Source organism: Nematostella vectensis, chromosome 13 (genome assembly GCF_932526225.1).
Source record: "Nematostella vectensis chromosome 13, jaNemVect1.1, whole genome shotgun sequence".
In the NCBI taxonomy this organism is placed as follows: Eukaryota; Metazoa; Cnidaria; class Anthozoa; order Actiniaria; family Edwardsiidae; genus Nematostella; species Nematostella vectensis.
Genome location: NC_064046.1, coordinates 4,442,594 through 4,564,489, shown reverse-complemented (window position 1 = coordinate 4,564,489; position 121,896 = coordinate 4,442,594). Strand labels below are relative to the sequence as shown.

Below are 121,896 nucleotides of genomic sequence, written 5' to 3'. Positions count from 1 at the left end.
CCTCCACACACACACACCACACAAATAACCACCACTAAACAGATCACCCACCCCTATACCAACTTGTACCCCTCCACATACACACACCACACAATTAACCGCCACTAAACAGATCACCCACCCCTATACCAACTTGTACCCCTCCACACACACACACCACACAAATAACCACCACTAAACAGACCACCCACCCCTATACCAACTTGTACCCCTCCACATACACACACCGCACAAATAACCGCCACTAAACAGACCACCCACCCCTATACCAACTTGTACCCCTCCACATACACACACCACACAAATAACCGCCACTAAACAGATCACCTACCCTTATACCAACTTGTACCCCTCCAAACACACACACCGCACAAATAACCACCACTAAACAGACCACCCACCCCTATACCAACTTGTACCCCTTCACACACACACACCACACAAATAACCACCACTAAACAGATCACCCACCCCTTTACCAACTTGTACCCCTCCACACACACACACACCACACAAATAACCACCACTAAACAGATCACCCACCCCTATACCAACTTGTACCCCTCCACACACACACACACCGCCACTAAACAGATCACCCACCCCTATACCAACTTGTACCCCTTCACACACACACACCACACAAATAACCGCCACTAAACAGATCACCTACCCCTATACCAACTTGTACCTCTCCACACACACACACCGCACAAATAACCGCCACTAAACAGATCACCCACCCCTATACCAACTTGTACCCCTCCACACACACACACACACACACCACACAAATAACCACCACTAAACAGATCACCCACCCCTATACCAACTTGTACCCCTCCACATACACACACCACACAAATAACCGCCACTAAACAGATCACCCACCCCTATACCAACTTGTACCCCTCCATATACACACACCACACAAATAACCCCCACTAAACAGATCACCCACCCCTATACCAACTTGTACCCCTTCACATACACACACCACACAAATAACCACCACTAAACAGATCACCCACCCCTATACCAACTTGTACCCCTCCACATACACACACCACACAAATAACCGCCACTAAACAGATCACCCACCCCTATACCAACTTGTACCCCTCCACATACACACACCACACAAATAACCACCACTAAACAGATCACCCACCCCTATACCAACTTGTACCCCTCCACACACATACACCGCACAAATAACTGCCACTAAACAGATCACCCACCCCTATACCAACTTGTACCCCTCCACATACACCACACAAATAACCGCCACTAAACAGATCACCTACCCCTATACCAACTTGTACCTCTCCACACACACACACCGCACAAATAACCGCCACTAAACAGATCACCCACCCCTATACCAACTTGTACCCCTCCACACACACACACACACACACCACACAAATAACCACCACTAAACAGACCACCCACCCCTATACCAACTTGTACCCCTCCACATACACACACCACACAAATAACCGCCACTAAACAGATCACCCACCCCTATACCAACTTGTACCCCTCCACACACACACACCGCACAAATAACCGCCACTAAACAGATCACCCACCCCTATACCAACTTGTACCCCTCCACACACACACACCACACAAATAACCGCCACTAAACAGATCACCCACCCCTATACAAACTTGTACCCCTCCACACACACACACCACACAAATAACCGCCACTAAACAGACCACCCACCCCTATACCAACTTGTACCCCTCCACATACATACACCGCACAAATAACCCCCACTAAACAGACCACCCACCCCTATACCAACTTGTACCCCTTCACACACACACACCACACAAATAACCGCCACTAAACAGACCACCCACCCCTATACCAACTTGTACCCCTCCACATACATACACCGCACAAATAACCGCCACTAAACAGACCACCCACCCCTATACCAACTTGTACCCCTTCACACACACACACCACACAAATAACCGCCACTAAACAGACCACCCACCCCTATACCAACTTGTACCCCTCCACATACATACACCGCACAAATAACCGCCACTAAACAGACCACCCACCCCTATACCAACTTGTACCCCTCCACATACATACACCGCACAAATAACCGCCACTAAACAGACCACCCACCCCTATACCAACTTGTACCCCTTCACACACACACACCACACAAATAACCGCCACTAAACAGACCACCCACCCCTATACCAACTTGTACCCCTCCACACACACACACCGCACAAATAACCGCCACTAAACAGATCACCCACCCCTATACCAACTTGTACCCCTCCACATAAACCACACAAATAACCGCCACTAAACAGATCACCCACCCCTATACCAACTTGTACCCCTCCACACACACACACCACACAAATAACCGCCACTAAACAGATCACCCACCCCTATACAAACTTGTACCCCTCCACACACACACACCACACAAATAACCGCCACTAAACAGACCACCCACCCCTATACCAACTTGTACCCCTCCACATACATACACCGCACAAATAACCCCCACTAAACAGACCACCCACCCCTATACCAACTTGTACCCCTTCACACACACACACCACACAAATAACCGCCACTAAACAGACCACCCATCCCTATACCAACTTGTACCCCTCCACATACATACACCGCACAAATAACCGCCACTAAACAGACCACCCACCCCTATACCAACTTGTACCCCTCCACATACATACACCGCACAAATAACCCCCACTAAACAGACCACCCACCCCTATACCAACTTGTACCCCTTCACACACACACACCACACAAATAACCGCCACTAAACAGACCACCCACCCCTATACCAACTTGTACCCCTCCACATACACACACCACACAAATAACCGCCACTAAACAGATCACCCACCCCTATACCAACTTGTACCCCTACACATACACACACCGCACAAATAACCGCCACTAAACAGATCACCCTCCCCCTATACCAACTTGTACCCCTCCACATACACACACCGCACAAATAACCGCCACTAAACAGACCACCCACCCCTATACCAACTTGTACCCCTCCACATACACCACACAAATAACCCCCACTAAACAGATCACCCACCCCTATACCAACTTGTACCCCTCCACACACACAACAAAAATAACCACCACTAAACAGATCACCCACCCCTATACCAACTTGTACCCCTCCACACACACCACACAAATAACCCCCACTAAACAGACCACCCACCCCTATACCAACTTGTACCCCTCCACATACACCACACAAATAACCCCCACTAAACAGACCACCCACCCCTATGCCAAACTGTTTTCTTCTCCAGACCCGTTTCCAGGATTGCCTGAGGGGGGAGGGGGTGCGCATTTGTATGTATCATACGGAAAAAGCATAATATTTGATAATTCCTTAATATGGAACAACCCACTTTTTGGTCGCCAAGGGGTGTGCGCGCCCCCTGTGTACGCGCTTGTTCTGCTACCCCCTTATAAACACAAATAATAATTCCACACTGCACAATAAGAAACACATGCACATATTTTTGGAAAAATATATTTATCGAAAATTATAGCCACTTTCACTGTGGCATAAGTTGTTGTTGTCAAAGACACACCTTCAGCTTAGCATAATGTTCATTTTAACAGATAATTGCATTTTCAATCAAGCCGGGATAAGCCGGGTCTTTCGACTTGTCTTCTCTCCTTATCTTCGGTTCAGCGCTTTACTCGTCGTTTTGTGTTCGACTCTGGTAAAACATCATTCTGTCGGCTCCCCTGACTTGTTCTTGCTGCCATTTTCTTGTGCAGTATTTTCTTGCATTGTTGCAGAAGTCTTCACTAGATTGTGCCTGTAGAGAAGGAAATATTGTTATTGCAAAATGAAATGGACCTTTACAAACATTCTAATATATAGATTTAGACACTGCCTAAAAGCGGAGCCAGCATTGAAAGAATGTTTTTAATGAGATTAAAAAAAGCAATTTTTACTGCCATGTAATTATGAATTGTATTGGCGCGTCCAAATGGATCAAGCAAGCACTCATTCAATAATATTAAATATGCAAAGTATGAAAATATGAAAAGTACTAAACCTTGGTGTAAAAAAGGCTGTCAAAGTTCGAATCGATATTTTGTATTTAAAGCTCCTTGAAAACATGAATCTAAACAGGTGAATAATTCCATTGTAAAATAAAGGTATTAACAAATTTCGAGTTTTTCTACGTTACATTGTTACTGGTTTTTAGTTGGCATTGAAATGGAAGGGTCTTTTTTTTATCAAACAGTGTGACAAAAAATCTGTATAGAACATTTTTTGGTAGAAAATGTAATGAAATGCTACCGTATTTTTTGTTCAAAAAGATAATGAAATAAACTTTTGTTTAGATTTACTCTTGCATCTCACAAAATATGAATCGGTATACATATGCATTAATGAGTTGATCAGAAGTATTTAAAGTCACTCGAAAAATAACCTGTAACAGCTATAAAGCAAACTTCATCACTAATCATCATCTTATCTTAAACCCTGAGTCGCCGTAAGACAAATGCATAGAAAAACAAATTTGTTTGACCACAATTTCTCCATAACCAAGTAATTACCAATCAAAACTAGAACTAAAACAATCATTAGATTCCTTAAAAATGCACCATTAATACTTTAATATCGGTGGACCATAAAAGAGATCATCTCGAAAAACGACGAACATTATCGATGAGCATTGAAGATCAAATGGTTACAACAAAAAAACTTACCACTCTTTTGCCACTCCTCGGTGTTGGTTTCACCATAATGTGGAAGGAATGTGTTTCCCTAAAGCAGAAGCATTGTAGGAGAAGAACTAAAAGAAAAACGAGAACAAGCTGTCTTAGTCTAAAACCTGCCATTTCCCAGATTTCAAATGAAGTCGCTTGATCGAGTGGTAAGCCTCGTGAACGCTTTAGTTTTTATAGTATTAAGTCTACTGACAGGAAGGAGGTTGGATAATGAGGTCATTACATCTCTAAGAGAGCTATTTAACCGTGTGTTTTTATCAGGGAGTAGTTGTTTGTATTTACATACGGATGTCCAAGTGGAGTAGGCGGATGGTTGTTCGGCCTCCGCGCTTCGCTTTTTTAATTCAATTCTTGAAGACCTAATCTAAGGCGCCCCTGTTCGCCCGGAATCGGAACACCTGCGAAAAATCACAAGACCAAAATTGAAAGCACTCACAAGATCAGATATATAGAATATACTCTAATGGTTCTATCAAGATTATTTGCGCTAATGTAAAGAGATTGGAGTACTTCATACCAAGGCTACGAGCACAACATTAGCGTTAAGCCAGTAATAAATAGCGTGAGATATGATTCGAATTATTGCCATGAAAAATATCAAAATGTCTATTTGTATTGGTTTGACTCAGGCAAATAAGGTGACCAGATTTTAACAGAATATATAGACGCCTAAACAGTGTAATTCAAAATTCGATAATGCAAATATTATAACTTCGTTTTGTGTATCGAATCGAGTAGACGGCAAAATGTACTTATCCAACTTTCAGAAAAGGAAACCTTTTCATAACCAGTACTAAATACTAGATCAAATGTAAATACTAGATCAGATGTGTGCGTGGTATGGTATGGTGCTATGGTACAAAATAAATGTATGTATGTTTTTCTTTTTAGTGAAATATCAGGTCTTAAGATTCCTCCATTAATGAACTCAATGTCTTCCCGCTCCTCCACCCCCCACCCGAGCTTTCTCATGTCTCCAAAATCATTTTTTTGTGTTCGACAAAAAGAGGACTTTGTTTCTAACCGGAGGTTTCGACCCCCTTTCCTTCAACCTGCAGCTGAACTCACATTCGGCTGATTTCAAAGATAATAAGACTCCTGATAACACTCTAAGGATTCTTAGACGCTACTCAGAACGCAGAACGCGCCTCCAAAATAATCAAACACAAATGTAAAAAAAATTTCAACCAACGATGCGAGACATAAGCGACGCGACGCACTGCTAGGGGCGGAACACTAGTGCCTATATGAAGCGGCGCAAACGGTTTAAACGTTACTAGTGATCAAAATAGGCATCGATTAAACGGTAGCTTGATTGACGTCAATCTGTATTGGTATTGTTGCTAAAGTTAGAAACATGCTGTGCTAAAATTGTACTCCGGAATTTGTACGTGAAAGATTCCGATTGGAATTCTACAAAATACGGTATTGGTTCGTGAACGTAAGTTAATAGAAGGGGGTTTTATATTCCGAGCAGATATCTTAAACTTACTTATTTTTTAACTTAAAAAGATTAATTGAATTGCAACTTAGGAAAATGTTGCTGTGTGTTTAAAATACACACAATTCTGATTGGTTATAATGATAGACCATATTTGGAAAGTGCCATCTGATTGGAGGATCGTAGTAAAATGTGTAAGTCATAGTTGGAGGGAGGGAATATCCGCTTTCAGGTGATACCTACATAGAATAAGGCATGGCGTTTTTCTTGCAGGTTTTTCACTAAAACACGTGTTCGAATTAACTAGACAGACAAGGCATAATCATCACCACAAGTAGTTTATTCAAACTTTAATAATTACACTTCATCTCGAAGGATGTCACTTCCTATTTTTTAAATGAATCAAACTTACTTCTATTATACAGGAAAATCAATAAAGTACAATCTTGTTCGATATAATTAGCTTATTAAAGCATTAATATGTTCTTTACTTCATTTTCTAATTTCAAAAGTCAAATCTAATTATTTTTATAGTTTAATTTCTTATATGAATTTCAGGAGAATAAAAAGGTCATTCACAAGGCTGAGGTTATGAGGTTATGGCGTAGACTAAATGAACTACGGTTACGGTTAGCATCAAGCCTTCATGTGACGATTCACAGCACGACTATTTATTGTTAGGTGGTAAAGTGACATCCAGGAAATGCTTAAAACCAAGGAAAGGATTAAAAAACTAACAGGTAAAAATAGCATTAAAAAAAGAAAAAAAAAAGAAACTAATATGTCAGTGACATTCAAATCGGAGCTCGGAAAATGAGGATTTCAACAAGAAAACATCAGATACTAAATTGGTTCTGCAATTGTATAACACATCCTTGTCTATGTCAAAAATAGCGAAATGTTAAAAATAAAAGGCTGTACTGCAATTGTAACTATATTCCTACGCTACTAAATTGTATCATTTGCTCTTGCCACAACAAGATAAAACTTGTACATTCGCACTTGAAGTTATCTTCTTTTTTCTAATTTCGTCATATTATCGTGTTGGATTTATCGTCATTTTTTTTTTGTAATTGCCATTTATCATCTCGACTTCACACTGCGCGCGCTATATCTTAAGCTCACTCGAGGCATTTTCGCGCATGCGCAAGGATATTGCTTAAATGCGTGAGATGAAAGCCAACGACTTATCGCGGCTTAACGTACATAGTATAATACACGTTAAAACCAATTGCTGTGAATATTGGAGAAAGGTAAAAAAAAGGATTATCGTAGACATCTCTGGCGGTCTGACGAGACTGAAATCCCACTCTACACCCGTTAAAATTACCACGAAGATATTGGAGTTTAAACCCAAATAAAAGCCACAAATAGATGTTTATAGCCCCTTAGCGATAATATCCCTAGTGGAGGGGGTATGGCACATTGCCATCCCCACCCCACCCCACCCCACCCCACCCCACCCCCTTACTTGCGCGCAGGACAAACTCTACTAATACTCAATTCCCAGACATTGAAGAGAGGGGCAAATACAAAAGTAAGATAAACGGATCACTAAGATATCGATGCCTTCTATATGGTAAGCTCTCATATTTCCCGCTAAAATCAACAGGGCGGCTTCGACCGCAAACACAGCTAAGCTTTTTAAAATATCTTTAAAAGAGCTGAGTAATTAACAAACATGAGACCCGATAGATTGATCATTTGTGCACAAGCCCTTAGAATGAGATATGAGAAGGAGGCTGTTGTTATACACCATCTAATAGCAACCATACGTTGTGAATTTTTGATAAGTTGTTTTAGTTTTCCGTCCTTCTATTTCAAACCCGTATTCTTTCAACACGATGGATACAGGTTGAAAAGAAAAAAAGAAAACCATTATATCAAGTTGAGCAGACGTAAAAAGTACGTTCTAGAAGTCTTTAAAGTAAGTGATTTTGTTATTGTATGCATGTGCAGTCATAAAATAAATGAATCAAAATAAACCAAGAGACATCATGGTCTTTTGAGTGGACTTAGTAAACACTTGTTACATATCCTGTTGAGCGCGCGCGCACAATCGCTTTTGTCATTTCGCTGACAAGGTTATTCGATGCGCATAATTCTAACTAAAGTCATGATAATCTGCGCTCGCTTCCTCTAGAAGATAGCGGGGTATCCGCTTCCTGAGATGCCGAATTCTAAAGACAGCGATAACAAGTGGAAGGCAACTATTAAGATTCGTTAGAGCTGTTAGAGAGTTCCCTCCAAAGGGTGTATTAGGGAGCGTTCGATTTACTTCATTCCGGAAAAGAAATTTTTACTGATTTTTCTGAAATCTCAAAATGAATATGAGCAATTTCAAGGTTTAGAAAAGTGCCCACGAGTTATACGTGGTAAGAGACCAGCATAACAGGCCAATGTACTGTACGATGTTGCAATTTTCGGTGTGGTCGTCGTTGTTATTAAGAATTGCAACATAATGCAAATGTAATTCTTGGTTGCTTTATGTTTGAAATATTGTAATCTTAAATTCGTCCGCTATTTTTCGTTTTCTTTTATGCTGCCAATGGTACTCATGTTTCTGGGTTTTCTTGGCTTCCTAGCGGCGAGCAGACAAACTTTCCGAATTCGAAAATAAGCTAATCGAACAGTTTTCCCGATTTTTCCCCATTTGTTTTTTTTTTTCTAGAAGAGAGTCAATCGATTTAAGGTCGACTACATGTTTTTTTTTAAAGGCCCATGGAGAAAAAGTATTGACTAGAAGTTAGTTTGGAGAAAATGAAATACCCATTTTTTATAAGAACTTCAAATGTAAATCTTAGGGTATACTTACTAACCTTTAAGGCAAAATAGGTTCTTATCTTTAAGGAAGAGCAAAATGTTAAGCAAATTTATGTTTCAAAGCCCCACAATGTTTCATTTTTCATTGAGTAACCCATCATATAAAAACCTTTTGATTTTTTTGGCCTAGTAGGTTCTTATATTTTGGGGGATAAAATCCAAAACTTTTGCCTATAGGTTCTTAAATCTATAGGTTCTTAAATCAATAGGTTCTTGAACGCGGGTTTTTACTGTATCATACAGAAAAGCAAAATATTTGAAGATTCCTAAAAATAAACGACCCATTTTTTGGTCGCCAAGATGGGATGCGCGTTCATCTTGCGCCCTCTTTGCAAGCGCCTGTGTTGGGCGCAGAATAATCGCCAAGTGTGTCGGCGCAAGCGACGATGAAAATGTACCAGCGAATTTATCTGGTGATCGCCGGCGATGGCCTAGTAGGGCTTTAAGATTTGCGACGTATACGACGGCGCACAGACAAGATTTCAGTGCAGGCTCCCACATTTCCCTTTTAGCGCGCGGAGAAATGCAACGTGTGCGCTGTCGTAAACTCTCAGAGCCAGACGTGAAATGCACTTTGAAATGGATTCTGTCTGGTACATTTCAGCCGTTTTCCTTCAATCGTGAAAACTCCAAGTGCCTGATCACATAAAGCGAGTCGCGGGGGGATATAGGGATGTCCCTCGCCTGCGTAGCAAGCGCAAGGGCTAGATTGGGGATGCAATTTTTACACTTCAGAAAAAATATGAAATTTTCACTTAGCCCGAGATAACTCTACTCCTCCAGGCTCCATGTTTAACGGTCTAGCGAGAACGTTAATATGTGCACGGAAAACCAGACTATCATTGTTCATTATGTTAAGAATAAAGTTGTAGGCGTTTTCATACTTTTCTTGGGATATGAAAGCGGGTTAATTTGATCGAGTCTAGTTTAGAATTGAGCGCTTATCATGAAGGCATTTTTTGTCACTTTTTTTCCTGCCGTCGCCGTAGTAATTGCTTAAATTCACTAATATCTAAAAAAAACCTTTCCTGTTTTGTTAGATAAAATTCAAAACTGGCCTAATGCACACTAGTGACATAACGACAAATGCGCGCACTCGGATATTGGCCCAAAAGTATAAAAGACTAAAAGTGCTCCAACAAGAAATTTAAGTTATTTCTCGCTGCTTATTATTTTCGAAATAAAATGATCGACGCAAGATGCGCGCCAAGAACGATATTCAACAAAAAAAATTAGCAATACATCCCTCTCAGAAACAACACAACACTTTTGGGTTGCTTGGTTTGGCTTGGGCTTTGCTCTTGAGCCATGAAACTATGGGAAAATTTTCGCGTTCATAAGAGCTGTTTACTTTTTTTTACTATTTATAAGGGGTAGGGCAATTATTAACCTCTATCGTCTTTATCTTAATTTTACATAATTACTATCATTAAGTAGTCGATAGTACATTGTCGAAAATATGCGAGATAAACAATGACAGAACGATGTTCATCCAGCCTTCTATTTCTATGATTCTGACGTCATCAACAAGACCTAACGTCGTCAGAACCGGGGACGTCATAATGGTAGCACCTGACGTCATGATTGCTAGCGCGTTATTGCGATTGGCTGTTCATCATGTCTTCAATGACCTGCGCGAAGCTCCGTTCGCTCGTCTTCTCTGCTCTCCCTACCCCAGACGTTTTGTTAATTTGCTTGTTGCTTTTGTCCCAGTCTAGCCCTGCACGAACTCCACTGACAGCTTTGCCCGAATCACCTGCAAGTAAATAAGTGACAAATTAACATTTTCAGAAGAAAGTACGGATGAAGTAAAAGTAAAAAAAGAACAGAGGAAAAGGTGAAGGATGAGAGAATAGGGAACAAGAAAAGAGGGGAAAAGGGGAAGAAGGAAAATAGGAAGAACGGGAGAAGAAAAAAAAAGAAGCAGTAAAAGAAAATCAGGGCGGATCCAAAAAAAGGAGGCGGACGAATTGTTCTTTCGTGGATTGACTTTTATTTCTTGCTATTTTAAGCCAAATATCTAAAATAGGGTCGGGGGAATGGTAGATGCCGCTGACCCCTAGATCCGCACCTGGAAATCATAAATTTATTAAAAACGATATCAAATAAACACCGTCTAGATGGGTAAATACGATACCCAAACATACAGATGTTTTTCCATTTGCGTTACCTTTATCAGAAGAGCGGATATGGAGACTTTTTGCTGCAGTCTCGTCTTTGAATGGAAGGAAGAACTCTCGATTCAACTTGACTTTGTCCGCGAGTCCCTCTCGTTTGAGGCGTTGAAAGGGTGGAGAGCTTATATCGTTGGCTGGGATGCATTCATGCCAGACCTACAAGTAGAGAGTTTCTGTCATTTTCGTGGCCATTGATACATAACCTCAATCTTTTTGTTGCAATTGCGTACGGGTTAGCATAGCCGTAGCAGGCCTCGAATTATCGGGGGCATGATACACAAATATTTAGAAAATAATGGGGGGAGGCAAATCCACGCCCCTATTGGTCATTACCTTAAAATTTTTTTAAATGTATGTGTGTGGGGGGGGGACGTGCCCCCCAGTGCCCCCATCTCCTGCTACGACCCTGGTTAGGAAAGAGACTAAAAAAGAAAATAATCCTATTCGCACTTATTATCTGTATAACATAACGTGGCATTGGTATTTTCTACGGTTATAGTCAGAAATTACAACGTTGAGAAACGTGTTTAATTTCTGGGTCCACTTTTGTTTTTCAACATGAATTGATTTGCCATGCTTTATATCGCCTTTTTTCGTTTAAAGAAATTTAAAATCGTGCAAGGGGTCGTGCAAGGGGTCGTCTACACTAACACGGATTCAAAAGTATCCGGATTCGTCTCGCCGAAAACGCGCTTCACTAGATTCGCGTCCACATTATCGTTTTCGCAGCGTGTTCGCCTGGATCCATTCGTCCACACTAACACGAATTCGTTTGAATCCGTATACTTTTTGATACGTTAAGGCCGTCCACACTAACAAGCGGGTCGGATCCAGCGAATCCGGATACGCGAGAGCCTGGTCCCTAATCACGCCATCGTCATGACGTCGTTTTCATATAGATACGGATTCGACCGTCCACACTACGGACTAAAATATACGGATTCTTTTTGATTCACTTTCGACGGCGTTTTCAAAAATATCCGGATTCGCTAAGTGTTAGTGTGGACGGAAGGTCTAAACGTATCAAAAAGTATACGGATCCAAACGAATCCGTGTTAAATTGCACGGCCGCTATGTCAAACACTGATTTTTCTGACCTTCAAATATTTTGACACCCTTGGCTGCAACTCGTCACCAAATGTCTTCCTGGTCGCAGGGGCCTGGCACGAATGCTGACCTGCGCAGTACGTCTTCAGCGTGCGTACCACGTGATCCGTCTCTATGTCAGTCGCCAGCTCTCGTGATGTCATATTGGGATTATTTGCGCATGTGTAGTAGTTGTCTCGTCCCCAGAACGCCTGGGTAATTTTGACCATCTGGTTTGGGCCACAAGCGAGGTAGATGTTTCCACCCTCGCATGCTATGATAGCATTCTGGAAAGAAAATTTAGCAATAAATAAGTACATGCTGTTTCAGGGCGTCAGAAAGCGAAAAAATGATCGACGCTTCATTTCCAAATATGGCATGTAACGTCCAAATGAATAATTCAACAAACAAGCTAGAAAAAGACAATTTTTAAAACAAGATTGCCTCAAAAGAGTGTGAACTTGACAAAAAATGGTGGCGGATCCCAGGCGTCACTGTACCCTCTGTAGGAAACGTCTCTGTGCCAGTTTCGAAAAGAGAAACACAGCATAGTACAGAGACCTGGAACGCTAGTAATACGTGAATCGACTTACCTACATAACTTACAGCTAGTAATACGTGAATCGACTTACCTACATAACGTACAGCTAGTAATACGTGAATCGACTTACCTACATAACGTACAGCTACTAATACGTGAATCGACTTACCTACATAACGTACAGCTAGTAATACGTGAATCGACTTACCTACATAACGTACAGCTAGTAATACGTGAATCGACTTACCTACATAACTTACAGCTAGTCATACGTGAATCGACTTACCTACATAACGTACAGCTAATAATACGTGAATCGACTTACCTACATAACTTACAGCTAGTAATACGTGAATCGACTTACCTACATAACGTACAGCTAGTAATACGTGAATCGACTTACCTACATAACGTACAGCTAGTAATACGTGAATCGACTTACCTACATAACGTACAGCTAGTAATACGTGAATCGACTTACCTACATAACGTACAGCTAGTAATACGTGAATCGACTTACCTACATAACTTACAGCTAGTAATACGTGAATCGACTTACCTACATAACGTACAGCTAGTAATACGTGAATCGACTTACCTACATAACTTACAGCTAGTAATACGTGAATCGACTTACCTACATAACTTACAGCTAGTAATACGTGAATCGACTTACCTACATAACTTACAGCTAGTAATATGTGAATCGACTTACCTACATAACTTACAGCTAGTAATACGTGAATCGACTTACCTACATAACTTACAGCTAGTAATACGTGAATCGACTTACCTACATAACTTACAGCTAGTAATACGTGAATCGACTTACCTACATAACTTACAGCTAGTAATACGTGAATCGACTTACCTACATAACGTACAGCTAGTAATACGTGAATCGACTTACCTACATAACTTACAGCTAGTAATACGTGAATCGACTTACCTACATAACTTACAGCTAGTAATATGTGAATCGACTTACCTACATAACTTACAGCTAGTAATACGTGAATCGACTTACCTACATAACTTACAGCTAGTAATACGTGAATCGACTTACCTACATAACTTACAGCTAGTAATACGTGAATCGACTTACCTACATAACTTACAGCTAGTAATACGTGAATCGACTTACCTACATAACGTACAGCTAGTAATACGTGAATCGACTTACCTACATAACTTACAGCTAGCGAGACGTGGAGTCTTAGTTCGCGACATACTGAATATGTGATACGTGAGTCTTAACTCGACTTACCTAAGTATTCATACACCTATTTCACAAAAGGTTGTCAGTGCAATGACGAAAGGCAAATGGTAAATGGCTTATGGGTAAAAATTTTTCGTAAAATTAAAGGTGTTAAATAAAGTTCAGCAATGTCAGAGCCAAGCATTGGTAACCTTTAATGGATAGTTTTGATTTATCCATATTTCCCGAGACGCATGGTTACTTTCGGTAGTATAACTGCCATTTGCCAATCGCAATTTGCCATTTGCACTGAGAACCTTTATTGAAATAGGTGTATACTCACACGCAAAGGAAGGTATACAGCTTGTGATACGTGAGTCTTAACTCGACTTACCAAAGTATCTATATACTCACACACACACGAAGGTATGCAGCTATTGATACGTGAGTCTTAACTCGACTTACCAAAGTATGTATATACTCACACGCAAAGGAAAGTATACAGTTAGCGATAAAAGAGTCTTAACTCGACTTACCGAAGTATGTAAATACTCACACACAAAGGACTGTGTATAGTTAGTGATACGTGAGTCTTAGTTTGACTTACCGAAGGTATAGTGTTGGAGGATCTTGTGTAATCAACACAGGACGCACAGCCGTGGGGACCAGGAGGGCCCATAGGACCAGGTGGTCCACGAGGTCCCGGCGCGCCTGCAATCCCGGGCATCCCCTGATATCCTGGAGGTCCCTTGGGGCCTCTATATCCTGGAAGTCCGCGAGGTCCGGGTATTCCGGGAGGCCCGGGTGGGCTACGCCCTCGGGGGCCAGGAGCGCCTGGGTAGCCCTGTACGCCTGAGAGCCCCTGAGAGCCTGGAGGGCCCTTGGTCCCTTGTGGTCCAGGAGGTCCCTCGGTGCCCCTTAGAAAGAAGCCGACTGATAGAGGCTTGTTGAGGATCTCATCGTATCCCTGAATCTCGTCCAAGAGATCCTGAGTGACTTCGTTCCCTATCTGAGGCCACTCGTCCCTAGGTACCATACTGAACGTTACCTGTTAAGTATATGATGGATTTTAGAGTGTCTGTCAGCCGCTAGCTTGTCGTCCCAACGAAATTTCAAGGTTAATAAACATCCATTCCCATCAGAATTGGGGGAGCTATTGCAATTTAGTATAAATCCGCTCACATACTACACGAATCTCGGAATTGGATAGGCTCCCGTACTCACTATCTTTTGAGCCATAGATAGTGAGTAGTGAAAAAGCCGGCGTTTTCGAGCCAAAAACGGTTATTTATAACTGAGAATTATTAAAATCGTAGTATCTATGAGTTAAATAGAATACGCTACGCGCCTCGTTGAATATCTTTTGACTCATAGAAAACTCGAACTCGTAGTCTAAATATTCGATCGAATTTAGTATATGTATCATAACAAATTTTAGATTTCAAAATTTCTTCACAGTCAGGACTTTGCCTGGTTCGTGCATGGATGATATCTCAAAATAATTTAAAGGGACATAGAGCTGTTTAAATTAATTGTCTTACCAAGGGAAATAAAATAACGCCAAGCGTCACCAAATACCACCTCATCGTGCGTTTACAACAGCCTTGGGTTTTGTCTGGAAGCCAAAGGGAACGAGTCATTTATCGAGTCACTTATGGGGCGAGTAGAGCTGGCATAAAGCTAGTGCAGAAAACGCCATGTCACTTACCTTGGTTATTTTTTACATTCCACATAAAATAGGAACAGGATGCGGGACACGCACCTCGACTTACGGGATGTCACATAAAATAGGAACAGGCTGCGGGACACGCACCTCGACTTACGGGATGTCACATAAAATAGGACCGGGATATTTTCTTTTGGACCAGCGACGCTACATAAAATAGGAGCGGGATGCGGGACATGCTCTACGGGACGTGGGATGTCACATGAAATTGGAGCGGGATATGTTCTTTGGGACCAGCGATGCCAAATAAAATAGGAGCGGGATATGCTCTCGGGACGTCACATAAAATAGGAGCGGGATGCGGGACATGCTCCTCGGGACGCCACATAAAATAGATTTCAGGATGCGGAACGTGATATACAATATAGATTCTAATTATTTCCTTTTTCATTACAGCAAACCTTTCGTGTTCTAATGGTCGGATAAAATAAAGAATAATAGGAAAGTTAAATTGTAGCTTTACGTGGATAAATTTCTAAGTGAGACTGACATCACGAGGCCGATTAAATGCCGCTATATCATTGTCTCTCTGACATCGAAACAAATTCTCAAATGAGCTCTTACCTTAGGATTTCATTTTCTTGTGTCCACATTCACACGCTTATCTCTGTGTTCTTTGGGAAAATTATCAAAGATCAAGAAACAGTGAAAACATTCCTTTCCGACACAAAAGAATATTCTTGTTTGGGTTGATCCTTTCCCAGAGTTCCCCGCGCTCCCAGCATGAGATGGGCAGGTGACGTACAGGTAAGCCATTCAAGTGCGTCTGGTCGTCATTTAGAAAACCGGTAGCCAAGCTGGTGAAACGTATTAGACGTTGCATTTAGTGTGAGTTTTCGTTTGGATGAGGTTTTAATCATCATCTTTTGCTGGTGGCCATGACCATGATGTCTCGCACACAGATATGATGTTTAGGACAAATTCTTCTTTTGTGCGCATGTCTCTTTTCATTTGTCCTCAACAATGTTTACTTAAATGGCAAAATAAAAGTACGAAACATCTACTATTGGGGTAGACACGCCAAAGATGTCTATTTTTTTTCTTCTTGCATCGTTGTTTTCGATGGAAAATTCGACAAAACACTGAAAAGGCAGACTATTTTCGCTTTTTAGTTGGCCAACTTTGAAGACATAGATAGACCCAAGGTTTTCCCTTTCCGAAATCTCTTCCTCTCCTCTTTTTTATGCCAAACTACTCTTTTTTTAAATACCCACTAAATTAGCCAAATCAGCAAAAAAAAAAATTGTTCGGCCACCGTCGGAAACAGAGCAAAGAAACCTCTTGTTCGCAAGAGGTTGTTCAAGGTTAACAACTAAGACCCTGTCCCCACGTATCCGCTTTCGTTTAAAAACTCAACCTTTTTGTTCCGTTTTCAAAAAGATCCGCGTCCACACGAAGCGTTTTTATTTTGATACGACCCGTCCCCACGAAAACGCAAAAACGATACGAAAATGATAAAATGCTCTACAGCGCATGCGTAGACCCACTATTTTGCTAGTTTACATCGCGCGCGCAAATCGAATCATACCATCGTTTTCGAAAGGTTCTGTTTTCGTCCGTCCCCACGGCACCGATAGGGTATAGTTTTCAAATTGTTCCACTCTGGAAATCGTTTTCAAATCGTTCCGTTTTCGTCGCGTTTACGTGTGGACGGTACCCGTATCCGTAACAAAAAGGTTGCGTTTTCAAACGAAAACGGATACGTGGGGACAAGGTCTAAAACCTGAATGAAACGGAGATGAGTGTCCCACCCTTTCCAACACTCACATGGTTGTGATCAACGAAGAGTTGTTGAGAGTGGCCAAAGAATCGGCACAGTAAGTTATTTGGCTTCAAGAATCATCCGAAACTGAAATTACGCGTAAAATTACACTTTTTGTGGGAAAAGGTGGAGAGTGCACTGTCAAACGGTCACAAGAGCTGGAACTCCTATCATCTCCGATACACGGGACAGCTTGCAAGAACTTTCCGAACAACACTTGCGTCAATTTTTAATGGTATGTCAAACGAGTAACACATCGCAACATGAATGGACACAGAGGCATGTTACGCGATACAAATTTCAGCGCAGCTGCGCTAAAATGGCACTTTTGTAAATATTGTATTTGACATGGCCTCGTTCCGAGCAAAAAAACTAGGCGAACAGATGTTCGCCTGCACCATGCTAAACACGGCATCAACTTTTCGCGATGCGGCGCACAGGCGGCCCAAGCTCATTATATGCAATTTGACGGTCAAAATATTAAAATCTTCAAAACAGTGTATTTATGAATAAAATGACTCGCAATGACTCACTTGTTGTGTCGTTTATTACTCGACCGAGCTTAAAACCATTCGGCAGGGATTTCACAGGGTTACTGAGTTTTCTCCCCCACTATAAATAAAATTATATAACAAGTGAGACATTGAGAGTCATATTATTCATAAATACACAATTTTGACCTTCAAATTACATATAATGAGCTTGGGCTGCCTGTGTGCGGCGTTGCGCGAAATGTTGTCGTTCCGAGCTGTCCCGTGTAACACCGCGTTCATGAAAACATTCCTTCTGAACATGAAGCACAACATTCCAAGTCATCCTGTTGTCATAGTTTTCAAGGGAGGGCAGTTATTCACAATTCTATACACGTCTCAAGGAAATCTCTTTTGTTTTAGATGCGAATAAAGAATAAAACGCGTTTCAACATTTATGTATTTTATATCCTGAAAACCTTTTATATACTTATTTCCATAAAAGTACGGATTATCTGTGCACATGTTATCTATATATTTTTACCTTAGCCATCCTGTTAAAACGCCACGTTAAAAACAACTATACAGTATCTACAATATCTAAAGGCAGGGTCCCTTGGGCAGGGGACTACACACTCTACGAATCGGGCCCAGAACTACACTGATGATTTATTTTTGGGGGGAAGAGGTAGGTAAGGGGTGGGTAAACCTTGCAGGCGTTTGCCGTATAGAAAGCTCTCGCGAAAAAATCCACAGATCTCACGAGGGTGTAAGGTAAATTGCGATGCACAAGGGAATTATTGTTTTCAATATAGGCAAAATGACTATTTTCTATAGAATAATTTTTCGGAAGCGATAAAAGTCGCTAAAAAGCGGGAGATTTGGTGCTCGACGCGGGAGAAGGAGTCCAAAATCTTGAGACTCCCGCCTAATGCGGGAGAGTTGACAGGTATAACTGTGTGTACTGAACTTTGAGGGCCCACTTGAGCCGACGCTCCTACTATTTCCCTTTACGTGCGGCACGCTTAATCAGATCAAGGTGGTCAGCAGCGTTGAATAAGGTCTTGAAGAAGATGTTCAGTTGTGTTTCCCAATAGTGCATGTTGTCCTGTTCGGGAGGAGGCGAAGGGAGTTGAACTTCTGGCGAGGGAGGGACCTTGTCTGCACTGCCCGGGGGAGGGGCACCTAGTTCAACACCTACACGAATCATAGCACTTTATTGACATTTTAAAGACCTTCAGTGGGGGACTTGATCAGAAGGTCAAGATGTTTGATATAGTATATTATAAAACACCCCATCGAAACACATCATCCCAAGGAACTAAGGCAATTAGAGTCTCTGACAACGGTGCATATATTTTCGTCACCTTCGCAATATATTATATAATAGTTGACTTGTACTTAGAAATCCCCTGACTTTTTTGGCGCGCTCAGGCTTTTTGTGGCAAAACAACCACAACAAAAAGCAATTTATTCAGCGCGTACAAATTAACCAAAAAGTTTATTTGTCAGAAAGAGCTGATTTTTATTGAAAATTTTAGATTTTCTTCGCACTCTGGCGTTTATTTTTTTCTGGGGTTTATTTTTGCCTCGGTCGTGTGTTTTCTTATTGCAAGTCGCCTATTATTTGCCTGTGACATGGAAGTGGTGGTCGTCAGGGGCGGTTCCACGAGTTCTTATAAGGGGGGCCGAAGCAAGTGTTTCAAGAAAGAGGTGCCCGGATCCATTGTTTTCTTTTCGTGGATTTTCTTATATTAATTTTTTAAGCAAAATATCTGAAAATAGGGGGTGGGGGTGGGGACGGGTCCCGCTCGGCCCACCCCTGGATCCGCCCCTGGTGGTAAGGAGGACTTACCTAGATTGTCCGACTCGGCGGTAGCCACCTTCTCCTGGGACTCCTTGCCTGCTGATACCAAGGACACGGTCCGCCTCGCGCCCTCCTGGGGTGAGACCTCGGGCACCTTTCCAGCAAGACTTGCTGAAACAAGAAAGACATAACTATTATCAAAGCTGTCACAATGTTGGTTCCTTATTAAACTTAACTTTCGCGTCACTTTAACTTCGCGAATTTCGCGATTTTAAAGAATTCGCGAAATTCGAACATAAAGTGTCGTAAAAATGGAGATGCGCGAAAATAAAGTGAGTACACAAAAAGCCTTTGGGTAAAATATTGACAATTTAATAAGCTTTTTGGAAACATCTGTGTTTGCAGCGCGCGTAGATTAGAATTTAGTTTATAAAACACTTGCGCGTAATCTCGCTTTCTGATTGGTTGTTAGCTATAGTAAATCAGAGGAAATACCACGGGATTCGCCACTCGTACAGAGAATGGGACGAAATTATTTTGCTAGTATACGCGCGAAAAAAAGATGTTTTAATTGATTTTATTGTCCCAAAATCTCAAAATAGAGAGCGAAAATAAAGTGACCTGTTTTTTACGAAAATAGCGAAATCGCGAAAATAAAGTGTCGCGAAATATCTCAAAATGTCGAAATTTTGACGTCGGGAAAATTAAGTGTAATAAGGTATACACTCAGCTTCACTATCACCTTTTTAGGTCCCTCTCATGAGGTAACATTGTTGTTATTCACTTGTCATAACTCTCACCTTCCTCATTAGGTCCCTCTCATGTCGTAACATTGTTGGTAGATACTTGTCATAACTCTCACCTTACTTATTAGGTCCCTCTCATGTCGTAACATTGTTGGTATACACTTGTCATAACTCTCACCTTCCTTATTAGGTCCCTCTCTACTCTTGATGGGAGAATCTAATGGTTTATCAGGGGATTCTCTTGCTCCGTGTTGTGATCGGACAGAACGTATCGGGGAGTCTGTTCCCTCTTGACTTTCCTCCATAGACCTTGAAGGTGCATTAGCATCTGAAAATTAACCAATAAGTATAGTTGAACCACAAAGAAACCAGAAAAAATGATAAAATTGGTGATATGTATAGTATAGATAAGTATAGTTTATTTGTTAATTTTTTTTTCTCTTTCCACCAATGAAAATGAAGTGAGAAATAAAACCAGTCTAAAACAAAGGAATCCACCAAAAACTGGTAGTCGACTCTGCTATTAATGTTATAAGACTTGAAGTCCGTGAATCCGACTTGCTTGACATTGTTGTTTTGTTTTTGTTTTGAATGTTTAGAACTCCCATCATTTTAAAATTAACTTAACGGATTTAATTCACATGCATGGGGTTTTCATAGCCTACAAAACCATGCGTCACGCAAATCAGATCGACTGGCTTTAAGTTTTATGTAGCCCTGAGGATCTAAAATTTTGTTTTAAATGTAAAGCTTTTTTTCAGTAAGACAATACCTACCGCCTGGAGAGTCACTACAGCGTGACACACTACATTAACTGCATCGCCCAGGCCCTCTGTATCATCTAGACTCCTCAAACACATTAACATTGTAGATGATACTCACCCTCTACCGGTGACTCTGCAGGTTTTGAGGTGGCAGAAGTGAAGCTTTCAGCACTTCGAGACCTCAAAGAAGGCTCTGGACTCAGTTTAGCACTAACAGGGCCACTCATGACTACATCTGTCACGTATGCAACACTGCAATCAATTAGGGCCTCAAAGAACTCAAGGAATGTCAGCTCTAGTTCCAAATTACAAAAATCTTCCTGGGCTAAGTGTGGGTTGTCTTGTGCTAAGATCTGAATGACTTCTTTTGGTGTTAGAACTTCATTTATTAGTTTGTAGTCATTCAGCATGTACAAGAACTGCCGTGCCTTCAAAGTTGGCTCATATGGAGTGTATGCACTTGGTACACACACACCCATATATATGTCCCAGGTCTTTGGGATGTATTTCTTAGCTATGGAAGCCTTCACTGGGTCTGCAAATAAACTACCATTAACTTGGCAAGCATTTCCCAGGATGTTATTCAAGATCAGCTGTGATGTACATTCTGCGATGACACAGCCCCCCTTGTGTCCTCCTTCATTGTGAAACACATTGAAAGCAATTGCAATTATTGCATTAACAAAATCCCTCATGAGGACCTTTGCTTGTGGCTCATGGATGTCAGTATTACGGCCTTCCTGGTCAACAAACCTATCCATCTCAGCAAGCGTTACACCATGGTGGTGGATCTTGCAGTCCTTCAAGAATCGCCACAGCTGTAGCCTAGTCATCACAAACGTGTTATCAGGTGACGTCTGCTCCTCTCCAAGGCCACTGTAGTACGTATAGATGTGTTTGAGTTTGCTGATGTGTCGTAGCATCACGTTGGTGACATTCCGGACCTCCGCCTCCTGGTCCTCCAACTCTAAATCTAGGTCCTCCAGGATGGGGTCTATCCGGATGCTCAGCGGGTTATTGCTGCAGACGGAGCCGGCAGGGAGGAAAGGCGTGGCTGCCCTCATGGGTGTGGAGGGGCGGAGAGGGATGCCAGCACTGGCAATGTCAGGCGTGGTCATACCAGATGGATTAAAGTCTGGGAAATCCAACATGTGGTCCTGTTCAAATGTACCTGCAGAAATTAGAAAATAAATACTGTAAGCAATTTAAAACTAAACAAAGTCTTAATTTCTTCTGAGGCAGAGAAATATGCAGATCCAATCCAGTTCTTAGGTCCAGAGGTCAAAAGGTACATGATGAAGTTGCCTACCCAACTGGCTTTCTTTCTTGCTCATTAATTGGGTTCGTCTCTATTACACCCTAGAGGAGAGCTCCTCCACCCTTTTCTTATATTTATTTATACAGTTATTACATCTCTGCTTTACTATTTGTGACCATGAATGAAACAGGGTGGCAAAGAGGGGGTGCCAATAACAAATCACGTGGTAATTTTTCAGGCTTTCACGGATCACTAATTTAAAAAAGAAACTTTCACAAATCACTGTTTTAACTTTTGCTTTGCTCATGAATATATGATTCAATATACAATCACTTAGAGACTCAGTGCATTCAATGCATTTTAACAGACAAATCTATTTCATTGATCATAATCTAAACAAAAGTGATGTTTATTCTGAAATCTGTTACATGTATTCATGTTTTAATTATTCTTGGCGTCACGTTTCACAAATTTAGCCATGTGAAATCACGAGTCACGAACGAAAAAATACCCCAATCATGGATCATGATAGAGTACTCGATCATGAGTCACAAATTTTTTTTAGGCTTCAAAAAAGAAATCAAGAAAATACTCTTCACCACCCTGATGAAATTTATTGTAATAGGGGACTTTGAAGTGGGTTCAAAAACATGAAAAATGTTGTGGAGTGAAACTATATGCAGAAAGTTGTGTTGCACGACATGTTACACGGTCAAAAACTTTCCACAATACAATGTATCGCGAAACGTTTTTGTTGCATGTTATCTTCTGTAACACCACCTTTACGCTAAATAAGTAACTTTTGTTGCTATTATAAATTTGCTGCTAAAAGACTGAGCAGGTGCTAGTTTGCCACCCAAAAAGTCACATGATCTCTTAGCGCAAGTCCCTTATTGTTTGAAATGATGATGATAAGGGAATCTTTATAATTTGCCTGAGAGAGGTTATAATCCAACCCACCTTCAAACACCTGGCCGTTCTTGAAGATATATTTCCCCTTTCCATGCTTCATGTTGCTTGCCCATTCACCTACATACTTAGCACCAGATGCATACGTAAACACACCATATCCATGCCGCAGCCCATTAACCCAATTCCCCTTGTAGTAATTCCTTAGGGGATACTGTGACCCCGCTATTCTTCTCAGGAACCAAGAATGCTCTCCATGACCATGCTGCACACCGTACTCCCACTGGCCCTGATATCTCTGGTCGCGGTCATACCAATGCATAGAACCATCACCATGGCGAAGGTTATCTTTCCAGTCACCCTCATACACATTTCCACCCTTGTACACTCTTCGTGCATACCCATGTCGCATGTTGTTAAGCCAGTGGCCATCATAGTATGAGTGGCCTTCTCGATCGTACTTGAGGACCCCCCGTCCATGTCTCTTGCCATGTCTCCACTCCCCAGAATACACTGCGGGCAAATTACCGCAGGAATAATCTCCCTGACCATGACGAAGACCACTTTCTACTTCTCCCTCGTAAGTGCTTCCATCCGTCCACGTGTACAAGCCCTTTCCATCTATTACGTTATTTTTGAAATCTCCTTCGTAGATAATTCCGTTGACCCAAACGTATTTCCCGCTTCCCTCCATTTTACCGTTTACAAACGAACCCGAATAAACATGACCGCCTTGGAAAGAGGCTGTTCCGGTACCATGAAAGAAGCCCCTCTCATCTTTATCTCCCTCGTAACTCTCGACGATCAAAGGAGTTAAGATAGGTTCGTTTCGCATCATGTCTTGGATGACTGGTTTAGTTTCTTCTTGCATGTTTTGCTCGCTCGTTGCATCTTTTTCGCCGTCTCCGTCGCCTGTAGTTTCATCTGCTTCATTATCTTTGCTAGGGTCGGTCTCTGAAGCAGCTACCACTTGTGCTTCAGGCATTTTGAGATAAGTTATTCTTCTGTTAAAGCGCAAAATCCATGAAAATAAAAATAAATTTCACTAGAAGTTTGTTGCTTGCAAAGTACAAGTCCGCAAGTCAGGCAGTGGAGAGTTTTCACTGTTGCCTAGATACCATTCATGACCTCTAAATATCCCGGATGTGTCATCGTTGTCTCTCTCACGCGCGCGCGATTAACGATTCCGAGGTCAACAATTTCTAAATCGAGATCAGTTTTTTTTCTTACGGCCCAACCCTGAAGGCGGCAAGAAACTTATTTCAGGTGCAGCGGAAGGCGAAAGCGAATGTTTCTTTATATATGAACGTTTTTTTTAACCAGCGGGTTTCAAGCGGTACATCAACCGAAAACAAATTTGTTGTTGTTGAAAATTTTAAAATCCCGTGCATAAAAACTTGGGTTTTTCCCCGCATTCCTATAAATAGCGCTTAAGAATTTTTGTTTGACAAGAGCGCAAAAATTCTCAAACTAGTAATTACAGTGCGTTTCCGCGACGCACGGAGAGATAGAGAGAAAAGGTAAACACACGCTGTGTTTAAGCCCGAAGGGTTAGGAAAGAAGAGATAAGACAAGGGGGCGAGCTAGGGAGGAATAGAAACTTATTTTAGCAAATTAACAAATTATGACTAAGAAGTAAAGGAATAATGGCCGCAATACACTACATTCGAAGGATTCTTTTTCTAAAACTTTTTAATCCACCGTGTGGGCCGCGAGGGAATAAATGAAAACGAAAGCTAAACGCAAACGAAAATTCAGGGGCGGCAAGGGTTATTTTCGTGTTCCGTGAACGGATTTGTTTATCGTGAATCGTGAAAAGGAAAAATTAAAAACCGTGATCCGTGATTGCTACCTTCGCCGTGATTCGTGAATGGCGAACTTTGATCAGCGTGAATCTTGATCTATGCTCTTTAAAAATCGTAAGTCGTGATTTCCGAGTAAAGATTGATCCTTGTCGTCAGTTTATCAGTTTATCGTGAAACGTGCCGGCCTTGAAAATAGAAGCAGAGTTCTTGTGAGCGCAAACGCACAAACACAAAAGGGCATAGATTAATTGTAAGTGGATTTTAATAAGTTCAGCAATCTCTGATAGCGAAAACGTGTATTCTAGAGTTATTACTATTCTAAGGAGATGTCATGTGGGATTAGGCCGACAATATAAGCAAGCCGCAATAGTGAGAAAACTTTGATCCCCTTCCTTCAGGATTCTGTTGTTCGATAACAAAAACTTCTTCCATACATCCCTATATGAACCCCCTTCCTTTAAATCGAAATTGGGTAACATATTTACCTTTGACAGTTATCTAGAGGGGTAGAGTCTAAAAGAATAAATTATTAGCCTCAAATTTTAAATTGGAACGAGCAAAACCGGAGAAAGCTCCTCAGACATAAGGCGATAAACTGCCTCAGTGGCAAGGGACACAGGCAATGCAGAGCGACTCTCTGCCAACCGTCAATGTGCCCCTAACCCCCCCCCCTTAAATTGAGCACACAGCATTGTGTGCCATAGAGGTGGATGTTAGGTGGAATGGGCTTTCAATTTTGGACTTGAAGGCTTTCCACAGCTGTCTTAAGGTCTGTAACAACAACATCAATGTCCTGTTTTGATGTTTCTCGACCTACACTCATTCTAACAGCATTCATAGCAACTTTATCTGGAATACCAAGAGCTAGCAGAATGTGTGAAGGCTTGGCTACTCTGTCGGAATGACACGCAGCCCCTACACTTGCCAGTAAGTGATTGACAGTTTTCAGGATTGTCCGCCCATGGAGGCCGTCCCCTATGAATGAAACGTTACAGGTGTTTGGAAGTCGCTTGCTTGTGGAGAATCTCCCATTTATGTGGATGCATTCTTTACCAAATTTTTCAGTTAGACTAGCTTCAAGATAGTCTCTGACCTGGAAAACACAAAAAGAAGAAAAGGAAATGGTGATAAGGCAAACCATGCAGTCAGTTTACCTCCCATCTCATGAATGGCAGAGTCAGGGAAACCAGGGGTGGGGGAACAGGGCGTGGGGGTTGGGATGGTGGAGGCAGGTCATCCTTTCCAATAATTTTCTGGCTTACAAAGGGCAGGCTAACTATCTATTTGTTGTTATGATTTGAGTTACAGATCAACATGATGCATAGCTCACAGAATGGATTTCATGTTTTTTTTTTGTCATTACGTTGCCTACAGATATATCATCCCATAATATTGCAAACAGAGGAAAAAACGTGCCACAAACATATTTTGCTTCTGATATGCTGTAAAACTGAGAGAAGTAAAAAAGCTATTGCTTTGCTTGTCAAGCCACGGCTTCACTTCTGGGTGAGGGTTAGGGAAAATGCCAAGTCTAGTCAGCTATGACCCTTTTTGGACACGCCTCTCTTGAATACACCCCAGACGCACATTTTCCATGTGTTCTTGGTACTCATATAAATGATCCACCACAAGCTGGGCAGCCTGGCCAAGCCCAGCAATCATTCCTGTGTTTTCTGTTCCTGGTCTATAGTTCCTTTCCTGGCCACCACCAAAGAACATTGGGTAGAGAGGCCGGCCACTTGGTTCACCTAAAGATCTGACATACAAGGCTCCTGGTACAAAAAAAGAACATATACTCAGTTAAAAAAAAAATGCAATACATTTACTGCAGTAGGTTTAACCTATACAAGTTTGTTGTGAGGGAACGAAAAGCAATGATAAGTCCCCTAAAATATTATTATTGTCACTAATGGACAAAACAAAACATCAGATGCTAATGCATAGTGACCACTATTTTTGGTTGCTGCTTACTAATGTGAATAAGATTCTAATGTCAACTAAATCTTATTGCCGGATAATGTATACATAGTTTTCAGGGGGTCGATCCTGGAGTCCAAAAATGGGGGGGAGGGCTGAAGCAAGGGTTTCAAGAAAGGGGGGCTGGATCCATTATTCTTCCATGGATTTTTTTATATTTCCTGTTATTTTTTAGCCAAACATCTGAAAAAAATCAGTAAATCTGATTTCTGAGGCCACACTTAGGCACATATCAGGGGGGTGCAAACCCCCTGTTGCTGCCCAAAAAGTGGGTCATTTCTTATATTGATACCTTATATATATTATACCATAGCTGTCAACTCACCCGCATTAGGCAGTTGTCACAAGATTTTGGACCTCATCACAAGCCTAATTTTTGTGACAATGCTCATACAATCTCTGTATTCACTGGCATTGGCCCTTGTTTTTTTTTACATATTTCCTGTATTTCACAATATTTTACAAGATGGGTTGACAGCTCTGTGATACCTGTGACTGTGCACTCCCCCCCCCCCCCTAGTAAATCCTGGACAGACATTTGACAAATCTTTGAAACAAATATGAAAAATATATTAACTGATTTGTACCTATTCTTGGGCCGTAAAACTTGTGGCCAACTATTGTGAGATAGTCCACATCTAAGTCCAAGACATCCACAGGAATTTTCCCGAGTGCTTGCGCCGCATCAGTGTGCGTGAGAATGGTAGGCAGCCCGGCTTCTGATCTTTTCTTTTGAATACTTTGTAGAGATTTGAAAATTTCTGAGATCGGCTAGAATAACAAAAAGACAAGTGGTGAGGCCTAGCTGAACACAGATTAATGAAAAGTCTTTCTGAGAGTGAGAAGTAGTCAAGTTGCATGAATGTTGTTCATGTCACAGATTTGTGAAGATGCACAAACAAATGAGATCTACTTTTTATATAGTAATTAAAATGTTTCCTTACGTTGCAATCTAGTTTTGGGGGAGTTGACGCCAAGCGTTTGTGTGTACTCTAACACTCCAATCAGTGAGTGCATGATTTGTGAATATTGTTGTATAATTGCTAATTGACTGATCACAACCCTGTAAGAGCTAGAAAAAGTGGAACCCTTATTTCCATCTTCAAGGCTTGAGGGAGGTTTAAAAAGCGCCCCCCCCCTTATTTTGCGGGATTTTGCTTTAAAATATGGAGAACATGTTTCTTTTATAAAGCAGAAACACAAAGCATGTCAAAGTCTTCAAATTCCCAGGTTTACTGCCATAGTAATGGAGCATAGGCAATAACTCAGACATTCTTACCTGAATAATGCCTGTTTCATTATTTGCTAACATTAATGACACCAGACATGTATTGGGTCTGATAGCATCCATGACGGCATCCGGCATAACCATACCAGAGCTCTTAGAAACGTGGACAACCCCTAGCTCAATCTTTGACTCTGCCTCCAGTTGCTTAAGGGGTAAGCACACAGAATCATGCTCTTGATTTGATGTAATAATATGCGGTATGGGTGGCAAGATAGCTCTTCCAGTTGTTTCCCTTTGTTTCTTGTAATGTTCTATTGCCGTGTGAATAACCATGTTGTTTGATTCTGTCCCACCAGACGTGAAAATAATCTCTGAGTTGTGAGCATTGATCATTTTTGCAATAGATGCACGTGATCTTTTAATTATGCCATTTGCCTCACTCCCAAAATGATGTGAACTGCTAGGGTTACCCCAAGCGTTTTGCAATGCATTATGGATGCTCTCAAGAACTGTTGGATCTAGGGGAGTTGTTGCATTGTAGTCTAGATAGATCATGGGTTGTATGGTTCTGCTTGATTCAGTCATTACAGAAGATTACACTGAAGATAAAAGACAGAAATGTGTTATAAATTCATAGCCTTGCCAAGAATCGTCTCGCCTATAAAAATCAATTACTATGTTTTCACTGTTGCCCCATTAACCATTTGAATGCACAAAATTCAACGGTCGATGTGTTACCACCGGCTAATTAGCGCTTTTCCGAGAAGAGAATTGGATATTAAGTTAAGTAAATTCTCGGCGATCAAATTCGACTTGAGATTTGCACTGAAAATTAATGGATCCGTTCAAACAATAAAAATTCACAGCTCAATGAAAATAGAAAACATCAAGCCGGTCAATCTTACCCTCAATAGATAGCCACCACGTTCTCAAGATTGTCCCATTTTGAAACAATGTTAACACGTGAAATATTTTTTACCAAAGAATACTCGGCTAAATCTCATGTGACCTCACGCGCCCACGAAACTCGATTACTCATCAGCGGTCAGAGTGCAGAACGAAATATTTTCTTCAGCTCCAAGTAATGTGTTCCAGGAAAAACTGTTATCTGTTACAAAGAGCTAAAAAATATAACCATAAGTTGAAGTGACCATTAGATATGATAAAATACTTAAGATGGAACACAGAAAAGCTTTAGCCAAACTCAGACTAGGGAATCTTAATCTAAACATAGAAACAGGCAGACACACAAAACCTCCGATTCCAAGAGAGAAGCGTATCTGCCAGATTTGTAACACTTTAGAGGATGAAAAACATTTCATGCTTTTCTGCGTCTCATCCCATCTGAACGAAAGCAATTATTTTCTGATATCCAATCCCACTACATTTTCTTTGACAATCTAAGTAATGATGATAAAATTATGTTCCTTTTTAATAATGTTGACCCTTTTGTGAATAAGAAAGTAGCCCACTTTATATGCAAAACATTTAAATCAAGACCGAATACTCTCATTCAAGCCATATTATGCTATGCAATACCATCAATGTAAATCGAATGCAAATAAATAAATGTAAATGTAAATGTAAATGCCCCCCCCCCCCCCCCCCCCCCCCCCCCCCCCCCCCCCCCCCCTCCAACGTTCCACTTTACTGTTTTCACTATGCGGGGGAGGGTGCTTTGAATATTTATGCTACCACGCAAAACAAGATGGCGGACGATGCTCCGCTAGTCGACAGTGAAGAAACCCCGGACTTCTCTTACGATCCAAGGGGTTTAGCACCACGTTATAGCTTTGAGAAGCAACCGCCAAGGCCGAGCTCTCTGCCTGTTGAAAATGGCGGTAATATATTTTCTCCAAGACAAGAAACTCTCCCGGATTTAATAGCGGCAGTTTTCATCGTACATTTCGACACACGGAAAGGTGAGAGTTTCATATTCTGCTGATTTTACCGTGCGGGATAATCGTACTTTTAGTGTTGAATTTGAAAGACGTCTTGTAATAAACTATGATTTTGGCATTGGAATAAATACTCGCAACCCTTAAAGATAATAGATACCCATTTTGGGTTTTCCTCTCTCGATTTCGTCCGGGTGTTTCGTCGCGCAATTTATTTTCACGTCATTTGAAAAAAAAAGTGGCTTTTCATCTGGCGAGACAAGGTGCAACGTAGTTCACGGGTAAAAAATACAGATGTAGACATATGCTTATTTATTTACTGTTGATTAGGCTCAAGAATATCCTGTCATTCATTATTTACAGCGCAAGAGAGACTCTCTAATACCTGGGCGTTTTGCATGATAATTTAAAGTAGGCATATTCCTTGAATATGTGTGATTGACTTCGACATTGTATCATATGTGTTTTGACTGATAAATATTTAGACGCCTAATGACATTATAATAGTTGTTTTTCAGTCCAATATGATTTAAGTATGTCTTATAGGACATTTTAGTTGTATGAAGATATCGCTGGATTATTTTTTTCAAGTCCAAATAATTTGGTAAGCCCGTTAGGGCAAGAGAAAACATGCTCCAGCGATGTTTTACACAAAAATTCAAGAAGTTATTTATTATCCAACAATGATTTGGTTTTGCTCATACCTTAGTAATAGAATTCAATACCTTAGTAATAGACTACAATCTAATAAGAACCTTACGTAAAACAAATTAGTGGAAAAGTTAATATAAAATAATTGATAATCAAATAAATTAATTTGTTGACTTAGAACATAAGCCTTTTATAAAATATCTTGGGGAAATATCTTTTCCTATCCATAATACATCTAGTTTCATGAAGAAGTAAGAGCTTATGAATGTCTGAAAATCAGCCAAAAGGGGGGGCAAGTGGAGCAGACAATGATAAAGTTTGTTTTTGTCTTATTTTAGGCAATATAATAGAGTGGAAATACCCGAAAGATGCTGACCTCAGTGGTGTAGAATTCAAGGCATTGGTCAGTGGATCACATACCATAACACAGGACTTTGTGTAAGTTCCCCAAATCAAGCCAGGAAAAATGGGGGTCACATGAGCTGTGTGCAGTTATCCATGTAAAAATGTTATCATCCTAGTGATAGTGATGTTTCATTGCTTTTTCACGCCGTATTGGTCTTACCCATTTAAAAAAAATGAATGTCTCCAGATATTTCAAGACTAAAGACAATCTATATGGTTTGAGCTGTTACGAGAGAATATCAGTGGAAAATGTGGAGGAGCGAGGGTCGCGAATGAAGTCTGTTGGCATTCTGTGTGCAAGATATACATCTCTTCATGAACATATGCCATTTCTGGAAGATGAAGTAACGTAAGTGACACAAAACAGAGATTGACTTTTCCTATTCATAATACATCTAGTTGTGTTCACTAGTTTCACGGAGAAGTAAGAGCTTATGCATGTCTGAAAATCAGTCAAAAGGAAAGGCAAGTGTAGAAGACATTAAAGGAGCTGTTTAGTCTCCTTAACACTTATTTTCACATGTGAGTATCAAACATCTCTTCCTTCTCCATCTTTTTTTCTGTTCCTAGTTGAAACAGACCATAACAAATTAAATTTACAGTTAAGGCTAGTGTGCCAATGCGTAACCTTAAAGACCAGTCTTACTTATGCTAAACACGGCGGTAGGGGGTACATGGGCGTTGGCCTCCTCTACCCCCCAAAAATCAACATAAGGGGGCAATATTCCAAATACTTCCTTTATCTTACTGTAAAGAAGGTGAATAATTTTTGTGTTATATTAGTGATTTCAAATTTTTATATCTTATTTTTTTATTGGGGGGGAGGGAAGGAGCATGTCCTCTAAATGCGTAGCAGTTTCTTATTCAGAGTTGACCCCGTTAAGACTTCTGAGATGCATGAAAAGTATCAAAGAAAGACTTGATACTTATTCACATAGAACTGAACCCCGCTTCAACTTGCAACTCAAAATATGAAGTGCCCAGGGCACTAAACAAATATTTACTGTATTTAATCTGGCTCATGTTTATAACAAAACAAACAGGCAATTAACCATATTGATTTTCATGTTTTTCTGTTTCAGTAAACAATTAGACAACCCTGGCCATTATGGGGATCTAGAGGATTATTTTCACAGTTTTAAAAACTGCATTGTTAGAAACAATTTTGTACCATCACCACCACCAGAACATTTGCCTGGTTTAGAAGACGTTCCAATTTTAAAGGTAAGATAATGGAGAAAATGTTTAAAGAACCATTAGGTTCCCTTCTTCCTTTATGATTAAAAAGTCTCTATCAGCTGCCATTTTGTCATCATAGCAAAGTACTGAGTCTGGAAAAGCATCCATTTTAATTGGCTGATTTGAGAAAGCTTTGTGAAATTTTGAACTGAACTTAAACCACAGTAAAAAAATTTTTTAGAAAATTATTTTAGGATTTCCTAACATTATTTGTCTGTCAATATTGAATTAAAACAATAACAAAGTTGGATGAATAGGGCTAGGAACTTTGTGGTCTAGGAACTTCTAAGTCTAGGAACTTCCAAATCTAGGAACTTCTAAGTCTAGGAATGTCTAAGTCTAGGAACTTCTAAATCTAGGAACTTCAAAGTCTAGGAACTTCTAAGTGTAGGAACTTCTAAGTCTAGGAACTTCTAAATCTAGAAACTTCTAAATCTAGGAACTTCTAAGTCTAGGAACTTCAAAGTCTAGGAACTTGTAAGTCTAGGAACTTCTAAGTCTAGGAACTTCAAGGTCTAGGAACTTCAAAGTCTATGAACTTCTAAGTCTAGGAACTTCAGAGTCTATGAACATCTAAGTCTATGAACTTCTAAGCCTAGGAACTTCAATGTTTATGCACGTATAAGTCTAGGAACTTCTATCTTCTAAGTCTAGGCATTTTGCAGTCTTTGAACTTCTAAGTCTTAGCACTTCGTAGTCTAGGAACTTTGTAGTCTAGAATCATCTAAGTATCTAAGTCTAGGATTTTTGCAATCTGGGAATCTCGCAGTCTAGGAACTTCAAAGATTAGGAACTTAGGAAATTTCCATTCACAATTGAAATCCTCACAGTGCTATTAACCAAGTATTTAACAATTAATTTGTTGCTGTTATTTTATTTCTAGATAACTCACCCAGCTGGCTGTTTTCCTCAGTTTATAAATTTCTTTGGAGAAAAAATCTTTGTTCTTTGGAAGCTTGTACTGCTCCAGAAAAGAATATTATTTTTCTCTCCTCCTCCTGTTGGGGTTGCCTGTTATAGAGGTTTGTGATTATGAATATTCTTTTTGAACTTCTAAATTTATCATACTTTTTATCTCTCTCCCATATTTCAATATTTTGTACCAGGGGTAGAGCCCGGGGGGGGGGGGGGGGGGTACTCCACTTATTTTTGGGTAGGGGTGTGCTACAATTACATACGCTACTGCAGACCTTAAGTTAAAGATATATACCCTACCGCAGACCTTATTAAGTTAAATATATATATACCCTATTCCATACCCATACCTGGGGCATAGTGTGTGCGTCATCACTTGAAACACATAACGACGAAAAGAGAAAAAAAACTTTGAATGTGTAGTAAAGGGAAACCATAGCTGTTCTTTCAACGCAAGCATGGGGGACAAGTTTAGTGTTTCAAAAAAAGTAGGTTCAAAAGGACGCACGTTTAGGGTTCACAGTGAAAGAGGTCAGCTTGGGCATTTCCAACGCGGGCTTGTTGCACCACTCTGGCCCATACATGAGGAATTGAGATGGTAAGTACAATAACACTGATTCAGAGAAGCTTTGTAGTTAGGCCTGAGCTATTTCCACTCAAAAAATATAATTGGTGTCTCAAATGTGGCAAAATATTTTGAGAGAAATATCGCTAGGTTTAGGTCAAAACGTAGTTTGAAAACAACCCTGTTTATACGCTGATAGTACAATCGTATGAGATACTAAGGGATACGATTCGAGTTTATAACCTAATATCTTTATTTTTTCTCAGCTTTGTGGTGGGAAAACCCTCTGACGATTCCAAAAAGGAAGATGGAGGTTCCGTGGCAGAATATAAACCTGCCTGTGAAATAACACTTTTCTCTCCGCAATATTCCAAATGCAAGGCAGTCACGACGCGATATCAAATGACTTGGTTTAGGTTGTGAAATCAACATTGCAGATGCTTGGATTGACAATGCAAACAACAATGTCAAGCCTAATACTGATAACAAAATGTGATTTATAGTAACACTTGTCAAACAACTGTAGGTTATGTTTACACAAACTGATAATTGACTCTCCAGTACTATTGTCTACAAGGGTGGTCCAATCGTGATTAAAGCAGAAATTCACTGTCAATCAAATGGTGTTTAAATAAATTGTCTTTTTCGCTTAATGCAGCAATGTATGTATTGGGCAGCCATACTGACAACTTTGTCCACTCTACCAGAGACCTAGCAAGAAAAAAAAGATACCCTACCACATACCTGTATACCAATATGAGGGAGTACCCCCCTCCCCAGGAGTGTCCTCTAACAATAGCTAAGAATAGTCTGCTACTTTAAAACTCTTAAGAATGATTTGCAGGGGTAGGAATTCTAATAAGGGGGAGCTGAAAAAAAAGGACCAGGAAGGGGGAATTTTTGTTTCTTGTTCTCTAGTTTACTGAGCCTGTCTGCTAGCAAGTCATGGCATTCCATTTTTTGTTTCTTGTTCTCTAGTTTACTGTGCCTGTCTGCTAGCAAGTCATGGCATTCCGTTTTTTGTTTCTTGTTCTTTAGTTTACTGTGCCTGTCTGCTAGCAAGTCATGGCATTCCATTTTTTGTTTCTTGTTCTTTAGTTTACTGAGCCTGTCTGCTAGCAAGTCATGGCATTCCGTTTTTTGTTTCTCATTATCTAGTTTACTGTGCCTGTCTGCTAGCAAGTCATGGCATTCCATTTTTTGTTTCTTGTTCTCTAGTTTACTGAGCCTGTCTGCTAGCAAGTCATGGCATTCCATTTTTTGTTTCTTGTTCTTTAGTTTACTGAGCCTGTCTGCTAGCAAGTCATGGCATTCCGTTTTTTGTTTCTTGTTCTTTAGTTTACTGTGCCTGTCTGCTAGCAAGTCATGGCATTCCATTTTTTGTTTCTTGTTCTTTAGTTTACTGTGCCTGTCTGCTAGCAAGTCATGGCATTCCATTTTTTGTTTCTTGTTCTTTAGTTTACTGAGCCTGTCTGCTAGCAAGTCATGGCATTCCATTTTTTGTTTCTTGTTCTTTAGTTTACTGTGCCTGTCTGCTAGCAAGTCATGGCATTCCATTTTTTGTTTCTTGTTCTCTAGTTTACTGTGCCTGTCTGCTAGCAAGTCATGGCATTCCATTTTTTGTTTTTCATTATCTAGTTTACTGTGCCTGTCTGCTAACAAGTCATGGCATTCCGTTTTTTGTTTTTCATTATCTAGTTTACTGTGCCTGTCTGCTAGCAAGTCATGGCATTCCATTTTTTGTTTCCCATTATCTAGTTTACTCTGCCTGCCTACTAGCAAGTCGTGGCATTCCATTTTTTGTTTCTCATTATCTAGTTTACTGTGCCTGTCTGCTAACAAGTCATGGCATTCCATTTTTTGTTTCTTGTTCTCTAGTTTACTGTGCCTATCTGCTAACAAGTCATGGCATTCCGTTTTTTGTTTCTCATTATCTAGTTTACTGTGCATGTCTGCAAGCAAGTCTGCATTCCATTTTTTGTTTCTCATTACCTAGTTTACTGTGCCTGTCTGCAAACAAGTCGGCATTCCATTTTTTGTTTCTCATAATCTAGTTTACTGTGCCTGTCTGCTAACAAGTCATGGCATTCCATTTTTTGTTTCTCATTATCTAGTTTACTGTGCCTGTCTGCTTACAAGTCATGGCATTCCGTTTTTTGCTTCTCATTATCTAGTTTACTCTGCCTGTCTACTAGCAAGTCATGGCGTTTCATTTTTTGTTTCTTGTTCTTTAGTTTACTGTGCCTGCCTACTAGCAAGTCATGGCATTCCGTTTTTTGTTTCTTGTTCTTTAGTTTACTGTGCCTGCCTACTAGCAAGTCATGGCATTCCGTTTTTTGTTTCTTGTTCTTTAGTTTACTGTGCCTGTCTGCTAGCAAGTCATGGCATTCCGTTTTTTGTTTCTTCTTCTTTAGTTTACTGTGCCTGCCTGCTAACAAGTCATGTCATTCCGTTTTTTGTTTCTCATTATCTAGTTTACTGTGCCTGTCTGCTAACAAGTCATGGCATTCCATTTTTTGCTTCTCATTATCTAGTTTACTCTGCCTGCCTGCTAGCAAGTCATGGCGTTTCATTTTTTGTTTCTTGTTCTCTAGTTTACTGTGCCTGTTTGCTGGCAAGTCATGGCATTCCTTTTGGCTTTGAAACTGGTAGCAACCCACTGTTCTTCACAAATGTCTGCGACATGTCTGCTTTGCTTAATGAGCACAAGTACATAGCATGTAAGTATGGTTTCTCTCGCTTTCCTTCAACCTGAAACCACTGTGATATAGGGGTGCGGACTACCCAAAATCTACAGGAGCATGGCATATGTGCTACATACCCCTCTCCCTTAGGGTGCAGTTTCATTGCCTTTCTCCACTAGCTCGAAACCCTTTCCTTTCCCCCTTATCTCCCATCCCCACTTCTAAGACGCAGTTCCCCCTGTCCCTTAGGGTGGTTTACTTGTCCCTCTCCTCTAGTTCACAACCCCACTCCTCCCCCCTCGTTTGCCACCCCAGCTCCAGTCCCCTCATCCGTAGTGTCCCCATCCCCACCCCAAACTCCTGTTCTCATCCCTACTTGCAGGTACTACAGAAAAGATATTTGAGTCTAAAGAGAATGTATGGGACGTGTATGTTGATAACCAGAACATACGATGCAAACGACACCTGGTGTTCACAGCTCACGCCAATCATAAGGATCGGGAGAGGTTTGAGATGCTTGATATATACAGGTTAGTTCACACGCAACAAATATTTCTTTCTGTCATCTTCTGCATGCTTTTTTGACTGATCTCTATTCTCACCGACAGAGCAAAAAAATTTTCCCAAAATAATGTTTGGTTAACTTCGGTAAGCTTAAATTTTTGCATTCAAGCATATCAAAAAGTGTTTTTTTCTAATGGATTTGTCTTCGAGATATGAGGCTTGAAGTGCAATTTTCAAATGTTCTAGGTATGAATTCTCCTCTTTTTTTAAGGAGAAGTCGGGCTCAGATCAGAAATTAAGCCAACTGTGCTCGCTAATATCTAAATTTCATATCTTCTAAATTTCTTTAAAATTTGGAATTTTGGTCAGAGTAACTTCTTGTGTGCGGAATCTTGAGCTTATATATTGAGAATTGGAAAATTGCATGCCATTTTTTTGCTCTGTCATCCTCATCACAAAGTGCTTGTCCTGAGCCTCCCATATCGTGCAACTAGGAAGATTGTTCACAGCAACAAGCAATTTTACCCCAAATGAAGAAGTTTAAAACAGGATAAAATTAATTTGGAGTTGAAGGATACCAGCACCCTATAATAACTATAAAGCTAAAAATACAAGGGAATCAGATTACTGAGTTCAGTTGAAGGTTGACTAGATTACTGAGTTCATGTGGCTTTAAAAAGCAATGTCGAGTCCATGAGTTTGTTCTATTAGCACAACTGCAGGGGATTGCATACAACAAGGCGTTCTTTTGGAGTTTTCTGTACAAAGTGTGCAAGCCAATGTCTTTTTTTTTTATTTTCAGACGAGATCAGTTGATAACTGGAGGAGAGGTCGTCGATGATGAAAAAATGTACACACGGTGAGAATTTATTTAAAACCTTACAAATATAAACGCTATCAAAAGAAGAAAACACAATCTCTAAAAAGTTTCGATGTTTATTCCTAATCCATCGCACATCACATTTCAATGCAAATATTTTTGAAGAGAAGGGGTAATAACCTTCTTCCTTGAAGATACTCAAAGAGCACTCTTAAAGAGAAGAGAAAGGAGTCCCGCCCCCTACCCCCTACCCCTCCGTCGACTTTGTTCCGCCTCGTTCTCGCTCCTGTGACCTCGACGCCCTGGGTTCCAGAGGGTTAGATCCATGTTGTTAAAGGCGTATTTTTTTCTCTTTTTAAACTGTAACATTTTTATCACCCTAGGTATTTCGTTCATTTAAACAACACACTTTTCCAAGCGTTATTCGAAGTGGCGTCATCGGAGGACAGAATACTTACGCCTGAGGTGATACGCCGCGTGGGACTGGACCCGAAAGCTGACATTCATTTTTTAGCCGACCTTACTGAACTGTACGGGATCAATGTCCAAATACCGGAACCAACTTGCTGCCCTTTCTACGAACCTCACTAACTGATCAAAATATAAACTCATTGTACCAATATTATTTTTTATTCATAAGGTGGAGAGAATTTAGAAGTATCATTATCTAAATATACATGGGTCCCTCGCGTGATCACACTGTTGATCAGGGGCCGGTTCCTGAAAGGCCGATTACCTTAACCCCCGATCAGCGCCTAATCCCGGGTTAAAATTCGCTAATCGTAGGTCAGCTAACCGACGGATAACTCACCGTTCCCGAAAGCCAAGTAATCCCCCGAATTACTAACCCTGGATTAAACGAGTGAAAAACTGGTTTGAGGAGTAAAATTCACACAGGGTACCCAGTATATCAACAGAAAGCAACTTAAATTTACCTTTGGTGGTTTTATTTTCGCAGAAAAGCCCCAAAACACCTCTACATCACCTGTAATTACCTCCATTTCATGGCCAAAAAAGTGTCATTTGCAGGATTCGAGTTGGTGCGTGACACTAGCGAGACAGATTCATTTCAAGTACAAATTTCATGTAACTTTCTGTCTGTCTCAGCACAATTTTCAAGTCAGCATCGCAACGAAGGTCACATAATAAAGCGAAATGTTAGGATATTTGATCCCTACATTGTTTTGTGTAACGTCTTTTTTGTCGACAACTTTATTTTATAAGCTTTAGTTCTACTACAAAGTTTGGGAGGCCTGTGTTACGCCAACCAAACAGTTGGTTAGCGAGTTAACCCACCTCGCGAGGTTAGATTTTACCTCCAAACTGACCCAGAGTTAGCGCTAACCAGCGTTTCGGGAACGGAACTAATCTGGGGGTAAAAATTTAATCGTGGGTTAGGGTTAATTTAACCCTGGATTAGCGCAAATCGGCTTTTCAGGAACCGGCCCCAGTAGTCAAGGCATGCTCGAGGATCCAGCGTACTTTGCGGGCGCTCCCAAAGGTCATTACCCAGTGTTTTGGAACTCAAAATTGTTATAAACTTTTCCAGCGGCTCTTTTGCGGGGGTGACCTTTGGGAGCGCCCGCAAAGTACGCTGGATCCTCGAGCATGTATTGTAATAAAGCAAGCAGTGCAATTTAGCAATTGCTAGGAGGGTTAAATAATTTAAATTCTTGGCGCAAATAAATGCAATAGATAGCACTAAAGTGCAGAAACCTATATCTAATGAATGGACCCTTAGGCCAAGTAAAAATATACAAATGTTTTCCGTTCCCGCCCGCGTCATATTTTTGGGCGGCTTAAAAAATATTATTTGTTATTTCTAACTAAAAGATTATAAGCCTCTTATTTCGCCATTTTATCGACTTTGCGTCGTATTCGTCAGTGAATAAAACACTTGCTTCGTGAAGCAAGATGGCTTCTGTTTGCGTTTTGAGACGCATTCAAAATTCCCCTGTCTGAAAGGTCCTTTGGAAGACAATAATAAAAATTCAGGAAATAAGATAAAAACCCACCCGCTCGTTCTTTTTTTCTAGAAATCCGGACGGGAAACATTTGATTGCGAGGCTTGGTTTTCTAATGATGCAGTACTTAAGAAAGTACGCTTTTTTCTGGGGATATTTTTCTTTTCCTGGTAAAATAGACTTCTCCTCGCGAACGCCAGCCAAGAGAAATACCCAGAAAAGAGGCCTCTGCCAGCAGGGAAGGTCCTAATACAATATGGCATAAGAAGTTGGAACGCAAAGATAGCTCAGCGAAAACAAGGTGCTAGAAAAAATATGGGATGGGGGGGGGGGGGGGTCGAGTTTCCGCACGCTCTACGCCTTGGAACACTTGGATAACAGAAATAGAGAATTAAAATGGTTTCAGAATATTATATTTCAGAATATGTAGATAAACATAATTGTATTACTATCGCCATAGAGAGGTTTAATTTCTATTAATAAAATTCCTTACATTGCTTTAAATTGTATTGTGATTAATATTTGTTTATTATTATTTTTTGTGTTATTGTTTTATATCTGAACGCGGACAGTGAGCTTGAATGACCACTCATTATTTTCCCGGTCTATTTAAAGAATCATCAGATTCTGATTGACAAAGAATCCTTGTCAAAAAATCATGACAAGCAAAGGTTTTTTATTTACCGTTGGGTACCAGGCGAGATTAGAGTGTTTCTCATTCTTGTAGTATTTTATGGTACCAGTAAGCGCTTTCTTTAAGTGAAATCATCAACAATTTATAACAGCTTATTCAACCGGATCAATCCAAAATGGCCGACCGATAAACGAGAACCGAAAGAACCCTCTCAACTTCGCTGAAAGCGCGATTCTTATTCTTCAGAAATAAGAATTTTAGTTATCCAGTTTTGACGTGATTGGGAAGAAATATTTGTCCGATGATCTTCTTCAACTGTGTTGATTTGGGACGGATATTTTGACGTCAAAATATCGCCAAGGTCAAAATATCGTCATCTTTATTGCTGGGTCGACTTCCTGATCAACATTACCGTAAAATTGAAGGGACTTCTACCAAGGATGCCATACTCACGGTGAAAATGGAAATGACCGAATAGGAGGGGAATAACAGTTGAAAATGAACACAGAAGAATGTTGGAGATAGAACTATTGGGTTGAGAATTTCGACTGAATGAACGACTGAACGCTGATATCCCCATTGACTGGATGGGATTTCATAACTGCGTGAACTTCAAGAATACTGGGCTGGCCATTATTGGATTCATGTTTGTTTTTCCGCGTGTTTTGGGCTTAGCGGTGCGTGAATGTGAGGCGGACAAGTATACAAATGGCTGCAGCGTGCCGCTAGGAATGGAGGCTCCTTTTCAGAAACAATTCACGCCGTCATGCAACAAGCACGATATATGTTATGGATGTGTGAGTACCTCTAGTTGAAGTTGTAGAAAAGATGTGTACTTTGTGAAAATGTTACGCAGAGAAGCGCTGCTTAGAGGGGTGACTTCCCAGCATGCATTGCTCACTCAGCTCCGCAGCCTAGAAAGAAAATGTGTCAAAATGTTAGAGACCTAGTCAGCCATACGTTGTTTTTTACTCTTTACTGTGGAATCCGTTGTATCGCGACACGCATTTTCAAAAACGCGGATTTCTTTTGGTATTCTGTTCCGTCATTAAAACCATTCTGTGCCAATCAGAGTCTCGCTTTGTGCACTTCTATGGCTATCCTCTGGACGAAAACCAGACACTGTCGCGACAGAAAGGTAACTGCACTAGGCGAGAGATGGCAAGAATCTGATTGGCTTAGAATAATTTGACTGGCGGAACAGAATATCCCAAAAGACAAAAAACAAATCGATGTTTTGAAAATGCGGCGTCGCGATACAACGGATTGGACAGTAAATACAAGTTGCAGGCGCGTACACAGGGGGTGGTGCGCACCCCCTTTTGGCGGCCAAAAAAATCTATTAAGGAATACTATGCGTTTTTTATATGATATTTATGACTGCCTGACGCTTGTCCAAAATCAATTTTTCATGATTCATTGACTAAGTTCTAAAATCAGCCGATAGCAATTTACCCTGGGTACCAGAGTCTCGAGATTCGTTCGTTTACTATATGTGCCCTTTATTGACTACGAGGAGTAAAGCGGCGACTCGTTGTCGCCGCTTCGCGGCTCGTGGAGCTGGAGCCTCTGGTGCCGCGCGACCAGTACAAAACAAGATGGCGGCCACAGTAAAAAAAAAGGGTAAGGCCAGCGAACAGGCTTCTCCATCTCTGACCTTTGGCTTTTTGTCACAGGGTCATCACTACAACTGGACACGTGACCTATGCGATGATGCCTTTCTCTCAGACATGAAGAACACGTGCAAAGAGCGTCGTCATCACGTGCGTCATCGGCGATTCGTCAGCGCGCTGCTGGAGGTCTGGTACTTCTTTCAGGGACTAAGCAAGGAAGAGAGGCGCTGTAACCTCGTGGCGGAAATGTATTACAAAGCTGTGCGAACGTTCGGAAAGCCAAATTTTGAAGTGAGAGAAAACCAGTACTGCAATAACACTTGTGCCGATAAACACGGGAGTCCTTACATGGATCTACCGAAATTACCGAATTTGTGACAGTCTAAGGGGAATTTTCCCAGAGAGAATCGTGCCATGAAGGGGAAAATGAAAGAGAACAATTTATAAGACATGTCAATCATTGGCATCCTGGTTTCTTTCTACATTATCTAAAAGAGCCTGAGGTGGGAACCCTGTGATAATCGTTAAAATCGTTAAAATCTGGGTCGATTTTTCGATTTGGCGGCCAACAAAACGTTTTCGTGTCGGTTTATGTCATGTGCAGTTCCTGGATGTTCTGGTTTTAGAAGGAATGTCCTTTGAGGGCCCTCTAGTACCCAGGGGGGATGGGGTATAGAGCGATTATAGATAGATAGATAGGTTTATTCAAAAACTTTGCAACCCGAAGGTTGAATTACGTTATTTTACAATAGTCAAAAACTTTAAAAATCTAAAAATCTAAAATATGAATCTAAAATTACAGGCTTGATCAAATCTATACTGCGTTGATTAAACATCTAGTCGTAAAATTTAGTGGAGGCATTGAACATTAAAAAACTTTTTGCAAAACGTTGCGTGTTGACTTTGATGGCAAAGACCCAAAGATTAATGAGGCAGCGCTCAAAGGGCCTGGGACGGACAGGGTATTTTGGTGCGCGCCTCGCCCCTCCATTCTAGAGAGTGGGTACTAGTCTGTGATCGATCAATGATGTAAACCAAAAGCTACGAAATACTTGTTGTTTAGTAGATTACGCCGATTTTCAGTAAGCTGAAGTTTATTTCATAAAACCTAAGGAAGGAATGGGGGAGGGGCTGGTACTAAGCCAACTATGTTATCGTTATCTAAGCCCTACAATAGATCTATGCTGCTTTTAGCGATGACGTTTTAAGAAAAGGCTAGAAATCAGGATTTTGAACAGGATCCAGCAAAAGATGTTTGTAGAGTCCAGTCGAGCTAAATACAAAAAGGTTTGGCTAAAAATACAAAAATGCTTTGACTCCGATAAAAACAGACGGGGTTATTGTAGGCAAAATAGATTTTAACCCTAAGGGATGGCACTTTTTGGGCGTTGTCAGCAGAAATTCTTACCCCTATTAAAGATATGGCAAATTGGGTGTAGTCGAAGAAATTTATAGCCCTAAGAGATAGCAGAGTCGAAAAAAAAATACGTTAAACATCTCCTTAGGAATAGCAGTTGGTCAAATTTTACCCAAAGAGATAGCATAATCGGAAAAATCCTTCATCACCCCCTAAGGGATGGCAGTTGGTCGAAATCTTATACCCTGAAAGTGGGAAATCAAAAGGTGACGTCATAAAAAATGTGGCCGCACCGCTAAGACGCCTGGGAACGAGGCTGATTTCCCCTACCTTTAGTTTTCAATTAAAAAATAACATTATATAGACTTTATGCTAATGGTCATACAGTCGTAGTCCTAACAAGAACATCCGGGATCTGCGGCAAGATCTCAACAGGTGTCGCTTCGTCATTTGGGTTCCCTGTGGTGATGGATTTATATGAGATACCCTTGGTGATGCGAGCCTCGATATCGGAAGTAGCTTTGTGGAGTTCTTTGCGCAGGGTTCTGTTAATGCAAAAATGCAGGGGTGAATCACGTGATTATACCGTATTTTTGAAGAAGAGAAACGTGGAAGAAAAGACAACGGGTGATAATGATAGGATGGTGTTAATGTTGACATAGTAGAAGAAGAAGTATGCTGATGCGTGGAAGTAAAGACAACGGGTGATAATGATAGGATGGTGTTAATGTTGACATAGTAGAAGAAGAAATATGCTGATGCGTGGAAGAAAAGACAACGGGTGATAATGATAGGATGGTGTTAATGTTGACATAGTAGAAGAAGAAGTATACTGATGCGTGGAAGTAAAGACAACGGGTGATAATGATAGGATGGTGTTAATGTTGACATAGTAGAAGAAGAAATATGCCGATGCGTGGAAGAAAAGACAACGGGCGATAATGATAGGATGGTGTTAATGTTGACATAGTAGAAGAAGAAGTATGCTGATGCGTGGAAGAAAAGACAACGGGTGATAATGATAGGATGGTGTTAATGTTGACATAGTACAAGAAGAGATATACTGATGCGTGGAAGTAAAGACAACGGGTGATAATGATAGGATGGTGTTAATGTTGACATCAAGTACAAGAAGAAATATGCTGATGCGTGGAAGAAAAGACAACAGGTGATAATGATAGGATGGTGTTAATGTTGACATAGTACAAGAAGAGATATACTGATGCGTGGAAGTAAAGACAACGGGTGATAATGATAGGATGGTGTTAATGTTGACATAGTAGAAGAAGAAGTATACTGATGCGTGGAAGAAAAGACAACGGGTGATAATGATAGGATGATGTTAATGTTGACATAGTAGAAGAAGAAATATTCCGATGCGTGGAAGAAAAGACAACGGGTGATAATGGTAGGATGGTGTTAATGTTGACATAGTAGAAGAAGAAATATGCTGATGCGTGGAAGTAAAGACAACGGGTGATAATGATAGGATGGTGTTAATGTTGACATAGTAGAAGAAGAAATATGCTGATGCGTGGACGAAAAGACAACGGGTGATAATGATAGGATGGTGTTAATGTTGACATAGTACAAGAAGAAGTATACTGATGCGTGGAAGAAAAGACAACGGGTGATAATGATAGGATGATGTTAATGTTGACATAGTAGAAGAAGAAATATGCTGATGCGTGGAAGAAAAGACAACGGGTGATAATGATAGGATGGTGTTAATGTTGACATAGTAGGAGAAGAAATATGCCGATGCGTGGAAGTAAAGACAACGGGTGATAATGATAGGATGGTGTTAATGTTGACATAGTAGAAGAAGAAATATGCCGATGCGTGGAAGTAAAGACAACGGGTGATAATGATAGGATGGTGTTAATGTTGACATAGTAGAAGAAGAAGTATACTGATGCGTGGAAGTAAAGACAACGGGTGATAATGATAGGATGGTGTTAATGTTGACATCAAGTAGAAGAAGAAGTATGCTGATGCGTGGAAGAAAAGACAACGGGTGATAATGATAGGATGGTGTTAATGTTGACATAGTAGAAGAAGAGATATACTGATGCGTGGAAGTAAAGACAACGGGTGATAATGATAGGATGGTGTTAATGTTGACATAGTAGGAGAAGAAATATGCTGATGCGTGGAAGAAAAGACAACGGGTGATAATGATAGGATGGTGTTAATGTTGACATAGTACAAGAAGAGATATACTGATGCGTGGAAGTAAAGACAACGGGTGATAATGATAGGATGGTGTTAATGTTGACATCAAGTAGAAGAAGAAATATGCTGATGCGTGGAAGAAAAGACAACGGGTGATAATGATAGGATGGTGTTAATGTTGACATAGTAGAAGAAGAGATATACTGATGCGTGGAAGAAAAGACAACGGGTGATGATGATAAGATGGTGTTAATGTTGACATCAAGTAGAAGAAGAGATATGCTGATGCGTGGAAGTAAAGACAACGGGTGATAATGATAGGATGGTGTTAATGTTGACATAGTAGAAGAAGAAGTATACTGATGCGTGGAAGTAAAGACAACGGGTGATAATGATAGGATGGTGTTAATGTTGACATAGTAGAAGAAGAAATATGCCGATGCGTGGAAGAAAAGACAACGGGCGATAATGATAGGATGGTGTTAATGTTGACATAGTAGAAGAAGAAGTATGCTGATGCGTGGAAGAAAAGACAACGGGTGATAATGATAGGATGGTGTTAATGTTGACATAGTACAAGAAGAGATATACTGATGCGTGGAAGTAAAGACAACGGGTGATAATGATAGGATGGTGTTAATGTTGACATCAAGTACAAGAAGAAATATGCTGATGCGTGGAAGAAAAGACAACAGGTGATAATGATAGGATGGTGTTAATGTTGACATAGTACAAGAAGAGATATACTGATGCGTGGAAGTAAAGACAACGGGTGATAATGATAGGATGGTGTTAATGTTGACATAGTAGAAGAAGAAGTATACTGATGCGTGGAAGAAAAGACAACGGGTGATAATGATAGGATGATGTTAATGTTGACATAGTAGAAGAAGAAATATTCCGATGCGTGGAAGAAAAGACAACGGGTGATAATGGTAGGATGGTGTTAATGTTGACATAGTAGAAGAAGAAATATGCTGATGCGTGGAAGTAAAGACAACGGGTGATAATGATAGGATGGTGTTAATGTTGACATAGTAGAAGAAGAAATATGCTGATGCGTGGACGAAAAGACAACGGGTGATAATGATAGGATGGTGTTAATGTTGACATAGTACAAGAAGAAGTATACTGATGCGTGGAAGAAAAGACAACGGGTGATAATGATAGGATGATGTTAATGTTGACATAGTAGAAGAAGAAATATGCTGATGCGTGGAAGAAAAGACAACGGGTGATAATGATAGGATGGTGTTAATGTTGACATAGTAGGAGAAGAAATATGCCGATGCGTGGAAGTAAAGACAACGGGTGATAATGATAGGATGGTGTTAATGTTGACATAGTAGAAGAAGAAATATGCCGATGCGTGGAAGTAAAGACAACGGGTGATAATGATAGGATGGTGTTAATGTTGACATAGTAGAAGAAGAAGTATACTGATGCGTGGAAGTAAAGACAACGGGTGATAATGATAGGATGGTGTTAATGTTGACATAGTAGGAGAAGAAATATGCTGATGCGTGGAAGAAAAGACAACGGGTGATAATGATAGGATGGTGTTAATGTTGACATAGTACAAAAAGAGATATACTGATGCGTGGAAGTAAAGACAACGGGTGATAATGATAGGATGGTGTTAATGTTGACATCAAGTAGAAGAAGAAATATGCTGATGCGTGGAAGAAAAGACAACGGGTGATAATGATAGGATGGTGTTAATGTTGACATAGTAGAAGAAGAAATATGCCGATGCGTGGAAGAAAAGACAACGGGCGATAATGATAGGATGGTGTTAATGTTGACATAGTAGAAGAAGAAGTATGCTGATGCGTGGAAGAAAAGACAACGGGTGATAATGATAGGATGGTGTTAATGTTGACATAGTAGAAGAAGAGATATGCTGATGCGTGGAAGTAAAGACAACGGGTGATAATGATAGGATGGTGTTAATGTTGACATAGTAGAAGAAGAAGTATACTGATGCGTGGAAGTAAAGACAACGGGTGATAATGATAGGATGGTGTTAATGTTGACATAGTAGAAGAAGAAATATGCCGATGCGTGGAAGAAAAGACAACGGGCGATAATGATAGGATGGTGTTAATGTTGACATAGTAGAAGAAGAAGTATGCTGATGCGTGGAAGAAAAGACAACGGGTGATAATGATAGGATGGTGTTAATGTTGACATAGTACAAGAAGAGATATACTGATGCGTGGAAGTAAAGACAACGGGTGATAATGATAGGATGGTGTTAATGTTGACATCAAGTACAAGAAGAAATATGCTGATGCGTGGAAGAAAAGACAACAGGTGATAATGATAGGATGGTGTTAATGTTGACATAGTACAAGAAGAGATATACTGATGCGTGGAAGTAAAGACAACGGGTGATAATGATAGGATGGTGTTAATGTTGACATAGTAGAAGAAGAAGTATACTGATGCGTGGAAGAAAAGACAACGGGTGATAATGATAGGATGATGTTAATGTTGACATAGTAGAAGAAGAAATATTCCGATGCGTGGAAGAAAAGACAACGGGTGATAATGGTAGGATGGTGTTAATGTTGACATAGTAGAAGAAGAAATATGCTGATGCGTGGAAGTAAAGACAACGGGTGATAATGATAGGATGGTGTTAATGTTGACATAGTAGAAGAAGAAATATGCTGATGCGTGGACGAAAAGACAACGGGTGATAATGATAGGATGGTGTTAATGTTGACATAGTACAAGAAGAGATATACTGATGCGTGGAAGAAAAGACAACGGGTGATAATGATAGGATGATGTTAATGTTGACATAGTAGAAGAAGAAATATGCTGATGCGTGGAAGAAAAGACAACGGGTGATAATGATAGGATGGTGTTAATGTTGACATAGTAGGAGAGGAAATATGCCGATGCGTGGAAGTAAAGACAACGGGTGATAATGATAGGATGGTGTTAATGTTGACATAGTAGAAGAAGAAATATGCCGATGCGTGGAAGTAAAGACAACGGGTGATAATGATAGGATGGTGTTAATGTTGACATAGTAGAAGAAGAAGTATACTGATGCGTGGAAGAAAAGACAACGGGTGATAATGATAGGATGGTGTTAATGTTGACATAGTACAAGAAGAGATATACTGATGCGTGGAAGTAAAGACAACGGGTGATAATGATAGGATGGTGTTAATGTTGACATCAAGTAGAAGAAGAAATATGCTGATGCGTGGAAGAAAAGACAACGGGTGATAATGATAGGATGGTGTTAATGTTGACATAGTACAAGAAGAGATATACTGATGCGTGGAAGAAAAGACAACGGGTGATGATGATAAGATGGTGTTAATGTTGACATCAAGTAGAAGAAGAGATATGCTGATGCGTGGAAGTAAAGACAACGGGTGATAATGATAGGATGGTGTTGATGTTGACATAGTAGAAGAAGAAGTATACTGATGCGTGGAAGTAAAGACAACGGGTGATAATGATAGGATGGTGTTAATGTTGACATAGTAGAAGAAGAAATATGCCGATGCGTGGAAGAAAAGACAACGGGCGATAATGATAGGATGGTGTTAATGTTGACATAGTAGAAGAAGAAGTATGCTGATGCGTGGAAGAAAAGACAACGGGTGATAATGATAGGATGGTGTTAATGTTGACATAGTACAAGAAGAGATATACTGATGCGTGGAAGTAAAGACAACGGGTGATAATGATAGGATGGTGTTAATGTTGACATCAAGTACAAGAAGAAATATGCTGATGCGTGGAAGAAAAGACAACAGGTGATAATGATAGGATGGTGTTAATGTTGACATAGTACAAGAAGAGATATACTGATGCGTGGAAGTAAAGACAACGGGTGATAATGATAGGATGGTGTTAATGTTGACATAGTAGAAGAAGAAGTATACTGATGCGTGGAAGAAAAGACAACGGGTGATAATGATAGGATGATGTTAATGTTGACATAGTAGGAGAAGAAATATTCCGATGCGTGGAAGAAAAGACAACGGGTGATAATGGTAGGATGGTGTTAATGTTGACATAGTAGAAGAAGAAATATGCTGATGCGTGGAAGTAAAGACAACGGGTGATAATGATAGGATGGTGTTAATGTTGACATCAAGTAGAAGAAGAAATATGCTGATGCGTGGAAGAAAAGACAACGGGTGATAATGATAGGATGGTGTTAATGTTGACATAGTAGAAGAAGAGATATACTGATGCGTGGAAGAAAAGACAACGGGTGATGATGATAAGATGGTGTTAATGTTGACATCAAGTAGAAGAAGAGATATGCTGATGCGTGGAAGTAAAGACAACGGGTGATAATGATAGGATGGTGTTAATGTTGACATAGTAGAAGAAGAAGTATACTGATGCGTGGAAGTAAAGACAACGGGTGATAATGATAGGATGGTGTTAATGTTGACATAGTAGAAGAAGAAATATGCCGATGCGTGGAAGAAAAGACAACGGGCGATAATGATAGGATGGTGTTAATGTTGACATAGTAGAAGAAGAAGTATGCTGATGCGTGGAAGAAAAGACAACGGGTGATAATGATAGGATGGTGTTAATGTTGACATAGTAGAAGAAGAGATATACTGATGCGTGGAAGTAAAGACAACGGGTGATAATGATAGGATGGTGTTAATGTTGACATCAAGTACAAGAAGAAATATGCTGATGCGTGGAAGAAAAGACAACAGGTGATAATGATAGGATGGTGTTAATGTTGACATAGTACAAGAAGAGATATACTGATGCGTGGAAGTAAAGACAACGGGTGATAATGATAGGATGGTGTTAATGTTGACATAGTAGAAGAAGAAGTATACTGATGCGTGGAAGAAAAAACAACGGGTGATAATGATAGGATGATGTTAATGTTGACATAGTAGAAGAAGAAATATTCCGATGCGTGGAAGAAAAGACAACGGGTGATAATGGTAGGATGGTGTTAATGTTGACATAGTAGAAGAAGAAATATGCTGATGCGTGGAAGTAAAGACAACGGGTGATAATGATAGGATGGTGTTAATGTTGACATAGTAGAAGAAGAAATATGCTGATGCGTGGACGAAAAGACAACGGGTGATAATAATAGGATGGTGTTAATGTTGACATAGTACAAGAAGAAGTATACTGATGCGTGGAAGAAAAGACAACGGGTGATAATGATAGGATGATGTTAATGTTGACATAGTAGAAGAAGAAATATGCTGATGCGTGGAAGAAAAGACAACGGGTGATAATGATAGGATGGTGTTAATGTTGACATAGTAGGAGAAGAAATATGCCGATGCGTGGAAGTAAAGACAACGGGTGATAATGATAGGATGGTGTTAATGTTGACATAGTAGAAGAAGAAATATGCCGATGCGTGGAAGTAAAGACAACGGGTGATAATGATAGGATGGTGTTAATGTTGACATAGTAGAAGAAGAAGTATACTGATGCGTGGAAGTAAAGACAACGGGTGATAATGATAGGATGGTGTTAATGTTGACATAGTAGGAGAAGAAATATGCTGATGCGTGGAAGAAAAGACAACGGGTGATAATGATAGGATGGTGTTAATGTTGACATAGTACAAGAAGAGATATACTGATGCGTGGAAGTAAAGACAACGGGTGATAATGATAGGATGGTGTTAATGTTGACATCAAGTAGAAGAAGAAATATGCTGATGCGTGGAAGAAAAGACAACGGGTGATAATGATAGGATGGTGTTAATGTTGACATAGTAGAAGAAGAGATATACTGATGCGTGGAAGAAAAGACAACGGGTGATGATGATAAGATGGTGTTAATGTTGACATCAAGTAGAAGAAGAGATATGCTGATGCGTGGAAGTAAAGACAACGGGTGATAATGATAGGATGGTGTTAATGTTGACATAGTAGAAGAAGAAGTATACTGATGCGTGGAAGTAAAGACAACGGGTGATAATGATAGGATGGTGTTAATGTTGACATAGTAGAAGAAGAAATATGCCGATGCGTGGAAGAAAAGACAACGGGCGATAATGATAGGATGGTGTTAATGTTGACATAGTAGAAGAAGAAGTATGCTGATGCGTGGAAGAAAAGACAACGGGTGATAATGATAGGATGGTGTTAATGTTGACATAATACAAGAAGAGATATACTGATGCGTGGAAGTAAAGACAACGGGTGATAATGATAGGATGGTGTTAATGTTGACATCAAGTACAAGAAGAAATATGCTGATGCGTGGAAGAAAAGACAACAGGTGATAATGATAGGATGGTGTTAATGTTGACATAGTACAAGAAGAGATATACTGATGCGTGGAAGTAAAGACAACGGGTGATAATGATAGGATGGTGTTAATGTTGACATAGTAGAAGAAGAAGTATACTGATGCGTGGAAGAAAAGACAACGGGTGATAATGATAGGATGATGTTAATGTTGACATAGTAGGAGAAGAAATATTCCGATGCGTGGAAGAAAAGACAACGGGTGATAATGGTAGGATGGTGTTAATGTTGACATAGTAGAAGAAGAAATATGCTGATGCGTGGAAGTAAAGACAACGGGTGATAATGATAGGATGGTGTTAATGTTGACATAGTAGAAGAAGAAATATGCTGATGCGTGGACGAAAAGACAACGGGTGATAATGATAGGATGGTGTTAATGTTGACATAGTAGAAGAAGAAGTATACTGATGCGTGGAAGAAAAGACAACAGGTGATAATGATAGGATGATGTTAATGTTGACATAGTAGAAGAAGAAATATGCTGATGCGTGGAAAAGACAACGGGTGATAATGATAGGATGGTGTTAATGTTGACATAGTAGGAGAAGAAATATGCCGATGCGTGGAAGTAAAGACAACGGGTGATAATGATAGGATGGTGTTAATGTTGACATAGTAGAAGAAGAAATATGCCGATGCGTGGAAGTAAAGACAACGGGTGATAATGATAGGATGGTGTTAATGTTGACATAGTAGAAGAAGAAGTATACTGATGCGTGGAAGTAAAGACAACGGGTGATAATGATAGGATGGTGTTAATGTTGACATAGTAGAAGAAGAAGTATGCTGATGCGTGGAAGAAAATACAACGGGTGGTAATGATAGGATGGTGTTAATGTTGACATAGTACAAGAAGAGATATACTGATGCGTGGAAGTAAAGACAACGGGTGATAATGATAGGATGGTGTTAATGTTGACATCAAGTACAAGAAGAAATATGCTGATGCGTGGAAGAAAAGACAACAGGTGATAATGATAGGATGGTGTTAATGTTGACATAGTACAAGAAGAGATATACTGATGCGTGGAAGTAAAGACAACGAGTGATAATGATAGGATGGTGTTAATGTTGACATAGTAGAAGAAGAAGTATACTGATGCGTGGAAGAAAAGACAACGGGTGATAATGATAGGATGGTGTTAATGTTGACATAGTACAAGAAGAGATATACTGATGCGTGGAAGTAAAGACAACGGGTGATAATGATAGGATGGTGTTAATGTTGACATCAAGTAGAAGAAGAAATATGCTGATGCGTGGAAGAAAAGACAACGGGTGATAATGATAGGATGGTGTTAATGTTGACATAGTAGAAGAAGAGATATACTGATGCGTGGAAGAAAAGACAACGGGTGATGATGATAAGATGGTGTTAATGTTGACATCAAGTAGAAGAAGAGATATGCTGATGCGTGGAAGTAAAGACAACGGGTGATAATGATAGGATGGTGTTAATGTTGACATAGTAGAAGAAGAAGTATACTGATGCGTGGAAGTAAAGACAACGGGTGATAATGATAGGATGGTGTTAATGTTGACATAGTAGAAGAAGAAGTATGCTGATGCGTGGAAGAAAAGACAACGGGTGATAATGATAGGATGGTGTTAATGTTGACATAGTACAAGAAGAGATATACTGATGCGTGGAAGTAAAGACAACGGGTGATAATGATAGGATGGTGTTAATGTTGACATCAAGTACAAGAAGAAATATGCTGATGCGTGGAAGAAAAGACAACAGGTGATAATGATAGGATGGTGTTAATGTTGACATAGTACAAGAAGAGATATACTGATGCGTGGAAGTAAAGACAACGGGTGATAATGATAGGATGGTGTTAATGTTGACATAGTAGAAGAAGAAGTATACTGATGCGTGGAAGAAAAGACAACGGGTGATAATGATAGGATGATGTTAATGTTGACATAGTAGAAGAAGAAATATTCCGATGCGTGGAAGAAAAGACAACGGGTGATAATGGTAGGATGGTGTTAATGTTGACATAGTAGAAGAAGAAATATGCTGATGCGTGGAAGTAAAGACAACGGGTGATAATGATAGGATGGTGTTAATGTTGACATAGTAGAAGAAGAAACATGCTGATGCGTGGACAAAAAGACAACGGGTGATAATGATAGGATGGTGTTAATGTTGACATAGTAGAAGAAGAAGTATACTGATGCGTGGAAGAAAAGACAACGGGTGATAATGATAGGATGATGTTAATGTTGACATAGTAGAAGAAGAAATATGCTGATGCGTGGAAGAAAAGACAACGGGTGATAATGATAGGATGGTGTTAATGTTGACATAGTAGGAGAAGAAATATGCCGATGCGTGGAAGTAAAGACAACGGGTGATAATGATAGGATGGTGTTAATGTTGACATAGTAGAAGAAGAAATATGCCGATGCGTGGAAGTAAAGACAACGGGTGATAATGATAGGATGGTGTTAATGTTGACATAGTAGAAGAAGAAGTATACTGATGCGTGGAAGTAAAGACAACGGGTGATAATGATAGGATGGTGTTAATGTTGACATCAAGTAGAAGAAGAAGTATGCTGATGCGTGGAAGAAAAGACAACGGGTGATAATGATAGGATGGTGTTAATGTTGACATAGTAGAAGAAGAGATATACTGATGCGTGGAAGTAAAGACAACGGGTGATAATGATAGGATGGTGTTAATGTTGACATAGTAGGAGAAGAAATATGCTGATGCGTGGAAGAAAAGACAACGGGTGATAATGATAGGATGGTGTTAATGTTGACATAGTACAAGAAGAGATATACTGATGCGTGGAAGTAAAGACAACGGGTGATAATGATAGGATGGTGTTAATGTTGACATCAAGTAGAAGAAGAAATATGCTGATGCGTGGAAGAAAAGACAACGGGTGATAATGATAGGATGGTGTTAATGTTGACATAGTAGAAGAAGAGATATACTGATGCGTGGAAGAAAAGACAACGGGTGATGATGATAAGATGGTGTTAATGTTGACATCAAGTAGAAGAAGAGATATGCTGATGCGTGGAAGTAAAGACAACGGGTGATAATGATAGGATGGTGTTAATGTTGACATAGTAGAAGAAGAAGTATACTGATGCGTGGAAGTAAAGACAACGGGTGATAATGATAGGATGGTGTTAATGTTGACATAGTAGAAGAAGAAATATGCCGATGCGTGGAAGAAAAGACAACGGGTGATAATGATAGGATGGTGTTAATGTTGACATAGTAGAAGAAGAGATATACTGATGCGTGGAAGTAAAGACAACGGGTGATAATGATAGGATGGTGTTAATGTTGACATAGTAGAAGAAGAAATATGCTGATGCGTGGACGAAAAGACAACGGGTGATAATGATAGGATGGTGTTAATGTTGACATAGTAGAAGAAGAAGTATACTGATGCGTGGAAGAAAAGACAACGGGTGATAATGATAGGATGATGTTAATGTTGACATAGTAGAAGAAGAAATATGCTGATGCGTGGAAGAAAAGACAACGGGTGATAATGATAGGATGGTGTTAATGTTGACATAGTAGGAGAAGAAATATGCCGATGCGTGGAAGTAAAGACAACGGGTGATAATGATAGGATGGTGTTAATGTTGACATAGTAGAAGAAGAAATATGCCGATGCGTGGAAGTAAAGACAACGGGTGATAATGATAGGATGGTGTTAATGTTGACATAGTAGAAGAAGAAGTATACTGATGCGTGGAAGTAAAGACAACGGGTGATAATGATAGGATGGTGTTAATGTTGACATCAAGTAGAAGAAGAAGTATGCTGATGCGTGGAAGAAAAGACAACGGGTGATAATGATAGGATGGTGTTAATGTTGACATAGTAGAAGAAGAGATATACTGATGCGTGGAAGTAAAGACAACGGGTGATAATGATAGGATGGTGTTAATGTTGACATAGTAGGAGAAGAAATATGCTGATGCGTGGAAGAAAAGACAACGGGTGATAATGATAGGATGGTGTTAATGTTGACATAGTACAAGAAGAGATATACTGATGCGTGGAAGTAAAGACAACGGGTGATAATGATAGGATGGTGTTAATGTTGACATCAAGTAGAAGAAGAAATATGCTGATGCGTGGAAGAAAAGACAACGGGTGATAATGATAGGATGGTGTTAATGTTGACATAGTAGAAGAAGAGATATACTGATGCTTGGAAGAAAAGACAACGGGTGATGATGATAAGATGGTGTTAATGCTGACATCAAGTAGAAGAAGAGATATGCTGATGCGTGGAAGTAAAGACAACGGGTGATAATGATAGGATGGTGTTAATGTTGACATAGTAGAAGAAGAAGTATACTGATGCGTGGAAGTAAAGACAACGGGTGATAATGATAGGATGGTGTTAATGTTGACATAGTAGAAGAAGAAATATGCCGATGCGTGGAAGAAAAGACAACGGGCGATAATGATAGGATGGTGTTAATGTTGACATAGTAGAAGAAGAAGTATGCTGATGCGTGGAAGAAAAGACAACGGGTGATAATGATAGGATGGTGTTAATGTTGACATAGTACAAGAAGAGATATACTGATGCGTGGAAGTAAAGACAACGGGTGATAATGATAGGATGGTGTTAATGTTGACATCAAGTACAAGAAGAAATATGCTGATGCGTGGAAGAAAAGACAACAGGTGATAATGATAGGATGGTGTTAATGTTGACATAGTACAAGAAGAGATATACTGATGCGTGGAAGTAAAGACAACGGGTGATAATGATAGGATGGTGTTAATGTTGACATAGTAGAAGAAGAAGTATACTGATGCGTGGAAGAAAAGACAACGGGTGATAATGATAGGATGATGTTAATGTTGACATAGTAGAAGAAGAAATATTCCGATGCGTGGAAGAAAAGACAACGGGTGATAATGGTAGGATGGTGTTAATGTTGACATAGTAGAAGAAGAAATATGCTGATGCGTGGAAGTAAAGACAACGGGTGATAATGATAGGATGGTGTTAATGTTGACATAGTAGAAGAAGAAATATGCTGATGCGTGGACGAAAAGACAACGGGTGATAATGATAGGATGGTGTTAATGTTGACATAGTAGAAGAAGAAGTATACTGATGCGTGGAAGAAAAGACAACGGGTGATAATGATAGGATGATGTTAATGTTGACATAGTAGAAGAAGAAATATGCTGATGCGTGGAAGAAAAGACAACGGGTGATAATGATAGGATGGTGTTAATGTTGACATAGTAGGAGAAGAAATATGCCGATGCGTGGAAGTAAAGACAACGGGTGATAATGATAGGATGGTGTTAATGTTGACATAGTAGAAGAAGAAATATGCCGATGCGTGGAAGTAAAGACAACGGGTGATAATGATAGGATGGTGTTAATGTTGACATAGTAGAAGAAGAAGTATACTGATGCGTGGAAGTAAAGACAACGGGTGATAATGATAGGATGGTGTTAATGTTGACATCAAGTAGAAGAAGAAATATGCTGATGCGTGGAAGAAAAGACAACGGGTGATAATGATAGGATGGTGTTAATGTTGACATAGTAGAAGAAGAGATATACTGATGCGTGGAAGTAAAGACAACGGGTGATAATGATAGGATGGTGTTAATGTTGACATAGTAGGAGAAGAAATATGCTGATGCGTGGAAGAAAAGACAACGGGTGATAATGATAGGATGGTGTTAATGTTGACATAGTACAAGAAGAGATATACTGATGCGTGGAAGTAAAGACAACGGGTGATAATGATAGGATGGTGTTAATGTTGACATCAAGTAGAAGAAGAAATATGCTGATGCGTGGAAGAAAAGACAACGGGTGATAATGATAGGATGGTGTTAATGTTGACATAGTAGAAGAAGAGATATACTGATGCGTGGAAGTAAAGACAACGGGTGATAATGATAGGATGGTGTTAATGTTGACATAGTAGAAGAAGAAATATGCCGATGCGTGGAAGTAAAGACAACGGGTGATAATGATAGGATGGTGTTAATGTTGACATAGTAGAAGAAGAAGTATACTGATGCGTGGAAGTAAAGACAACGGGTGATAATGATAGGATGGTGTTAATGTTGACATCAATTTGAAGAAGAAGTATGCTGATGCGTGGAAGAAAAGACAACGGGTGATAATGATAGGATGGTGTTAATGTTGACATAGTAGAAGAAGAGATATACTGATGCGTGGAAGTAAAGACAACGGGTGATAATGATAGGATGGTGTTAATGTTGACATAGTAGAAGAAGAAATTTGCTGATGCGTGGAAGTAAAGACAACGGGTGATAATGATAGGATGGTGTTAATGTTGACATAGTAGAAGAAGAAATATGCTGATGCGTGGACGAAAAGACAACGGGTGATAATGATAGGATGGTGTTAATGTTGACATAGTAGAAGAAGAAGTATACTGATGCGTGGAAGAAAAGACAACGGGTGATAATGATAGGATGATGTTAATGTTGACATAGTAGAAGAAGAAATATGCTGATGCGTGGAAGAAAAGACAACGGGTGATAATGATAGGATGGTGTTAATGTTGACATAGTAGGAGAAGAAATATGCCGATGCGTGGAAGTAAAGACAACGGGTGATAATGATAGGATGGTGTTAATGTTGACATAGTAGAAGAAGAAATATGCCGATGCGTGGAAGTAAAGACAACGGGTGATAATGATAGGATGGTGTTAATGTTGACATAGTAGAAGAAGAAGTATACTGATGCGTGGAAGTAAAGACAACGGGTGATAATGATAGGATGGTGTTAATGTTGACATCAAGTAGAAGAAGAAGTATGCTGATGCGTGGAAGAAAAGACAACGGGTGATAATGATAGGATGGTGTTAATGTTGACATAGTAGAAGAAGAGATATACTGATGCGTGGAAGTAAAGACAACGGGTGATAATGATAGGATGGTGTTAATGTTGACATAGTAGGAGAAGAAATATGCTGATGCGTGGAAGAAAAGACAACGGGTGATAATGATAGGATGGTGTTAATGTTGACATAGTACAAGAAGAGATATACTGATGCGTGGAAGTAAAGACAACGGGTGATAATGATAGGATGGTGTTAATGTTGACATCAAGTAGAAGAAGAAATATGCTGATGCGTGGAAGAAAAGACAACGGGTGATAATGATAGGATGGTGTTAATGTTGACATAGTAGAAGAAGAGATATACTGATGCGTGGAAGAAAAGACAACGGGTGATGATGATAAGATGGTGTTAATGTTGACATCAAGTAGAAGAAGAGATATGCTGATGCGTGGAAGTAAAGACAACGGGTGATAATGATAGGATGGTGTTAATGTTGACATAGTAGAAGAAGAAGTATACTGATGCGTGGAAGTAAAGACAACGGGTGATAATGATAGGATGGTGTTAATGTTGACATAGTAGAAGAAGAAATATGCCGATGCGTGGAAGAAAAGACAACGGGCGATAATGATAGGATGGTGTTAATGTTGACATAGTAGAAGAAGAAGTATGCTGATGCGTGGAAGAAAAGACAACGGGTGATAATGATAGGATGGTGTTAATGTTGACATAGTACAAGAAGAGATATACTGATGCGTGGAAGTAAAGACAACGGGTGATAATGATAGGATGGTGTTAATGTTGACATCAAGTACAAGAAGAAATATGCTGATGCGTGGAAGAAAAGACAACAGGTGATAATGATAGGATGGTGTTAATGTTGACATAGTACAAGAAGAGATATACTGATGCGTGGAAGTAAAGACAACGGGTGATAATGATAGGATGGTGTTAATGTTGACATAGTAGAAGAAGAAGTATACTGATGCGTGGAAGAAAAGACAACGGGTGATAATGATAGGATGATGTTAATGTTGACATAGTAGAAGAAGAAATATTCCGATGCGTGGAAGAAAAGACAACGGGTGATAATGGTAGGATGGTGTTAATGTTGACATAGTAGAAGAAGAAATATGCTGATGCGTGGAAGTAAAGACAACGGGTGATAATGATAGGATGGTGTTAATGTTGACATAGTAGAAGAAGAAATATGCTGATGCGTGGACGAAAAGACAACGGGTGATAATGGTAGGATGGTGTTAATGTTGACATAGTACAAGAAGAAGTATACTGATGCGTGGAAGAAAAGACAACGGGTGATAATGATAGGATGATGTTAATGTTGACATAGTAGAAGAAGAAATATGCTGATGCGTGGAAGAAAAGACAACGGGTGATAATGATAGGATGGTGTTAATGTTGACATAGTAGGAGAAGAAATATGCCGATGCGTGGAAGTAAAGACAACGGGTGATAATGATAGGATGGTGTTAATGTTGACATAGTAGAAGAAGAAATATGCCGATGCGTGGAAGTAAAGACAACGGGTGATAATGATAGGATGGTGTTAATGTTGACATAGTAGAAGAAGAAGTATACTGATGCGTGGAAGTAAAGACAACGGGTGATAATGATAGGATGGTGTTAATGTTGACATCAAGTAGAAGAAGAAGTATGCTGATGCGTGGAAGAAAAGACAACGGGTGATAATGATAGGATGGTGTTAATGTTGACATAGTAGAAGAAGAGATATACTGATGCGTGGAAGTAAAGACAACGGGTGATAATGATAGGATGGTGTTAATGTTGACATAGTAGGAGAAGAAATATGCTGATGCGTGGAAGAAAAGACAACGGGTGATAATGATAGGATGGTGTTAATGTTGACATAGTACAAGAAGAGATATACTGATGCGTGGAAGTAAAGACAACGGGTGATAATGATAGGATGGTGTTAATGTTGACATCAAGTAGAAGAAGAAATATGCTGATGCGTGGAAGAAAAGACAACGGGTGATAATGATAGGATGGTGTTAATGTTGACATAGTAGAAGAAGAGATATACTGATGCGTGGAAGAAAAGACAACGGGTGATGATGATAAGATGGTGTTAATGTTGACATCAAGTAGAAGAAGAGATATGCTGATGCGTGGAAGTAAAGACAACGGGTGATAATGATAGGATGGTGTTAATGTTGACATAGTAGAAGAAGAAGTATACTGATGCGTGGAAGTAAAGACAACGGGTGATAATGATAGGATGGTGTTAATGTTGACATAGTAGAAGAAGAAATATGCCGATGCGTGGAAGAAAAGACAACGGGCGATAATGATAGGATGGTGTTAATGTTGACATAGTAGAAGAAGAAGTATGCTGATGCGTGGAAGAAAAGACAACGGGTGATAATGATAGGATGGTGTTAATGTTGACATAGTACAAGAAGAGATATACTGATGCGTGGAAGTAAAGACAACGGGTGATAATGATAGGATGGTGTTAATGTTGACATCAAGTACAAGAAGAAATATGCTGATGCATGGAAGAAAAGACAACAGGTGATAATGATAGGATGGTGTTAATGTTGACATAGTACAAGAAGAGATATACTGATGCGTGGAAGTAAAGACAACGGGTGATAATGATAGGATGGTGTTAATGTTGACATAGTAGAAGAAGAAGTATACTGATGCGTGGAAGAAAAGACAACGGGTGATAATGATAGGATGATGTTAATGTTGACATAGTAGAAGAAGAAATATTCCGATGCGTGGAAGAAAAGACAACGGGTGATAATGGTAGGATGGTGTTAATGTTGACATAGTAGAAGAAGAAATATGCTGATGCGTGGAAGTAAAGACAACGGGTGATAATGATAGGATGGTGTTAATGTTGACATAGTAGAAGAAGAAATATGCTGATGCGTGGACGAAAAGACAACGGGTGATAATGATAGGATGGTGTTAATGTTGACATAGTAGAAGAAGAAGTATACTGATGCGTGGAAGAAAAGACAACGGGTGATAATGATAGGATGATGTTAATGTTGACATAGTAGAAGAAGAAATATGCTGATGCGTGGAAAAGACAACGGGTGATAATGATAGGATGGTGTTAATGTTGACATAGTAGGAGAAGAAATATGCCGATGCGTGGAAGTAAAGACAACGGGTGATAATGATAGGATGGTGTTAATGTTGACATAGTAGAAGAAGAAATATGCCGATGCGTGGAAGTAAAGACAACGGGTGATAATGATAGGATGGTGTTAATGTTGACATAGTAGAAGAAGAAGTATACTGATGCGTGGAAGTAAAGACAACGGGTGATAATGATAGGATGGTGTTAATGTTGACATAGTAGAAGAAGAAGTATGCTGATGCGTGGAAGAAAAGACAACGGGTGATAATGATAGGATGGTGTTAATGTTGACATAGTACAAGAAGAGATATACTGATGCGTGGAAGTAAAGACAACGGGTGATAATGATAGGATGGTGTTAATGTTGACATCAAGTACAAGAAGAAATATGCTGATGCGTGGAAGAAAAGACAACAGGTGATAATGATAGGATGGTGTTAATGTTGACATAGTACAAGAAGAGATATACTGATGCGTGGAAGTAAAGACAACGGGTGATAATGATAGGATGGTGTTAATGTTGACATAGTAGAAGAAGAAGTATACTGATGCGTGGAAGAAAAGACAACGGGTGATAATGATAGGATGATGTTAATGTTGACATAGTAGAAGAAGAAATATTCCGATGCGTGGAAGAAAAGACAACGGGTGATAATGGTAGGATGGTGTTAATGTTGACATAGTAGAAGAAGAAATATGCTGATGCGTGGAAGTAAAGACAACGGGTGATAATGATAGGATGGTGTTAATGTTGACATAGTAGAAAAAGAAATATGCTGATGCGTGGACGAAAAGACAACGGGTGATAATGATAGGATGGTGTTAATGTTGACATAGTAGAAGAAGAATTATACTGATGCGTGGAAGAAAAGACAACGGGTGATAATGATAGGATGATGTTAATGTTGACATAGTAGAAGAAGAAATATGCTGATGCGTGGAAGAAAAGACAACGGGTGATAATGATAGGATGGTGTTAATGTTGACATAGTAGGAGAAGAAATATGCCGATGCGTGGAAGTAAAGACAACGGGTGATAATGATAGGATGGTGTTAATGTTGACATAGTAGAAGAAGAAATATGCCGATGCGTGGAAGTAAAGACAACGGGTGATAATGATAGGATGGTGTTAATGTTGACATAGTAGAAGAAGAAGTATACTGATGCGTGGAAGTAAAGACAACGGGTGATAATGATAGGATGGTGTTAATGTTGACATCAAGTAGAAGAAGAAGTATGCTGATGCGTGGAAGAAAAGACAACGGGTGATAATGATAGGATGGTGTTAATGTTGACATAGTAGAAGAAGAGATATACTGATGCGTGGAAGTAAAGACAACGGGTGATAATGATAGGATGGTGTTAATGTTGACATAGTAGGAGAAGAAATATGCTGATGCGTGGAAGAAAAGACAACGGGTGATAATGATAGGATGGTGTTAATGTTGACATAGTACAAGAAGAGATATACTGATGCGTGGAAGTAAAGACAACGGGTGATAATGATAGGATGGTGTTAATGTTGACATCAAGTAGAAGAAGAAATATGCTGATGCGTGGAAGAAAAGACAACGGGTGATAATGATAGGATGGTGTTAATGTTGACATAGTAGAAGAAGAGATATACTGATGCGTGGAAGAAAAGACAACGGGTGATGATGATAAGATGGTGTTAATGTTGACATCAAGTAGAAGAAGAGATATGCTGATGCGTGGAAGTAAAGACAACGGGTGATAATGATAGGATGGTGTTAATGTTGACATAGTAGAAGAAGAAGTATACTGATGCGTGGAAGTAAAGACAACGGGTGATAATGATAGGATGGTGTTAATGTTGACATAGTAGAAGAAGAAATATGCCGATGCGTGGAAGAAAAGACAACGGGTGATAATGATAGGATGGTGTTAGTGTTGACATAGTAGAAGAAGAGATATACTGATGCGTGGAAGTAAAGACAACGGGTGATAATGATAGGATGGTGTTAATGTTGACATAGTAGAAGAAGAAATATGCTGATGCGTGGACGAAAAGACAACGGGTGATAATGATAGGATGGTGTTAATGTTGACATAGTAGAAGAAGAAGTATACTGATGCGTGGAAGAAAAGACAACGGGTGATAATGATAGGATGATGTTAATGTTGACATAGTAGAAGAAGAAATATGCTGATGCGTGGAAGAAAAGACAACGGGTGATAATGATAGGATGGTGTTAATGTTGACATAGTAGGAGAAGAAATATGCCGATGCGTGGAAGTAAAGACAACGGGTGATAATGATAGGATGGTGTTAATGTTGACATAGTAGAAGAAGAAATATGCCGATGCGTGGAAGTAAAGACAACGGGTGATAATGATAGGATGGTGTTAATGTTGACATAGTAGAAGAAGAAGTATACTGATGCGTGGAAGTAAAGACAACGGGTGATAATGATAGGATGGTGTTAATGTTGACATCAAGTAGAAGAAGAAGTATGCTGATGCGTGGAAGAAAAGACAACGGGTGATAATGATAGGATGGTGTTAATGTTGACATAGTAGAAGAAGAGATATACTGATGCGTGGAAGTAAAGACAACGGGTGATAATGATAGGATGGTGTTAATGTTGACATAGTAGGAGAAGAAATATGCTGATGCGTGGAAGAAAAGACAACGGGTGATAATGATAGGATGGTGTTAATGTTGACATAGTACAAGAAGAGATATACTGATGCGTGGAAGTAAAGACAACGGGTGATAATGATAGGATGGTGTTAATGTTGACATCAAGTAGAAGAAGAAATATGCTGATGCGTGGAAGAAAAGACAACGGGTGATAATGATAGGATGGTGTTAATGTTGACATAGTAGAAGAAGAGATATACTGATGCGTGGAAGAAAAGACAACGGGTGATGATGATAAGATGGTGTTAATGTTGACATCAAGTAGAAGAAGAGATATGCTGATGCGTGGAAGTAAAGACAACGGGTGATAATGATAGGATGGTGTTAATGTTGACATAGTAGAAGAAGAAGTATACTGATGCGTGGAAGTAAAGACAACGGGTGATAATGATAGGATGGTGTTAATGTTGACATAGTAGAAGAAGAAATATGCCGATGCGTGGAAGAAAAGACAACGGGCGATAATGATAGGATGGTGTTAATGTTGACATAGTAGAAGAAGAAGTATGCTGATGCGTGGAAGAAAAGACAACGGGTGATAATGATAGGATGGTGTTAATGTTGACATAGTACAAGAAGAGATATACTGATGCGTGGAAGTAAAGACAACGGGTGATAATGATAGGATGGTGTTAATGTTGACATCAAGTACAAGAAGAAATATGCTGATGCGTGGAAGAAAAGACAACAGGTGATAATGATAGGATGGTGTTAATGTTGACATAGTACAAGAAGAGATATACTGATGCGTGGAAGTAAAGACAACGGGTGATAATGATAGGATGGTGTTAATGTTGACATAGTAGAATAAGAAGTATACTGATGCGTGGAAGAAAAGACAACGGGTGATAATGATAGGATGATGTTAATGTTGACATAGTAGAAGAAGAAATATTCCGATGCGTGGAAGAAAAGACAACGGGTGATAATGGTAGGATGGTGTTAATGTTGACATAGTAGAAGAAGAAATATGCTGATGCGTGGAAGTAAAGACAACGGGTGATAATGATAGGATGGTGTTAATGTTGACATAGTAGAAGAAGAAATATGCTGATGCGTGGACGAAAAGACAACGGGTGATAATGATAGGATGGTGTTAATGTTGACATAGTAGAAGAAGAAGTATACTGATGCGTGGAAGAAAAGACAACGGGTGATAATGATAGGATGATGTTAATGTTGACATAGTAGAAGAAGAAATATGCTGATGCGTGGAAGAAAAGACAACGGGTGATAATGATAGGATGGTGTTAATGTTGACATAGTAGGAGAAGAAATATGCCGATGCGTGGAAGTAAAGACAACGGGTGATAATGATAGGATGGTGTTAATGTTGACATAGTAGAAGAAGAAATATGCCGATGCGTGGAAGTAAAGACAACGGGTGATAATGATAGGATGGTGTTAATGTTGACATAGTAAAAGAAGAAGTATACTGATGCGTGGAAGTAAAGACAACGGGTGATAATGATAGGATGGTGTTAATGTTGACATCAAGTAGAAGAAGAAGTATGCTGATGCGTGGAAGAAAAGACAACGGGTGATAATGATAGGATGGTGTTAATGTTGACATAGTAGAAGAAGAGATATACTGATGCGTGGAGGTAAAGACAACGGGTGATAATGATAGGATGGTGTTAATGTTGACATAGTAGGAGAAGAAGTATACTGATGCGTGGAAGAAAAGACAACGGGTGATAATGATAGGATGGTGTTAATGTTGACATAGTACAAGAAGAGATATACTGATGCGTGGAAGTAAAGACAACGGGTGATAATGATAGGATGGTGTTAATGTTGACATCAAGTAGAAGAAGAAATATGCTGATGCGTGGAAGAAAAGACAACGGGTGATAATGATAGGATGGTGTTAATGTTGACATAGTAGAAGAAGAGATATACTGATGCGTGGAAGTAAAGACAACGGGTGATAATGATAGGATGGTGTTAATGTTGACATAGTAGAAGAAGAAATATGCCGATGCGTGGAAGTAAAGACAACGGGTGATAATGATAGGATGGTGTTAATGTTGACATAGTAGAAGAAGAAGTATACTGATGCGTGGAAGTAAAGACAACGGGTGATAATGATAGGATGGTGTTAATGTTGACATCAAGTAGAAGAAGAAGTATGCTGATGCGTGGAAGAAAAGACAACGGGTGATAATGATAGGATGGTGTTAATGTTGACATAGTAGAAGAAGAGATATACTGATGCGTGGAAGTAAAGACAACGGGTGATAATGATAGGATGGTGTTAATGTTGACATAGTAGGAGAAGAAATATGCTGATGCGTGGACGAAAAGACAACGGGTGATAATGATAGGATGGTGTTAATGTTGACATAGTAGAAGAAGAAATATGCTGATGCGTGGACGAAAAGACAACGGGTGATAATGATAGGATGGTGTTAATGTTGACATCAAGTACAAGAAGAAATATGCTGATGCGTGGAAGAAAAGACAACAGGTGATAATGATAGGATGGTGTTAATGTTGACATAGTACAAGAAGAGATATACTGATGCGTGGAAGTAAAGACAACGGGTGATAATGATAGGATGGTGTTAATGTTGACATAGTAGAATAAGAAGTATACTGATGCGTGGAAGAAAAGACAACGGGTGATAATGATAGGATGATGTTAATGTTGACATAGTAGAAGAAGAAATATTCCGATGCGTGGAAGAAAAGACAACGGGTGATAATGGTAGGATGGTGTTAATGTTGACATAGTAGAAGAAGAAATATGCTGATGCGTGGAAGTAAAGACAACGGGTGATAATGATAGGATGGTGTTAATGTTGACATAGTAGAAGAAGAAATATGCTGATGCGTGGACGAAAAGACAACGGGTGATAATGATAGGATGGTGTTAATGTTGACATAGTAGAAGAAGAAGTATACTGATGCGTGGAAGAAAAGACAACGGGTGATAATGATAGGATGATGTTAATGTTGACATAGTAGAAGAAGAAATATGCTGATGCGTGGAAGAAAAGACAACGGGTGATAATGATAGGATGGTGTTAATGTTGACATAGTAGGAGAAGAAATATGCCGATGCGTGGAAGTAAAGACAACGGGTGATAATGATAGGATGGTGTTAATGTTGACATAGTAGAAGAAGAAATATGCCGATGCGTGGAAGTAAAGACAACGGGTGATAATGATAGGATGGTGTTAATGTTGACATAGTAGAAGAAGAAGTATACTGATGCGTGGAAGTAAAGACAACGGGTGATAATGATAGGATGGTGTTAATGTTGACATCAAGTAGAAGAAGAAGTATGCTGATGCGTGGAAGAAAAGACAACGGGTGATAATGATAGGATGGTGTTAATGTTGACATAGTAGAAGAAGAGATATACTGATGCGTGGAAGTAAAGACAACGGGTGATAAGGATAGGATGGTGTTAATGTTGACATAGTAGGAGAAGAAATATGCTGATGCGTGGAAGAAAAGACAACGGGTGATAATGATAGGATGGTGTTAATGTTGACATAGTACAAGAAGAGATATACTGATGCGTGGAAGTAAAGACAACGGGTGATAATGATAGGATGGTGTTAATGTTGACATCAAGTAGAAGAAGAAATATGCTGATGCGTGGAAGAAAAGACAACGGGTGATAATGATAGGATGGTGTTAATGTTGACATAGTAGAAGAAGAGATATACTGATGCGTGGAAGTAAAGACAACGGGTGATAATGATAGGATGGTGTTAATGTTGACATAGTAGAAGAAGAAATATGCCGATGCGTGGAAGTAAAGACAACGGGTGATAATGATAGGATGGTGTTAATGTTGACATAGTAGAAGAAGAAGTATACTGATGCGTGGAAGTAAAGACAACGGGTGATAATGATAGGATGGTGTTAATGTTGACATCAAGTAGAAGAAGAAGTATGCTGATGCGTGGAAGAAAAGACAACGGGTGATAATGATAGGATGGTGTTAATGTTGACATAGTAGAAGAAGAGATATACTGATGCGTGGAAGTAAAGACAACGGGTGATAATGATAGGATGGTGTTAATGTTGACATAGTAGGAGAAGAAATATGCTGATGCGTGGAAGAAAAGACAACGGGTGATAATGATAGGATGGTGTTAATGTTGACATAGTACAAGAAGAGATATACTGATGCGTGGAAGTAAAGACAACGGGTGATAATGATAGGATGGTGTTAATGTTGACATCAAGTACAAGAAGAAATATGCTGATGCGTGGAAGAAAAGACAACGGGTGATAATGATAGGATGGTGTTAATGTTGACATAGTAGAAGAAGAGATATACTGATGCGTGGAAGAAAAGACAACGGGTGATGATGATAAGATGGTGTTAATGTTGACATCAAGTAGAAGAAGAGATATGCTGATGCGTGGAAGTAAAGACAACGGGTGATAATGATAGGATGGTGTTAATGTTGACATAGTAGAAGAAGAAATATGCTGATGCGTGGAAGAAAAGAAAACGGGTGATAATGATAGGATAATGTTAATGTTGACATAGTAGAAGAAGAAATATGCTGATGCGTGGAAGAAAAGACAACGGGTGATAATGATAGGATGGTGTTAATGTTGACATAGTAGAAGAAGAAATATGCCGATGCGTGGAAGAAAAGACAACGGGTGATAATGATAGGATGGTGTTAATGTTGACATAGTAGAAGAAGAAATATGCTGATGCGTGGAAGAAAAGACAACGGGTGATAATGATAGGATGATGTTAATGTTGACATAGTAGAAGAAGAAATATGCCGATGCGTGGAAGTAAAGACAACGGGTGATAATGATAGGATGGTGTTAATGTTGACATAGTAGAAGAAGAAATATGCCGATGCGTGGAAGTAAAGACAACGGGTGATAATGATAGGATGGTGTTAATGTTGACATAGTAGAAGAAGAAGTATATTGATGCGTGGAAGAAAAGACAACGGGTGATAATGATAGGATGGTGTTAATGTTGACATAGTAGAAGAAGAAATATGCCGATGCGTGGAAGAAAAGACAACGGGTGATAATGATAGGATGGTGATAATGTTGACATAGTAGAAGAAGAAATATGCCGATGCGTGGAAGTAAAGACAACGGGTGATAATGATAGGATGGTGTTAATGTTGACATAGTAGAAGAAGAAATATGCTGATGCGTGGAAGAAAAGACAACGGGTGATAATGATAGGATGGTGTTAATGTTGACATAGTAGAAGAAGAAGTATACTGATGCGTGGAAGAAAAGACAACGGGTGATAATGATAGGATGATGTTAATGTTGACATAGTAGAAGAAGAAATATGCTGATGCGTGGAAGAAAAGACAACGGGTGATAATGATAGGATGGTGTTAATGTTGACATAGTAGGAGAAGAAATATGCCGATGCGTGGAAGTAAAGACAACGGGTGATAATGATAGGATGGTGTTAATGTTGACATAGTAGAAGAAGAAATAAGCCGATGCGTGGAAGTAAAGACAACGGGTGATAATGATAGGATGGTGTTAATGTTGACATAGTAGAAGAAGAAGTATACTGATGCGTGGAAGTAAAGACAACGGGTGATAATGATAGGATGGTGTTAATGTTGACATCAAGTAGAAGAAGAAGTATGCTGATGCGTGGAAGAAAAGACAACGGGTGATAATGATAGGATGGTGTTAATGTTGACATAGTAGAAAAAGAGATATACTGATGCGTGGAAGTAAAGACAACGGGTGATAATGATAGGATGGTGTTAATGTTGACATAGTAGGAGAAGAAATATGCTGATGCGTGGAAGAAAAGACAACGGGTGATAATGATAGGATGGTGTTAATGTTGACATAGTACAAGAAGAGATATACTGATGCGTGGAAGTAAAGACAACGGGTGATAATGATAGGATGGTGTTAATGTTGACATAGTAGAAGAAGAAATATGCTGATGCGTGGAAGAAAAGACAACGGGTGATAATGATAGGATGGTGTTAATGTTGACATAGTAGAAGAAGAAGTATACTGATGCGTGGAAGAAAAGACAACGGGTGATAATGATAGGATGATGTTAATGTTGACATAGTAGAAGAAGAAATATGCTGATGCGTGGAAGAAAAGACAACGGGTGATAATGATAGGATGGTGTTAATGTTGACATAGTAGGAGAAGAAATATGCCGATGCGTGGAAGTAAAGACAACGGGTGATAATGATAGGATGGTGTTAATGTTGACATAGTAGAAGAAGAAATAAGCCGATGCGTGGAAGTAAAGACAACGGGTGATAATGATAGGATGGTGTTAATGTTGACATAGTAGAAGAAGAAGTATACTGATGCGTGGAAGTAAAGACAACGGGTGATAATGATAGGATGGTGTTAATGTTGACATCAAGTAGAAGAAGAAGTATGCTGATGCGTGGAAGAAAAGACAACGGGTGATAATGATAGGATGGTGTTAATGTTGACATAGTAGAAAAAGAGATATACTGATGCGTGGAAGTAAAGACAACGGGTGATAATGATAGGATGGTGTTAATGTTGACATAGTAGGAGAAGAAATATGCTGATGCGTGGAAGAAAAGACAACGGGTGATAATGATAGGATGGTGTTAATGTTGACATAGTACAAGAAGAGATATACTGATGCGTGGAAGTAAAGACAACGGGTGATAATGATAGGATGGTGTTAATGTTGACATCAAGTAGAAGAAGAAATATGCTGATGCGTGGAAGAAAAGACAACGGGTGATAATGATAGGATGGTGTTAATGTTGACATAGTAGAAGAAGAGATATACTGATGCGTGGAAGTAAAGACAACGGGTGATAATGATAGGATGGTGTTAATGTTGACATCAAGTAGTAGAAGAAATATGCTGATGCGTGGAAGAAAAGACAACGGGTGATAATGATAGGATGGTGTTAATGTTGACATAGTAGAAGAAGAAATATGCCGATGCGTGGAAGTAAAGACAACGGGTGATAATGATAGGATGGTGTTAATGTTGACATAGTAGAAGAAGAAGTATATTGATGCGTGGAAGAAAAGACAACGGGTGATAATGATAGGATGGTGTTAATGTTGACATAGTAGAAGAAGAAATATGCTGATGCGTGGAAGCAAAGACAACGGGTGATAATGATTGGATGGTGTTAATGTTGACATAGTAGAAGAAGAAGTATGCCGATGCTGCTAAAAGTGATATTGATATGTAGTGGTTATAAGAGATTTAGTAGCCTGCAATGCAGGCATTCACCCGGTTTTTTTATAGCGAAAAACCTGCCTCGAGCGATTCGTAGCCGCCATCTTGGATGTTTTCATTTTGCTCAAAATCCAAGATGGCGGCTATAAAAACACCGGGTAACCACCTGCTGAGAGTGGGTACTCTGGGTACTCTGGGTAATTTTAAATATGGCGTCATCAACCGTCATATTGAAAATCACCTATAGAAGACTAGGAGACGAGGTTGGTTGGTGTATAAAGAATAAGAAGGCAAGAAAAAAATGAAAGCGGGAAGAATAGGGACATAATAAGACAAGAGGACTGATTGACTGGAGATTGACATCTGTCAACCAGGTTTATGAAAGAAAATTGCCTGATGATGGAGTGATGATAATGACGACGACGATGATAATAAATGATGATTTCTTAACTTATAGTGCGCAAATATCAATAATACAGTTTTAAATGCTTGTAAAAGAGGAGAAAAACTTGGTTGTGTAGCTTACCTTAATTCCGTGGTGGTTTTTATCAGTTCTGTTCTGAACTTTTCTCCCTCCTGCTCAGAATGTTTGAGCATCTTCCTCAGCATTTCATTCTCTCGTTCCATGTACGAGATTTTCTTGGCCAGACTTCTGTTTTTGTCTTGTTCCATTTCAACATCTATTCTTCGCATACTAAGCTCTCTAATAGAAATAAATTGGAATATATATGTCATGTAGTAAAGCTCCATGTTTGAGAAATAAAAAGCGCTTTGGCGAGAAAATAGAGTTTGTCTCATTTTAAAGTTTTTTCAAACCGCGCAAAATACTGAAAGTGCCCTTTTTAGCCAAACCTTTGTCATTGTTATCAAGCCAAATTATGTGATAAAATACCGATATATAGCCATCAAAAAGCAACATTTTATACTTCTATTTCCAAATTCAAACAGATATTGTATTTTGCTAGGGTGACAAATAGCGGTTGAACAATAAGAAAAGGACTCTAATTACTGCAAGGGCTTGGCTACATGTACGCGCTATTTCCCGTGCAGCTCTGCCTCTAGAAACGCCATGGCAAAGCCAATGGTGATCATATAAGTTTTATTGAGAAAATAGAAAACAAAAAACAAAAGAACCATCCTATATAGTTCCAGGCGTTCTTACCCGAGTTTCTGAACGAGTCCTGTTGCTGTTAAGAGTTGTTACGTAATAGGAGAGCTCGACCCAGACCCAAAGAAACCCGCGGTGAAAGCCTTGGAATAGGAGCAGGACTAGGTCTTTCACTCACCTCACTTTGCTGTCAATCTGCATTTCAAGTGTATCAGCCCATAGCTGGCTTGCTCGTAGCTGTTTCTCTACTTCCCTATAAATTAGAATGCATTTTTTACGTTACGTTTATACCAGCAATCAAACATTATTCTGACTTCCCATAAGTTATTACGGTACAAGTAATAAGACTACAAGCATCATCATAATCGTCACCAACACCAACACCAACACCGTCATCATCATCATCATAACTTATTCATCATTATCATCATCATCATCATCCTGGAACTACAGACAAGCTGTAAAGTGACAAGGTGGTCTGCGTATATGTTAAATAAAGGGAATAAACCGACTCATGTTTCGCTTCGGGTCTCTTCTTGGGAACCCCTAGCTTCTAACGCCGTAAAGGAGTAGTGCCTCTGATGTACATTATGACCTTGTAAATAATGTTAATTGTATTTAGAGTCGTAGCAGGCCGGGTAAGATTGTTGGGGGGGGGGGCACAATACAGAAAAATTAAGAAAATATTGGAGGCACAGCCACGCCCCTTCTGAGTTTATTTATATTTTTTTAAATATTGGGGGGGGGGGGGGCACATGCCCCCAGTGCCACACCCCCTGCTACGGCCCTGGTATTGTATAGTATTGACGTTAGCACGAGCTCTTTGTCTGAGCAAAAAAAAGGAAGCTAACCTCTTAAGCCCCGTGCAAACTGCGCCAGCATTGCCTGCGAGACGCTGGCCCAGAAATGTTGAAACAGTTTGAACACCGTGTTGGAGGTGCTGGCTGGTGCTGATGGGAGCTGGCGAAGGTTGGCGAAATTGTGATTGAGTTTAAACTTTTGGCCAGCATCTTTTTTGTCTCGTGGTCATTTGAGCATATCGTAGCTTTGTTGGCGCAGTTTGCACCCGAACCCAGCAATGCTGGGCTCATTTGCATCGTTTTCATAGAAAAAAATTACTCACAACCGAATAATGCTGTCATTTCAAAAAGAATAAACGTTACCGCATGTACAATTAAAGAAAACATCGCAAATTTGTTGTCGTGAAACCGATTTATGACTGAAATGTATCTTGCAGAACACAATCCCACGTGTTACTTTCTAATTATCATATTTAATGCGCTGTTTTTTATCGTCCTCTTATCACTCGTAGTCATAAAAATGACGACCGCTACAACATCAGGAGACAAAAAGACCCGAATTTAACCAGAATCCAGTGGAATCTTGGTTGTCATTTGAAAACACAAGTAAAATGATGGAGTCTTGGGTTGCCTTTGGTCCCGTCCCCCCACCGACCGACCGACCAGCGTGAACTTACTACCGACCGAGCAACATGCTGGCCATGTGTTGGGGCATTTTGCACACCGCTGGTCCAGCAATGCTGGCGAGTTTATACAGGGCTTTATGCGGTCGGTCGGTCACAAACAAACAATCATAATCAATCAATCACAATCAATTAATCAAAATCAATCAATCACAATTAACCAACCGATATCAATCAATCAGCCAACCGATCAATCATAAGTCCTCACAGCAGAATTTCCTTGCAAGTTTTCAACACACCTTTTCTGATCGGTAATGTTTTCCAACTCTGAGCAGCTAAGTGCACATCCCATTACCACCTGGAGGACCTCTAAAAACTAAGGTATCCCTTCAGGAAGAGATGATAAAAGATCCAAATCAGCACAAATCGTGCAGGCGTGTCTCTCAGAAAAGCTCAGTTAGTTTTCTTTGCTGCTAAGCGACAGCATGTAACGCGGATAATGAGGCTTTGTTACGTTTTGTTCCTACGCGCGCGCCAAGTCAACCGATGAAGTCTATGCGCGCCCTGACACGCGTCCCGCAATATAGGTAGCCCAAGCTCTTTATTTGTCCCTAATGATATTGACGGTAAACATAAGAGAAAAACAAAATAAGATTTTGCGTTTGTGAGATTAGCCTTAGATTTGAACTCTTACCAGAACAAAGTTTGTCTTGCGGTACGTGTCCGGGCATTGTCCCTTCTTGAACTTCGTTCTGGTAAGAGTTCAAATCGTGAATCTTAAATCTTGAAAAGGGCGCTTTAATACGGCCAGAGAACACACAAAAAGTAAACAAAAACACAACACTAGACTACACACATCTTTTCAACAAGTTGTTTTTTATTTTTCACTAATTCTTGTTTTTCTCCGTATGTTTACCGTAAATGTCATTTGGGACAAAGAAAGAGCTTGGGCTACCTGTGGAAAAGCCAGACGTGAAATGCATTCTGAAATTGACTGTGTCTGATACATTTATTTTCTCTTTCCCCGGTGCAAACTGCGCCAGCACCTTGGCGAATTCTAGCCCGACTGACCACAAGACAAAGGAAATGTCAGAAAGTGCATTTCCCATTTTGACATTTCCTTTCTTATAGTCAGTCAAGCGAAAATTCGCCAGCAATCCTGGTGGAGTGCTGGGCCGGAGTTAGGCCGGTTTGTAAACTAACCCAACACATGGCCAGCATGTTGGTAATAAGTTCACGCGTGACTGGCGTTTGATGCATGACGGGACCAAAGGCAACCCAAGACTCCATCATTTTATTTGTGTTTTCAAAAGGCAACCCAAGATTCCGCTGGATTCCGGTTAAATTCGGGTCTGTTTGTCTCCTGATGTTGTAGCAGTCGTTATTTGCACGACAACGAGTGATAAGAGGACGATAAAAAACAACGAATTTAATCTGATAATTAGAAAGTAGCACGTGGGAATGTGATCGGCATGATACATTTCAGTCATATTTATCGTTTTCACGACCAAAAATGTGCGATTTTTTCTTTCATTATAGATGCGGTAACGTTCATTCTTTTTGAAATTACAGCATTATTCGGACGCGAGCTATTTTTTTCTATATAAACTATGCAAACGAGCCCAGCATTGCTGGGTGCAAACTGCTTCAGCAAAGCTGTGATATACTCGAATGACTACGAGACAAAGGAGATACTGGCAAAGTGTTGGCCACAAATTTTTGAACTCAATTAAAACTTCGCAAACACTTGCCAGCACCTCCCAACACGGTGTTCAAACTGCGCAAGCGTTGCTGAGCCAACGTTTAGCCAGCGTCTCACCAGCAATGCTGGCGCTGCTTGTACAGGGTTAAAACACGATGTGAAAACTCCCAGTTTCATGGTCTAGCTAGGGCGGGGACTTGTGTGCTGCAAGCCTGTCTTTCATTGTTCGCTATGTTAGAAATGAGGTTGTACGCTAATCTTTATTTTTTTTTAAACCATAAAATAGCTTTAGGAAGAAAACAACCGTACGGGCTCTATCTGTTGGTGTGCGTCTGATCTTGTGGTCTGCGTCGACAGTTGAATATAGAACTTAACCTAAGCACCTAAAGAAGGCAGATACTGGCTGGCCGAAATTTTTTTAGAAAACCAAATCTACGTTGTGAAAACGTTGCGTGACCGAAACTTAAAGCGGCTGCGAGGAGACTACGTTCTCCTTGCCGTTACCTTTTTCGTTGCGTACGGTTACTAGTACCGCCTGTGTAGCAAGGGTATTGGTGAAAAGTAAAGGAAATAAGCGTGGTGGTCGCGCGAGGGTGGCGAAGGGAAAGGAAAATAGAAAGAAACCACGGTATCGCCTGCAAGCGCTAGTTCATTTTTCGTCATGTTTATTTCCTAAGCCCGTTGCGCTTGCTATGAAAAGTAGATAAAAAATCGGTTCAAAAACCGCTTTGGATGTTGTTTGTTCTCAGCTGTTGTAAGCCCACTTTGCTGCTGTGTTTTCGACCTCAGTCATGATTTAAAGAATCTACCAGATCAGGCCCGACATGATACATTTTTGTGCCGAGCAGTTCAGAGTTCTCCAGTTTCAGCCTAGTCCCCTCAAGATCATATCTTCTTATAAACGCCTCATGGGCTCCCTGTTTCGCAGATCGACCTCCCATGATGCAGTGCAGTTCGCATTTCTGCAAGATGGTGGAGAAAGTTGACATAGCGATGGTTGGCAACGAATACTTTTTTCAGTGTTTTTGCAGCATTTGAAAGTTTTTAACCAGATAGGGACAGCATTATGGGTGTTAAGGGAGGCGAGGAAGCAGAAACACAAGCTCTTGTGCCAAGCAACGGGGCGACATGGGTGCATCAGTCGCTTGCTCAGGTAAAAGCTAAGCAAAACAAAACTCGACAATTTTATGTGAGCTTATATTACTGAGATGATTCTCGATTTTGCTGTTATTTCAGGTAAAGATTAAGGTGATGCGTGGTCACACGGACTCGGTGAACTCTTGTCGATTCTGTTTTGACGATGCCAAGATTGTGACAGCCTCACACGACAAGACCATCAGATTATGGGTAAATCTATCACTTCAACTCCAACTACATTTAAGCCTAGGCCAGGGAAAATGCAGAAGAAATCGTGGGAAATGTATCAATAAATTTCAAAGCTTCTTGGGTAAGGAAATTTAGGCAAGTGGGTGGAGATGCGTGCAGGCATACTGTAGGTGTTATAAGGTTTGACATTTGGAAGTCTTAGTGGATTGTGTAAGCGCCCTCCTGTTCATATGTCCCTGGCTACGTGTCTGGGAATTGGCACAATATCTACCTATAATAAGTTCTATAGAATGAGGCAGTAGTACAAGTAGTGAGGTTGCAATAAGTGGACAGATATTCTAAAGATAAACAAGGGAGCAAAAAAGAGGGAGAGGGGGTGTTTGTTTTCTTTAAGCTGCACTTCATTCTAACATAAATTATTGCATACAGTATGCGCTCCACCAAATGAGCACCTTGCCTAAATGTGTTGCACTTAATGATATACTGCAATGACTAGGGGGAAAGGGGTACATTATATAGGAAGTAATGAACATTTTATTATTGAAAGCTTGTTTTGTTATGGTTCTGGGAGGATTTTACTCCTGCACATAAAAAAAAAAACATTTTGTATCTATATATAAAACAGCTTTTAGGAATAAGTACCTCCGCCTAATAAGCACCTAGCATGGGACATGAAAAATTAAATAAGCACCTATAATCATTTTTATTTTATTATTTGTTGATGTTTATTGTGATACTTTTCAGGATGCATCTTCAGGGAACCAATTGAAAGTGTACACTGGACACACGTCAATCATTACCAGCTGTCACCCCAACACAACAAGCAGAAAGTGAGTGGGTCAAACCGGAAGAAAACTGTAAGAAAATCAAACAACATCATTCAATAGGTTGCAGGGGCGATACAGGATTTCAAAATAAGGGGTGGTTAATGGCCATATAGATGGCTTATAACTGATCCAGTGGTACTTGGTAGGTCACATAGACCTAACAATACTTCACGCTGAATTAGATTTAGATGATGGATACCCACCCCTCCTGTATTCGCCCCTGGGTTGTCTGAGGCTACAGTAGTGTGTATAATAGAGGGTCTGATGAACAGACTTAGCCGATATAGGACATCCTTTGTACAAACTAATTATAGGCAAAGAGGATCATTTTACATACTTGTTTAATTTTTTGGTGATTATTTTTCTAAATTTTCTTTCTTAATGCACTGCATCTACAGGCCGGAACACCCAGGATTTGCTGGGGGGGATTGCAAAGTCATAGATATCACATTACAGGGCTGTAGCTGGGGGTGGGGCACTGGGGGCTCATGCCCCCCCCCAATATTTTCAAAAATTATAAGGAAATGACCTGTAGGGGCGTGGCCGTGCCCCAAAATATTTTCTTAATGTTTCTGTATTGTGCCCCCCAATATTTCGAGGTCTGCTACTGCACTGCGTTAAAGGATAGTCATTGACAATTAATTATATGCATGATCTAGGCTAATGTTCTCTTTTTCTAGGTTGATATCAGGTGGCTGGGACAAGACCTTGATAATGTGGGATGTTGAGACTGGTTGTGCCTTGGTAAGTGTGTAGATGACCTTATTTACTATTTATTATACTGCAATAAAAAAAATCACACATTACACTAGTGTTCTACTGGCCTAGTAACAACAGTTTGGCTTTGTAGAGAGACAGTGAACAAAACAATATCATCTTGAGACAACATAGTATTAAAAGAGCCAATTTGTAGTGTAATAGAGACCAGATTTGAAAACAAAATCTGTTTCAAAAAATGACTTGTGTACAGTTTCACATCTTAGGGATCTTATTAAAATGAATCACTGAATCGTCTTAATCTGGCATTACTAATTTGAAACACTTAACATCACTAGTGGCAAGCTGTCCAGGAAGGCATTGTGACCACATGTCATTTCTCAAGCGATGGCAAGTACGTGGTGTCTGGAAATGACCTGGACTATGCTGTCTGTGTGTGGGATGCAAGAGATGGCAAGCTGATCAAGAAACTCTTTAGTAAGAAATTTATATACATTGAATAGAATAAGGAGCAATTTCAATCAATCAGCATAAAAAATCTTGTACCAGAACATTTGGAAGTTTGCATCAACAGTTTTGGTGTCTTTTTGAAGATGTTTAAAAGATGTAGTAAACCTGTTATAATCATGTGTGGTGTTCCAAAAGCACTTTCAATGTCAATTTCAACTCATTTTTGGTAGAAAAATTAAATTGTTGAAGTGTTGAAATGATAAATCATTTTTTTTATAAATGTAAGGTAAACCTCTTGAGCCTTAGTTATATGACAGTTTAATAAGATTATCTTATTCCATCCTTTTAATCTCCAGATCACCGTAATACCATCACTTGTTGTCGTTTTTCACCCCTCCACAACCGTATCTGTTCCACATCCATGGACAGCACCACCAAGATTGTAGACGTGCGAACATTTGACACCTCAAGCAACAACGTCACACTTAGTCTTGGGTGAGATGTACACTGATAAATAATAAAAAATAATATCTAAATTCTCAAGTGATGAGCACATGATATTTATTATCTCACACTTTTCCTCAGTGGCCACATCAATATTGTGTCCACCTGTTGCTTCTCAAGTGATGAGCACATGATATTTATTATCTCACACTTTTCCTCAGTGGCCACATCAATATTGTGTCCACCTGTTGCTTCTCAAGTGATGAGCACATGCTGGCAACAGGATCTTGGGACAAGAATATCCAGCTATGGGATGTAGCGACGGGCGTGTACAGGACACAAGGTCCTATAACACTTTCTAAAGGCCATGAGGGCTCAGTGAGTTCCTGTCACTTCACCAGGGATGGTATGTATACAATAATAAGGGACGATATGATTAACATAAGGAATGTCTGTAAAGTATTGCTTTATCCAACAAAAACAATTTCTAGCAGATTTCTGTAAGAAATAGATCCATACGTTTGTCTGACATGTTTCTATTGACTTTATTGAAATTATTGGGAAACTGCATTTATTATGAAAGTCTAGCCATTAGGCAACTGTCTAGGTTATTAGGCTAACAACTTAGTTGCCTAACACTGATATACCAATCACAATGTGGTTGGGATCTAATCAATTGTAAAACCCCTTCCATGTAGCCCCTTTGGCCTTGTCACCTACATACCTGTCATTTCTCCCGCATTAGGCGGGAGTCTCAAGATTTTGGACCCCTTCTTCCGCTTTCCCGCGTTGAGCACAAAATCTCCCGGTTTTTTGCGATTTTAATCGCTTCCGAAAAAAAATTATTCTATAGAAAATCAATAATTCCCATTGCAAACACAATTTATCTAACACCCTTGTGTGATCTATTAGTGGATTTGTTTACAAGAGCTTTCTATACGGCAAATGCCTGCAAGGTTTACCCACCCCTCCCCCAAAAATGAATATACCCACCCCTCCCCCCCAAAAAATCTCAAGCCTTGAGATTTTTGGGGGTTGACAGGTATGCACCTTCTGTATGCTATTGAATTAATCATGTGTGGTTAATTGCTTAATTTTTTCTGTCCCAGGTGAGCTGGGTATTTTTGTGATGCTTATTTTTTTCCTCTTAGGCAAGGCCCTTATTTGGGGGGAGGCACTCTAATTGGAGCAATAACAGTAGCCTAAGTAATGTCATGCCTACAAGGGTTGTTGTTAGCAATATAGAAATTTGTTACCTCTTATGGAGATTTCTATGATTGAAGGCAGTTCTCTGGTCTCTTCATCGTATGATGAAACCTTAGTCATATGGGATGTGGACAACTCCTGCCAGAAGTTTGCATTAAAAGTGAGTAAACTTTAATATAAACAATGTCAATTAATAACTACTCCTTTTGTATTGTTTACAATTTAAAAATACTTCAATTTATTATCAAGAAAACTTCAAAATAACATTATTAAAGATATTTGATTGATATTGACATTATGTTATAATGCCTTGTATACATGTTGACTTTCTGTTGATTATTAATGGCTTTCTTCTTTGTTTAAAGGGTCACGCTGGATGGGTAAATGACTGCAGATTCAGTGATGACCAAAACTGGGTTTTATCATGTTCAAAGGTTTGTTTTATCCTGAAAATTGACCAGGTGGCTAAGAAATAATTCTTCAGGGTTATTCTTTTTGGAGTTTGGCCATTTTTCTTGTCACCCAGATTCAATTCAAGATCTCCCTTCTTTAGCGTTTTGCAAACAACACAGATATACACTGCATTTAAAGCCCCAAAATATCCTGGTTTTATTGCAAATACCTTGGTATTTCAAAGAATGCAGAGGTCTTCATCCTTGAATAATTATTTTGCAGAAAATACTTTTGATATCTAAAAAAGCATTAATGTTAAAGACTTTAAAGAAGTCTTAAAGAAGTCATAATCCTGGCCTATATAAAAAATATGAAAAGCCACAGTACTGTATATGATCATATGAATGTTACATTACCAGGATAAGACTGTGCGGTTATGGAATATTGAGTCAAGCGATGACATTCCAGTCGTTCTGGAGCACAGAAAGAATATTGGTTTGAGGATTGTACAGGTAGGAAGCAAGACAATGCAAACAGCATGGCATAAGCACACTGACAAATGTTTAAAGGGACTGTTTATATCCTTGAAAGCAGAACATGGACATAGGAAAACACCATCCTAGATAGAACAATTAATCTGGCTCTCCTTTCCTTTCTTGCTTCGAAACTCCTCGATCTGTCTCTGTTGTCGCTTATTCTTAAAATTCTACATTTATTAGTGAATCTAGATAGGTAATGCAAATATTTACCCATTTTCTCTTGTTTGCAGTGTATAAGTTGCAGTAAGCCTTTCTCTATTGCTCAGCTGGAGGAGTCTGACAATGTAAAGTACTGTGTTTTCTGTCGTCTTGAGCACCCTTCAATGTACACCCCTCCAGACACTAACTAAGGCATGTGTTCCCGAAAAATGCAGAGCTTTTTTAAGTCTAAGACACTGGTAAGAGACCTGGCTCATGGATGCAGGCCCTTTCATGAACACTAATTTTTGTTAGCTGCCCGAGGAGGAATTTGAAAAGCATGAAATGCAATCCTGAAGACAGAGGCACATTGGAAAGAAATGCATGCTCAAAAAAAATGTGCATAAGCCTATGCTCATAAAATCTTGTTTTTCAAGAAAATCTCATCAGTACAATCAAAGGCAACACATGTGCGCATGGCACATCACATTATCTGTATAACAATAAATCCACATAAGTTATCCCACTTACAGTATTTATAACAGAGCCACCATCATCTTGCCGGTGTTGTGGATCTAAATCACCCTACTGCAAGCTACATTACCGCACTGGAGCGATGTACTGTAAAAGGCTCGACTTGACTGCAGAGCTGTTACAATTAACACCAAGGACTAAGGGATTAGGGAGAGGTTAACAAATTGAACATGTGATTGTATGTCGAATTGTCTGATGACATGGAGTTGAGAAGTTTATGGTGGTCGTGAATAGTAAGACATGCGGTAATGAGCCATACATTTAAATGCATGTAGATTGCATGTACATATAGATATATATTCTGTTATTTTGAAGAAGTGTATGAATATTATAATGTATAATACCTCTCTATGTACAAAGTGTGAAATAAATATTTAATATTATAAAACTCTAAGATTGCTTGTGTTCTATTAACTGTTTCCTAATTGCACCTCTGCCGTTACTGTTGTCTATAAATGTCTTCACTTGCTCTGCACAGGCTTTACCAACCACTCTTGACATTGCCTGGAATACAATGCAATGAACATATGAGAAAAAAATAGAAAGCCCAACCAGTGAAAGGAACAAAATTGCATGACTCTTCCCCCCTAACCCTGGGAACCAGAGACTTTGAGCTTCACTCTCAGAGCCGCAAAGCGGCAACAACAAATGAGCGTGAAGCTAGGAGCCTCTGGTTCCCAGGGTAGTCATCCCTCTCAATTGATACAGAAAAAGGACCGAGGCCTACACTACCTAACTAGCCACCCTCTCAACTTATTCAATAAAAGCCCCATCTTTTTTATGCCACGTTCCCCAGGTGCCCTAGGGGCCAAATATCTTGGGGAAGAGGTTGAAGGATATTTTTGTGGAGGATGTCTTATTGAGAATTCTCACATACTTTGTGTTACAGGATGTCTTTTGGATTTTGGGCTTGCACATTTTTTAGGTAGGGGAGAGGGGACTCTGGCACTCAACGAAAGATGCACAAAGTGTATCGCTAGCCTTGGAGAGATAAGAAAAATTGACTTCTACTGTAACTTTCTATCCTCAGAAAGGATTTGGGCATGATAAAAACAAAGACTCTGTTGACAAACATAATCCACTTCACTATCCGAGCCCCACACCCCCAACAGCGCAACTGCTATCTCCCCTTATATATTCATATATTTTACCTCTACACTTGCTCTGCTAATTACTTCAATACCTGTTGAAATGTTTAAAAAGACAACTTCAATACAATTACTCAATAGTTTTATGTTTTAGAATCCTGATAGTCCAGAAAATACATGATTATAGAAGTATGATTTTAAGTGTGCTCTTAGATCCAGGATGACATTAAAAATTAAAGTTTTTGGTTTCATTTCAGCATTCCCACCAAAGGGTTTCCTTTGTACTTTTAATACTTATAGATTGCGTTATAAGCTAACTCTTCTCATTCTTCTGTGGGATAACGTTTGTTCTTGTTAACACATAGACTAGATGTTGAAATTTTACTGTAGATTCCCCCAAGTTAAATGTTATGTTGTTTGTGAGGCTTACTTTTGAATTCTTTTAGCAGTGCCAATGCCTTCTTTTGACCGAGTCCGGGAATGCTCTGGACGGTGCCAAGAAGTGCTTTGTCTGTCTGTACTGGCTTCATCTTGATACGATATGGATTATTTGCAGGCTTGTTCTCCATTTTCACCATGTGTGCAATAATTTTGCCTGCTTCGCTTTGTGTTGTTACTGGCAACAGTGCAAGTGACCTCTCAATGACTACAAACTTCTGAAGTGCTGCAAAGTACTGTTCACTCAGTGGGGTGCGCTCAGCAATAACGATGCATCGAAATGATGACTAGGAAAGAGAGACACCCCTATTTTAGGATGTGACTATTGGTGGGTGTAGGGGCTGGTGGAACCTTGTTTCGCGTTATATGGCAAATACCTAGAAGATTGTGCACTGGATATGATATGGCTGTCTCTCCTTTAAAAAACCTTATAACTCTTTTGACTACTAGAAATGGGCTTTTTGTTACTCCAGGCAGTTCCACTGAAAACCTCCCCCTCAACGCCCTCTTACCTTTGTCAGTTTGAGGATCCGCCCCTTATAGTCAATCCCGCCAATCAACTCAGCTTCTGGCAGGAATACAATGGCTACTTTGTTAGACGGATGAAAATCTACCAAACTCATGTGGTCATCGTACATAATCCTTATATGGTTTTCTGTGAAAGGAGAAAAGAGATCAACTTTAAGTTTACTACTTGGTACTAAAAATGAACAGCAAGAATTTTAAATTTTGGCACGAAATTATCACCGCAACCCAAACAGGCCTGAAACACAAAAATTATAAGGAAATAAACATAGATACCCTTGATGGACCTCCCAATCTCACTGTCCCGCCATTTCTCATTTAGCAAAACATGTCCAGAAGGAATCAAAGCGCCGTGTAGACGAGGAGTCGACGGAGCCGCCATCTTGGATTCCGCGCCCTTGATATTTCTTACTGCGGCCACTCTCGATAAGGCATGCGTACTCTTTAGTGTAGCATATAACCGCTGACCTAATTTGGTCTTTGAATCTTTGTGAAATTGTCAAGAAAATAGAAATATTTTATATATATTAATTTGCTTTATAATTGTGTATTTATAAGACGGTAGCATGGATGTCGGAGAGCTTCTCTCCTTTCAGGTAAATTTCTACGCGTTTTTATGCAAACTAAAATTAGCAAGTTAGATTTGTCGAAGCCATTACTTTTTGTTCTAAGGTACTCCAGCACTCGCACCATGCATGGTATAGTTTTTTGACCAAACACTGCCTAATTTTCTTATTCCGCGGCACACCTTGCCCTGAAGACTGTCAAAATTTCTTTAAAAAGCAACTGAGATTCTTAATCCATAGACCGGTGGCAGGAGATGTGTAGAATAACAAACAGCATTCCAACTGAAAAACGTATTGCGTTGTTTGTGTTATTAAAAAGCCTGACAAAGGTGGTAAAAACAAAAGAAAGTCAAGTGGCCATGACGAGGATGAGGAGGAGACTCAACGTAAGAAGAAGCCATTACCAATTCAAGAGGAATTCTCCAGAGAATTGACCGAGGAAGAGAGAGAGAGGATCCTGGAAATGGTGGAAAATGAACCAGAGGTATAGTAAACTCTAACCTCGTTATTGCAGACAGGAAAACAGTAAACTCTCAATTAATGGGTACCCCACTGTTACGAACACCTTGTTATTGCAGACAGGAAAACAGTAAACTCTCATTTAATGGGTACCCCACTGTTACGAACACCTTGTCATTGCAGACAGAAAGATGTACCACAATTATTCAAATAAGCACCCTTTCCCCTCCCACCTAAAAAAGATCTCACCAAAAGGATTCTATTGAATTTGGTAAAGCTTCATATTATTCACCTAACATTGACTTTCTCGCATTACAACACAGGTCTGCTAATTATATCATCAACTTCTATATCCATATGAGCACAAAACTGATATTTTCCACCACAATGAAATACGTGCCCCTATTCCAATTAGAAAATGATCACTGCAACTGGACCAATCAGCGCTCTCCATTTCAACCCCCTAAATCTCATAGTTATTAAGGTGTCAAGCAGCAAGGGCATTGAACAATAGGGAAATAGTGGGAAATGTAGTTCGTAATTAGTGGTTATCTACTTAGTGATTAGTATTCCCTAATTTGCAACTTTGTCATTTCAAAATATCTTGTGGCAGTGTTAATTTTTTTAAGAAAGTTAGATAATGTCCGCTCATGTTCTATGGAATTTAGGGCACGAATTAAAAAAAATCTGCTCGTGCTGTGCACTCACTGATTTTTTGTTAATTCGTGCCCTAAATCCCATTAAACACTTGTGTCCATTATCTAACCCTTACACAAGTAACCCCCCAAAGACTTGAAAAATAGAATACCCACCACAGACTCTTACTTGAATCATTACTATAATCAATGCCATCCTGTCTAGATTTGAATCCAACAATTCCTACGTATTTCTAGGGGGAGGCTTTAGATGCAAGTGCTGTGAAAAAGATGCTTTTGGCATTTGAAAAGAAAGTCACCAAAAATCAAGAAATGAGAATAAAATATCCAGACAATCCAGAAAAGTGAGTATGATTTATCATCATTAGTCAGTAGGTCGGGGTTAAAGTCTGATAATCCTTTGAAGTTAGGGCACTGTTCTTGGTCCCCCTTCGCCAGGTTACCCAAATGGCCATACATATTATTAGGATGTGGTATAATTAGGAGGTGCCAAATAAAATATTGTACTTTTTCCCTCCTGCATTCAGGGGGTTTATTGTTACCATGTTGGCTTGAATTAACTGTAATGTTTTGTTTATGTGCTACAGGTTTATGGAATCTGAACTAGATCTGAACGAAGAGGTGCAGAAATTACATGTTTTAGCTACTGTCCCAGAGATGTATCACTCTATTGTGGACCTTAATGCTGTTAATACAATGTTGGGGCTTATAAGCCATGATAATACTGGTATCCTTGCTAAGTAAATTCACTTGGTGCTATTGCAGGTTTGTTTTTTCTTGGTATGGAAGCATCATATCTGTATAAACCACATATAGAAGATATATAAGATTAGAATATCAATTCTGAGAGGTTACATGGAGACCTTAATAAGTATAAATTAAGAATGAACAATTTTAGAATAAGCAGTTCCTGTTTTTTTAATTTTTATCAAGGTCAGCAGAACTCTTATGTAATTTTTCTGGAACCTTGGCGTAAACCTGGATGGATCCGTTGGCAGACTCTCACTGTGTATCACCTGTGTCTCTCACCAATTAGTTGGTTCTCACCTTTGCTCAAAGGGTTTTTCTCTGGGTCCCTGGTTTCTTCCTCTCACCCCTTCATAAATGAGCTATATTATGTAAACTTTGTTTCTTTGACAAGTTCTCTCAGATATCTCTATTGCTGTGATTGATTTACTACAAGAAATGACAGATGTGGACACTCTAAATGAGAGCAAGGAGGGTGCGTCTGCTCTGATAGATGCACTGGTAAGATCCACTAGAATAGGAAACTTGCACTAAGACATTATTGCCCTTTTTGATTGTTAAAGCCACATTGTCACCAGTTTACTTCAACCCTTAAAAGACAAAAGAATCTATTAGAATCCAAGATATTTAACCCGCCATCCACTCTAAATTATCAATCACAACTAAAAAGAAACTTCCAATAGACACACTGCTTTCAATACTCTGAAATATTTTTCTCGTTTACTGTTAAAATCACCGCAGATTGTTACATAATCGATTGGAAGTAAACTGGTGACAACATGGCTTTAAAATCATGCCATACAAACACAGAAATGGCTGCAGCCGTCATGTATTCCGGCTTGCTATTACTTGTGTCATTCATAAGTATATTACACTTGTATCCCAGCTTGCTGTTATCCTTGCCATTGATAAGTATAAAGTAGATTGACAAAACATTGTCATCAACCGGCTTCTATGCCAGCATGGTAAGCTGGGTAAAAAACACTGAAGCGCCTTGCTTTATACTGTATATATGCCACCGCATAACTTTAGGCTTAGATGTGGTGGCTAATATATGAAGCTAGGCGCTTCAATGGTTTTTACCCATGCATACATACGGGCTTGTCGCGTAGTCACGAAGCCTGTTGACGACAACATTTTGTCAAGCGACTGTATTTCCCTTGTAATTACAACTTGCTATTATCCATGCCATTGATAATTATATTACCCTTGTATCCCAGCTTGAAGGTCAGGTGATTGCCTTGCTAGTACAGAACCTTGAAAGACTGGATGAGTCGATCAAAGAGGAGAGTGATGGTGTGCACAACACCCTTGGAATAGTTGAGAACATGACAGAGCTACAAGATAACGTCAGTCTTGCGGCTGGCGAACAGGGGCTGCTCAGCTGGATTTTAAGAAGATTAAAGGTGAATCTTTAGGAGACTTGGTCAGCCTACACTTTGTTATATTTTCCTTTTGATAGGTGATTACAAAGTTATTACTTAATTAAAAAATAGCTTTATCTTTGGTCTAAAAAATTCAATCATTAAAAATGCCAATGGGATTGTAAATAGGCAAGGAGGACCAAAGTCTTTCTCATTTCTTCTACAAACTAACACATAAATTATTGGGAAATGTCCTTATAATGGGTGGTAAGACATAGAACTGCACAATATAATAAACAAGTTTCTGCTTTTTTTTTAATTTGTTTTCTGCATTTTCTAATGGGAATTCAGTTATTGGTGTAAGATTTATGTAGAACATGGCTAGAAGGGAAACAGAAATTACTTCTGAGTTAGTGGGAGCTCAAGTTGTTTATCTTGTTGTCTGTTGTTTATCTTTTATTATGTGCCTTCACCTTCAACAGATCCTGTGCAATTTTCAGTTCCCTCCGCTGTCACTGTAACTTTTCTTACTGTTTGTCACTGTCTTTTTATCTTAAGTTTAATTTAGAGATTTTCTACACTGCATGCATGGCAAATTTCTTTTTTTCTTTTTCAGCAAAAGCCTCCATATGACTCAAATAAGCTATATGCTAGTGAGATCCTTTCTATTCTTCTACAAAACACAGAGGGTAGGTACATAAATATTCATAGAATGTTTAAATTAAAATAACAACCTTTAGTTTACTTCATTTTTACATTATTCTTCTCTTTCAGAAAACAGACAACTGTTAGGAGAGCTAAATGGAATTGATACCCTTCTGCAATGTTTATCTGTAAGTAGACAGTTAAAGAAGTCGGGATCATTCCTCCTACTTTCCCCAATACAGCTTCCAGCTTCCTGCTTAACTTATATCATATCAGATGTGTGGTACTTAGACCATTTATGACTCTTGTACTCTGCAAAGAAAATTTTATCATAATGTCTTGATTATTTACTCAAACTTGTTAAAAAAGTTGTTGTTCTCATTAACTTCAAAGTCATTTGAACAAGCAATATGATAAACCTCGTTAACTTAAAAAGTCATTTGAATGTGTAAAAAGTCTTTCTCATTTACAAGTCAAAAAAGCTGTTTGATTTATTTTAAAAACTGTTCAAACAGAATTACGAATAGTCGAACGAGTTGGCATGCTATTTTTTATGTCCTTTTATTTCATTATCATCACTACAGTATTTGAAAAAAAATGTTGGATTTATTGCTTTATTTAAATTGCTACAGTTTAATCTTATATTCTTTTTTTAAATTATTTCAATCATTTTTTTGTTATATTTTTAGAATATTGATGTATATTTTTGTGTCCCTCAAATTAGCACAGGTGTAACACCCCAGGCCAGATGGCTTTGTCACTTTGATTAAGTTATCACCTACAAATATTATTGTCTTATATAGCTATACAAGCGCTATGATCCTACAACTTCAGACGAGACTGAGTATATGGAAAATCTGTTTAACTGCCTCTGCTCCTCCTTGATGTTCAACCCCAACAAGGACCTGTTCCTGCGTGGTGAAGGTCTTCAGCTCATGATTCTAATGTTGAGGTATTTTATAAACCTAGTGATACAGCCTTGTCTCCAAAAGAACCAGGGCTCAAGATCAGGTCAACTTGTTGTAAATACCCAGCTCTCTATATTTGGGACTCTGAATCCTTTGTCTGCGCGGATAAGGATGTTCTTCCAGAGGTCCTGTCTCTCATAGCACTTCATTAACCTGTATAGGGAGACAAAAAATAACTATTTGGCATGCTTGCCCATGGTACCATTCTCAGCGACAGTGCTCGCATACAAACTTGCACTCAGTAGTTAACTGCATAGAGTAGAATGTATCATTCCACACTATGATGAGTAAAGATAGTCACATGTCTCTATAAATACTAAACATTTTATTTATTTCAATTCTTCCCACATGTCTTTGTTAAAATTCTATATAAATACTAAACATTTTATTTATTTCAATTCTTCCTACCCCTCCCTAAACTATTGTGCCTGGTTTTGACGAGCCTAGTTTTCCACTGCACCACCAAAGTGATAAACCATGGTTTCCCCCACACCCCAGCAGTCATTGTACATTAACATATTTCCTTGTTTCCCTAAGGGAGAAGAAGATGTCCCGGCGAAGTTCCTTAAAGGTTCTGGACTATGCCATGCAGGGGCCTGAGGGCTCTGATAATTGCGGCAAGTTTGTGGAGTTCCTGGGACTTAGATGTCTTTTTCCATTATTTATGAAGGTGGGTGCTTAAACGAGCATGCTGCTTCCGGTGCTTTGTTGATGTATTATTAAAGATTTGCTGGGCTTTTATTTTATTTGCAGCCGGTGAAGAAAACCAAAAAGTTAGGAGGATCGGAAGAAGAGTATGAAGGTGAAGAAATATTAATAATTCTAATATGATTTTAAATAATACTAATACGATTATTAATCATACTAATATGATAATTAATAATACTAATATGATTTACTTTAGAATTTTCGATATGATAATTTAGAATAGCGATATTTTGAAACTGTTTTATTATGAGACTGACTGTGTAGTTTTTACAGACACTTGAGGAATGCTTGTCAATTGATTTGAATTGATTTGGGAGATTCACTTGGTATTATTTGTATGTATATAAAAAGAATTTCTTCTTGAAACCCTTTTGCTATGATATAAAGATGATGTAATGTTTTAGAAAAGAAATTGTGGATATATTAATATGACAATACATCTTTATATTATAAAATCTGTATCAAATAATAATTCCCATTGAAATAAAAAGACCCAAGTATTTATACATCTTTTTGCAATATTGTGATGAACTTCAAACTGGATAGGGATTACAAAAGTGAAATGGACTAACGATTTCTAACAATAACATCCTGATTCCTTGTAGAACACACTACATCCATTCTCGCCTCCCTGTTCAAGAACCTTACGGGAAACTTACGCAGTCGACTTGTGCAGAAGTTTGTAGAAAATGATCATATCAAGGTGGACCGGCTGATGGAGCTACACTTCAAATACTACCAGCGAGTCCAGGAAGTTGACGCCAAGATAGAGGAGGAGAAACAGGTGAGAAATGTGGCAGGGCGGGGTCAAGGTGAGAGGGGAAGGTCCAGGATGACAGGGTAGGGAGAAAGGTCCAGGGGGGGACAGGATATGGGGGAGGGTGCAGGGTAGGGAGAAAGGTCCAGGGGGGGGACAGGATATGGGGGGAGGGTGCAGGGTAGGGAGAAAGGTCCAGGGGGGGACAGGATATGGGGGGAGGGTGCAGGGTAGGGAGAAAGGTCCAGGGGGGGCAGGATATGGGGACAGGGGGAGGGTGTAGGGTAGGGAGAAAGGTCCAGGGGGGGCAGGATATGGGGGAGGTTGCAGGGTAGGGAGAAAGGTCCAGGGGGGGCAGGATGGGGGATGGGTGCAGGGTAAGGAGAAAGGTCCAGGGGGATGCAGGATATGGGGAGGTTGCAGGGTAGGGAGAAAGGTCCAGGGGGGGCAGGATATGGGGGAGGTTGCAGGGTAGGGAGAAAGGTCCAGGGGGGGCAGGATGGGGGATGGGTGCAGGGTAAGGAGAAAGGTCCAGGGGGGGCAGGATATGGGGGAGGGTGCAGGGTAGGGAGAAAGGTCCAGGGGGGGCAGGATATGGGGGAGGGTGCAGGGTAGGGAGAAAGGTCCAGGGGGGGCAGGATATGGGGGAGGGTGCAGGGTAGGGAGAAAGGTCCAGGGGGGACAGGATATGGGGGAGGGTGCAGGGTAGGGAGAAAGGTCCAGGGGGACAGGATATGGGGGGAAGGTTCAGGGTAGGGAGAAAGGTCCAGGGGGGACAGGATATGGGGGGAGGGTGCAGGGTAAGGAGAAAGGTCCAGGGGGACAGGATATGGAGGAGGGTGCAGGGTAGGGAGAAAGGTCCAGGGGGGACAGGATATGGGGGGAGGGTGCAGGGTAGGGAGAAAGGTCCAGGGGGGACAGGATATGGGGGAGGGTGCAGGGTAGGGAGAAAGGTCCAGGGGGGACAGGATATGGGGGAGGGTGCAGGGTAGGGAGAAAGGTCCAGGGGGGGGGCAGGATATGGGGGAGGGTGCAGGGTAGGGAGAAAGGTCCAGGGGGGGGCAGGATATGGGGGAGGGTGCAGGGTAGGCAGGAAGGTCCAGGGGGGCAGGATATGGGGTGCAGGATAAGGGGGAGGGTCTAGGGACATGGTACAAAAGTAGATGAAACACAGACAGAACAGGGAGTCACTATGCTTTCATGAAAAGAATGAAAATGAAAAGGTTGACTAAAATCCTTTATTTTGATTCCTGATAAAAAGATATGAACAAAAAAAAATTGAAACAATGTTATGGCCTCATATATAGCTTTCATAAAAGGATTTAAACTCACCATAGGCCACCCTTCACCCCACGCCTTTTTGTTTTCTGAGGAGAACAAAATATTAAGAACCTAGGATGCTGTTTTATGTATGGAAATATAATAGACCAAAGCCAGGCGTGTCCTCTGATGTAACAAACAGAGATAAAATCATGAGGGCTAGCCCTTGATTACACAACAAAATGAATTGCAGTTTTTGTTTTCTGAGGAGAACAAAATATTAAGAACCTAGGATGCTGTTTTATGTATGGCAGTGTGTAAAGGGAAATATAATAGACCACAGCCAGGCGTGTCCATTGATGTAACAAACAGAGATAAAATCATTATGGCTAGCACTTGACAACAAAATGAATTGCAGGAACTGATTGATGAAGGAGAAGAAATAGACGAAGATACAGAAGACATGTTCTACATTAGAAGATTAGACGCTGGATTATTCACTCTACAACTCATTGACTGTATCATGCTGGAGAGCTGCTGCTCAGGGGTGCCTTCGGTACGTACTCAGTCTACTTCTATAGGTGATTTGTCTACTGTTCCTCGGTAGGTTATCAGTCTACTTCTGTAGGTAATTGATCTGCCACAGCAGGTTATCGGTCTTTTTCTGTGGGTAACCGGTTTCCTCATTATTTAATTAGTCTACCTTAGTAAGTAATCAGTCTACCACTGTAGGTAAAAAGTTTACCTCGGTTTACCTCGTTTTTTAACTGCATCGGAATATCTTATTCCCTAAGCAAGAGCAGTGACTAACTGCTGATGTTTGAAGCCTGGGATTGACAAGGCCACCCTGGGGCACCATTTAGAGCATGAGATTTGTTATAGACCCCGGGGGATTTATAGTGGCGCTGATTATGTTCTTGCGTGGTTATTTTCTGCTCACTAGATCAAACAGCACGTGTTAGCGCTACTAAACCAACATGGCGGTTCCATGAAAGATATCAAGGCGGTCATGAGAGGTAAGTTGCAAGTTGTGCCACGATATGAAGCACATTCAAATGTGGATGCAAGATGATTGAATACGAACACATATCTCCATTTTAGCATTTTGGCCTGACTCACAGAATCGGTGTGAAACAAGGGGTAGAGCAACCATGGCTAGGAGGCAAGGGTGGGGCATGCCTCCTCCTTGTATGGCAGATTTTCTAACAAAAAATGCCCCCATTTCTTCCTACTCTTCCATCAGCATATCTTTGTCACGACCCTTCTTTGGCCGTCTTTCCTCCACCTCATACCTCTCACCCCATAGCCCCCATCTCCATATCCCACCATTCCCTAGCCCCTATCTCCCTATCCCACCACTCCCTAGCCCCCATCTCCCTACCCCACCACTCCCTAGCCCCCACCTCCCTATCCCACCACTCCCTAGCCCCCACCTCCCTATCCCACCACTACCCAGCCCCCATCTCTCTATCCCACCACTCCCTAGCCCCCACCTTCCTATCCCACCACTCCTTAGCCCCCATCTCCATATCCCACCACTCCCCAGCCCCCATCTCCCTATCCCACCGCTCCCTAGCCCCCAGCTCCCTATTCCACCACTCCTTCCCCTCACACGCTCACACATCCCTATCATCATCACCCCTAATAGTTCCAGACTATGTTACTTGAAGGTAATCGTGTTTTGTTTGTACCAACCGTAGAATACGCAGCTAGTGTTGGAGACGCCAAAAGCAAGGAAAGCAGAGAGATGGAGAAAAACCGCCTGCTGTCACTAATTGATCGGTTTTAATCATTAGTGCATGCGCGTAGAAACTCAGCAGATGTACAGTGAATGACTCGGACCAAGAGTAAGCTGGAAGAAGGCTGGAAGACGAATCTGCGATAGTAGTACAAGACGAACTAGTGTGATGCATGTTGAGGAGACTGGAGAAGAAAGCTTTAGCTATTCAATAGACTGATACCAAGTGTTCTATATACCAACCCACACTTGTTATTTCACGTGTTCATCCGGAACAAACCTACTCGTTGAGTTCTGAGCATAAAGACGGTTCGGGGACCATAACCATGTTCTAAAAGAAAACCTGTACATATAGTTATCTTGAGTCTGTGACATTCATTAGTGCACCGCCTTGTGTGCCAAGATGAGCCAAAACAGTTGGGTGTGCACCATTGAACGGGGAAGAAATAAAACTGATTAATGTGATAAAGGCTGTTCTGTTGACCTCTTCCTCCCTGTCTGCTATCTACCACCCCTTTCCTCCCCTCCGACCTACCTCTTGACCACCCTTTCCTCCGACCTACCTTTTGACCACTCCGCTCACCCCTCCGACCTACCTCTTGCGCCAGCTCTCCATGTCTGCCATCTATGTCTCTTTTCTTTTTTTTTCTTTTTGTTTCAGTGGCCCAGAATCGGTTGGAGCATTGAGAAACTATTTTCGTTTGAGCCTGAACTTTTTAAAAAGAAAACACGGGCTCTTCTCCCACCTGGTTACACCTACCGTCTCGCCACTTCTCAGTAACAGAGAACCCAACTTGCATTCCTCCCCCCAACCCCTTTCGATGGCACTTCCCCCCCCCCCTCACTGCCTTTACTTTGGTACAGAGTAATCAAAAACCATACCCTCCCTCCCTCCCTGTTGTGCTTCATCCAATGAAAGTTTTTTAAAAAAACGTCCAGCCTGAGTCGCCAAATTTTAAGAACATGCTAAGAACGCGCCGAGGCTCAGATAGCAGCAAAAATTTATTTTAGTCCCGATGCGTTCTCAAATGCAGAATCAAATTGTGCTCATAGTAACAACCTTATTATTCTATAGATTATTAGTGTAATTCTTCCTAATAATTAATTGGGTATTATATTCTTATATACACTAAAATTTAAGAACATCGTTAAGAACATTATCCAGCCTAATGAATGCCCCCAAAATAAGAACGGCCTTGTCCAACTGAAAATTAGACGTTCTTATAAAACACAAGAGTAAATTGTGGAAACCCTTCAAAGAAAATTCCCAAAGAAGAAAGAAATAGTAAATAAAACATAAATCCATAACAGGTTTTCTTTGGGCCAGGCGAACTTGTATTATACCCTTCCTTTGATCCTTGACACGATTTTACATGCCGTTTGATCCCCACTATCCCCTTCTCGAAATTATCTCGCACCCACCCCTCCCCTCGCGTGTTTCGTGGTATTTTCGACTACGCGCCAAGAAAAGCGAAACAAGATGGCGGACGAAGAGATGAATCAAGTAATCATTTCGTCCAGTTTCTCCGCCAAGCTGACGAAATGGCGCGTATGCGAAGGCCAGATCGTAAAAGAAGGAAACGTCCTTGCTTTTTACGAGAAACTAGGGCAATCTGACGAAAAGAAAGCATTTATTACTCAACCGAAGTTGAAGAGCTCCCGTAACGGACGAGTTCGAAAATTTCTAGTATCGGAAGGGGAAATTGTCCAACCAGGGTAAGAAACTCCATCCCTATCTTCCTCTAGCCCCAGTAGATTGCCGTATGAATACCACTCTATCGATCCAACCATTTAATGATTGTTGTTATGAGTTTAGAGCAGATTAGTTTGTAATTGGCGCCAAATATTGGTGCATGTTCGCTCGACGTTTGTTTGCAATTTGAGGTTTGGGACTACTATTTCAAGCAATCGTAAAATAACTCCACGCTATCTCTATCTTCAGAATGATTGACACACTTTAATATCATGTAAGGCAATTTATTTACTTTCTTTTAACTGCTAAAGTTTTGTAACAATTTGGATAACTTTTTTGGAACTAGATAGATTTTACCTCCAAAAAGTGTTGTTTTTGCGCTTTTTTCTACTTACTACGTCATTGATATACATGATTTTTCGTATGTGGCTGGATTGTTTTGTAATTAAAGAGTTAATGCTAGTTCTACATCTATGGATTGTATATTTTTGGGAGTCGTTCATCACTTCGTAGTAAGAAGTAAACATTGATTCAACAAGACATAAAGAGACAAGACATAACTTATATATTACGGCGTCAAATTGATTAGGTCAGCAGAAATATTTTGATAGGAGAGGGGTCGGGCAGTTTTGCAGGATGATGATGGCAAGAGATGCCAGCCCTCTCATATTTTTTTGGCATCTCTATTAATGATACAAGAATCACTTTATTGTAAGATTATCATAGGAAAAAGCTGCCAGATAAAATAAGTCTGCTCATGCCATAAAGGTCACCTGATTGGTGAGACATAGGCCCTGGCCAAAAGAGGACACATGTTGCCAGTAACATTTTGTCCGAACACATGTTTCATCAATGTTTCCCAATTTGGCCACAAGAGAAACATTGTTGCGCGGCACAAATTTTGTGTCCAGGACACAAAAATTGTTTCCACAGCGAGGTAGAAACATTTCATGTTTCCAAGCACATGGAAACATTGTTTCCTGAATGTATCTTTGTTTGGCCACGCAAGGCAACAATTTCTAGGCTTGTTGCCTGGCAACGCTCACGGTGTGCCAAATCAGAATGGCGAACAAAGATGTCATTGTTGTGCAGAAAAAGCCAAAGAAAAGGGAAAGGCACTGGACAGACGAAATATAGCGTTTGATTGTGTCTTACGAATATAGGACATGTCTATGGGACATATCCAACAAAGAAGAGATATGATCAATTTCAGAATAATGTCTTAAACTTTGATAGTGCAAAGACAACAAAATTTTCAATTTTCTTTGGTAACTTGACAGATAAGAAATAAAGAATGGAGCGATTTTTAAAACAATTTCATGTTTCGTTATTTTCACGTGCACGCTGAAGAATAGTGTTATTTCAAACTAGCATGCTTTGTTTTTGAATGTTATTTTCAATCCGTTTTCTATCATTGTTGCCGTAGAAAACTACTCTCAAGAAGCAAGCGTGATTGCCTTGTGTATACAGAACATTATTTTCAACTTAGAAATGATCAATGTTAATCTACGGGTCTGCTTTGCTGAGCTCTGTACTTGGCGTGTGCATGAGCATGGCGCTGCAGAGGAAACATGTTTCCGGATGTTTCGTGGCCGTTTGGTCACCCACGGAAACATTAAGGAAACATGTTTCCCCAATGTTTCCGGCAACATGTGTCTTTGTTTGGCCAGGGCCATAGATGCCCCTTACACACAGTTCAGCAATGTTGTTTTTCAAGAAGAATATTGTACAGCTAACCCGTGAGCACATACAATTTTTTTCACAAAGCTCAAAGTTAGCATCCAAATGGTCACATCTCCCACTAGAATTTCCAAAATGCGACGAAAAGTTGCATACACAAACCTTGCTTGGCTTTTTTGCAAATGTTTTTATAGCCGAAATTATTGTTGTACAACCTCCCAGAATCCACAGTCCCCTTCTTCACATAGTCAGTCAAACCAAACAATTAATTGGATTGATTTCGTTCAATTGACTGCACACTATTCCCAAGGAATTTTGGATTCTGGTGTACAACAACCATTTTGGCTGTAAAATATCAAGGGTTATTTTGTGGAATGTAAATTCACCATAAAAAGCCAGAAATTAAAGGACATATATATTTTTTGTAGCAAAGAATTTGAAGATTAACTGGACACACTTTAAGTTTTTTTAACTTTGGGACAAAAATTTGGGCCTTTTGATAGTTGTTTCTCTCTTTCAACAGGAAGCCAGTAGCAGTGATTGAACATGCAAGAATATGCGAGCACAAGACAATCATGAAGGATCTTTGTTGCGATTGTGGTGCCGACCTTAGAAAGTGAGTAGTGCTGACATTAGGGAGCTGAAGTGAGTCAACACAGTATTATAAAGAGCATTGCACTGGCTCACAAAAAATCCAAAACAGGCATAGACATCAGTAACCCTAGGCGTAGAATGTGAAAATTGGGAAAATGCTGTTCTAGATTTGTTGTCACAGGTGTCAATAATTCATGAGTGTGTGCTCCATTGATGCCATTCAAGTTGTTTATTCTCTATTAACAAGGTTGTCAAGTCCTCTTGTCATGCTTTGCTCTTATTTTGATTGTCAATACTGAAAGCTTTTGAAAAAAAAGGCCTGCAAAGCGTGGCTACTTTACATGGTGAATGAATTAGATTTTCACAAGAGACCATGATATAAGAGAACAAATCCCCGTGGCCCATGATAACGTCCATGAAATCTATTTTTAGGTTGCGCGAGCTTGTCAATCATAGCATCCATATATGGTTCATCGCGCCATATTTGGTTATGGGCACCTCGTGAGCTATAGTACATTTTCCCAATTTTTTTCCCTCTGCACTTCTTGACTTCGTTCGCTACCTGTTTTTATTCTTTTAGCTGCTTCTCATAGCTCATGATTACAATGCTACTTGTGGGATGGTGTCCTGGTATCTGTTAAGTTATCTAAATGTTATATAAATATTGAACGGGAAGACGTCGGGGAAACAGCGACTTTGAAGTTCATTCAAGATGCATCAGGCTGACTCCTAAAAAGTTCTTTTTTTCTTCAATATGGTGAGATGAAAAACTTAGGCATTCTCAGTCTATGTTATGTATTTAAATACAAGAAGGCCTTTATTTTTCTTCGATTTACAATATTTTTAGATGATGAATGCACTTCAATTCTTCACGCAAATGTTCAGAAATCATGTCACTCAAGAAACCCTTGTCACCGGAATAAGATTTACTTCATTATGGAGACTTGAAATCTTTTATTTGTGAAATACCTGCCTTAATGACCATAATATCGGTGTGTATAATGGTTTTAAGTTCTGGATGTATCTTTTTCATTAAAAGGGAATTGGAAGAGAATTGATTGTTGTTTTACTTATAATTTGTGAATCAGCTGTGAAAACTTTTACTGGGGAAGTTGATCCCTGAGCCTAAAATCACACACTCTATGCATTTCAATGTCCGAGAAACGGTTGATTGGATCCAGCGTACTCTATGGAAGATCATTTTCACAGCGTTTGTAAAAAAGGATGGTTTTCGGTCGAAAAGATTTCCATAACAGCCTCTGCCGTTTCACATCGCTCAAGATATGATCGCGCGTTTGACTCATGTTGCTAGGAAACGTGAGCGCTAACCAATCAGAGGCGTATCTAAAAATAACTGCTTGTTCTAAAAATAGCTTTCACGGACGTCATCATTGGAACATAAATACGGGGGATTCGTTCTTTTACATCATGGTCTCTTGATTTTCAGTAATTAAGCACAAAAGAACAAAATTACTAATCCAAAATCAATAAATCTTATTTTATTTCCAACATATAAATACAACAATATTTCAAAACATAAATGCATAAAAACCCACACAAAGCAGAAAATCGAAGTGCCCAAATGCATCCATAAGAGGTAATCCATAAGAGAGTTCATACATCTTGTAAGACACATTTCTATACTCCATTATTCAAAAAAGATATCAGCAAGGGTGTTATAAAAAATAGGCCTTTGGTCTAGCTGTTCACGAATAGTTTCTACCACACTACTCTCTAGATTGTGTAATCAATATTTAATGTGTTTTTCCTAGGATTCATGGAGATAAAGACTAGCCATCATCACCAACCTCAGCTACTGTCTCCATGATCAATATTATATTTTAATGTGTTTTTTCCTAGACTCCATGGAGATAACGATGAGCCATCATCACCAACCTCAGCTACCATCTCCATGATCCACAATATCCCAGAACTTAAAGTAACAAAAGATGTAAGAAACCTCTAAGAATTTTATACTAGGCTTCACAGTAACATGGTGTGAAAACCTGGCTCTTGTCAGGCCCGTAGCCATGGGGTTAAGGTGTTTAGAAGAACCCCCCCCCCCCCCACCCCCCCCACCCCCACTCTGCTGGAAGGTCCGCTCTCATGAGGCATAATTAAGTACTAGTAGTAGGAGCTACCTAAGAGAAAGTGGTTCGCTAAAGTGGTAAACGAACCCCCCACCCCACCCCCCACTCTGCTGGAAGGTCCGCTCTCATGAGGCATAATTAAGTACTAGTAGTAGGAGCTACCTAAGAGAAAGTGGTTTGCTAAAGTGGTAAACGAACCCCCCACCCCACCCCCCACTCTGCTGGAAGGTCCACTCTCATGAGGCATAATTAAGTACTAGTAGTAGGAGCTACCTAAGAGAAAGTGGTTCGCTAAAGTGGTAAACGAACCCCCCACCCCAACCCCTGCTTAAAATCCTGGCTGTGTGGCTGTGGGCCTTCTTGTCTTCTCCGATAAAGATGTTTAGCTGGAGATCCTGTCTCTCCAAAACACACTGTAAAGGGGGAAAAGGTAAGGGTGTAGGGAATTGCTATGGACTTTGGCCTGTTGTACCATTCAGTGACAGTGCATACAAACTGCTTGGAGTGTCTGTATCTGTAGTGTGGACAGGGTGTCAGTTGCATGTGCTATTTAAATGCAACACATCTATCACATCTGGGCACCTCACCCAACCCCATAATTTGTCTGTCGAATTTCCAATGACAGACGATGACAGACAAATTTCTCAAAAACAACCTCTAACAGAGCTATGGTTTGAATTGGTACATTAACTTTACATGGTGAACCTAAGAATGTGAAACATTTCAACTTGAAAATTGATCAAAAATTAATTTATCATGGAACTTGAAAATTTATCATGGATATAAAACCAAAGTTCGGTTAAATATTAAAAAACTCCTTAATGATGCGATAACCTCATGTCATTTTCTTATATGTTTCAGGAGGCAGAGGCAGTCGGCAGACTTGATGAGGAGAGGCTCCTAAGTACTCGTAAGCTGGCCCTTGTTGTGGATCTTGACCAGACGCTCATCCATACTACTGTCCAGCTTGTGCCTGCCAACATGAAGGTCTGTGGTTTCATGACGAGATGAGTTTGACTCTGGTTGAGCTCTTTCTTGGTAGTTAAGAATTTGGTTAATCTTATGGTGTATTTGGATAGAAAAAGTCTCTAGATGGATGACATGTTATGAAAGCTCAGGATGCCCATTTGAACTTAATTGATCCGTGGTCAGTGAATTTCTACCCTAGACCCCACCCTGCGTTTTTCTCGAGACACGCCCCTGCATAGTCCCCATCCAAAATCATTTCTATTCTTTCTATTCTACCATGTAAATCATAACCACTTCTCACACTTTGTGTGGTTATTTTCTGGCTTGTTTTGAAATGTCCTGTAATTTCAGGATGTCCAACACTTTGTTCTTCCTGGCCACCCTATGTGGTATCACACTAAGTTCCGTCCATGGGCCCACAAATTCCTGCAAAAGATTGCCAAGTTTTATGAGCTCCACATATTCACCATGGGTACAAGGATGTACGCTCACACCATCGCACGCATGCTCGACCCTGACTTGTCCTTGTTCGGCTATCGCATACGTTCAAGGGACGACTGCTTCAATGCCTTCTCCAAATTTAACGATCTAAGGTCAGCAGCATGTTTTGGATTTACAGTCAAACCAGGTAAAAAGAGCCCCACCCCCCCCCCCCAACCCCCACCCCACCCCCCTCTAGAGCTGAGTACTGAGTTCAGTTTTTTATTTGTCAAGATGTTTTCATTCTTGAAACAAGTTTCCGAATTTTCAAAGCAAAGCATGATAATCTTTATAAGACTTTGTTGTCATTTATATGTGAATCGAGAGGTATATACCCCCGTTATCAATTCACACAAGCCTTTTGTAAACCCTCTGTTGTTTGGCTAAGTGAATTCCAATACTGGCTTCAAATTAAATTTCGAATAATGAACTCAATAATCAGCTCTGCTTGACCGGGTTTGACTGTGAATGATCCTGATTATTTCTGTAGTTTGTAACTAGATTAAGGGGCATGACACTAAAGTCCTACACTAGAACCTTTTGTCGCGCGACATGGACTGCAATTTTTGCTGGGATTTTATCGCACCTAAATCGCGCGTGTAAACAGGCTGCAAATTGGCGGCGATTTCACGGCGACAGCCTGAAAATTTATCGCAGGTAATTCGAGCATGCTCGAAATTTTAGTGCAAATCGCAGCAATTTTTCGAAGGAAACACACAACTGTTAATCATCCCTACCCCTGTGGGGAAAAATGTACAAGCTCGTGACGTAGAGTAAGCAAAAGAAAAACGTATGGACAATTGAAGAAGAGGGGGTGTTGATAAGCGAATGGACAAAATACGAGTGCTTATTTAACAGCTCATCCCCTGACTTTAAGCCACTAAAGACACAATTGCGCATACAGCAGCAGCATCGAATTCGTCCGTCATGATACACGAAGGCCCTTCAATTGCATGGAGTTGCAGAAAAATCGCCGTCCAAATCGCCGCTAATTTGCCGCCTGTTTACACGCGCGATTTGGGTGGGATAAAAATCGCTGCAAAAATTGCAGCTCGTGTCGCGCGACAAAAGTTGCTAGTAGTTGCCTTTAAACAGACAACATTTACGAGTAATCTATGAACGAGGAAGTAAATTAATCATACTTCATAAAAATCTTTAATGTTTTCAGGTCTCTCTTCCCTTGTGGCGACTCAATGGTCTGCATCATTGATGACAGGGCGGATGTGTGGAATAACGCTCCAAGCTTGATCAAAGTAAAGCCATACCAGTTCTTCAAAGGTGTTGGAGACATCAATGCCCCCCCTGACAAACAAGATGCAGAGAGTACTGACTCTAATACCAACGCTGATGTTCCGGGGGAGGTAGATGATGACATTGAAAATGACGAGCCTAGTGAATCTAGTATAAACGCTGTGGTACCGGGGGAGGTGTGTGATGGTGATGGCGCTCTTTTGGGGACACAGGTTGCCACAACTGAATTGACAAACAATTCTTCAAGTAGTGATGAAAAATATTATAAAAGTTCAATGGGAGGGGGAAAAGCTGTCAAAAGCGACACACGGACTTGCGAAAATGACGAATCAGTCGTTCATTCGGAATCAAATCTAGTTAACGGTAGCAATAACAATGTCAACAGTAAAATGACCAATGTAGATGAAAACGATGTAAATATGACAGAAACGTTCCCAAGTGCTGATGGGAAGTCAGATTCCCTTCGGAGTTGTGAAACAGGAGATGATCTTAACCTTAAAAGATTAAAGAATGAAACACAAGTATCCGACAACGCCCAGGAGAACGAGAAGATGGTCGATGAAAATGTGCAAGAGGAACAAGTGCAAAACCTTAAAAGCGACCAAACGGAACAAGAACAAAACCTTGAAATCGTCCAAAAGGACCAAGTGCAAAACCCAAATGATGGAATTACGGAAACTAAATGCACAGATGCTGGTGTTAATGATGTGAAGATTGAAGCGAAGGATTTCAAGCAGGGCAACAACGACGTAACATCCAACGATGACAAGAAAACGGCCATCAAGGAGAAAGGTATTGCTATGTGCTGTTTTATTTGGTCTGCGTATTAAAGTCGGTTGTACAAAAAACTAGAACACAGTACCTTAGTACCGAACCGGACATCCTTTTGGTATGCGATTATCAGGTACTTTGACTGCACATTGACGGATTAGCTCGCTAGGTAACGCGGAACGGAACAGTCCGAGTTAGGAGTCATCCTAAAAAACTACCAAGTGTGAGAAAGTATCCATTTCATCAGCTAATTAAGAGAAGTTTTTGGGGTATTTTTGTTTCAATTTGGTAGTATAAAATTTTGTTTTTAGATGGCCATTTCGAGATTGGATTGGATTGTTTTTTTTGTCACATAATGTTGCTTTGTCTTTGTGGCTATTATGTCTTTCTTTACACAGGCACAGAGATGTCTCAAGAAGATCAGAAATTCGCACACGAGGACGAAGACGAAGATGACTACCTGCTCCACTTAGAAGAAGTCCTTGAAAAAATACACCAGAAATTCTATAGCACGCTGGACGAGTTAAAGAAGTCGCCGTCCGAGGCTCTACAAAGACCAGAAATCACAAGGTACTGCTTGGCCGATGGCTCCGCCCCGTGCACCAAACAAATCATAAGGGAGCTACGCAAAGACGTCCTTAGAGGGGCGAATATCGTATTCACCGGCGTCATTCCTACAAACTTGCAACCGGAAAAGAGCGAGATATGGCAGCGGACCCTTGCTCTTGGGGCGAGGATCTCGAATCAGATAGTGACGCCCAAGGATGGAAGAAAAGATGAAGTCACGACGCACGTTGTGGCTGCACGTCTTGGTACGGAAAAAGCTTACCGAGCTTTGAAAGCTCCAGGAATCAAACTCGTAAACCCTATGTGGCTCTCATGCTGCGAAGAACGCTGGGAATGGGTGGACGAGCGGCTGTTCCCTGTTGAAGGTATCGAAAAGTACAAAAAACAAATAAGGACTCAGAATACGCCCCGAGGGACGCCGCATTATTGGGTCTCTAATTCTAAAGGTGACGTTTTTGATGGCACAGTGGCGAGTGAAAGTGACAATGCAAAGCCGGTGGGGGGTTCCCGTAGTGAAAGTTCTTCGAGTAGTACTGACGTTTTAATGGCGTCTATTCATCCTCTTTTGTCTTTTTCTTCAACGGAAATGGAAGCCATCGATAAGGAAGTCGAGGATCTTATGCACTCGGACGCCGAAGGCAGTGACGTCATCGGTAGTATATCGGGTAGCAGTTCGTCAAGCTCGAACTCCTTGTCGGGTTCCGACGGCGAGGACTCGGCCGACGAAAACCCTCCGAAGAAAAAGCGTAGAAGCGCCGAGAAAGATCAGGATAGTGAACTGGACAATATTTTTACGAAGAAACGAAAAAAGGAGGATAAAGACTCTGAGGACGAGTCAGATGATTACACGCGTCAATCATCTCCCAGTGACGATGATGACGATGATGAAAATGGTGATGGAGATGACATGGCGGCTCTACTAGAGGCCGAAATATCGAACTTTTGAACCTTCGCTTGTTTGGACATATACTGCATGTATGATAATAATATATATCTGTCGTAAAAAAAAGGTTACATCCATTGACATCAATCTATATCATGATATGACATCATCAAGCTATATTTTCTATGAAAACATCAAAATCACTAAATTATCCAGCATTGTTCGAAATAGATTATTTTGAAATGTAATATCCGAAATACTCTAAAGGGTTTTTTTCTACCCTAAAGGGGTAAATTTTGCCACAAGATATTTGTTTGTGAGAAAACTTTGTGAGGCATTGTTTTTTCCCGAAAACCATAAGCGAATTCGTTCATGTTCTTTTAATTGATGAAATCCTTACCCTTATTAAACGATTGTTGATAGCATGCCTTTGATAAAGAAAGTATTTTGTTATCATGTATATAACCATTGTATGTTAGTAAACGTTATTTTAGTTAATAATCCATTCATTATCTGGGAATCATGCTAATAACTTTGTTAGTAAATATGGGCTTTTTTTTCTTCTCGACTGGCATAAAAAATATGTAGCAAAAAATAGGGAGTTTTGACTTTTCATAATAGACAGTTGCTCTCCCTTTTCTGTGCCTTCCTTGAATACCAACCTTGCGTCTCCCCTAATGCCAGCTGACTAACCCCAACTATTCCACCTGAACACCAACGTATCCCCTAATGCCAGCTAACTAACCCCAACTATTCAACCTGAACACCAACGTATCCCCTAATGCCAGCTTACTAGCCCCAACTACTCCACCTGAACACCAACGTCTCCCCTAATGCCAGCTAAGTAGCCCCAAATATTCCACCTGAACACCAACGTATCCCTTAATGCCAGCTAAACAGCCCAACTATTTCACCTGAACACCAACGTATCCCCTAATGCCAGCTAAGTAGCCCCAACTATTCCACCTGAACACCAACGTATCCCCTAATGCCAGCTAACTAGCCCCAACTATTCCACCTGAACACCAACGTCTTCCCTAATGCCAGCTAAGTAACCCCAACTATTCCACCTGAACACCAACGTCTCCCCTAATGCCAGCTAAGTAACCCCAACTATTCCACCTGAACACCAACGTCTCCCCTAATGCCAGCTTACTAGCCCCAACTACTCCACCTGAACACCAACGTCTTCCCTAATGCCAGCTAACTAACCCCAACTATTCCACCTGAACACCAACGTCTTCCCTAATGCCAGCTAACTCGCCCCAACTATTCCACCTGAACACCAACGTCTTCCCTAATGCCAGCTAAGTAACCCCAACTATTCCACCTGAACACCAACGTCTTCCCTAATGCCAGCTAACTAACCCCAACTATTCCACCTGAACACCAACGTCTTCCCTAATGCCAGCTAAGTAGCCCCAACTATTCACCTGAACACCAACGTCTCCCCTTTAATGCCAGCTTACTAACCCCAACTATTCCACCTGAACACCAACGTCTTCCCTATTGCTAGCTACTTAACCCCAACTACTCCACCTGAACACCAACGTCTTTCCTAATGCCAGCTACGTAACCCCAACTATTCCACCTGAACACCAACGTCTTCCCTAATGCCAGCTAAGTAACCCCAACTATTCCACCTGAACACCAACGTCTTCCCTAATGCCAGCTAAGTAACCCCAACTATTCCACCTGAACACCAACGTCTTCCCTAATGCCAGCTAACTAGCCCCAACTATTCCACCTGAACACCAACGTCTTCCCTAATGCCAGCTAAGTAACCCCAACTATTCCACCAGAACACCAACGTCTCCCCTTGATGTCAGCTAACTAGCCCCAACTATTCCACCTGAACACCAACGTCTCCCCTTAATGCCAGCTAACAAGCCTCTATTTTACCTGAACACCAACGTATCCCCTAATGCCAGCTAACTAACCCCAACTATTCAACCTGAACACCAACGTATCCCCTAATGCCAGCTTACTAGCCCCAACTACTCCACCTGAACACCAACGTCTCCCCTAATGCCAGCTAAGTAGCCCCAAATATTCCACCTGAACACCAACGTATCCCTTAATGCCAGCTAAACAGCCCAACTATTTCACCTGAACACCAACGTATCCCCTAATGCCAGCTAAGTAGCCCCAACTATTCCACCTGAACACCAACGTCTTCCCTAATGCCAGCTAACTAACCCCAACTATTCCACCTGAACACCAACGTCTTCCCTAATGCCAGCTAAGTAGCCCCAACTATTCACCTGAACACCAACGTCTCCCCTTTAATGCCAGCTTACTAACCCCAACTATTCCACCTGAACACCAACGTCTTCCCTATTGCTAGCTACTTAACCCCAACTACTCCACCTGAACACCAACGTCTTCCCTAATGCCAGCTACGTAACCCCAACTATTCCACCTGAACACCAACGTCTTCCCTAATGCCAGCTAAGTAACCCCAACTATTCCACCTGAACACCAACGTCTTCCCTAATGCCAGCTAAGTAACCCCAACTATTCCACCTGAACACCAACGTCTTCCCTAATGCCAGCTAAGTAACCCCAACTATTCCACCTGAACACCAACGTCTTCCCTAATGCCAGCTAACTAGCCCCAACTATTCCACCTGAACACCAACGTCTTCCCTAATGCCAGCTAAGTAACCCCAACTATTCCACCAGAACACCAACGTCTCCCCTTGATGTCAGCTAACTAGCCCCAACTATTCCACCTGAACACCAACGTCTTCCCTAATGCCAGCTAAGTAACCCCAACTATTCCACCAGAACACCAACGTCTCCCCTTGATGTCAGCTAACTAGCCCCAACTATTCCACCTGAACACCAACGTCTCCCCTTAATGCCAGCTAACAAGCCTCTATTTTACCTGAACACCAACGTCTACACTAATGCCAGCTAAGTAGCCCAATCAATATTTTTCTGAAGTATGGCCTATTTCCCCCCTCTTCATCTGATCTGAAGAGGTTACGATCCTTGGGCTCTCAGTGCTTTCTATGGCTTCATCTTTTTTTCCTGTCATTTCCGTTCTCGGTTATATTCCATGCGCTGAAGGCCCGTTCCAAGGGGGTTGCAGGGGGTGTGAACGCATCCCCCCACAACGACCAAAAGTCCAATTTCGGTTCTCAATAGACGTGCTATTTGTAGACAAAATATAAAGCATAAGCTAGATCACTCTGGTATGTCATTAATCCATTCGTCAGATTTTATTTGTAGCAAAATCCGAAAATAAACGTCCCGTGGAGATACTGCAAAGCATAAAAATCCCTTTTTGTTCATTTGGGGGTGGTCAGATTTTTATCAGAAAACTCACTCACACCCCCCCCCCCCCTCTCCTCCCACAGAAAAATTTGGTCCACTTTTTCGGATTTCGCACCCCCCCACCCCCCCCTTACCCTGGGTACCAGAGCCTCCAGACTTCTTTTGTCCAGTGACTAGGCGTTTCCAGATAGTGCTCCCAAAAAGCCAGAAAAATGCTCCCAAAAAACACCCAAAAAGTGCTTAACAAGTGCTCCAAAATCAAAATAGTTCTCAAATAGTGCTCATTGGCGAGTTTTATAGATAAGTTGTGTTTTATTTTAAATTTGAATAAAAGAAAGAATATTGCTTTTATTAAAACATGCATTAGAGTATCTTATATTGTTGTCCGTAAATCACACTAACTGTATTATAAATGACTTTGTTCTCTTTTGTGTTTGTTTACACACTAACTGTATTATAAATGACTTTGTTCTCTTTTGTGTTTGTTTACCTTTGTTATTTGGATACTACTAAAAACAATGTTCATTTACAAACATCACAAATGTCAATAGTGTAAAACCTGATAACAGACCTTAATTATAACAATCTCCTAGCGAGAAATAATTACAATAGATGTAAAACAGGAAAACATGGCAAACAGATCTTCTAGATAAGGAATTCTATTATTGTAATGAACTCCACAGGCTACCCAATATTTGTGGTTACCAAAGCACAGGCTACCCATTAAAATGTCGAAATCACCATTCTTATAGTCTTAGCCTAGTTGAGATAATATTATTTGTAGTTAAGGAAACTAGAAATGTCTATATAAGACAACAAAATCTAGTAACTAGGGTTAAAAAAAGCTAGAAGTTGACTTGTTTACCCAAAAAGTGCTCTCTGATCAAAATAGTGCTCCCAAACCCAAATTGCGCTAAAATAGCACAATCTGGAAAGGCCTACCAGTGATGCTCAGCCAAAATGCCGTGACGCGACATTTTGGCTGAGCGTCACTGGGCGAGAGAAGTTTGTAGGCTCTGGTACCCAGGGCACCCCTACCCCCCCCCCCCCCCCCCAAGAAAAATCCTGGGTATGGGCCTGTCCAGGATTGTTATTCTTTAATAGGATAAAACCGCTTTCTTGACGGCCGAGAAGGTATGTACGTGCGCTCTATTGAGTAAGGTGCTTGCGCCTCTAATGTGGTGCTGCCATCCATGTTTTTAAAACAAACCAAATAATCCTTGGTTTAACTTTATTATGAATTGGCGCCATTTGAATTCCTGCCCCCTAACTCCCACCGTCGCCTTTCACTTGAAAATGTACAACCTGGTGGTTATCTAACTTTTAACCCTATCTTAATTCCGCCCCTCCCTCCTCTGTACCCATCCCCTCTCCTTTTTGCACCTCTAAGCATCTGTGACCCATCATAGGTAAAATATCCTCAGGTATTGTGCTTGCTAGCTAAATTCACGCCACAGAATTCTCAATATTCGAAAACAAAACATTTATGTACCCCAAATGAGAGCTGGCTAGCAGGCTCGGATGCCTGTGTACCACTCACGGGCTATAGGATAATTTGACTCCGAAATGAAGTCTAATGTCTTGTTAGTGTTGAATAAGCACGTATTCCTACTTTAACTGGATGTATTTGCCTTGGTTTATTCGCTCCTGCAACGAGGTCTGTCCCTACGCGCTTGCGACCTTTCAAACGACGCGCTGTGTAACCGCCGCCCCTTGGTAAATGAGTAACTCGAACACCTCGACCCCTAGTGGCGCGTTTTTTCTCTTCCCGCCATTATAAAATAACAGGGTAAAGCGCTTTCCATTGTTCTCTCGTCTTCTCGTTTTCTTACCCCTTTCTTGACAAGTTACAAGGGGCAGTGATGATGGATACGACCTTATACAAACAAATCCAACCACCAACGTCCTTAGCTAGGACTGCTTTGGACTTGTCATCACAACATCACAAGTCCCCTTCCCCTCCCCCCAGTCTTCCTCCTCTTCCCTTGAGCCGCTACGCAGGCTAGAAGAACTTTTGTGTTTTGATTGCGTCAGCAGAAGCAGAAAGAGCACCATGGAAAGAACGAAGGAAGAACAGTTTAAACGAATTTCCCTAACGGAAAAGACGCTCGCATTAGAACACAAGGATACAAAAGAGTTCGAACACTTCACTGAAGGCAAAGCATTTGAACTGCTCGAGAAATTTGCGAAGAAAGGGGAAGCTCGCCCTCAAAATGCATGGTGGGGAAAACCGGCCGCAGCGGAACCTCAGCGGCAAAATGTTGGTGAGCGAATAGCAATTCTGGGATCCCAAGATAATATTGTTGTCACCGAAGATGTTGGGATATTCGCTGCTATTGTAGCGGCTTATAATTACCACTGGATTCTCCGAACCTCTCCTGATGATTGGTGGTTCTGTGTGATCAAGAAAGTCGCCCGTGCCATTGATGAAAAATCCAAGGAGGAAGCAGTGCGGAAGTTTTTTGTGGATCATGAAGGGAAAAAGACATTATCAGTTAAAGTACCAACTCTAAGTATCTATGATATAGATTACGAATGGTTCTTCAGCGAGATGTCTCAGCAGATAGATGAAAATATCAAAGTCCCAGGTTATGTGGAAACAGTCACCGCAGATTTCTCCTCGACCACCGCCGTACAGAAAGTTGTCTCACAAGTAACTCTGATGTCCTCAGTGCAGGAGTTTTTTGATTTTGAGTGCATGTTAATGTGTGGAATACCCGCTATTGAAATGCTAGGCTCTGTGCAAGATTGGGAAAAGCTACTCACAAAAGCAAAACACCTAAGAAAGCAGCTGACCCATCTCAGAGATGTACTGAAGTTAGAAAACTGGTGGGATACTGTTGAAGATGTGTTTAGAAAGTTGCTGGCCACATACCAGGGAATCCCTGACAAAGAATGGTGGAGCCATATATTAAGCTGGAAACAAGGTTTCATGTCTGGTGAAACTTCAGGATGGGAAGGATGGCTGGTTGACTTCTTGGACCAGCCTGGAAGCCGCAAGAAATACCATGCACTTCCTACTGGCCTAGTGACAGTTCCCCTCATCTTCACTGTCCCTGGTGGTGAGAAGGACACCGCAGCGCTAGTAGCTGGCATGTTGGGCTTCACGGTACACAAGCAAGACCAGACAGAGAGACCTTCAGTGCAGCCATTCCAGGGATGGTCTCTCCTCCTGGAAAAAAACTCACCTTTCCGTAATTGAAAGGCAGATTGCCAGGGTTTGCCAGAGGGATGCACCGTCATAAATATCAGAAAAGAAAAGTCTAATATTTGTCAATTCTTTGGGAAGAAAAGTTCTGTAGAATTATTCTTGAGATAACCAAATCACTGTCAGTGATTTCTGAACAAAAAGAGAGTTTGAGTGTGAGTTTGCTGATAAAAATCTGACCACTCCCGAAAGAACAAAAACTTTTATTTTTATGCCATTTTTTTATGCCATTATGGCCCAGGATCTCCACAGGATGTTCACGATCGGATTTGGCTTAAAAAAACTCTGACTTATAGATTAATAACATACCAGAGTGATTTAGAATACCTTTTTTTTATCTAATTTTCTTATGCTTTACATTGTCTACAAAAAGCATGTCAGTTGCGAACGACATTGGACTTTCTGCCATTTGGGTGATCCAGGACAACCAGGATATGAGACTGTCACAGTTAGAGACTCTGATTCAAATTATTAACTTTGTGACTTGTACCATCGAGCCATAACCATCAATTCCCTAATGCTTTTAAGCCCATAATCAGAACATGCTACAAGCAAACAACTTTTCTAGATTCTCAGCTCTGTCTTTAGCCCCTAGAGACTCACATGGATAAGCTCAGAGTGTGGACAGATTTTATGCTGATGTGGCATATTCTTGTTAACCCCCCAAAAAATTGTACACTCGAGAAAAGAATTAATTGAGCTGACATCAATATATAATATATTTTCATATATAAACATATTATCATATATTAAATGTATTATTCATTTTATATAAAATGTAATGAAGCCTTAATAAGTCTCTGGCTTTGCCCCTTCTATTATTGTATGTACACAATTGAAAACTCAATAAAGATTGATTGATTTTGGTATTGGAGGACCGTCAAATACTATCCTTTTTTCCATATGATACCTATGATTGCGGTACTCAGTTTTCTTTAATTTGAGCGGACCTTCAAGTCAAGTTGGGTGGTTCTTCCGAACCCCTCCCCCCTGGCAACGTGCCTGGCCTCTGTGAAAGGACGAGGCGTTGGGAATCAAAAACTAATATTTACAAACATTCCAGGTGAGCGCGCGTGACATCCCCGCCAAGTCCACAGGGAGCCAAATAAGTGTTACCAGATGGTTTGTAGTAGAGAAAAGGATCGAAAAATTGAGAAACAAGAGTTTATTACAATGGAAATCGCCACTTTCGCCGCATCTGCGTTTATTCGAGGAAGTCAAGACTCGCCCTTTTTGTTCTAACTCAACAATCGATGCGATTCGTATTAGGATTTTTATCCCCTTGCTCCCTTGAGATCCTTGGGCTGTTAAAGGTAGGATTCTTTTTAAACTGAGTAATTTTTAAGTAGAAATCTTCCCTCCTCCCCTCAGGGTATTTAATAAACACTCCCTAAATCTGAGAACGTACTGTTTTTTGGGGGGACGGACTCATAAACCTAGGACCTATTCTCACTGTGGTTACCTGTAATAAAAGCCCAATTCCAGTATGACCCATGATGTTTCCTCCTCCTAGTACATGAGCACCGCTCATACTGTGTGTACGTTTGGTCATTAAGTGGACCATTTTCTTCTTCTGTCCTTTTCCATATCAACATCTGTCCGTCTGTCCGTTTTCCTGCCCACGTCCGTCTGTCTGCTTGTTCTCCCATTTAGTCCGGATCTCCATATTATTCCACCCAAAGAGATGTGACAGACCACGACAGGCCGGGAAAGCTGTAAAACTCCATCGAATTTAAAATAGTCCACCCGACCCCCCATTCACATCCCTGGGGACCCAGGGCGTCGCCAGGCGGTGTGCGCACTACGACCGCAAAGGGCCATAGGTAAAATAGAAATTCCCGCCCATTTGGTGCTAGCCGTCGTTGAGTAAACATCTCTCCGCAGTTGACAAAGCGCGCATACCCAGCTATCAGAAAGCATGACCAAACCATGGGGATTAACAGCATTTTTCCTTTTCTTAAGAAAATACCTGGCATTTTCCAGTTAAAAAACATAAAAGAGTTCAAGGGGAAGACAGTAGCGGTAGATGCGTCTTGTTGGATCCATAAATTTCTGTATCTTTCCATGCGAGACCAGGGGAATCGCGATGGGTGAGTAAGGAATTCGAGGAAGAGTCGCCTATATCAACAATGTTTTGATAAAATATTTTGTGCTTTCTATAGACTTAAAGCAGGCTTCCTCAAACACTTCTGACAGGGGCTGGGGTAACCCCAGTGGTCATTTTTGAGGGGTTGGCACTGCCAGCGAAAGAGGTTGAAAATAAAAGGAGACAGAAAAATAGATAATATAAGTAAGGAATAAAATAATACGTCTTTGTCTTTGAGTCTCCGCATCCCGGGATTCAGTTATTTACTTTCAAGTCAACATGTCCATATCATATGAGTTTTGGTTATCCCTTATTCAATAAACATGCCTATTTATTTAAAAGTAGGTATTTTTAAATCGACCACCGTGAATGACGATCCCAAACGATTGCGCGTTTTTTAATTTGACCTTTGGTTTTGTTGGATGAGTTATTGAGATTGAATCTTATAACATCTAAAGAAAAAGTTTGCATAACACAGAGATTTATGGCACCCAATATTACCGGAATATATAAACAATCTACCATCTACTCCGTTTGCTAGGCTGGTCAACAATAATAAGTTATTATTCAATAATGTGCAATGCTCTTCTGTACATTATTCAATAATGTGCAATGCACTTCTTTCTTAGTTCTTCTTTGGTTTGGAGTTCTTGTTGGTTTATGTGTTTTCTCCTTAATATCAAAGCTTTTAACAAAGTTTTCTTTCTCCTCTTTTTCATTTTCTTTTATTTTCTTCTTCCTTATCTGCATTCTATATGATTCTTCTTAGAATGCTTTCCTATGGAGTAAGTACGCAGCTGCTTTGTCTCCTATTTTGTTCTACAAAGGAGTCCTTTTGTCTTTATTCTTCTCGTTCTTTGTGTCGAGGTGCGGATATTGTTCATTTGCCCAATCAAATTGCAGCTTGTAAGAGCTGCATACTGACCCTTCCTATGAAGTGAATATGGGTGATTTTATTATTCGAGTTATTTTGTTATTAATCTTGATTAGGGAGACAGTTTTTTTTATATAGTTACTTTATTTTATATAGTTACATAATTTTTAAGTTTAGTTCGTTAGTTCCTACCTCTCATTATGTTATCTTATGGTAAGTTAAGTTGGTAATTATGTACTTGTAATTATATAATTGTAATAAAACATGTTTGTGAGCCTGTAGTTGCACTTCTTGGTATTCCGTATCCGGTATCCTTATAAGGTAGTACACATAATGTGGTTATTATTATTATTGGTTGTTGCAGGATGCTTCACGGTAGATTCACTTCATCAGGGACCAGGGAAAATACCATGGACACTTATGTTTCTGTTATGTTATGTTTCTGTTCTCCAACAGCCATTGATCACCTAGCCTATATTATTTTATTATAATTCTTTATAATTAATATTTCGAGACACATCTTAATTGGATAAATCAATTATATGTATGTATTTTCAATACCTTGGAGCAACCATATGCAAGCAGGTCCGAGTCTTCACTTAAAGCAGGATCTGCCATACCAGATCTTATAAGGTAGCCAATTTGCGTGTCTGATTCGTAGGGGGCAACAACATATTGCTCTTTCTCAGATACACAAGTCTGTCAATAAAAATAAGCATGATATAAATATATGTTAAAAACAGTAACAGGACAGGGTTGTCTATTAAAAACAAACAATTTTAAAACACACACAATACAATTAACAATATGTCCATATATTCAATGGACACAGATTGTGCTAAGTGTCACTTTCTCTCTGCCTCAGTCAGGCCAAAGCGCAATGCTTGGTCCTGCCTTAGTAAAGAAATAGTAAAGCCAAAAGGCATTGCACTCACTGGACAGTGATAGCTCAAAGAGTCCTTGCACATCAACTAAACAAATAGTTGATAGACACTGAAGAGCTTTGCACATTACTGAACAGTAAAGCCCCCCCCAAAAGGCATTGCACTTACTGGACAATGATAGCATAAGGGTCATTGCACATCATCAAAGCAAATAGTTGACAGACACTGAAGAGCACTGCACATTACTGAAAGTAAAAAACTATAGGCATTGCACATCTGCTAGACAGACTACATTATCTTGTTTACAACTTGCAAGATAATGATGACAACAAAAAAAATGAATCATATATAACAAAACCAGTTACATGCTTGGAAAAGAGACACAGTTCAGGGAAAATAAGCAAGACATTAGAGGACTCAAGAATCAAATGCCCCAATATTTCAAGGAGAGGACAATGACTTTTAACATTACTATACTGACTATACAGGGATGTGCTACTTGACAGGGTGTGGTTTTTGGCTGCTTTGTCCTGAATATATTTCTAGGTTATGTTTTCCCTGCCCTAACAGGGTCAGTGTTCAAACATCTCAGTGTACCCCCCCCCCCCCCTCTATCCAAACATACCCTTCTTAAAGGCTGGTTACCATAAAGTTGGTACAATCAATAGCACCGAATGGAGGAATTCATTGTTTGGGAAAATTGAATAAATAGATTCTCCAGTCTGATGCAGGGCTACTCCTTGTATGCAGCACTATATAAGTTATGGAAAACAATGTTTAACAGGTTGATGCAAAAAGTGACCTGGGAGTTGAACCCAGCCCAAAGAATATGATTAATATTCTTGGTGTACCCACATCACTTTCATTTTGCAAACCTGTCAAATATAAGTTATAGTAATAAATAGTAATAGATGTGAAAGGGAAATCCCTTAACTTACCCAAGGTGTCCTTAATTTAAAGCTTATCTGAAATGTGACATTATGTTTATTCAATAAAAAGAGCGTATCTCTCGCTTCTATATCGATTCTATAAAATCCTCCGTACAGTGTGTACTGTACATATTTTAATCTGACCTATTATCAGATTAAATCTCAAGCAAAATAAAAGCACAAAAGGGTCACAAACGCAAACATTTTGATTGTCCACAAAGTCATTGTGCCAGGTTTTTAAAAACCCTAAAAACATATGTAAGTAAATGGGCAGGCTGGTAAAAAGGGAATTTATAATAATATTAATAAACTTTGAGCAAGTTCTAAGTGTGCAAGATTTCTAGTGATCTGCCTTCTTTAATGGTCCAGCTAGAGAAGGTTGTACGCCGATTGCGGCTCTTTCGGGCCAGTAAACAGACTTTTCCGTGAGGGCGGTTGTCTTGGCTCTTTTTTCTTTGGTGGTTTGCCAGCTATCACCTTTCTCCCTCAGACCCCTCTCCTCCATTTGCAATTGACTGGTCAAACCTACGAAGAATACATCGATGAATATCACCTATTTCCAGAGGCGGGGCATCATATATTTAGAAAGAGCATTTCTTTGAGAATCCAAATCAGGATTCTGGGCAAGTTTTGCATCGCATGTCTAAGCCGAAATGAGCCAAACGCGGACCTACTTCAAACCAAGAACGTTTTTAGCGAATATCACACCTTCCCTTGAAAGTTGCAAATTTCTTATATTAGTTAAAAAAAAGTCAACAAAAGTCTTTGGAAATCAAAAGTTTTAAGGACAAAAAGGAAATTAAAACGAATAAACCAGCTATAAACTACATTCGCTACAGCCTACATCCGCCATGTTTTTCCCATGGAGCGTCATAAATTTGCTTCCACAATGCATTGCGGTCGTAGTGCGCACACCGCCTGGGGCGTCGCGGAGATCGCGCCCACAGTCCTCTTTCTTTTTCGCGCGCTCCCTGTGTGCCCAATCTCCGCGACGCCCTGGGTCCCCAAGGATGCCCCACTCACGAGTAACATAAAATAAAGAAAAAAAAACTTTTTATGAACGTACCGGTATAAACCGGTGAAATCTAAAGACCCCGAAGTGTCACCTAAGAAGTGTGTCTACATTCTCAACCCATTACAAAGGAACTGTCATTCTCACCAAATTAGGACGGTATTTTTTGGACTTCATATATTCATAATATCACAACATTTGTGTGTTCATCATACAGCTAGTAAAAAAAGATCTTTACCCTTCAACCTACTGAGAAATAAATACATCTTAAGATCAACAAACCTGGTATAAGAAGACATGTTCTGTACAAAAATATTTTCAAATTCCCAAAAGATATGAGAGTTGTCCAGGCGACGTGGGAGCATAAAAAATTCTGGGAAACTTTGAATGGTTGTCTCCAGAGAGATTCCCTTTCTTCGACCTTAGGATCTGTAAAATCTTGATGACACGCTTCTAAACGCTTGGGTAGTTAGCCCTTTTATTAAAGCTAACTGATTTTGCGTTCTGCTTTACCTCGCTAAAGCAGTCCAAGGACATTTCTAAAGAGTGCTATGAAACCGGAAATGGAGTATCTCCAATACCGGAAACCGGTTTCGAAGAAAACCAACTTTGATTTGGAGTACTGCTGGAAAATCGCGGGCGTACAAGAAAATACTGGATTATGATTGGCTACGGGGTTATTGAGCATGCGCAGTTCAGTAGGTATAACTGCCTACTCGCGTAACGTCTTGGTGGAAAGGTTCGTCTTATAAACTACTCTTCAATTTTAGGCATTTTTACTCGGGAAAATAAGTATTTTCGGGATTTTATAGGAACACATGCACTGCTCATTGACCATGGACCAACGAACTGGTTGGGTTCAACCGGAGCAGCGAGGTCCGTCCCACAATATGTGGACTCGAATTGTAGATTCTACTATCACTTCAAACAATGCTGAACCCAAGTTTAGACCTTCGGAGTTCATCCCCCTTACGACGAGAAATGGCATGGATACTGCCCAATCTACGGCTCTGAAAAACATCATAAATGCTGACAAAGGCCTTGGAGGGAAGAGGAAAAGGTCTGAAAATCCGGCAAGTACAAACGGTCTTGAAACTTCAGAGCTTTTAATCGAAGAAACAGTACCATGGAAGCCAAAAAATCGAAATTACCCAGACGGGGTGATTGGGTAAGGCCGTGAGATTTTCAAAATTCCTCGTCGTGACATCCCAAAATCCTAACGGCATTTGTTTGTTCTGTTTCTGTTTTAAGTCTTAGCCAAGAAATCATGGACTTTTACGAGTTTATGAAGCCTAGAAAATGCGAAGAGGCAATGCGTTGGGAGGTCGTCGGCCGTGTGCATGAGGTGATAGTTAGATTATGGCCTACAGCGAAGGTTCGTAGCCAACCACGATGTTTTCCACAGCCACTTTATTGTTTTACCATTTGAATTAGCCTTATTAATCATCTGTTTTTACCTTAATTTATTCTACAGGTCGAGGTATACGGGAGTTTCAAAACAGCGCTTTTTCTACCGACAAGGTATAAAAATCACTAATTGATCGTTGCAACATATTTATTCCTTTAATTTTCTTAATTTTAAATTGACTGACGTGCCTTCTAGTGATTTTACTCCCTAGTAACAACCGCACAAATCCCTCAATATTATGTTTTTTACAGCTTGGTTTCCTAAAGTATATTCTGCCTTTAACAGCTCGTTGTTTTGTCAACATTAAAGCCCTTTGAGCTTTTCTATGTCAATGTAAACATCAACTTCAGAAAATTTCCGGCCATCGAAACACAATGGGAACGGCGCTAATACCACATTTTAATCGATTACAGAATATTGTTTTTATTAAAATTAGATTTCTCTGTATTTCCCAACAGTGATATAGATTTAGTGGTTTTTGGAAAATGGGAAAGACTTCCTTTGTGGACGCTAGAAAAGGCTCTTCAGGCGAATCAGATCGCCGACCCTTCCTCCATCAAGGTTCTCGATAAAGCATCGGTTAGTATCCATCTGGAATCCAACTTAGCTTGATAATCAATGTTTTGCCTGACACTGGTTAAGTAACACTTGTTTGTAAGTATGGTTGGACTGATAGTTTAGTTTTTCTATGGCGAGGGCGCAAATGGACAGTTTTCTGGTTCAGTTTAATCTCCGGTTAGAAACGAATACAGATCGAGATATCAGTGACACTGTCTCCTTTCCCGTCTCACCCCATAATCAAGCTTCATTGTTCGTCCATTTCAATACCTCGAATTACTGTTTTGTGTTGGGGATTATGTTTTTGTTGTAATCTCTTCACGAGTAAAATTAATGATTGTGTTAGATTGACGGAACGTCTAGGATGATTCAAGAGAAAATGTTCGCGTGAATCTTCTGTAAACAAACAAGTGCAATGTAGCGGGTTTATTAAGTTATATGACTTGAATGACGTAAAATCCCCACTTATAAAAATCTTTGAATGTCTTTAAGGGAGTTCTCTATGGGTCATCAGGGTTATCTTTGATAAAACTTGGTATTTTAATATGACTATCAATAAATGGATTAAACAATATCAAGTTAATTTGCTGAATTCAACATTCCAACAGGGATTTTTCATCAAGTATTCCATCTATACACCGAGCTCTATTTTTCTACAAGTTTCAAGAGCAATGAATATTTATCACAAGGCGATACCTTATTTGACATAATTTTCATGCTATATTGATAATCTTTTCAGGTCCCTATTATAAAATTGACTGATAAAAAGACCCAAGTCAAGGTTGACATTAGTTTCAATGTGTTGGCCGGCCCGACAGCCGCTAAGTTTGTCAAGGTGAGTTATCCTGACTAACCAATAACAGAGGCTGCATGGGGTTTTCTTCTGATGGCCATAAAAGACCATTAGGTTTTTTATCTCTCAGTTGTCCGTCAATTGTCAAGAATTAACCTAGCATGGAGGGAGATGGATAGAAGTATTATTTCACTAGCTGTATTTATGATATAGATATATAAGAAATGGTACATTACACTTCAGCACTTCAAACACAATGGTTAATGTTTTTTTTTCTCTTGGTTGTCTAACAGTTAGCAAGAATTAACCTAGAAAAGGGGCAGATGGATAAAAGTATTATTTCACAAGCCACGTTTTCGATATATTATACATAATATATTCAAGAAAACCTACAGAAAAAATATTTCACATTACACATCAACACTTCAAACTTATGATACTCCATTGCCTCAAGTTCTGACATCACAAAAGAAGTGGGAGGCATTTTATTGCACCACAAGATTTTATGTTTTCAGAGTGCTGAAATATTTTTAGCCCTCCTGTCAGACCGACAATGTAGAGCTTAATCCCTATTACTCAGGAGAAGCCAGATTTTACTGGAAATACAGGATTTTCATATAGCTTTCTTTAGTTTTTCAGTCTAAAAATAGGTATGCATGAGTACCTGTGGAATTGTGTGGGCTTTAAATGGCTTGTTTGTTTCTGCACTGTTGCACAATTGACTGCTCTAATAATCACTTTATAGCATGAAGCTTACTATCAAATTCAAATTTGATTTTAGAACCTGCTTTAAAAGCCTGTTTCTATTATTTATTACTCTTAAAACCTTGGAAATAAAAATTCAATCAAAATCAAAGTTGAGTTTTAAAACAAGGGAATTTAAGTAAATTGGTTCACAAATCTTATTGTAGTGCAACCACACTCCTATAATCTCTCTTTTCCTCCCCTTTTCTTATTTAAAGTGTTTTTTTTTATAAGTATAGTACAGTACGATATGCAGTTCCGTAGTAGTCCTAGTTCCGGATCACTCAGCATTTGTTTTTTCTTTTTGCCTGGAATAATGTAGATTTGAACAATCCAATACTACCTAAA

At 40.1% G+C, this 121,896-nt stretch overlaps 12 protein-coding genes and 2 long non-coding RNA genes across 17 annotated transcripts in view; 7 read left to right on the top strand and 7 right to left on the bottom strand.

The window, feature by feature from the left end:
• Window positions 1-3,565: 3,565 nt before the first annotated feature.
• LOC116608587 lies at window positions 3,566-5,077 on the bottom strand. The gene is made up of 2 exons (XR_004292694.2): window positions 4,781-5,077; window positions 3,566-3,876 (listed from the first exon to the last, which is right to left on the bottom strand). It is a non-coding gene; the product is annotated as an uncharacterized LOC116608587 (long non-coding RNA).
• A 5,313-nt stretch (window positions 5,078-10,390) lies between these two features.
• Window positions 10,391-17,136, bottom strand: LOC5501445 (phospholipid scramblase 1). The gene is made up of 6 exons (XM_048720865.1): window positions 16,358-17,136; window positions 15,609-15,682; window positions 14,675-15,115; window positions 12,340-12,615; window positions 11,236-11,398; window positions 10,391-10,821 (listed from the first exon to the last, which is right to left on the bottom strand). Exons 2-6 carry the CDS (start codon window positions 15,651-15,653, stop codon window positions 10,661-10,663), a joined length of 1,086 nt encoding a protein of 361 aa, XP_048576822.1. The 5' UTR covers window positions 15,654-15,682; window positions 16,358-17,136; the 3' UTR covers window positions 10,391-10,660.
• Window positions 17,137-18,471: 1,335 nt separating this feature from the next.
• LOC5501452 (radial spoke head 10 homolog B) lies at window positions 18,472-24,681 on the bottom strand. The gene is made up of 5 exons (XM_048720864.1): window positions 23,561-24,681; window positions 21,461-22,513; window positions 20,757-20,906; window positions 19,881-20,003; window positions 18,472-19,222 (listed from the first exon to the last, which is right to left on the bottom strand). The coding sequence occupies exons 1-5, from the start codon at window positions 24,492-24,494 to the stop codon at window positions 19,026-19,028; spliced, it is 2,457 nt and encodes an 818-aa protein (XP_048576821.1). The 5' UTR covers window positions 24,495-24,681; the 3' UTR covers window positions 18,472-19,025.
• An 877-nt stretch (window positions 24,682-25,558) lies between these two features.
• On the bottom strand, window positions 25,559-29,575 carry LOC5501453 (selenocysteine lyase). The gene is made up of 5 exons (XM_001622695.3): window positions 29,425-29,575; window positions 28,571-29,118; window positions 27,879-28,062; window positions 26,902-27,086; window positions 25,559-26,407 (listed from the first exon to the last, which is right to left on the bottom strand). The coding sequence occupies exons 2-5, from the start codon at window positions 29,102-29,104 to the stop codon at window positions 26,045-26,047; spliced, it is 1,266 nt and encodes a 421-aa protein (XP_001622745.3). The 5' UTR covers window positions 29,105-29,118; window positions 29,425-29,575; the 3' UTR covers window positions 25,559-26,044.
• Window positions 29,576-30,171: 596 nt separating this feature from the next.
• LOC5501454 (DENN domain-containing protein 11-like) lies at window positions 30,172-40,668 on the top strand. 2 transcript variants are annotated; one of them, XR_007306259.1, is made up of 10 exons: window positions 30,172-30,441; window positions 31,407-31,506; window positions 31,661-31,822; window positions 32,556-32,697; window positions 33,596-33,734; window positions 36,787-36,912; window positions 37,259-37,406; window positions 38,183-38,239; window positions 38,584-38,910; window positions 39,652-40,668. XR_007306259.1 is itself a non-coding variant. In XM_048720718.1 (9 exons), the coding sequence occupies exons 1-9, from the start codon at window positions 30,228-30,230 to the stop codon at window positions 38,789-38,791; spliced, it is 1,296 nt and encodes a 431-aa protein (XP_048576675.1). In that variant the 5' UTR covers window positions 30,172-30,227; the 3' UTR covers window positions 38,792-40,668. The 2 variants fall into 2 exon arrangements, 1 of the variants encoding a protein (XP_048576675.1); XM_048720718.1 differs by having other exon boundaries at window positions 38,584-40,668.
• A 233-nt stretch (window positions 40,669-40,901) lies between these two features.
• LOC5501456 (conodipine-P1) lies at window positions 40,902-43,299 on the top strand. The gene is made up of 2 exons (XM_001622690.3): window positions 40,902-41,595; window positions 42,475-43,299. Exons 1-2 carry the CDS (start codon window positions 41,386-41,388, stop codon window positions 42,787-42,789), a joined length of 525 nt encoding a protein of 174 aa, XP_001622740.2. The 5' UTR covers window positions 40,902-41,385; the 3' UTR covers window positions 42,790-43,299.
• On the bottom strand, window positions 43,096-75,108 carry LOC116618007. Its single transcript, XM_032381225.2, has 4 exons — window positions 74,897-75,108; window positions 73,353-73,427; window positions 72,593-72,769; window positions 43,096-44,313 (listed from the first exon to the last, which is right to left on the bottom strand). Exons 1-4 carry the CDS (start codon window positions 74,947-74,949, stop codon window positions 44,148-44,150), a joined length of 471 nt encoding a protein of 156 aa, XP_032237116.2. The 5' UTR covers window positions 74,950-75,108; the 3' UTR covers window positions 43,096-44,147.
• Window positions 75,109-77,238: 2,130 nt separating this feature from the next.
• On the top strand, window positions 77,239-83,267 carry LOC5511871 (WD repeat-containing protein 88). The gene is made up of 11 exons (XM_048720719.1): window positions 77,239-77,452; window positions 77,536-77,646; window positions 78,370-78,455; window positions 79,133-79,196; window positions 79,508-79,646; window positions 79,976-80,114; window positions 80,285-80,469; window positions 81,347-81,429; window positions 81,635-81,703; window positions 82,082-82,174; window positions 82,432-83,267. Exons 1-11 carry the CDS (start codon window positions 77,366-77,368, stop codon window positions 82,549-82,551), a joined length of 1,176 nt encoding a protein of 391 aa, XP_048576676.1. The 5' UTR covers window positions 77,239-77,365; the 3' UTR covers window positions 82,552-83,267.
• LOC116618008 lies at window positions 78,314-82,220 on the bottom strand. The gene is made up of 3 exons (XR_007306260.1): window positions 82,079-82,220; window positions 81,320-81,960; window positions 78,314-80,126 (listed from the first exon to the last, which is right to left on the bottom strand). It is a non-coding gene; the product is annotated as an uncharacterized LOC116618008 (long non-coding RNA).
• On the bottom strand, window positions 83,227-85,396 carry LOC5511903 (Fanconi anemia core complex-associated protein 24). The gene is made up of 5 exons (XM_001632228.3): window positions 85,201-85,396; window positions 84,912-85,054; window positions 84,392-84,686; window positions 84,025-84,056; window positions 83,227-83,377 (listed from the first exon to the last, which is right to left on the bottom strand). Exons 1-5 carry the CDS (start codon window positions 85,304-85,306, stop codon window positions 83,264-83,266), a joined length of 690 nt encoding a protein of 229 aa, XP_001632278.2. The 5' UTR covers window positions 85,307-85,396; the 3' UTR covers window positions 83,227-83,263.
• Window positions 85,380-95,257, top strand: LOC5511904 (beta-catenin-like protein 1). Of its 2 annotated transcripts, none has more exons than XM_001632188.3 (15): window positions 85,380-85,520; window positions 85,810-85,974; window positions 86,843-86,949; window positions 87,193-87,332; window positions 87,756-87,853; window positions 88,573-88,758; window positions 89,333-89,405; window positions 89,491-89,549; window positions 90,165-90,313; window positions 90,867-90,999; window positions 91,083-91,131; window positions 91,643-91,821; window positions 93,473-93,610; window positions 93,998-94,070; window positions 94,755-95,257. In XM_001632188.3, the coding sequence occupies exons 1-15, from the start codon at window positions 85,491-85,493 to the stop codon at window positions 94,841-94,843; spliced, it is 1,668 nt and encodes a 555-aa protein (XP_001632238.2). In that variant the 5' UTR covers window positions 85,380-85,490; the 3' UTR covers window positions 94,844-95,257. The 2 variants fall into 2 exon arrangements, with proteins under 2 accessions (XP_001632238.2, XP_048576674.1); XM_048720717.1 differs by having other exon boundaries at window positions 85,396-85,520; window positions 85,731-85,974.
• A 973-nt stretch (window positions 95,258-96,230) lies between these two features.
• Window positions 96,231-106,268, top strand: LOC5511905 (RNA polymerase II subunit A C-terminal domain phosphatase). Its single transcript, XM_001632189.3, has 7 exons — window positions 96,231-96,508; window positions 98,689-98,781; window positions 100,620-100,710; window positions 101,711-101,836; window positions 102,170-102,411; window positions 103,467-104,341; window positions 104,719-106,268. The coding sequence occupies exons 1-7, from the start codon at window positions 96,273-96,275 to the stop codon at window positions 105,831-105,833; spliced, it is 2,778 nt and encodes a 925-aa protein (XP_001632239.3). The 5' UTR covers window positions 96,231-96,272; the 3' UTR covers window positions 105,834-106,268.
• A 4,761-nt stretch (window positions 106,269-111,029) lies between these two features.
• On the top strand, window positions 111,030-113,134 carry LOC116618023. Its single transcript, XM_032381269.2, has one exon. It carries the CDS (start codon window positions 111,106-111,108, stop codon window positions 112,252-112,254), a length of 1,149 nt encoding a protein of 382 aa, XP_032237160.1. The 5' UTR covers window positions 111,030-111,105; the 3' UTR covers window positions 112,255-113,134.
• A 5,590-nt stretch (window positions 113,135-118,724) lies between these two features.
• The window catches only part of LOC5511873 (terminal nucleotidyltransferase 4B), an 11,597-nt gene continuing 8,425 nt past the window's right edge, over window positions 118,725-121,896 (top strand). The window contains exons 1-6 of one of the 2 annotated variants that reach the window (XM_048721093.1): window positions 118,725-118,784; window positions 118,858-119,213; window positions 119,297-119,420; window positions 119,520-119,566; window positions 119,912-120,032; window positions 120,751-120,846. In XM_048721093.1, coding sequence (XP_048577050.1) covers window positions 118,864-119,213; window positions 119,297-119,420; window positions 119,520-119,566; window positions 119,912-120,032; window positions 120,751-120,846 — 738 coding nt within the window. In that variant the 5' untranslated portion in view covers window positions 118,725-118,784; window positions 118,858-118,863. Of the gene's footprint in view, window positions 119,214-119,296; window positions 119,421-119,519; window positions 119,567-119,911; window positions 120,033-120,750; window positions 120,847-121,896 lie in introns of both variants that reach the window. The other variant, XM_048721092.1, reaches the window with a different exon arrangement.

Bases quoted from the DNA above. Each gene is read 5' to 3' on its own strand.
- LOC5501445 (XM_048720865.1), bottom strand. From the start codon at position 15,653: ATGAGGTGGTATTTGGTGACGCTTGGCGTTATTTTATTTCCCTTG. The intron at 12,616-14,674 runs GTAAGTCAAACT...TTTTCTTTCCAG, and splicing joins CCTCCAACACTATACCTTCG to AATGCTATCATAGCATGCGA. The intron at 10,822-11,235 runs GTAACGCAAATG...ATTTACTTGCAG, and splicing joins TATCCGCTCTTCTGATAAAG to GTGATTCGGGCAAAGCTGTC.
- LOC5501452 (XM_048720864.1), bottom strand. From the start codon at position 24,494: ATGCCTGAAGCACAAGTGGTAGCTGCTTCAGAGACCGACCCTAGCAAA. The intron at 20,907-21,460 runs GTGAGTATCATC...GTTAATTTTCAG, and splicing joins TGCAGAGTCACCGGTAGAGG to ATGCTAATGCACCTTCAAGG. The intron at 20,004-20,756 runs GTGAGAGTTATG...TTCTTGTTTCAG, and splicing joins AGAGGGACCTAATAAGGAAG to CAAGTCTTGCTGGAAAGGTG.
- LOC5501453 (XM_001622695.3), bottom strand. From the start codon at position 29,104: ATGACTGAATCAAGCAGAACCATACAACCCATGATCTATCTAGACTAC. The intron at 28,063-28,570 runs GTAAGAATGTCT...TTGTTATTCTAG, and splicing joins ATGAAACAGGCATTATTCAG to CCGATCTCAGAAATTTTCAA. The intron at 26,408-26,901 runs GTGCGTCTGGGG...TGTGTTTTCCAG, and splicing joins ACCAAGAACACATGGAAAAT to GTCAGAGACTATCTTGAAGC.
- LOC5501454 (XM_048720718.1), top strand. From the start codon at position 30,228: ATGGCGGACGATGCTCCGCTAGTCGACAGTGAAGAAACCCCGGACTTC. The intron at 31,507-31,660 runs GTAAGTTCCCCA...GAATGTCTCCAG, and splicing joins ACCATAACACAGGACTTTGT to ATATTTCAAGACTAAAGACA. The intron at 36,913-37,258 runs GTAAGTATGGTT...CCCTACTTGCAG, and splicing joins TGAGCACAAGTACATAGCAT to GTACTACAGAAAAGATATTT.
- LOC5501456 (XM_001622690.3), top strand. From the start codon at position 41,386: ATGGGATTTCATAACTGCGTGAACTTCAAGAATACTGGGCTGGCCATT. The intron at 41,596-42,474 runs GTGAGTACCTCT...TTTTTGTCACAG, and splicing joins ACGATATATGTTATGGATGT to GGTCATCACTACAACTGGAC.
- LOC116618007 (XM_032381225.2), bottom strand. From the start codon at position 74,949: ATGGGATGTGCACTTAGCTGCTCAGAGTTGGAAAACATTACCGATCAG. The intron at 73,428-74,896 runs GTGTGTTGAAAA...TCTAATTTATAG, and splicing joins AACATTACCGATCAGAAAAG to GGAAGTAGAGAAACAGCTAC. The intron at 72,770-73,352 runs GTGAGTGAAAGA...TATTTCTATTAG, and splicing joins CAGATTGACAGCAAAGTGAG to AGAGCTTAGTATGCGAAGAA.
- LOC5511871 (XM_048720719.1), top strand. From the start codon at position 77,366: ATGGGTGTTAAGGGAGGCGAGGAAGCAGAAACACAAGCTCTTGTGCCA. The intron at 78,456-79,132 runs GTGAGTGGGTCA...CTCTTTTTCTAG, and splicing joins CCCAACACAACAAGCAGAAA to GTTGATATCAGGTGGCTGGG. The intron at 82,175-82,431 runs GTAGGAAGCAAG...TCTTGTTTGCAG, and splicing joins TTGGTTTGAGGATTGTACAG to TGTATAAGTTGCAGTAAGCC.
- LOC5511903 (XM_001632228.3), bottom strand. From the start codon at position 85,306: ATGGCGGCTCCGTCGACTCCTCGTCTACACGGCGCTTTGATTCCTTCT. The intron at 85,055-85,200 runs GTATCTATGTTT...CTCCTTTCACAG, and splicing joins GATTGGGAGGTCCATCAAGG to AAAACCATATAAGGATTATG. The intron at 84,057-84,391 runs GTAAGCCTCACA...ACATTTCAACAG, and splicing joins ACTGCTAAAAGAATTCAAAA to GTATTGAAGTAATTAGCAGA.
- LOC5511904 (XM_001632188.3), top strand. From the start codon at position 85,491: ATGGATGTCGGAGAGCTTCTCTCCTTTCAG. The intron at 87,854-88,572 runs GTAAGATCCACT...CTTGTATCCCAG, and splicing joins CTGCTCTGATAGATGCACTG to CTTGAAGGTCAGGTGATTGC. The intron at 89,550-90,164 runs GTAAGTAGACAG...TGTCTTATATAG, and splicing joins CCCTTCTGCAATGTTTATCT to CTATACAAGCGCTATGATCC.
- LOC5511905 (XM_001632189.3), top strand. From the start codon at position 96,273: ATGGCGGACGAAGAGATGAATCAAGTAATCATTTCGTCCAGTTTCTCC. The intron at 98,782-100,619 runs GTGAGTAGTGCT...GTTTTTTCCTAG, and splicing joins TGTGGTGCCGACCTTAGAAA to ACTCCATGGAGATAACGATG. The intron at 104,342-104,718 runs GTATTGCTATGT...TTCTTTACACAG, and splicing joins AACGGCCATCAAGGAGAAAG to GCACAGAGATGTCTCAAGAA.
- LOC116618023 (XM_032381269.2), top strand. From the start codon at position 111,106: ATGGAAAGAACGAAGGAAGAACAGTTTAAACGAATTTCCCTAACGGAA.